The sequence below is a fragment of the Uloborus diversus genome, unplaced genomic scaffold (genome assembly GCF_026930045.1).
Source record: "Uloborus diversus isolate 005 unplaced genomic scaffold, Udiv.v.3.1 scaffold_701, whole genome shotgun sequence".
NCBI lineage: Eukaryota > Metazoa > Arthropoda > Arachnida > Araneae > Uloboridae > Uloborus > Uloborus diversus.
This window is the reverse complement of record NW_026558903.1, coordinates 1-105,630: the sequence shown is the minus strand read 5'-3', so window position 1 is coordinate 105,630 and position 105,630 is coordinate 1. Positions and strand designations below refer to the sequence as shown.

The 105,630-nt window shown below is 33.3% G+C and overlaps 3 protein-coding genes and 1 long non-coding RNA gene across 4 annotated transcripts; 2 read left to right on the top strand and 2 right to left on the bottom strand.

The window, feature by feature from the left end:
• Positions 1 to 8,248: 8,248 nt before the first annotated feature.
• On the bottom strand, positions 8,249 to 38,409 carry LOC129233758 (scm-like with four MBT domains protein 1). Its single transcript, XM_054867738.1, has 14 exons — positions 38,205 to 38,409; positions 37,974 to 38,071; positions 37,250 to 37,345; positions 36,818 to 36,965; positions 31,154 to 31,279; positions 29,199 to 29,278; positions 29,041 to 29,109; positions 25,790 to 26,013; positions 23,599 to 23,636; positions 21,449 to 21,695; positions 21,007 to 21,182; positions 16,320 to 16,843; positions 14,119 to 14,244; positions 8,249 to 8,501 (listed from the first exon to the last, which is right to left on the bottom strand). Exons 1-14 carry the CDS (start codon positions 38,407 to 38,409, stop codon positions 8,361 to 8,363), a joined length of 2,298 nt encoding a protein of 765 aa, XP_054723713.1. The 3' UTR covers positions 8,249 to 8,360.
• Positions 38,410 to 42,923: 4,514 nt separating this feature from the next.
• LOC129233760 (uncharacterized) lies at positions 42,924 to 51,601 on the bottom strand. The gene is made up of 3 exons (XR_008581485.1): positions 51,476 to 51,601; positions 49,552 to 49,626; positions 42,924 to 43,017 (listed from the first exon to the last, which is right to left on the bottom strand). It is a non-coding gene; the product is annotated as an uncharacterized LOC129233760 (long non-coding RNA).
• A 971-nt stretch (positions 51,602 to 52,572) lies between these two features.
• On the top strand, positions 52,573 to 90,181 carry LOC129233761 (store-operated calcium entry regulator STIMATE-like). Its single transcript, XM_054867740.1, has 7 exons — positions 52,573 to 52,672; positions 64,300 to 64,348; positions 65,462 to 65,557; positions 69,156 to 69,277; positions 76,242 to 76,354; positions 87,034 to 87,117; positions 89,969 to 90,181. Exons 1-7 carry the CDS (start codon positions 52,573 to 52,575, stop codon positions 90,179 to 90,181), a joined length of 777 nt encoding a protein of 258 aa, XP_054723715.1.
• An 11,442-nt stretch (positions 90,182 to 101,623) lies between these two features.
• Positions 101,624 to 102,498, top strand: LOC129233759 (eukaryotic translation initiation factor 6-like). The gene has a single exon (XM_054867739.1). It carries the CDS (start codon positions 101,702 to 101,704, stop codon positions 102,437 to 102,439), a length of 738 nt encoding a protein of 245 aa, XP_054723714.1. The 5' UTR covers positions 101,624 to 101,701; the 3' UTR covers positions 102,440 to 102,498.
• The last annotated feature ends 3,132 nt before the right edge of the window (positions 102,499 to 105,630 follow it).

The following is a 105,630-nucleotide window of genomic DNA, read 5'->3' as shown; positions in this document are numbered from 1 at the left end:
AATGTTAGTTTTCCTTATTTCCTTCGAAAATATGAGTTGTTGAGAAATGGTGAAAGCGAAAACTCTGGATTAACAAACTTGGATAACGTTATACAAGGTAAAAAATTTTATTGTTTTGTATGAATTTGTAAGAATATGGGTTTTTTTTTTTAATCTTAAATTAGTTAAACTAACCATATTTTACAGCAGCATTTAGTTGGAATGGACAGTATGCAAAATATTTTCTTGAATATATTATCGTAGAACAAAATGAAAAATGTTTAACCGAGAAAGAATTTATTTTATTCCTTTTATTCTCAGCTGAAAGGTTTCGCCAAATTTGTTTAGGGTTATAGTTTTAGTATTGTGCGAGCAAAGTAGCCTTGGCGAGATTTCACGTTTTTAGTTAAACCATTTTTAATTTTTATCATGAGTGGAATAAAATGGTAGTAAGATTACAGAATTCGATAAGTTAAAAGAAATAATGGTCATTCAACTGAAAAGAAAACTACTACCATATTTCCGTGAGAATTTTGTTGATGATTTGCATAACATGACATAGTTAAATCGTAACTCAGAAATTAGAAAAATCGAAACAGAAAAATTTTAAATTAACCGATTCAGGAATTCGAGAGAAATAACTCAGCTACAAATGCAAAATAATAAGCGCTAGCCAAGCAAGGCAAAAAAGTATCTTCTTTCGATAATAATTTGTTATGTCATATTGAATTTTCTAGCATTAATTGTTATTCTTGTCAGGCCACAATTATTATTTAGTTTTATCAAGAATTGATAAATATCGAATTCAACATTGTGAAAATAGCTGCTTAGAACTACAAACTACGTAGTTTGCATTAATCTTTGACGTTTAGTAATGCTTCTTGAATTCTCATTTCTTTCTATGTGGGCCAGAATATCCACAAGACTTTGAAAATTAATTTAAAAAGAATAAAGCGAAAAAGTCATACATACGAACAAAAATCACAACACTTTTAGCATTTTCTTCGTTACCACATGCGTTTTAGTTTTTTCGTCCGCCATTAGACAGTGACTGGAGTGCCCCCTATAGTTCGTTGGAGTTGCGAATTTATGTTTCTACATAAAGATATGCGCAGACGATTTTTTTTTTCTTTTGACAATGAAAATTATTTAAGTTGACATTTTATTGTTTTTATTTATTTTGGTAAGTGCATTAATTCATTTAAAAAATTGTTTTTGGCAACAGGGGAAAAAGAAATGATTTTTTTTTTTTTTTTTTTTGATATGATGTATTTATTTTAATGAGCTTATTAATTTTAATTATTATTTTTTCGTTTTGAAAGCTGTTAAAGATTTTTTTAATGGAAAAAAGTGTACTGGCTGCTTTGTTTAAAAATTGCTTTTATTTTATTTGTTTGTTCGTTTTTTTTTACGCATCTAATTTTTTTAGATGAGTGAGGAATATTTTATTCCTAGAAATCAGCTGAAAGTATTTTAAAAATATGTGTGAAAACATTTGTGATTTTAGCTATTTTTGAGAATATTGATCAGGTACTAGAAAGTAGTATGGGTATACGGGAAAGTAGGGTCGTCTAGTTCTAGACAGAACTTCTTGTTTGTTGTTGCTGAACCAGGAGAACATTAATTCTACAAATTTTGGTGCATGGTGCACTAAAGGAAAAGATGATTTTACCGCTTTTTGCCGTTTTTGCAACTGTTCAGTGCCCATAAGCAATAGTGGATTTTCGCAATTGAGGCAGCGTGCTAAAACATTCAAGCATGAAGAAGACTCTGAAAAACGTCAAGAGGATCCTTCTCAAGCTCTGTTTGTTCTTAATACAAGTGTTAAAGGGTTCAGCTTAGATATAAAATCAAAGAACAGTGGAATTAGTACTTGGGTCATGAGTAGTGATGTAAAATACCCGGGTATTTATTTTTAGGGGTAAATACCCAGGGTATATACCCGGGTAAATACCCAAAATGGGTATTTACCCGGGTATTTATTTCAAAAATTTATATTCAACTAAAATACTTTTCTGTATGTATTCCACTATGTATATATATGAACAACCATATACAAAACAATAAATTTTTGCTCAAAAGTTGTATTTTGATCACATATTTAAAGAACAATTGTGTGAAACAATTTAACAATCTAATATGATATCCACATTAGATGTGTTGGATATGCCGTAGGGTGGGCCGAAAAAACTTTTTTTCGAAATCTGTTTTTGGATAGTGCGGAAAAGTTGCTATATGGGCCCGTTATTACCCATAAAAAATTTCGCTAAATTTGTTTAATATTTAGCCGGCGCTATTTGACCTTGAAAAACTGAAAAAAAGGGCAAAAATGCACTTTTTTCAAAAAAAGGGGGGGGGGGGTCAAAAATAAAAGTTTGAAGCTAGTTTTAGCAAACATTAGAAGTATCTGTCAGTGAATTAGTTGAAATCCTCAAAGACTTTTATACATTTGGTAGAATATTTAGCTACGCTCCTTTAAGACTGACACATGGGAAAAATGAAAAAAAAAAAAAAAAAAATTAAAAGTAGTTTCCAAATAAGTAAATACTGAAATGTTACGCAATACGTTACTTAGAAAAAACAGTGAAAATGCAATCAATTTCATGCGACATTTGCCCGCCAATTTAAAAAAATGCACACAGTCAAATAAAAAATAGTTACATAAGATGCTAATTTTTTAATGTTTGGTTCCAATTGTTTCTCCTGGATAATAAACGGCGCTCAACTACTTTTATTATTCCTAAGATTATTTTATAACTATTTTATATATATTTGACAAATAGAGCCCTTGAGTATTAAAAAAATGTGAATCCTCTGAAGTTCTTTAAACTGATTAATGAATTGAACGCTAGTATTCTTTTTCTCAAGCCATTTCTTCCTCTCGACTTTATGACCCACTTAAGAGACAAAACCCCCCGACAAGAAATGCTGTATTTCTACACCTCCACAGCTGGGAATTAAGCAATTAAAGGGGTCCTCTCTATTGTCCAATGTGCACAATAAGTTGCCACTGAGGCATCTTATACTGGAATTGGACGGTTGCACTAAGTGGCCACATTCATATTCTGGAGCTATCGAACAACTTCTTAGAGATTGTGAAAAAAATCCGGTGGTCAAATTTGATAAAATTGACTGCAATCTTCTGGTTTTGGATATGGAAGATATAAAAAAATTTAAGTACTGAACAACAATATTTGTATAGAATCTGTCTTGCCGTAAAAGATGGTAGTTGTCCTTCAAGCGTGGCTGACAGTAGCCCAGGCAAACTCAGTCAGTCATGCGCGATGGCTGACAACTACAAACCGTTTGTTACGCTTCTATATAGACACTCTAACTCCATCAGAAAACCTTACAATGCTTGTAAAGTATGTAATTTTAGTTAATGCTCCAATGTGGTTTGAAATGAAAATGAGACCGAACTGCTAGTACCGCGCCCAACATTTTTGGAAAATGATTTCTCTTGCAAGGCAGTTTTCAGACAACGTTAAGGAGATAATTTTCAAAGTTCTCGGTCAAGTAATGCATATTTCTCTCATTCTGAACAGCTATTGTTGACAATGTTGTTTGACTCAAGAAAATACATTCGGGAATTAGCTGTTAGGCGCATTCTGAACTCTAGAAATAAGAAGACGAAGAGCTCGGATGGTGTACGATTCTTGAGCATCCTAAACTCAATTTTGAAGCCGTTGATTACCGTAAAATCCCGAAAGTAACCCCCCTATCGATTATAGCCCCCCCCCTTTTTTGTGGAAAGTGAAATTATTTTAAAATCCTGAATATACCCCCCCCCCTTTTTCACCTGAAAAAAAATCTAATCATCTTCATTTTCCACTCCCTCTAAAAAAAAGGATAAAATTTTCTGCTTTACTTGAAAAGCAATTACAGAGGTTTAGTTCTCCCCCCCCCTTCGCCCCCATGTGCAGGTTTTCTTTTCTAAAAAAAAAAAGAAAGAAAGAAAACAGAATGATTTGAACAAAAAAGAAAAAAATGGTCTCCACGGTTTATTCCTTCCAAAATGTTTAGACTCCTTTTGATGCAAGGGCGCCTGTTTTTTTTTTTTTTTTTTTTTTTTGTTGACAGTATTACAGCAGAAATTTATTTGACTGTACTGCTTTTTATTTATTTTAGAAGGAGCGTTTTTGTTCTGACTTGTGAAAATGAACAATCTTCAACACGACGCCATTTTGAAAACGTGGCGCCATTTTGGAAATGCGTTGCTTAAAAAGTAGCGCGAAACTTAAAAACAACCTTTTTTAAAGGCAGAATAAAATAATTGAACGAGTTAATGATCATCAGAAATGTATATTTCACAAAATCAAATAAGAGATTTGTCTCTGTTTGCGTTCGCGAACTTTGCAAAGCTCAGTTTTCGAAATTACGATCTTCGTAACGAATTGGCGGCCGTGATTGCGATTTTTGCTTTTATTCTGAAACAAGAACGTTAAGATTTTGCTTCTTTTACTGTAACCTTATTACATTCAGTACATGATGAATTTTCAAGTGATAAATTAGAGGGATTTCGCCAACTAAGGTACAAAATCCTTTCTTTTGAAAAAGATGGCGCCCACATGCAATTTTTTACTACTTGAAAATTAGGACAGGTTTTTATTAATTAATTTCTCACTCTTCATTAATATTAACTCTTATTTACTTATTTCTTTTCTGACTCTAAAATTAATTCTACTAAAAACAATTATTTTGGCTCATTTTTAAAAAAAATCTCGATTATAACCCCCCCTTCTGAAATTAACAAGTTTTGTTTTAAAAATAGGGGGGGTTACTTTCGGGATTTTACGGTATGTTGATTTAGTTGATTGGGCAAACTTTGTTGTAACAGAGCCACCTCTTACAATGCATCTAAAAGACCAACAATGGAAAGAAATGTGCAAAGAACATTCTACAGAGTTTACTTTCGAGAAATTTCCCTGTCACACGCAAGCTGTGAAACGTTGTGTGAAACTAATACCCGAAGCTGCAATAAAAGTTCGTGGTGAAACTGCACGAGATGGATACATTCGTGCTAAACTTCAAGCTAGGAAAGAACTTCCATCTTTGATAACAAGGGACAATATTATTCCAAAAAATAGTATTCATTATGCATGAGGTATTATAAATCAAATTTGAAGATTCTTTTTTAAAATTTTATTATCTACATATGTAGTTCTCGAAAATGTATGATACTATTGCGTGATAATAATTACTATGATTAATGGCGCTATTTAATTAATTAGTCTATGATTTAATTTTGAAAAATAATTTTCACATTGGTTTTTTAAAGAAATTCAATATTTTTTCATTTTTCTCCAATTTTTGATGTCGGAAAGAAGCGGTTAAATGCTCATTAAAATCAATGAAACATTTTATGGGATCGAACTGGCTCATTATATAACATTTTTGGTGCATTCCAACAAAATATTTGGAATTTAGTTTTTTTAAAAAAATTTCGACAAAAATTCATTTTTCTCTTTTTTTTCGGTTTTTCAGTGTCAAATAGCGCTGGCTAGATATTTTTTAATATCCAAGAAATTTTTTGTGAGAGCTAACTTGCTCACTACGCAACTTTTGCGCGCTATCCAAAAATTGATTTCGAAAAAAAAAAAATTTCGGCTTATTTCGGATCACCCTAATGCCTAATCAATGTTGATAGCCAAATTTCAGATATAAAAAGCCATTCTACAAAAAATAAAAAGCTTAACTGGTTGCAAAAAAAAAGCAAACATCAATTTTTTAAGGTCCTTGTCTTTTATAACCCAGTAATATGTCCCTGCATGACATCAAAATGTAACGAAATGTTGCTCAATTTATTATTACTGTTTATTTTCCTATAACTTTTGCAGAAATTTCCTCCAAACCTAGTTCAAGTGTTCAGACGTATTCTGCATATATATAATGGCAAGTAACAAAAAAGGAATTAAACGTTTAAAAAAAGGGGGAGGAATAAAAAGAATTATAAACAAAGCCAAAGACAAAGAAGAACTGCTTTGAGATTGAACTCATCAGCATTGGAAATCTCAAAGTTTTTTCGTACCAGAACTACAACGCAACACAAATGGATAGTTAGGCAAATGCACTATAAATCCAAAAAATGCATATTTGAAGCGGCAGCCAAATTTTGAAAAAATAAAAATGGGGAGAGAATGTAATGAATATGTATACAAATGCCTGGTGTGGAAATAATCATTTAACCACCGGCAAAAGCAAATTCAGGAAAACTATATCAAAATTCTCTTTTAAATTTTCCTGTCATCCTATTTAAGTTTTAGAATAGTTCATTTTAAATTCTGACAGTTTTTTTTTTTGAAAAGATTTTACTAAGCCTTTAATTAGAAAAAAATTATAATACATAAATTTTTATATTTTTAATCTTTCATTTTACGGTTTATGTTTTAAAAAGAAATTCATCACCTTTTGATACCACCTATCTTTTTTTTTTTTTTTTTTGCAAAATGCACAACTACAACTACTAAGGGATTTATTTACTCTGCCTTCGGATAAATACCCAAAAAAATATTTACCTTCCCACCCTGCATCACTAATTGCATGTATTAAAAATAGTTTGAATCATGAAGTACTGGGGAGCAAGTGCAAATGAGCAAGGCAACGGAAAACAATATTTTGATTTATTTTTGCTTATTAATGTGAAAACTGTTTCTATATTTGCCATGTTATCACCTAAACAGCAATAAAATAAATAAATAATATCATAGTGTCTCAATAACTTCTCAGTTTATTCTTCCAAACATCCCTCCTGCTTCTTTTTTTTTTTTCGTTTTGGATATGACTAACCTAGATTATGATTTTGAAATCCTTGAGTTCATCATTGAATTGCTTATACGTCTTGAAATATGACACTGAAAAGAAAGATTCTTTGCACACGATATGTTTCTTTCATAATTTCATCAAGTCTTTCAATAAAAAATATTATAAACTATATAATACATATGTATGTTTCAGTTTTGCCAATTATTTCATATTTAGATTTTAAAAAAAATTCCATTCACTTTTTGCATTTTTTTGTAAAATACCCAGTTTTTGGGTATTTACCCAGGCCTTGGGTAAATACCCGGGTAAATACCCAAAAAATATTTACCTACCCACTGGGTATTTACCCGATCCACATCACTAGTCATGAGTGAGGAAGAAAAGATAAAAATTTTCTTTGTTCAAATTTTGTTTAATTACTTCGTCTATAAAGTACACTGTTTTTTTTTTTTTTTTTCAAAAATTATTCTTTCAACTACAGAAAAGTCATTTCAGATGTAAGGAATAATTTTATTTGAGGTTTTTTTTAAACAAAATCATTGATAAGAATAAATAAATAATATATGATCCGTATTATTTCTTTTTTCATAGCAAAATTATTCATATAATGTGTCCTATATTTTTTGAGGAAAATGTCCTATATGTGACAAGTCGGTCACTTCTACCCCTGCACTTTCTTAAATACACAAAAAAAGTAACTATGCCAAGTTTCAATAAAATTCAAGACTAGACACATTTTTTGATTAACTTTTGCATTTTTTCTAAAATAAATTAAAGTAATAAATATATTATTGAAATGATGAATAAAATAAGCAGATATAAGGTAGCATATAGTAAAAAACCACCCCCAACATTAAAAATAATTGAAATACTTCAGGATGTAAAAATATTAAAATCTCAAACAAGGTATGCAACTTTCGGCACAGCATGTGTTTAACGTCGTTGGCATGACTCCAAAACAGACGTTTTTGGCAGATATCGCGGAGGATGAAGATCTGAGGGGAAAAAATAGAAAGAAATAAGAAAACTGGGACTGAGCTAGAGAGGCCAATAGAAAAAGCCGGAAAATCTCATCTCTGCATCCTAAATCTTCAGTATAGGCATAAAACCAATTTCACCCAAAATCAATGTATGTGGAATATTTTTTATATTAAAGATGCTCTAAGAAGCCTAGCCCATTTAAAACCTCATGTTATGCTGAAGGAACACAACCTCTTTTGACATAATAAATGATCCTCTGTTTTATGGATGCATACTTTAAAGCAGTGCATAAGTGCAAGAAATTGTAGTCTTCTGTTGTAACAAGTTAATTGAAGTAAACTGTTGAGTTCATTTACTTTTAAAAAAATAAATAAAGCACTGAAATTGCTTCTGAATTATCAAGCCCAAATATAATGATGTCATTTTGGAAACATGTTATTAGTAAGGGGGGGGGGGACTATTTCAGTGAAAAAAATAACGTAAATACTAATAATTTGTTTTATTTTATATACAAACTAAACAGGCACTTAACATCATTCACATGTAGTAAATGTAACAAAATATAGAAGGATAAATTTATACAAAATAAATTAACATAAAATTGTATATTTACAGAACAGAGATGGAATGGAAGTAACTTATGACACAAAATGAGTAAAGAATTCGATTTTCAAATTCTTAACAAGGTAGCAAAACTTCTCTGCTGGCTCAGGTTTTAGATGTAAATGCTCTTGAACATTTGCAATATTAAGCATTAATAATGCTTGTCCGTCTATTTCCTGCAAAATATAATATCAACACTAAAATATACAGTCATTGGTTCAAAGGTAAGAAAGCCATATTTTGTATGCATTTTGCTTAATCCAAAACGTAAGCAATTCAACTTATATTCACAAAATTTTATGTTAAAGATGGAGAAACCATAAGACTTCTAAAAGAATCATTTCTCAACAGTGGTGGCAACTAAGACTCATTTGGGGGGGGGGGGAGATTTTTTGGAAGCTCAAGACTTTATTTTAGGAAGAAAATATTCTGAAACTAGAATCTTAAAAATGCAAAAATAAGGTAAAAAGTTCTAGGTTTCTCGCCAAAATTTAAAATATTATTTCAGACTATCTTTAGGTGACTATCCTTCATTCAGCTAAACTCTTAATCAAAAGGAGATATGCTTACAGGTTTCAGCAAAGGGCCTTTACTGACAAGTCTTGGCATATATATATATATATATATATATATATATATATATATATATATATATATATATATATATGGGACTTTTTATAGGGGACACGAAGCGTCCTCGACTTTCCTAGAAGTGCAGTTGAGGAACCTTTTTGTCTTTCTACGACACATATTCTATACTGTACAGCAGTGGTGGCACGTGCCTTAATTTAGTGGGTGGGTCCGCAGTTATGTTTCCACAATAATGTTTACACACATAAAATGAAGAAAACAAGTTAGTAAACTAATGCTGAGGAACATAAAATGATATTTAATTCATTGAAAAAAACTTCAGATAGCCTTTCAAAATTACATCACTTGATTTAATACATAGATTATATACAGGGTTAGCATTAAAGAATATCCCAATTTCAAAGATTTATATTTTTTAACTATTGTACTTAACACTATAAATGATACATAAAAATGAACTGTGAAAGTTTTTTTCACGCACAAATGTTCGATGTGTGTGCCTTTCGTAATGCGACATACATCTATAACATAGATTTTGGAGTATTTCACTGTCAATTTTTCGTAATTCTACACATATGCAATCTTTCTGTTCTTGCATTGTTGTAGGCCAGTGGTTCCCAACCTTTTTCACGTCGGGACCCCTTTTTCACCAACTAAGAAACCTGCGACCCCCTATGTATCCCCCGTGTAAATATATATATATATATATATGTATGTGTGCATGCACAGACGTTGCACATATATTACATTATAACGCAAGGTGTTTAAAATATTGTGTTTCAGCTTAATGTGCCTTTTTTTTAAATTATTATTTCTACAACAAGTGCAGAAAAATAAGAAAAATATAGCCTTGATAATGTTAAACATACATTTCGGCATTTTTAAAACTCTTGCATCTTTGCAGTGGCAAATGCAGGATTTGATTTTCTCCAACTTTCAATAAAGGGAATGAAAGAGGTAAAAAAGTTGGGAGGGGGGCGTTAGGAAGATCCTCAGTTTTTTCTCAAACGTATCTATAGCAAGATAGAGAAAAAGAGTCCTGATTTATTTTTGGAGGGGGGGGGGGGGAGAGGAGGAGGTTGTGATATAGTAATCACATATATTTTCATAGATTCGCGTTTTTATTTCATGTGTTTGGATTTTCTAGTTAATGGCGTCTTTTCAGAGTTTTTGGCGGCCATGTTTTCCCTTCTTCCTGCGATGCATTGTCTCCCGCCTTTTTCGCTCATTGGCCATAGGCGTGGTCTTGATCGGTGATGTCGTTTTCCCGCATTCCCATTCGCTGTGCTAAGTGACGCCGCGTATGAATATCTGCTTTTCACGCGGCCGCGTGGGTTTTTAGCGGGGATGTCTCAAAAATTTTCGTGATTACTCGTGTGCTAGGCGTGATATGTGACGGAGCGTTGTGTGGTGAGGAGCAAGGACGCTTGACCTGTGAAGGGTAGTACGAAATGGCACCGATGGAGATGAAAAATCTGGATGCATCTGCCTGAAAAACGATGTAAATTGTGAAGTAATTACACAGGAGCCATGGAGCCCTGTGTCTTTCAACAAATGACGGTTTAGTTCCAAAATTGATGCAGTATTTAACCAAGAGTTTCTAAAAAAAGTTGAAAAATGTTCGCGTCCACATGGAAGTAGCTCCGATCCTGCACAGATGAAAATCATATTTTTTCACATTGTGACACTTGCATAAGATCGAAGAGGCGAGTGATGTTCCTGTTTATGGTGAGAAAATGATAGTAGAAGCGGTTTGTGCGGTCGACATGAATTTAGTTCTGACTCCCGCTGCGCCATTTTCTCCGTGAGTAATGGAGCTTTCTCAGTCATTGCCGTGGTATAGTAGCCAGCTCCATGTGGTTTTACATCATCTCCCTCGCTGATGTCTCTACTATGAATTCTTTTGCTGCAACAACAAGCCGCGCCTTTTTTAGTCTCCCCATGTGCAATGCACATCCCTCTGCTGTTACAACCTAATTCCCTGCAATAGACTGGACTTAGAACTTAACCTACCTTAATTTTTTTTACATTTTAATCTTTTATATTTCATTCCTTGTTCTGCGAAGTTTTGATTACTCCGCGGGAGCTCCCTAGGATCTTGGTATTCGTCGTGTAAGTGATGATCATCGGAATAAATTTTCACATGTGACGCGAAAAAAATTGTGCTTATTTTGTCTCCACAACATTGGGGTAAGTCAAACTTTTTCTCTTTGAGTTCCACGTAGGCACCAAACATTGAGACGTCCTGGAGTTTTGCGGAAACACTTAAAATACGATCGGCCTAAATTTTTCCTCATTTTGTTTTTTTTTTGTTTAAGTTGGTGGTTTGTTTTCTAATAATTTGAAATATTAACCACTTTTCCACCACAGAGGTGTCATGACTAAGGGCGCCCATATGCAAAATTGTAAGGGGGTCTCAGATATTTTCCCCATGGGTTAAGAGGGTATTTTCCCCATGGAAACAGATTTCAGGACAGATTAGAGTCATTAAAATATTTCATTTTTAATAACTTATTCATTAATGGCTGGAGAATAAATTTTTTTACATTTTTGCAAAGAAAAAAGTACCAAAAGCAAGGAAGTTCTAATTTCAAGGGGGGGGGGGATTTGAGCCCCCCTATATGGGCGCCCTTGATCATGACTAGCTTTATGAGCAAACAAACTAATATAATTGCATTATATGAGCAGAGAAAGAGAATTAATATTATGAATCTATAGTAGGGTGGGCCAAAAAAAGGAAATTTTTGCTATGCAACTTCTAATAGCAAAACAAAAGTTGTGTATTGCCATCTTAAACATGGGAAAAATCATTAAAAAAAATAATATTTATGTCTTCAAATCGTGCATTGGCAGCAAAGTTTGAAAAAAAAAGGCAAAAAATGGTCAATTTTCAAACATTTTTATGAAAATCCAAATGTTCAAAATTTTTGTTCTAATCCCGTTTAAATGCTTCCTTTTAATAGTCTTTTAATATATCTTTGAAAATATGTACATTCCTTTACAGTTTTTAGTTCACACTAAAGCCGCAAAGTTACGTGAAATCAACCCAAAATCGACGTTTTTAGCTTATTTTGTATATTGCAGTACTTCTTTTAGATCCCAGTTGTGTATTTTTTTATAGCAAATGTGCACTATACAGCTCTTTGCTTTAACTGCAATTATACTGTGTTGCATTAACAACCCAGAACCCAACCCAAATAGGTGGTTGCAACTTAGTACTCTACCCTGCAATTCCCAAGATGAATGGACTTATTGACAAGACATTTGTAAAGTAACTTTCATAATAACTATATGGTTTTAAACACGTTTCTACATTTCATCAAGGTGTGAAGTTGGACCTAGACTCAGTTTTGGCACTAATGTTTGAAAAATATAAAGGTTTTCACATATAAATCCATCTCTTCCATCTAATACCTCAAATGAATTTCTACAGATTCACTGAACAGTTCCACAATTCATTCCACTGCCTGTGTGTGATATGGGAATTTTAAGAATACATACTTAAGCAAATGTATAGTTTCTAGAAATGATAAATCCTTGTTTTTCACATCATCATTGAAGCAGAGGAAGTAAACATGTTGACCTGTCAACTAACTGCTGTAGTTCAAAGCTTCAAATCTTAATATTGATGGAAGAAATTCTCTTATTGCTATAGAAGTGTTTCTTGATTAGTAGTCTTTTGCGTTGTATAGATACCCTACTGTTATCCAACTACTTTATATTTCACCTTTAGTGCATTGCCATGACCAATAGCAATTTCTCAAAAATAACAAAGTAAGCATTTCTTTGAATCACCGGATCCACGATGTTTGGAAGATTATCACACATCTGACTTGTAGATTTTGTAACTTTAAATAAGTGTACAGGTGAATGTTTCACAGAAGTTTGCTCTTTTCTTTAATATTTTAATTATATGGAACCATAGCAGCATAATTTTAAAAGATATTATTTATGAGTGCCTTCATTCCACTAGTAGTTTAGTTGAAATATTATACAGCCCAGTTAGCACACGTTAACGAAAGCTAATGACTGAAACGGCTTAGTTTTGTGGGAGAGAGATTAAAGTCGTATTTTCCTTTCTGTATTACATTAACAATATCCATCAAATAATTTTTTTCGCTTTTTAAGTCAGTTTCCAAAACTTCGAGTTCTAAGTTAATAATATTCAATTTTATGAAAACGGTTGATGATTTACCCATACATCAGTAAATCTTCCTCTTTTACACTTGGACGACCAAAAAATATGAGGACTAGACTTTTTTTTCTGTCGGTCCGTCAGACCACGGATTGAGAATCGCTGCTCTACTATTCGAAATGCAAGTTTTCACGCAGAAATTTTGAGAATAAGCATCTCTAGCTCCAAAAACAAATAACTAAAAAAATTATGTATGTGTTGTAAAACAAATGCACGGAATCTCATGAAACTGGCAATCTCCATGCCTTATATATAGTAATACCTGTTGAACAGGAAAAAATTAAGACAAAAAAAAAAAAAAAAGCGGAACAATATAATAAAAGATTTTTCCTGACACATGGGCAGAGGGCAGCCGATTCTCTGCCCTTCTACATGTTATTCTAGTGAGCGACATTGCTAGACTCTTCCTCGCTGACCTCTACTCTTCCCTCCCGGTTGGTATTGGACAACTATGATTTCGTTCGGGCTCGGTGAAATTTGTCCACCCTTGAGTTGCAATAAATTCCTTCAGGTGTTATCACCCGCCATTCTTTACTTCCTGACTTTGTCATTGCGATTGGCTAAGGGCAGAGGTGTGGCAAGGGCAACCTCGAGCGAACCCCCATAGCTCTCAAAAGCTGCAAAGTGCTAAAATTAATGGGATTTAAAAACTTTCTGGTAATGTATAGAGATATGCAAGGGGGGGAGGGGGGAGAAGCTAGATGTTTCAAATCTATTGTTCGCCCTACTTTTTGCTTTTTTGAACTGAAATACAAAACAATATTTTTGTCTATAATGTATTAAATTAGTTGCAATTTTTCTGGAAGGGCCCGGCCCATAGCGTCCAGCCACCCCTACTGCATAGTAAAATAATTTAATCCTACCCACATTTTGGAGTAACAAATTTTGATATGATAAAAATTCTCTAAAATAATTACTTTTGGTAAGATCATCTTATGAAGTTTCACTGTATTTTTTGCTAAAAAATATAAAGCTGAGAAAAAAAATTCTTAATGAAATGTAATTACTTGTTCTCTGAGTAAAGGAGCAACTGGAGCACACTCAGTCTCTTGCAAATATTTAACTACTTCATCAACAGACCAATCCAAAGGATTACTTTTCAAGTGGGAAGTTTTCTTGACAGGCTCAACAGTCTGTAATTAAATATCAGTAAATTAAATGCTTACAAATGATGGGATATTTATTGTTCCCAATTTGATCAGATTGAATATTTAGAAGCTTATACAGAAATAGAACCATACTTTGGCAATTTTGACTTCCCACAACATACAGGAATTGTTATTAGTATTCTTGTAATTAGTCATTGCTTAATTCTGGGCAACAAGTAAAATTCAAATTTAACGGAAAGAAAAATACTGGGTAAATGTAATTTGTACAGTGTTAACTGAGAGAAGGAGGAAAACAACTAAATTAAAAAATTTCTAATCTAGTAAGTAATTAATGCAAATTTCAAAAGCAAGTTCTTGGCTCCCACATGGGAGAGGCCACGGGGGCCCTAGCTATGGAGCCCAGAGTGAGATTAAAACTTAGTAAAAATACATAGATTTCTAAGTTTGGCAAAACTAGAAGAGGGCTTGAGGCAAGATTTGGTAAGGGACCCCCTAATAAACATGGGCTCCATGGGCAAGTTTTTCAGGTGTAGAAATCAAAAACTTAAACATGAATATCATAACATGATAGATAGTTTTATGAACATTTGGAGACTTATCTACAGTGACAACAGTCAAACTTGAATTTGATACGAAAAATATGACGCAATAACAAGATAAAGTGGTTAAATTGTGAGGAATCAAAGTTTTGACGTACAAATATGAACATACATAATGTTATATTACAGAAGCTTTAAGAGATATAGACTTGCCCCAAAGCATTAACTGTTAAAGAAACATTTCAGAAGAAAAAAACATTTGAAAATATGTTTTATGTACATAAAAGAATTCAATTTTTAACATTGGTTGAAAACAAAGAAAAATACAAGAAACAGATATTGTACATAAGCAACTTTTCCAAGAAATTAAAGTTAATACAGCTACTGAAACATTAACTCATGCAAAAAAGGAAAAATAATATGGAAATTCAATCTTAAACATAATTGACCTGGCACATCAAATGCCTTTCTTTTCATTTCGGCGAGACAATTTTTGGGGCCTGTACTAAATGTAGGTTAGTGCAGGCATCTCCGGATCATCCTTTGCATTTTGCAGGACTGGACAGAGAGGACATTTACTCCAGTCCTCTCCTGGTATACGATTTTTTGAAGACTCTTGGGCTCATGAACCTGGTCTAGCCTGCAGCTAGACAGGAAGAATAAGTCATCATCATCATATAATTGACCAAAAAGGCTATGTTTGATTGTAAGCAGAATGAAAAATGCTCGTCTACAGAAACATTTTCAGCACAATTATTTTACTTCTGTTTGTTTGCTTGTTTATACTATCTCAAGTTCCATTTAAATGAAAGCACAAGTCGAAGGTTCAAAAATTTATTGTAATCAGTGTAACCTGTGATAGATGATTTTTTTCCTAGCTTTTTTTTAACTCTAATAAGTTTTTGCAATTTTATTTTTTCTTTTCATTATATAAAATTATTTTCAGTTACAAAATGCATAGGTTATTAAGCAAAGAAATTTTTTGTCCCCTCTTAATAAGTGATATGAAATGCTTTGAGAAGCCTTAACAAACTAGATTTGCGTAAATTATTCATTTGAGCAATCAAGACAGCAACTCATTTAGATGTATTTACAAAAGAAGATAGATCTAACTGATAATTTAAACATATTAGGTACTCAGACAATAAAAAAGTAAAGAAATTGTCTAAAATAATATATTTATTAGCATTTTCAGATTGGGTAACTCTTAAGGAATTTTATGTAGCGCTAGTATGCTTTTTTATAATACTAGTTAATACCCAACTGTTGGCTATAATATATTCGTGTTAAACTAAATCTGTGCTAGTACGGCTATCATTCAGGTGATGTTTACACAAAGGATTCTACCACTTCTCTTGCAGAGGCTAAAATGTAGGGAGTTGTGGGGAAAATAAGAGCTATTATATTAGAGAGAAAAATTTCTTTGGATAGGTCAAATGTAAACAGTTAATATAGTAGTAAAACATGGAAATTTCCTGTTAGAACAGTTGTACTAGTACCATAGATAAAAAATTAATTCATGTACTGTACACAGGAGACAAAGTGCATCAAGCAAATTACCTTTTCCTTTTCTTCATTGGAGTGATCAGATTGAACATCATCAGCATCACTCTTTTTGGAATTCAACTGCAATGCAATAGCTTTCTTTGTACTGCCTATGGGCCTACCCACTTTTCTTGGTGGAAAGGGTCTCATTGGTCTAGTCCGAGGTCTGCCCCGACGTGGAAGAAAGGGGGAAACATGATGCCACAATCCAAAATTAGGCAGTTTTGCGCCCCTTGTGACGATGCTTGAACTTGGAGTGATCTTTAATTTCTTAGTAGGAATGCTGTCTAATTTTTCTTTGGAATCCTCACTTTTGCTCGGTTCCGGTTTTGCAGATTCATCGGTTTCACTCGAATCCACAGATTTGGGTTTCTTTTCAGGTTGAGATTCCCCAGACAACATATTTAAATGAGTCCAGTGTTTCCGCTTCTTTTTTCTGCCAGGACCTCTCTTTACCACCTCCCCGTTGCTCAGAGAGCTTACTGAAGATGATAGAGGTGGCCTACCAGGTTTTTTATGTTTCTTAACAAAGTTATAACCTATGAATTTAAACCAAGTTTTAATTTAAACATTAAACAGAAAAAATAAGAGATCAGTTTTGTTAATTTTTATCTATGCACATGTCAGAAAACATTTGTGATAAGAGAAATAAATACAAATTTTTTTCAAAGCTTTAGGGATTCTTAGTTATCTGTTTATATTATTAAAAATATGTGCATGTGCCAATCTTTAAAGCTATGTCTACCCAGGGCTTGATTACCAAACATGCCAACTAGGTCATGGTCTAAGCCCCCCCAAATGACTTAATCGTTTAGGTTCCAATATTTTATATGAGAAAAAGAAATAAAATTGAGGTTTTTTTGATTTATTTCACTTTTCTTCATCTTACTAAAAGTGTAGGGTGTTGTCCGCGCCCCGACAAATATTTTGAGCAAGTGTTTGAGCACCACCGACCACCATAGCTCTGAAGTCACCACTGCTGATTCATCACAATTTTTTGTGTTTATAAGGTAAGAGGCAGCAGGCCCAAAAAACGTGTCTGCCCTAGGCCCCTCAGCTTCTTAATCAGGCCTTGTGTCCACCTAATTGCCAACCTGTCCAGTGTCCAAGCGGTATCGCTGGATTCAGTATGGTGTGAGAGTAGAATAGGGGTACCTTAGCAGTTGGAGACTTGTTTACTTTTTACCATGTGGAGAAAGTAGAAAAACATCACTTATGTCACTTTCATATTTGCTTCTCATGCTTTAACTAGAATGGAACTCGATAGAAAATTTCCAACTTGGTATATTTATAGGATGCATTAATTTAGATTAATGGAGCTTTAATGTTATTTAAATGAAGTAAACTAAAGTCCCAAAAATCCCATTACAGTTTTTAAATTTTGATAATTTATTTTTGACTTTTACTTCTATATTTCTCATTCAGTGAACTTCTTTTTTTAACACAGAACTATAGTTGGGGAAAATTGAACCTGGCAGCTTTGCAGTGTTGTGATTAGGATCTGTGTAGCCTCCACAATGCTGCTAGGTTAGGTTTGCCCCAACTACAATGTTCCGCACAACTAAAAAGGTTGGGAACTGCTGACTTAGGGCATCATTTGATTGCATTCTTTGGGGCTGAAAGATATTCCTGTCAAAAGCTTTCTGAAATTTGCTTTGCATCATCAATACATTCCTTTTCATAAAAATCACTGTTTAGAAGTTATTACAATAGACCCCAAGTTGTAGAGTTGGATCTATCTTGAACCAACCTTTGTTCAAGTTAAAAGTCATAAAAATATATAAAGCGAACACATTTAATAAAACAATTAAAAGCTTTAATTTATAGATTTTTTTCTTCTATCAATTTTATAGAATTTATTTTTTTTTTTTTGCATACGAGGAACATTTTCTTTAAATAAACCTTTACAAGTTTTCAAGGTTTTTCATGATCTAGCAAAGTAATGCCACATATAAAATCAGCGGCATAGCGAGAAATTTTTCATGGAGGGTTAGAGATGTAAAATTTCCGGAAATTTTGAAGTGGTGGGAAAAAAAAACGTTTTTTTTTTTCGGGAAGATTTGGAAAAAAGTGGAAATTTTGATTTTTTTATGAATAAAATTAGGGTTTCTTAATAGCTCTGTGTTTCTTGGAACATATAAAGAGTTATGCATTAAAAAATATATGCTATCCACACATCTTCTTCTTCTGCTTGACAGAAATACACATAAAGGTAGGATTAATTAGAAAAAAAAAAACCTTTTTGTTTTATAACTGAGAGCTTTCATGGTTCAACACCAGAAATAAATCCAGTCGTCATTCAACCATTAATATTGGTTAATGTGTATCATAAAAATAAATTAATCATAAAAATTACATTTTATATTTTAGATTGCCTTTGAAACTTGAACTATTAATTGAAATGTTCGACTTTCAAACATATTTTTTTTTTAAGAAAAAAAATACAATGTTACTGTCTGAAAATAAAAGCTATTGAGTTTTGAGTTTTTCCAACCCAGTCTAAGCCCAAATCAAAACTAAATTGGTTTTTCTTAAGCTGAACCAAAACATCAACTGGAGTTTCAGTTTATTCATATGGCCGTGCTAAGCACAGTAGTAAAAGTAGTCATACCAGCACTTTTCAACGAAACAGAGTTATTAGAACCAAGTTGTTCTCTGTTTCGTATTTTACATAATAAATATAATGTTTTAGAGTCATTTGATCAAGAACTTAAAAAAAGAAAAAAAAAGAAATCTGAATCAAATATATGGAAGAGCCAAACTTTAAAACACAATATCTCAGCTTGGGCCCAACTTCAAATTCCACTTTTTTTGCTTAGCATGGCAGTATACAGGGTGCAGCAAAAAAAATATCGGATGAAAATTGTATCATCGATTGGAAGAAAGGTAATTTCATTTCAATAAGTGCCTAATTTACTTCTGTCTCTCACTTTATTAGAAAATAGTTTACAATATATTTCCTAGTTTATGTATTGTTTTTTGGTTTTCTTACAATTTTAAATAAAATACTTGCTATTTTAAGTTGTTTAACCAAGTAGAAGGACAGTTCGTTTGCTTGTTGTGCGCCGACAAACAGTATTTGAAACGGTATGTCGTTTCGAGTGGCTTGGAAATGATCGTCGATGTCCCGAAAGTTGACAAAATGAACAATGAACATTTGAGTTAATCGTTAGGTCATCCAAAAGTGAGTACAATGACATCCTTGGGTTTCCATGAGAGCAGTCATTTGTAAGATGGGAATTTGTGACCGATAAGTGCGACTAAGGGAAAAAACAGCTCAAACAGAAGTTTTATGACTTCCAAAAAGTTCAGGCATTTGTATGACTCCAAAGATCCCAAAAACGTTTGAGACGGGCCGCAAGGCCACGCCGAAAGAGATAGTATTCAACCAGCTCATATCCCCCAGAACAATAAGAATTGGTCTGTAGCCAAGCACCTTAAAAAATCACCAAAATCCGAAGTCAGGCTTAGTCTGTGATGGAATCAGCACAAGCGAAAAAAAAAAATCTCTAGTTTTTTGTGGATGAGGGCCGTAAAATGAATCAAAAAGTGAACCAGAAGGACATTTTAGAAGTTATTGTACTTTTGTGGGCCTAAGAGCACTTCAGCAATGTAAACTGGACATTTTCATTGAACTCCACACCTATTGATATGGGCAAAAAGAAAAGAGTGGTGCATGGAGCATTTTTTTTTTGACATATTATCTTTTGACTTGATGCTCTACTCGCTAGACCTCAATCCCATTTATTACACTGTATGACATATTTAGGAGTCTAAAGTCTACCCTAAACTACACGTAAGTTTGAACTCTTTAAACGAATTGCTTTATAGGGAATAGGATTGATTAAAGAACTTGTGCCCCTTGAATGAAAAGTTCAATAAGCAGTTGCATCTCTGTATTACTGCAAAAGGCTGCTGGTTTGAAACCTATTAAATTTATTGATTGCTAAAGGTCTACTCATGTTATTATTTTTTTGTGTTTTGTTAATTTATTCATTTTGAATCAAGTTTCATGGAAAATTGCTTGCCCGGGTTTTTTTTTTTTTTTTTTTTGCCGCACCCTGTACATTTGATTCGCACGGTCAGCAGAAACATAGTTTTGTGGTTGATGTTATGCGTGTTTGTTTCATGAAGAAGGAAAATAAATTCTCCACTAAGGTTATTGGTTTAAGCTTTTTTGCATAAAGTATTATTAAACGTTTTTTGATATATATGCAAATTATATTATCATACGAAAACTTGCATTAGGTTAGACAGTATTTTAACATAAAACGAGGGAGGGGGGGAATTGCATCAGAATTTAAGTGGGAAATTTTCTAATCACTTTTTGCTGAAAATTTCAATTAAAACCCTGAAAAGTTGAAAAAATTCATTTTTTTTAAAAAAATTTCCGAAGTGAAAATTTACTTCCTCGGAAAAAAACGTTTTTTTTCCCGTTTTTGGAAATTTTTCGTTTTTTTTTTCCGACTGTTTTCATCTCTATGGAGGGTACATGAAATTTTTCGAAATTAAAGGCTGAAAAGCTAATTAAAGGCCCGTTCATACATATAGTTTTTAGCTTTGGGAGGGAGGGGTATGACCACCCATCCCACCCCTTGACTACGCCATTGTATAAAACTGCATATCCCAGTTCATTTAAAGTACTAAGAATCATTATAAGCTTATCAACAAATAAAAGAGGTAAAAAAAGAACAACACATACCAAATTTTGTTTTTGTCTGAGTATGACATTTACTTGGACAAACTTCTCCGACATGAACAGGCCCAAATAAATGTGGACAACATTCCAGTTTAAGACAAATATTTTTACAGAATTCCTCGACTTGTTCACTATTTCTCACTACTTCTATGGTAGCTCTGTATGACTTGCCTTTATATCTAAAGTAAACATAAGTAATATATATAAATATAAATTACTTTAGTTTTCACCATACTTTAACAGGATATTGAATTTAAAAGGAGCAATTTATCAAGTTAAACAAAAATTACATAATATAAAATTCGAATTAAAAGTTTTGAAATAGTTTTGGAATTCCAAAAAGTAGACTTTTTGCACAAGTTTGAAACATGAATGAAATATTTTAAAAGATTTTAGGTGATCATTATTTATTAACAATATAAATGCAAAAAAAAAAAAATCTTACTTTGCTTTAATCACCTGTTGATGCATTCCGGAAGATGGTTTCCCATGAACTTGCAATATTTGCAAAACACGACTAGATTTGTATGCAATATTTACAACACGACTGATTACATCAAACATGACTAAATTAACAGGCCCCGGTCCAATAGCTTGTGGTAATTCCGCCAATCTACTTTTACTGAGCAAAGGTCCAGTGAAGCAACGGTGATTGAAATATATTTTAGGACACCAGGATTTACACTGTTGCTCTAAAATGAAAATGTGAAACAGCTAAATATAAGGAATAATATCTAGGTATATTAAACATAATGCAGATAAGCATGAGAATTATGAGTAACATGGCATAAATAATTATGCAATGAACATTTAAATAATACTAATATGAATAGGTAAAAATTAGCAATGAAATGCATGCATATATTTTGTAGTTGTTGAGAGCACCACACTTTGCTACTTAAGTAAAGAAATCTATATAAGAAAAGAAATAAAATAAAAGTAAAGAAAGAGATACTTCTGTTGAGTGCAAAGCAATGCAGAGACAAGACATTAGGACATAGAATTTGCAATTACAGGGTGTCAGGTACTCAACACACTAAAAGTTCCACCATAAGCATTTGGAGTACAAGGATCGTTAAGTCTGAAAGTAGGATTCATTTAGGGGGATCAGGAGAAATAAATTGATTATTTTTTGATGTAATATGCATTCAGTTCCACTTGCCTGGAAAAATTTGAAATTAAGAGGCGTTTGAAAGTCTTGTGATTGGCTTCTTAGCTGTTACTATGGTTTCAGAAGACTGGAAAAAATTTCACTCCCCATCCGGTTCATATTCAAATTGTGCAGCAAGAAATGACTTCTGGCCCCATCCCCCAATGTTTTCCAGTTATCCATATTTTATCATGTGCGTTAGGGGTAGTGATATTTGCGTACTAGGAGCAATTTTATCAAATGCAGCTTGACGATTTTGTGTTTTCCAGGGAGGAGGTTCTGTTTCATTTGAAAAAAATTAAAGCAACTAAAGCTCTGGGACCAGATAATATTAATCAAAAAATTTTAGTTGAATGTGCAGAGGAATTAGTGGATGTTATTTTGAATATTTTCAATGCTTCTCACAACTCAGGGTCAGTGCCAGAGGAATGGAAACTGGCTAACATAACGCCGCTCTTCAAGAAAGAGTCTAAAGTAATGCTGGGAATAATAGACCTGTAAGTCTGACTTCAGTGGTTTGTAAGATTTTTGAAGCTTTGATCAAAATTAAGATTGTGAATTTCTTAGAGACTAATAGTCTGTTGACTAGTTTGCAGAATGGGTTCAAGGTAAATCGTGTGTTGATTGCATTTTTACCAAAAGGTTACCTTGGCTTTAGATAACAAAAGTGTGTGGATGTTGTTTATATTGATTTTCAAAAAGCTTTTGATAAGGTGATGCATATTGTTCTTCTCAGCAAACTAGCTGATATGGGAATAGGAGGAAAAACTTTACTTTGGGTTAGAAGTTGGCTGACTGGAAGGAAACAAAGAGTTGTTGTGAGGGGAATCATTCTAAATGGAGTGATGTTTTAAGTGAGGTTCCTCAGGGTTCAGTTTTAGGGCCTTTCTTGCTTATCATTTTTATGAATGACATCAATGAAAATATTTCTGGAAGCATGAATTGTTTTGCTGATAATGTAAAAGTTATGAGGATTGTAAAAAATGAAGAACAAGTAAAACAGCTTCAAGAGGATTTAGATCATATTACTAAGTGGGCGGATATGTGGGGTATGGCAGTTAATGTAGGGAAATGTAAAGTGCTACACTTAGGTCATGGGAATAAGCATAGGAGTTATCATTTACAGGGTTCAGTCATTAGTCAGGCAGAAAATGTTATTGATATGGGTATCTTAATAAATCAAGACTTCAAAGTTTAGTCAACAGTGTAGCATTGCATGTAACAAAGCCAACAGAGTGCTTGGGTTTATTTGCTTCATTTTCAGCAGAAACCAAAAAAGCGATAAGGCTTGTACAATAAGGCTAAATTACAAAAAATGACAGAAATATGGAAAAAAAGAAAAGAAAAAAAATTGCAGATACTGCCTTTTAAATTTCCATGGCAGTATGATTCTCAAACTTTTTTTCGAAAAAAAAAGGAGGGAGATAAAAGAAAGTGAATAATACCTGAGTGAGTAGGAACTTGGACATCAGTAACTTTTAGCCTAAAAGAGAAACAAAATACTTTTATGGACTTAAAGAGTTAACCTTGAAATATTAAATAACATATACAATCTAGTGATGGGCAAAACAATTCTTTTTAGTGATTGACTCGCTCACTCAAAAGAATTGATTCTTTTTAGCAGTTCAGCGACTCACTTCCAAAAAGGGGGGGGGGTAATTATAAGAATATAAATAAAACGTATTCTTAAGCATCAATGGATCCTTGTGCCAAATTTGCAAAGATCTGAAATAAACTGGATTTGTATAAAGAAAATCTTCAAGGGGTTAAACTCCCAAAAAAAGAGAAACCCCCTCTGTGAATTCCTGAGCATCAAAGGGCCTCAATGCCAAATGAGGTAAAAATCCGACATAAGCAGTGGATTTGCATGAAGAAAATCCCAAGGTGTGGAGACCCCCTAAGGAGCAAAATTCCCCTTTCATAAATTTTTGAACATCAAAGGACCTCTGTGTAAAATTTGCCAAAGATCTGGCGTAAGCAGTAGATTTGTATAAAGGAAAGTCATCCTCCCCCCGCCCCCCAAATTAATGAAAACATTCCTATCTAAATTCTAGAGCATCAAAAAACCCCTGTGCCAAGTTTGGTAAAGATCTGACATAAACTGTCAATTTAAATAGCAAAAACAAAATGGGGCATGACTCCCATAAGGGGGAGAGGACTAGAAAACCTACCTTCATGAATTCATTCTTCAAAAGACCTTTAAGCCAAGTTGACAGAGATCCGACGTAAACAGTATTTGTTTCAGGAAAATCCCCATGAAGATGGGATTAAGCTCCCCATGAGGGTGAAGATTCCCTTACATGAATCAATGTGCATCAAAGGATCTCTGTACCAAATACGGAAAGATTCGACGTAAGTCATGGATTTTTTTTATTTAAGAGTGTCCCTAGGGATTGGGCCCCCTAGTGGGACAAAACACCCCTTATGTGAATTATAGAGCATCAAAGGATCTCTGTGTCAAATTTGGCAAAGATATGACATAAGAAGTGGCTTTGAGTAAGGGAAACCCTCGTGCGAGGGGGAAGGGGGGTCAACCCCCTAAATCGGCATAAACATCTCATGTGAACTCTAGAGTATCAAATGACCCCTGCGCCAAATCACCAAATGAGTGAATTGGCTAACTTGGTGATTGATTAAGTATGTAATTCAGTAAAAGACATGATTCACAAAAAAAAATCAACCCTCAAAAAAATTGACCCTCAAAAAGAATCATCTCCCAAAAAGAATCTGGAAGAATCCTTACTTTGGGAACAGACCTGCAACAAATCCTCAAATGCAAATCTTTTGGCGAATCGCCAAGTAAGTGAATTGGATAACTCACTACCCAATTGATTCGCCAAAGGACTGGCTGTTCATTTTTTGCAAACTGTGATTGATTAACTCAGTTGAAAGATTCGATTCTTTTACGCAATTCGTGAACTGAGCGCCCATCTCTAATACAATCCAGTTTAAAAATGCCACATTTAACAAAAAAAAAAAGACAGAAAAAAAGAAAAACAAAATTTGTTTTTGTTTAAAAGGCATAAAATTTAAAGCTACATAAAACTTGAGTAAATCACAAAACACCTTATAAATTATTTTAAACTACTTAAAATATGACACAATATCCAAAAACAATCAGAAATATGATTATTCATGTAGGAGATTTATGTTCAAAAATAAATAATGGTATTAGCACCATTTATAATATCTTTATACTGGAACAGCTAGGTAAAAAAATCGCAAATTTTACTCATTTGACCTTAAAATCAAAGTGCTAGAACTATTGTTCATAAACTCATCCCACGAAAGTACAAATCTAGACATCTGTTGTTATTAATGTCCAATTGTGATTGAGAGCAATTAAAAAATCAATCACGAAAACACCATAAAATATTTACATTTAAAAAATGTTTTACTGTGACAATTTAATTTTTCAAAAACCAGAAAAAAAGAATGCTGGCAATGAATGATATATATAATAAGAGTTACTTCTCTGGGTTATACTTTTGATTCATAATTTCTCATACATTATTTTTATCAGCAGTTTGGGTACACTGTATATGAACTTATTGACAAATATTTTAAGAAGAAAAGCAACAAATCAAGCATTTAAATAAGATTTTGGTGATCACAACAAGTTAGAAGAATACTTACTTCATATTAGTTTCCTCTGCCCTATTCACAGCAATATCTTCCACAATTTTTGATTTATTAATCGAAGGAGTGAGTAAAGGATAACCATTAGTGTCACACCAACCAACAGGATAGATGTCAAGTGAGTTTAAGCTGGTGATGAAACTAGAACTGTTACTATCATCACTGTCAAAGTGCAACCACATGAGCGGAGCAACAATTTTTGTAATAGTTGCAACTTTTATCTGAAATAATAAGGCACTGTTCATTGAAATTTTAAATAAAAAAGAAAGCAAAATGTTTTTATGTCAAAAATCAGTTTAAAAGAAAGCAATAAAGCTGGATAATACAATTTGTTTTCAAAGAGATATATTATAAAATTCGGCAGAAATAAGAAAGTTTCGAGTTTTAGAAAAGTGGTCCCCAGCCTTTTCATGTCACGACCCCTTTTTGGCCAACTAAACGACCTGCCAATATATATGTATATAATAATTATAAAACAAGTGAAGAATATTGAAAAGACCAAACCAAACCAAACCCACAGATGCGCATTACAGCAAAACTAATAAGTCAAGAAAATCTAAAATATACAGGCAAAATAACAGGTTTTAAAACCTTTTTTAGGAATAACAAGGAGAAAAAGGAAAAACAAAAGCAGCAATTAGTAGAAAAAAGTGGAAAGGTTGAATGCAGAACTCATCAGTCATGGAGGATTCAATAAATATGGTCAAATAACTAAAAAATTAAACTGAAAACTAAAAAGAGAGTATTTAAAGCTCCAGTATATGCATTACAGAATAACATTGGGCAAAATCACCACATGCTTAACTATACTGCCGTGTGCAGGTAAAGGGCAGTAACTGAAAATTTTTCATTTTTCACTTTTTTGCATTTTTGTCATCTATTGTACTTTATCTTTATTGTACAAGCTCGCTTATTTGGTTTCCGCAGAAAAAAGACCCGAAAAAGACATCTAATTCCAAGATGTCCCAATGGTTAGTACTGAATCCGACACATATTTCTTCAAATATCTCGTAAACTCATTTCTGCAGATACTGCCGTTTACCTGCACACGGCAGTATACACGATAGTAGTTTTTCAAGTAATTACTTTTCTCAGTCGAATTCTGATCCATATTTCCATGACAATATAACCTAAACTCTGATTCTGTTAGAATTCTGAAACAGTTTAGTTGCTCCATTAAAACCAGAAAAGAAAACATTTATTTTAATATAAAAAATTGCTGGATCATATACATTAGTTCTAAATGTTTTTTTTTGGGGGGGAGGGGGGCGGGGGTGCATGTCATAATTACCATAGTACAGTGATCTCTCGCTCATACGCAACCTCTGTTATACGCGTTTTTCACTTATGCGCGTTTTTCTCAGGGCCGCGGCCAGCGATATAGGAAAACAATGTTAACTCTTGTTCATTTATATGCAAAACCTAAAATGCACTTTTCACTTATGCGCAATAATTTTTTTCAATTTTAGTTAAATCGTTTAATTCACGCTTTGCTTATCGGAGGATTTGTACCCTTCTTGTTCTTTCTCTTGAAATACATTCACACGACGTTATTCCATTGTTCAGATTCTTCAAAGAACGTGTGTGTGTGTGTGTGTGTTTTTTTTTTTTTTTTTGCACAAGTGTGCAATAGGGGCTGGAATTAGTCTTGTGATTGACTTCGAGAGGGGAGAACAGGTTACATACAAAAAGGTTGATGTCACTAAAAATCGTGCTCAAGCGGTACGCGTTGACATAGCCTATCGAAAATCTTTTGCATCCTCGTAGACTATAGCACTGATCATACGACATTTTTTTAAGTTTTCGGGAATTCGCTTACGTACTGTACAGTGCATAAAAAATGACAAAACGTACAACTTCAAATTTGGCTTTTTTATTAAATCACAATGTATAAATGGAAGTTATGTGCGAATTTATTCATTAGTACTAGTAGTATACTATTAGTATTACTATAACTGATGTTAACTTATTGCATTTATTAAATTTATTCTAGTTTTTGCGTTTTTCACTTATACGCGAATTTCACTTGTGCGCGAAAATTTCGTTGTCCCGTTTGGTCGCATATAAGTGAGAGATCACTGTACTTCATAAAAATTCATGAATGAAACATCATTTAAATGTTTTTTTACAGTATCAGAGAAAAATAACCAAGCAAATCACATTTTGGCTTTTATTCAAAAATTTGCCATAAAAATGGATTTTTAATTCCCTGCTGTTGATATCAAATAACAAATCAAAGTGATTTTCTAGGCTCCCACATGAATCTGATCTCAGCAATGAGAAACCCTATACAGAAGAAGGAATCATTGTCTAATAAGTTTATTCTTATGGTAAGCAAAGCACCTGTGATACTGAAATAAAAAGGAGAACCAAGTGTTAAGACAATATGAAGGATGGAACAGAAAAAAAAAGGTAAAATATAGCTAGAAAGAACTCTGGATGCTCATGAGTAAGAAGTAGACCCCAATCAAGAGAGAAAAACCAGGTGGGAAAGGATCTTAAGGAAACTTGAAAATGTAGGCAACAGATAGAAGAGAAAAGTTTAAAATCTTAAAAGAGAAAGGGTTCTCTTTAAGACAGCTATTGATGACGATAATAATTACAAAAAGAAAAGTTCCTGATGTTGAAACTCACAAGGCTAACTAAAGAGCCTAAAACTTAAGACTAAAAGGATTTTGAAACAAAATTTAGGTCATTGAAAAGGAAAGAAACAAAGTTTTCCTTCTAAACTAAGGAATAAAAGGCAAATTATAACAAACAGATTTTTTTTTTCTTTTGAAAGGGAATTTCATTCACAAAATGCAAACCAGCATAACTTTCAAAACCTTTTTTAACCAAAATTGTGACCAAGAAGTTTTTTATAAATATTGAGCAATACAAATATTTTTTTATGAAAATGTATAATAATACTTAAATTTTAACAAAAACAATCAATACAGCAAAAGAGAAAATTTAAGTGAATAGCAATTTTAAACCACATTTCCCTCTTAAAATTGTTTCTAACATATTTATTTTTGATATTTCTAAAAGCTCTGAGCTAATATACTATTCAGGAATTAGTAAATAATCCATACATGTAAAATTTTATTTTTATTGTTTAAAATAACTGGTGCTTTAATTCACTTCATTTTCAAGAAGACATATTAAGCAATTTTTAATTACCCATCAATTCTGTAAATATAAGTAAAAAAAAAGCCTAAACTCACATAATTAATGGTTAATGAAAATTTGAAAACGAACAAACTTACATTTTCAGGATGAAGAGGATCAGCAGCTTCTAACTTCATACTTGTTTCAAACTCATCATTTTCAAAGCTCTAATGAAATACATGAATACCAATCAAATTAAACTAAAAAATAACATTTAAGTTCACTACTTTAACTCTAACTTAAGAAAAAAGAATACTTCTGAAAATAATTCTTCAGGCGCAGCAAAAGCTTTGAAACGCTTAAGATAATCATTCCATGAGAAAGCATCAGTGTAACCTGTAAAAGAAGAAAGCCTTTGAAAATGAAAGATAGCGCAGACAAGAGAAAAAAAAGAGCATTTTATCACAAACGGTGGCGCAGCTAGAAAAATGTTCTGGGGGAGGGGGGAGGGGTTCAAAATAAAAATATATTGTTCTTGTTCTTGATCATTTGTAATGCAAAAACATTAGTCAATATGTTTAATTAAATAGTTTCTGTGCCTTAGTAATTAATCATGTGTATCCCCTAGGTTTCCTTGAAAAGGATTTATGCAGCGCTGAGTAACCATAACTCCTTTTGCCCTTTAGTAAGACTATTTTAGTCTTCTTATACCAGTACAAGAGCTCATCACAAAATATTACTTGTTATGTTTAAGAATTGGGAAGTAATTTGTAACTGCTCCATGATATAAAAGCAATAAAGTGTTTTCTTAAAACCTATTCCACTCAGGAAAAATTTAAGCACTGGTTTTCTCTCGTTGATTTGTAGGGGGGGGGATAATACCTAGGAGTTCTGGGAGGGGTTTCAACACCAAAACCACTCCCCTAGGGTGTGATCCAGTTTTAGGGCTAAAATGGGAGGTCCGGGGCAAGTTTTTCAACATACAAGTTCAAAAAATAGTTTTAGGCTATATTTGGTTGCTGGGGGGGAGGGGGTCATGACCCTGCTTTGGATCTCACAGAGAATTTATTTCCTTGTTCTTTCCATAAAATGAATAATCATGTATACTTTTTATCCTCATTTCAAAATTTTTTTTTAAAAACCTTTGTTACTTTGAAATGTTTGCATAAGGGTAAGTTAGAATTGACATTTATTCATTTGAAAACATGGCAGTAGAACCAGTTTGAGAAACATCTGCATGTACATGAAATACACCGCCAACTCAGTCATTCCAGCCAAGGGCAGCAGTTTCGTGCTTATTAGCACTCATCAGCCCGGCATGGGAAGTGACTGAGCTGGAGGTAGATAACCTCTTAAGGAAGCCAAGAGCAGGAGCTTAAGGAGAATCTCCATGTAGTTTGTCTTTCCTCTTTCCATGTAAGTATTGAATGAGGCAATGGGCAAGAAAAGCAGAGAGGCGTGCCAGGTTTCAACAGAAGGTATATTCTTTGCACTTTTCTTCTGTTTTGGAACAAATGCACACTTTGACAGCAGGGGGTCTGCTTTCGAAGCAGAAACATTTAATTTTACTTTTCCTGATTTTTTCATTATTTACTTTACTTATTTAAGCCTTTGTGCATATTTAAGTCATTGTTTTTCCAATTATTCTAATATTTTTTACATTTTTCATTAAACAATTTATGTATACAAACTGAATTTTGGTGAGAATAACTTGTTGAGTTTTCCAAAAACCTGATGATTAAAAAACATATCTCAAGTATTTTTCCCTTCACAGGACATAAGAGATTTTGAGTGATTGCTCAATACCAAGTCCAAAAATGGTCAATCCAAACGAATGTTATTATTACTGCTTTTTTAATATCTTTTTACAAATTTTAATTAAAAATAAATGCCAGTTTAAGTTTTGTTTTCAATGTCAAGTTTACCATCAATATAGTTATAAACAACATATCATTTTGCTGCAATGAAAAATGACACGACCAGTGGCATAGGTGATCCCTGGGTCTGAACTCTTCCTTGTTGAACTTCTCTTTGTCGAACTCAAAATTTAATTCCTACAATGAAAATTAAAATTATTTTTCTTTTTTAAAAGATTGTTTTGTTACTTAATCAACTTAAAGGAGCTACGGCAGTCTAGTGCAGACATGGGGAACCTTTTTGCCTCTGGAGGTAATTTCAACGTTGTTTTCTTAAAATGGTGGACACCCTCCATGATGGAGTTTCTCACATTGCCACTGCACATGACAGAGAAGATAGTCACATTGGTCTTACCATGAGGAACCTTTAAGCAAAGTTCATGTTTTTCTGCCCATCCAACAGGAAATATGAGTTGACTATTTGAATTGCAACAAAGCAAAGCTGTTTTATCTCTTTTTGAACCACAATCATCTATAGACACTAAAAAGTAATAATCACTCAAAACAGTAGAAATAGTAGCAGGACACAAATTCGTGTAAGTAATTGGGTCAACAGCTTCAAGCTTCATTCCCTCTTTGAAGTAATGCTTTTCTAATGGAATCTTGGGCTGAAAAATATGAAATATATATATGTAATAATAAGAAATTACAAAAGTTATTCAAATGAACTTCTTATGTTTTAAATAATAGAAAAGTTTTAGTACAATGAGGCACCACACACATATATGTTTCTCATTCTCATTTATATACTTCTATCATTTATACTTTTTTTTAATGGTCACGGCAGACTCCAATAGATATATCAATATTGGCGATGTGGAATCCCCAGAAATTCAAGTGCAAATTAAAGCTATATTATAAGCATACTTAATTTTATTTTTAATCTTAATTACATCCTTGAATTTAACTTAAATAATTATAAATAACATAGGGAGTTTTCTACTCATATGCAAGGAGCCACACTCTCAAGATTTTTAAAATATTTTTTATTGCGCTTGTTGGGAGATAATAAAAAAGTGCGATAGTATATCCAGAAATGCAATATAACCGAGGTCATTAAAAACAGCTATCCCTCTAACCTTCAAGTAGCTAATTATGTGCATCTAAAATTAATCTAGCGTAGTTTTATACTAAGTTGAATTTCTGAGGAAAATTAATAAAAGAATATTGTATCAGCAAATGCTTAGAGACAACAAATAAAACATCTAAAATATATCAATAGGTTTTTGGTCAAATAAGAATTTAAATACTCCAGTCTAGCTGGGCGCAGAGCCTGTTGCTGGTCGTCACTTTTGTATTTGTATTTGTTTAATTAATTTTTGAAATGTAGCAAACTCAAAATGGGATATATTTCTGTTTCACTATTGGCTGAAAAGGGAAGAAAGTAATATTCCTAGGAAGTACAATGATTTTACTACTTAAGAGATCTTATTTAAAGCTAAGTTTTATTTTATTTATTTTTTCAGGAGACAGACAAAGAAAAGTTCGATGTATCTGAATGTGCGATACAACGAGGCGCGATATAACAAGGAATTACTATACTTAAAAAATAATCTACTTTACCCGGAGAACATGAGATGGAAAAGGAAAACTTTTTGCATCTTTGAGAGATTGTTCTAGCACCGATCTTAACTCTTCTTCAGTATGGTTATTTTTCAAACCTGAAAAATCAAAGCTTCCATTTAAAAAGAAACTTAAATATACAAAGCTAAGCAGAAACCATCATATCTGAAATATAACTTTAGTGTAAGGTTTTTTTGAAAATGTATTTCCACAATAATAATCTACAGCCAGGGTTACTTAAAAACTTTTGGCAGATTCTTTCTTACTTTTTTCCTCTTGTTCATTTTTAAATGTTTCTGCAATTATGCAATTGAGGAAGTATTAGTTTAGCATTAAAAAGGTATAAAAATTACACCACAAAGAAACTCAATCAGGTTTTTTTATGCATGCTATGAAAGTTAATAATTTTATAACGTATCATTTAAAATTAGAACTTTAGTGGAATGCTAACAGATCTGTTATTTTTTTAGTGACATAAACATACCCTAAAATTTTTTAGATAACTTTCAAAAAGCAGCTTTTTACAATTGCATGCATGGAAAGAGAAAATTTTGGGACAAAATCAAATCATGCATTTTCAATACTGCCATGGTGTAAATAATAGATAAGGAATTTATACAAGTATAATACTTCTAAGCACATTCAAAGAGAGGGGGGAGCAGTGGCGCCGACTCCATGGGGCCTGAGGGGGCCTGAGCCCCCTCAAAAATATTTTTGAGGGGGCAGAGCCCCTGCAATAAATCAAAAGTTATTAGTCATATTATGCTTTCTAAACTCATAAATTTATCTTTTATTTTCCTTGTTTGAAGATAGTTTACCTTGTAAAATACATTCAGTAATGAGTTAAAACAAATAATTATTATGGTAGTAAGCAGATAAACTGAAAACGAGTGGTGTGAATAATGATGGTGTTACGGTGCTGCAAGCACACTAAGAATTTGTCCCAGTGCGTGAACTTACGATCAAGTCTTGCTAGTGGGCAGCGCTGCGGCGCGCTCTTCTAAGTGTTGCTGATCTGGAAAAATATATGAGGGTTTGATTTATATATTAAATGGGAGGCGTGATAGTTTTGAATGCTTTTGGGAATTGTGTTTGAAAGGAAACATTCACAAAATGATGATCCTTCGCTTCCTCGGAATCGACGTATACCAAAGAAGTATAAAAACAACAAAGCCAGCTCACTGCACACTTAAAATCCCAAAGTATTACAAGGCAATATATTGAGGTTTGTGAAATGGTACAATCTTGCATTATTGGGCGGTTTACATCAACTGGACTTACATAGGTCATTGCAGTTGAACAAGAATGTTTGCTTTTATTAAACAAAAGTGAAACAAATTTTGAAAATTCAGGTGAGTTTTTCAAAAATGACCTACACATTGAGAAACTGCGCTTACACTTGAATATGTCAGCCGATATCACTTATAAAAAAAACAACTGGTCTTAAAAAACATGCGTTAATTAAATTACCTTTTTACAAAATTACTGTGCGTGTTTGTATTTATTATTTCATTTTTTCACAGCCAAAAAATATGTGTCATTCTTGTCGAGTTTTCGGAGTTCTGACTTTAAAATGCTTAAAAAAAACTTTGAAGCTCACTATTTTTGATCTCAAATTTAGAAAATTTCCCGCGGCAATACCCCCCCCCCCCCTTACAATATTTTTTTTAAGTCGACATCTCTAGGAGTGCCCTTCCATGCAAGTCAAGTGCCCTACCTTTTCAATGCTTCGCTTTCGCTACGGCACTGCACGGCTCCCTGTAGAAAAGAACAAAAAAACGTCTCTTTCTAAGACACGTGACATGATCTAGTTGAACTAGAAAATTTGAATACCATTTTTTAGATTGTTTTACATTAAAAACGCCATGTCACATTTGTTTGTTTAAATTAAACACCAGAAAATGTAAATTGGCATTTTCAAGGTACAAAAATCTGACCGTTATTTGGGAGCGGGGGGGGGGGGGGGGGGGGGGGAACCTCCGTGGGATTGCATAACCACCTAAACCCCCCGGTGATGTCTAGCCCCCTCAATAATTTTTGCAAGTCGGCGCCTCTGGGGGGGGAGGGAAAAAAATCTCCACAGTTGCTTAATATAATTGAAGAGATTATATGTGTTTGATGATATGTGTTTTCACATATATTATGGCATTAACTTTATACCACTAAAATACATCTATGACAAGGAACATAATTAATATGAATGTTTCATGTGAAAGTAGAATAATTTTAATAAAATTGTTTATTTGAAACAAACCTCAATAAAATGAATTTTCTACTTTGAAACTACTAATAAGAAAATCATTCAGTTTTGAAAGCATGAACTGATGGTAGCACATAATTGTTTTCTTAATACTCTTATATATTTTCAATTCAAGATCAGTAAACATTCAGTGAATCAATGACTACACAAACATGGTATTCTAAAGATTCGAAATTATGTAATGTATCAAAGAATAATAATAATATAGTACAGCACCATTTATAAGTTCTAATCATTTATATATTTGGTTAAATGATACAAGGAAAATCCAATCAATATTAAAGTTAAATAACATCGCTTACACGTTTTCCTGAAATCTCAAATTTCACTGACACTTTGTTGTTCTCCAAGTCAAGGAGAGAGAAAATGCATAATTTACCCTCAGATTCTAAACTGCCACTTGACCAATCTTAGGAATTGTATATAATCTGGACTCACACCTCACCAGCTAAACAAAAGCAGTACGCTTAAACAAAAGGGGAAAAAAACTCACTTGTACCATAAGGTTGTTTTCTTGTAATACCTGGAATAAAGCAGGGGTAAGCTCCTTTCCCGTCTGCGTACCGAAGTCTTTGAATTCTATCATTCACAAGCATTTACGGTGACTTCACATGAAAGAAAATCTCTGTTGTTGAAGGAAATAATGTTCATTTAAAACAAGTGGATGAAAACCAACAGTTAAAAAGAGTAGATCCTGCCAGTGCTGCATCTAGGGGGAGCAAGCCCTTGCCCTAGAAAGTAACTTTTTTTTTGGGGGGGGGGTAAACTAACTCTATATCTGTGTGGTTTTTCCGTTGGATTTCGGTATAAAAACATGAAGGAAGATGGGTAAGAGGCTGCAGATGCAAGATTCACCTCGGATCATAAACATCGAAGATCTGACACTGGATTCACCAAATAATTAGGTTTACTATATTTGCAGCTAACTAAAATTGGCAGCGTAATGCTGTGATTAGGATTTATGTAGCCGTTACAATGCTGCCAAGTTAGGTTTGCCCCAATAGTAACTTCAACTTTAAACGTGCAATGCACAAAATCATTGAGAAAAGGCAGCATCAAAGTGGTGCCAGAGCTTCGAAAAAAAAATGCGAGTCAAAGCAGAAAATTTCTTGATATAGAGAAAGGGCTTTTACATTCATTCAATTAGTGTAGAAGTGTTGACATAACCACCAGTGGTCCTTTATTTATAGAGAAAGCAAAAGAAATTTTTAAGAAGCTAAATGTATAATGCATTACATTAGTTCTCTTGGGATTATTTTCTTTACAAGTTTATGTTAAAGCAGGGTATAAACAGCGAGAAAATGCCGTGATTAACCTTTTCCTTGTGATTGTAGACCTGAAAACTGGTCAAATTTGAGTGATAAGGAAGATGACTTGAAGTATTTGAGAAACGTGTTGAAGAATGCATCATGTCCACTATCTTTACTAATAATAAAGCTGAAAGTCTCTGTCTGGATCTCTGTGACACGCATAGCGCTTAGACCGTTTGGCGAATTTTCATGAAATTTGGCACCAAGTTAGTTTGCAGCATGGGAGTGTACACCTAGGAAACGGTTTTTAAAAAATTCGATTCTGTTCTTTTTCTATTCCAATTTTAAGAACATTTTCCCGAGCAGCATTATTATAAGATGGACGAGTAAATTACCAAGTTATCATAATGTGGAACCGTAACATGGGCAAGACAATTGGCGAGAAATTCACCATGCATTATTTGTAACTATACAGATGAACCAAAATACCTTTTAAATTTCTACTACGGGCAAAGCCGTGCGGGTACCACTAGTAAACAATACATGAGACGATTTCAATGAAGAAACTTTGGAAAGAGGTTCTTTGAAATCCACTGCTAAGTTTTCAACAAGCTTCGACAGGTTTTAACAATATGCAAAAAAAAATTTTGTAGTTACTTAAAGGATAAGGTTAAGGTGGCAAATTATAAATTAATTTCATTCTCAAAAAAAAAAAAAAAAAAAAAATACTGCATGCTTCATTTCAGTTCGTTATGTTATTTTACTTTTCATACAACATTAAGTTACATTAAAATTTTATTGTTTGTTATTAAAATACATCCATTCTTTTAAGATTTTTTTTTATATGAGTTTCTTGCAAAATGTATAAACGATGCCTTGCAATAGTTACATTGACTATATGAACAGCATTTCATAAACATTCATTCTCAAATAAAAAAGAGCTTACTTTTAGGTGCAGAGTATGTTAAGTTATGCTCAGCTACATGCCCTATGGAGAATAATCGGTCAGAAAGGTAAAACAACCAAAATTTTTCATGTGAAGATTTCAGTTCATCATATTTCAGTTGCAAACGTCCTCCAACATTTTGTAAAATCTGCATTTGAAAAAATAATATTGGTGAGGTGTACACAACTCTGAAGTTTTTGCAAATTATTATTTTGAAAATAAAAAAGGGGAATTATTTGCCACTAATTCATACCCCCCCTTATACTTCAGTTATGTAATTAACACTAATATATTTGAAAATGTGTAAAAAGTAAAGACAGAATGAGATTACTTTTGCTTGCATTAAAAAGCAATTCACATAATACATATATTTAGCCACAGTATCTATCAACACAAGCAAAGATAAAATATATACACAGCAAAAATACATACAGTTGCAATCCATATGTTTTGTGGGTTAAAAACTTCAGAAATTTCAACTTTCATTCCGACCTTTATTAGATCAATCGGTATTATACCAGCATCAAGCTGTGGAATAAACATCACAAATTAAAAATTATAATATTAAATCACAAGTAAATGCATAGTTTTTTTTTTAATAAAAATCTCAATTTGTTACTGTATATATTTTTTATGACATAAAATCACATGCTCTCATTCAAATGTTCTTCATATTAAGAAATTATTTGGATCAGATAGGGAATTTTCCAGTGACATGTCTCAATGGTTTCATAAAGTTTTTTTTTAATTTTAGAAAGATGTTATTTCTAACTAAAATATCAATTTAAAAAAATTTTAAGCAAAAGAAACTCTCGAAATACATACAAAAATCTTTATAAGATTTTTTGTTTTACTATTGTCCAAACATTCTTTTATCATCCATCTCTCTATGTATCATTTTAAAAAATGCAATTAAAAAAAAAGTTTTTTCCTAATGAAAATTAAGCTAACTGACAAGAAGTATGAAACTAAGGCAAACGCTTATATGTGAATAAAAAATTAGAGCTCCCATGGTATTTTTTAGTTCAACATCAAAAGTAAGAAAATAAAAGGGTAGAAAGAAACAATGGCAAAAATGCAAACACTTGCAGATAAAAATCTAAAGCAGTTGTTTAATCAATAAAAGCTAAAACAGAATCCAATGAAAAATTCCTACCTCATTTGAAATAAAAGCTGGGATGTTCTCTGCTTTAGTTATTTCAATTTTAACATCCGAAAGCAAAGTATTGACATCAGGACATTTTTCCAAAACACCTACAAATAAAAAAAGAATTTTAATATTAAATACTCGTAAAATTTTGAATACTGGTTTAATTTAGTATCATTTTCCAATCAGTAACAACAGTAAATGAAACAATAAAAACAAAAGGGAAACAAAACCAAATACCTTTCGGGGGCCACAACTTTTTATTATTAGCAGAACACCAACCAATTGGATGAAACTCTCCTGATTTTGCATTGAACCAGAAATCAGCAGATCGATCGTTACCATAACCAAAGAATCTGAGAGTTAGCAATTCCCCACAAGTCATAACTACAGATGCAATCCAGTACACATCTTTTGTTTCTTGATTTAGAATTTCTAGCTTCATTCCGATTTGGAGACCAGTGTTCAAACTGTGTTCCACCTTCAATACAATAGAAATAATTGTGTAATACAATAGAAATAATTTCGAGACATATGAAATAGCTATACAATAATAAAAATGTCTGTTTGTAAAACATAATTGACTAGTTAGTGACATTCATTTTTTAGAAGAACCCACATACAAGCATGAGCTATTTTGTACTTATTACAGTTATTTATATCCAGGATAGGAACATGTTTTTAATATCATGAATTGACATTAAAAACATGTTTAAAAGGTATTTAATTTACTTTTGTTACAACTCCTAACATATGGGATTTTTTTTTTCCAAAAAGTGAAACAGTGGAATATAGAGATCAAAAAATTAATAAAATTATTCATGGCTAAATATGTACAAGTGATAAAAATATGATTAGTATGAAGTAAGAAATATCAGAGGTCCTTTTAGAAAGATCTGAGTAGGTTTATAAATCTTTGTGGTATCGTTGTTATCAAGCCCTTAACATATACTGCAGCACAAAAAAGTAACTGAAACAGAAAATGTAAACATTAATATATTTGCAAACTAATTTTTCATTAAATTAATCGTTTACTTAAATTAAAATTAGTTATTGTTCTACCTATGTACTGGTCACATTGCATGGTAAAAATGAAAGTCACAGGGTGCTTCTTCGTGCATTGAGAGAAAATTTACGTCTGGCTAAAAGCTATGCCAAGTATACAAGGCCCTATAAATATCAATAAATCTACAGTTTACTATTAAGAACATTCAACAAAACCCGGAGAAAAAATATACATTCGTTTTGATACTGTATTTTTTCCTTGATACTATTAAAGCAAGAGTGCATGAATGCCAAACCTACCTCATAGTATAAAAGAACAAAATTTTTCTTCGGAAACACATCACAGCAGGTAAGAAAAGTTCACTATCATTTAAGCTGAGTTGCACAGACTTTGGCTGGAAACAGGGACCAAAAGGTGTGTCAAAAACTAAACATCATTGAGTCATTCCATGTCAAGCAACCTTGTTGCCTCTACCCGACCATCTCCAAATTGAACAAAATTTTATAGAGGTCAAGACATGCCTTTGAAACTAACCTACACAAATTTTCAGCTCCCAAGACCCAAATCCTGAAGATCTAGGATCAGTAAAAAAAAGAGCTCCAAAATGGAGGATAAGCTTTTTGAAACGAATTGCCATGTTTAGTGCAGTTCCCCCATTGGAGATCATTTTGGATCTTTTTTTTTTTTTTTTTGAGGTATCCTAGATCCTCATGATGTGTCTTGGAAACTGAAAATTTACATAGGTTAGTTTCAAACAGAGGCGGCAAGGGGGGCTTATAAGTGTGGGGGCAAATTGTTTTTAGGAAGTTGAATACTATCTTAGGCTATTTTGAGTGACTAAGAGGGGGGGGGGGGGGGTACTTCTGATGTTCTCCTGCGTAAATGTTTTGGAATTGTAGTTTTAAAAAAGCTGTTTTAGCAGGGTTTTGTCAATGTTTGGGGAATGGAAAGGAATTTTCAGGGTTCTCCCTATAATGTTTTTTGAAAATAAAGTCTAATTATTATTATTATTAATAATAATAGAAACAAAGAAGTTTGGAGTGTCTTTGGTAATGTAAGGGTAAGGAAGGCTCTTCCCGGAAAAAAATCTTAAACTGATGTCTTAAAGATGCTTATTAAAGCCATCTTTTTCAAACTTAAAAAAGGGTTTGGGGTTCGCTCCCAGAAATTTTGCAAAGTTTAAAACTTTTTTTAAATGTCTTTAAAAATGTTGTTTCAGACTTCTCTTGTTCTCAGACTTTTAACAGGACACGATTGTCTCAATGCCTATTTGTACCGTTTCCACCTGATGAATTCACCGACTTGTACTTCATGTAACTCTGGACAAGTCATGGACGCTGCTCATCTGGATGATTGCACCACACTTGCTAATTTTAATTGTGTTGTTAAGAAATATTGGAGAGCCCGTGGTTTAATGACCTAATGACCAATTGATCCGGCATTTGTGAAATAAAATTTCAGACTTCTCTTTTATTGACTTCAAGAGGAACGAAAGAGTTTGGAGGTTCTCCTTTTTTTTTTGAATGGATGAAATCCTAAGAATTTAGTCTTGAACTTCCTTTGGGGACTTCAGAAAAAGATCAAGATTTTTTTTTTTCTAAATTGGAGTCTTAAAAATGCAATTTTATGCTATCTAGAGAGATTTTTTTCCTCAAACTGGCTTCTTCATAATGCAAATGTAGGTATCTTTGAATTTAAAGGAAAGAGGGAGTGTGCTCGGAGATTTTCTCCCACAAGATTTTCAAAATTGAAGTTTAAAAAACTGAAATTTTAAACAATATCTGGTTACGTTCGGGTAATCTCACCCAGAATGTTTTGAAATTAAAATAACATTGAGGCAATCTTTGATGATGAAAAAAGTGCGGGGGCAGTCGCCAGGGGCGGATCCCAACATAATTCTCGGAGGGGGCCATTTGGAAAAGTTCGATGCTTTGGAAAATTTTTGAATTTTACAAATATCAATATGGCCCACCTTTAACTAGAGCATTTTTTAAGGAATTTTCACTAGGAGACACAAGTTTTCCATAAAGGCCACGTATGCAAGTTTAAGGTAAATGTCAAGGATAAAGAACCTTCCCAATAATTTCTCTCTTTTCTTAACAAACGTGTGCATATATCATCGCCTCCAAGTAGTATTCCTGTAATCAGCACTGTTTGTTCTGAGGCAATTGTATAGAACTGCTGATTTAAGAGGAAGTATTATGAACCTAATGACGTAAGTATGATACTAACTCCGAAGTTGAGGGTTCCGGGAGTTTGTCCCCCGGAAAATTTTCGAACTTATAGTCTTAGAAATGCATTTTAGACGATCTTTGATAATGTTAGGGGATTAGAGGTTCAGTGGCACTCCCCTGTCTATTTTTCAAAAAGAATGCAGTTTTAAACGATCTTTGATGATGTTAGAAGGAGGAGAAATTTGAGCGCTCAGCTAAGGAAATTTTATCTTCTGCAGAAAATCTGCTGAAACCACAGTGCAAAAAATCTGCGAAACTACAGTGCAAAAAATCTGCAGAAACTGTGGTGCAGAAAATCTGTAAAAACTGCGGATTTTCTTCAAATACCTTCCAACTCAAGATAGAATTTTGCAGAAATTCTGCACATTTCTTAAAATTAGAAGAAAATCTAAAATTCTCGCAAATTGCGATAATTTGGAAGAACAATTAAGAACAATTTCTGAAATTTTCGGAACATCTACATACAAATAAGTACATATTTGAAAAAAGCAGACACAATTCTATAAAATTACACTTTTTTCATTGAGATAGTTACATTTTTCAGTGAGCTACAAGCTTTGAAACATTTGAAATACTCAAAGTTGAATAGGTACCAAAATTTGTACATGGCATTTTCAAACTCAATCGTTGGAGTTACAACCGGCCATTTGAACTACATGTAAGATTATATGTGATAAAATTAAAAGCTTTAAAATCCTTACAGCAGTACACTTAAAGTTAACATTTTATACTATTAAAATTACGAAAAGTAAACCCATTGCAAGAGAAATCAATTGAAAACAAGTTAAAAGTTGCAAGTAAAGTCATCTATATTTTGTATATTTCATAAAAATAATCAAGCAGAAGTTTAGTACATATGCCAACATTAAAGATATACGAGAGCACAGTGCCGGGGAGAAAGAAGAAAAAAATGGATCAAAGGTTTTTGCACTTTTGGATAACATTTAACATCCGCCGAAAAAAGTATAAGAGTTAGTGAGAAAATATAGGAGAATATATGACAAATTGTGAAAATATAGGAAATATAGGAGGACTATGAGTCCTGCACTTACAGCGAATGGCAAAATAACTAGTCTTAAGACTTTATAATTGTCGCATTACAAAAGGTTCAGAAATCGAAAACTTGGGAAACTAAACTAGTACAGCTTCTTTCTCCAGTAAATTCAATGTTGTCGCTGTATTCGTAATATGTTTCTTTAATAAGCCTTCCAAAGCCTGGGGAGAACTGACAAAAATCCAGACACTTTGCAGCACCCCTTGCCAATTCTTGCGGCACCCAGTTTGGGACCCCCTGCACCATAATTTGCCATATTTTATGGATAGATACATATCTAACCCTGTCATACTAAATTTCCTAGGACCAGCCTAGCTGGGCCAAGAGCCTGTTGCTGGTCATCACCTTTGTATTTGTATTTGTATATGACACGCATTTTCAGGAAAATTCTTAATATCTAGTTTCAATATTTTAATTTAAGTTGCACATTATATTCCATAGAATCTCTCTCTTTTTTTTAATGAAGGTATGCAACTAAAGTGAAAGATTCAACAGTATACTTTCTGCTACAGCAACAGCACTGATCTCTGTAAATGGTAAAAAAGTTTCGTTTTCTTTATAAACATAGAAATCTACTGTGATATATCTCTATTGCCCTGTTTTTTATGTCCAATTACAAATATTTTTCACAGAAAATGAGAACATTTACCCATAATACAGAACTTACATGTATAAAAGCTTCTGATGGAGCTGGAGTAGAATTAGTATCCTCAAGATAATCAACCCATTTGAAATCAGGATCAGAACCATCTTGGGAAGCTGAAAACAGAAATGAACCCATGATAACAATCAGTAGAATTCATGGTTCATGGAGATATAACTTCCTATTTTATTCACACTTAAGTAGAAAAATTTAAGTTCTGAACAATAAGTTTTTGTCTTAAGTAGTGCTTTGCTGAATTAGAGAGGTAATAAAAGTGATTGTCAAGAAAGTGGAGAATATTACAAAAAGAGAAACTGCTCCATTTTTTCAATACAAATGAAGTGTTATAAGTACTGAGATACAGATAACTAATTACTTCCATTAAATATTTTGGAAAAGAAAACATAGCATCAAAATTGCTTTGGAAGCCAATATTGTGGAAAATCACTATTTTTTTCTTTTATCTAAGTCATATTTAGCACATCTGTTTGTAATTACCAAAACATAAAATACAATAGCAAAACAGCGCTGAACCATGGTTTAATTTTAAATACATTACACTGGGAAATATTGTACACTTCTAGCTGTGGCGTCGGGCTAGAAGTGTAACAATTGATTGACATAATTGTTACACTTCTAGCTTATTTTGACATAAATTCAAAAATACAATTTATGTCAAGTGAAGCATGATCAACAATCAGGCTAAAATAAAAACAGAAAAAAAATCCATAAAATTTCCCAACAGATTGCAGAAAAATAACCAAAAAGGAAAAAATTAAAATCCCCTGATTACAAGAAAAGCCCCAAAACATAAGCAAGAACTTTATTTGTTCACTTTTACTTAAAAATTCTTATAACTTTTCTCCTGCTGATTTTACAGCCTTGGTGGTTTAAAAATCTGGAGGAAGTAAATATAATTCAGGGATATTTTCAGTAAGCTTTTGAATGAGACTAAAATAAATAAAATTGGACATTTTTTTCCAAATTTGGTTGACATCTGACATAAACTGTAGATCTGTGTAGGGAACATAGACACATATATATTCATTGTTTTATTTTTTATTTATATAGATCTACTTAATGTCAAGTAAAGCATTATGCACAAAATTATTATTTAAGTTGGCGAATAGTGCAAATCATTGATATTATATGGCAGGGCTGTCCAACTGGCGGCCCGCCAACTTCTTATTTAGCATATTTCTTTTTTCGACATTTTATGGTATTAAGAAGCATCCGAGACTACCATTCTTGATCAAGCCGGAGTCCCCAAAATTTCCTCTTGATCGCTCTTTTACTCCTTTCATTGTATTGGAAGAAAAAGGTACAGGACATCTACAGGTCAAGGTCAAGTAATCCTACCCTCCACGCTGGTGTTCAAACGAATTCCTAGAAATAGTATTGCCTCGTGTTGGCAGAGGGAGACAGGGAGGGAAGAGAGAAGCATTTCAAATAAGCAAAACTTGCCTGCAATTGGTTAAAAATAATGACTCCCCCCCCCCCTGACTGACTCTACGGCCTTTGCTGGATATGAAGTAAAACATTGATGTTGGCTTTTCTGCCCTTTGAAAAGAAGGCAGATAGGCCTTAGTTTTCCCGTTAAAATGTAAGCAAATTGTTTTATAATCCTTGTGTTTCATTGTTTTATAATTTTCAACTATTAATTGTTATTGTATAAGAGATAAGAGGTTACTGTTCAACTTTTCAAACTGCAGCCCGCCAGGTGATCAGTGACTGGAATTCTGGCCCGTGGGCTCTTTGCAGTTGGACAGCCCTGTTATATGCAATATCAAATAAAATGTCATCATATGCAATTGATACCCAGAAAATTGTTCTCAGAACTCATCAGGATAATGAATTCTGAGGAACTCATTTTTCCCAATGTATTTAGTTTGTGGTTTGAATGTTTGTTGGTTGAAGTAAAAAAATTGTTGTGTTCATCCAGGGCCGCGCCGTCCCTATGTGCAAGGTCGTGCGGCGCACAACGGCGCCAGAGTCAGGAAGGCGCCGAGCTCTACCAATAAAAAATGCTCCAAATGAAAGGAAAAATCTTCAACCAAAAAAATAAAATTGGACTTTTCATTACATCTATAAAAGTAGCGGGGAAATTATACTGCTTATTAAAACAAGCTATTCTCCTTGCTGCCTATCTATAAGGAAAAATTATTGCCTTGTTGTGTCTAAATATGCTATTTGCACTGAAAACACATGATGCTAATTAATGCCTGCATTCATGTGTGGAGCCATGAATATCTATAATCTCACAAGGTTACGAGCATACGAAGCAACGCAAAAAATTTGCTATTCCTCATTTTGGTTCTTGCGGAGAATATGGTATATTATAATTCCTGCAGTATGTCTTTTTTGTGATTGTTAACTATTGTTCTTGGTATATTCACTGCATCATGTTATCATACATTAAAAAATATGGTAAATGCATTTGCATATTATTTACCGGTGCGTAATATATACATATATTGTAGACAATAATTTAGATTAACTTTTTAGTTCCGAAAAGTAACGACTTGACCATAAATACTCAGTTCCACCACTCCCCCCCCCCTCCTTTTTCTTCAACTATTTGTGCATTAAATTAAAGAAAGAGCTTTGGACAATGTGTTTGTTTTAGATAGTGAATTTAATGCCGATTAACGATTTTAGAATTATTCGTTTCACCGGTAAATTTCAGTTTCAGATTTGAAGTGGAATATCCTCTACAATTATATCCTTCAATTTAGGAATATATTCTGCACCCTCCTGTTCCGTGGTGCAACCTGAAGGGGTAGGAGTCCACAAGGCACCCCTCTGGTTGCACCGCCCCGTGCCCCCTCTTGTCCAGAATGCTTAGTTGAATACTTTTCAAAAATATTTACTATTGGGGGGGGGACGCGTCTTTGGAAAACAAAGAGATTTCAATAAGAAAAAATTAATGATATTGGGGTAAAACTTTATTATTTTTTTAAAAACCTAATACTTTTAAAATGAAATCTTCGAGTTAAAAATTCTCAATAGTTTAAGCTAATTGGTACTCCTACTCCTCCTCCGTCCTATTTCTTTTTTTTTCTATTGATCGCCTGAAAATAAGAAAGTTTTCAAAATGCAACTCCCTCGAATCCCATCCTCGCTAAAAGCATTACGGAGCATCTCAAATTCGTTTCCTGATCCTCATTTTCGGAAAATTTAGTGAAAGCTCACGAATACGAAACAACATCGCTTGAAAATCACTTAAAATAGCGTTTTTAGAGCTTCAATTTCGAAAGATTGCCGGCCCTAATGTTACCAAATATGGTCTTACAATCACGTTTTTAAGACTTCAATTTCGAAAAATATTCGGGCAAGGGACTCCGAACCTCCTCCTCTTAAAAAATAAAAAAATACGATTTTCAAAGATGATTTACGAAAACTTTAAGTTAGAATAACCTCTGCACCAATTTCTCTTAATGTCATAGAATACTGCTTAGGTTTTTAGGACCTTAATTTTGAAAAATTTTGCGGGGGAGCTCCGAAATCCTTTACTGTAAAAATCTTCAAAATTGTCTAAAATTGTGTTTTTGGAAGTTCAATTTCGAAACATTGAAGGGGGGAAAAGGAATCGATTTCTATCTATAGAAAAAAAGGATCTGGTAGAATCTCAGAGTTCCATCCCTTATTCTAATGTTAATAAATATGACTTATAATTACGTTTTAAAGCTTCAACTTCTATAAATTCCCGCGGAGTTCCTTGTACCTCCCCCCCCCCCCCCACATAATACCAGCAAAGACCGTCTAAAATGGCGTTTTTCAAACGACAAGTTTCAAAGTTTCCCCGGGAAGAACCCCCGGACCCCTCTTATTAAAAGAGATATATTTTTTCAGGGTTCATACACTTTTGGTTAAAAAAAGTTCCCTGACTTTTCCAGGTTTTCCAGGTTGTTTTTTAGAAAATTCCAGGTTACTCGCTTCATTAAAAATTTAAGTTTAAATAGTAATATTTTCAAAATAATTAAAATTGTTTAAAGTAGCAATGCAGAAGAACTGAAACTTCTCCCCTTAGATTAAAAAAAAAAAAAAAAAAACTTGGATTTTTTTTTCCTTTGTTTTCTCTGTTAAAATTTTAAGTTTTTTTTAAACATTTTGTTCAAAATTGTTTTAATTTGTTTACTATTTGTTGAAAACAGAGTACTTTCAACTTATTTTAGCGTTTTTTTGATGTCACGCATAATATTATAGCGTTTTGCTGTAATCCTGCAGCAACCTTTTAGCATCCACTTTTGGTTTACAATACTTTTTATTTTCTTATAAGTAGGTTACACAAAAACATATTGAGCAAAATGCAAAGCTAAATTTTAATATAAATATGGTTAACTTGTTGCATCAATTGGCATACCATGTAATGCATAGTAACAAAAATCAACATCCGCCGATCATAGGCCAATGCCAATAATATTTTTTTTTTTTCACATATTAAAGGATGCTTACATTAAAATTTCAAATTTTCTTTTCCAGAAAGTATTAGTTAATTTTCAAAAATTCACAACTTTTTTGCACATTTTAATGTTAGTTTCAATGTTACCTCATTGATATAAACATCCAATTCTGTTTCTGGAAGTTTAAGTCTACTTCCATTGTGCAAACGATCAAATATGGCGACAAAGTGAAAAATTAAAAATAATAAGTAGATTTTTGGATTTGTAGTATAAAAGTAGTAATAAATAATTAATAATCCTTAAAAGGATACAATAAAAGCAAAATAGTCAGTATTTAACCCATAAGAGTCTAAATCAATTAAAACAAAAAAATGTTATGAAGATTAAATTTTGCATTTTTCCAGAAAATAATTACAAATTATCCGGAAAAAAAGGCACAATTTGTGTTGTTTTCAATAGTTTGCATTGCAATTAACATCCAATGCCGTTTTCGGGAACTTAGGCACTTAAAAAGTCTTGCGTACTTCCATCTTGGGAATGACCAAATATGGCGGCTATGCCCGAAAATAAGAAATAACTTTTTTAATTTGTCGCAAGAAGATAATTAAAAAATAATTAATCTTCATGAAACTACAATTCATTGAAAAGTTTTTATCACATTTGCGTCCGAGGCAATGAGGATAAGATTAAGTTTTAAGAACAATTTTTTTCATTTCTCAAAAAAATTATTTTAAATAACAATAGAAAAACAATTTGTAGACCATTTTTTGTTATTTTCATCAGTTTTCAATTAAAGAAAACATCCAATTCTGCTTTGTTTTTAGAAACTTAGGCATTTTAGGATCGTATCTACATCTATCTTGTGAATGACCAAAGATGGCGACTACGTTTCACACGTAGTTGAAATGATTTTCCGATCAAAAAAAAAAACTATTTTCCCCGATCGACCTTCCCATCTACAGGTTGTGCTTCCGAAGCAGTAAATTGTCTTCTCTCCTTTTGAGTTTGTGCATAATTGCTGTTCACCTGAATTTTTTTCCCTTGGGAACTACTGAGAGCCAAAAATGGCGGCTGCTGAAGATTTTTTGGGTCGCCACTTTTTTCATTGCTTTAAAATTGTTACAATTTTTTTTAAATACATCGATAAAAATGAAGATTAGATCTCATAAAACCAAATTCCCTGGGAAAAAATTGGGAAAAGAAAAATTTTGGGGACACATTTGGAAAATTCCCTGACATTTTTGACTATGTCATTTTCCATGATAATTCCAAGTTTTCCCGGAGCGTACGAACCCTGAACCGAATAGAATGTTGTGGCAACCCATCTAAAACTTTAGGCAGTAGAAAGAAATGCGTTCCCCTCACTGACTCCATGCAAGAAAATCTTCGCTCTTTTGGCGCATTTTTCGTTGTGAAAAAAAAAAAAAAAAAACGTTCATTTCTCGATCGCAGTTTTTAAGTGCCAGCGTCGGTTTAGATAAAAATTTACAATTTTTTTCGTGAAATCACAATAAAAACGAAGACTAGATCTCATGGTACTTAATTCCTTGGGAAAAAAAAATGGGAAAAAAAATTTGGAGGACAAAATTTGAAAACTCCCTGACTTTTCCCTGACATTTTTGACAGTGTCATTTTCCCTGACAATTCCCGGTTTTCCCGGAATTCCCGGAGCGTACGAACCCTGTTTTTTTTTTCAATTTGTGCCCCCCTCCCTAAAACTATTTTCTAGTTGGGCCACTGCTCCTGTTATGTTTTGACAGGCATAAAAGTTTATTAATCGTTCATCGCTTAGAGATTAGATAGATATTCAAAGTGGCTTTAACTTAGATATTTAAATATTTTCTTCCTCCAAAACACATTAATAGCAATTCAGAGGAGCTTCTAAACTCGGATTAATTTCGAGATATGAAGCAAAAACGTACACTGTATTGCGAAATTAAATATTCCCACATTTATTTTGTATAAACTAAATTCCAAACGTATTTTTTTTTTCGTTTTATATTTGTCTACAAAATTTCCCTTCTGGTGTTCACTATATTTTCCTCGAACGCCAGAGCATAAAGGCGCTCAAAAGACATTTGCACGACGGCCCCGATCAGGCTTGGCGCGGCCCTGTGTTCATCTAAAAAGACTTCATAAGCAAAGAATATCAGGCCAACGGTGTAGAACTTATAAAAATTGGCAGGTATACAATTTATATTAGCAATAAAATATAAGCAACATAAAACTACACTTCATAAAATATACCTTTACTGGTTGATTCCATTTTTTAACATAAGGTTTCAAGGAACATCATTTCTTCTGGTATTTATTTGTAATAACCTAAAAAAATTCCCTTTATTAAGTCTCTTTTCAACATAAAATACTAAACTTTCTTTCATACTTACTATAGTTCCTAAACAAATTGATTCGACTTTTTGCAATTCAAATGAAAAGAATAAAACACAGAAATGGCATTACAAGAAACTGAAAAAAGAAGAAATGAGGCATTGAGAAGCAAAGAGATGTAAGTGGACTATCTAAAATTTCGAGTGAATCCCGTTAAAGTTCAGATCCTAGCTAGGCTTTCATAAAACAAATTTCTAAATCATGCTAGGGCTACTAGTATTATTTTTTGCCCCAAAGCAGATGAGAAGTTTTCTTATCATTTGTACTGGCTATCTCCATTTTTTAAATTTTGTCACTAACATCCATTGACTTCTCACTGCCTCTGAAAAAGAGGTAATTTATAATGGATGCATTAAATATTACACTGCTTAGATAAATTCTAATTTATCCTTTAAACGCTTTTAAGTTAAGCCCTAAATGTAAAAAAAGGGAAACTAAACGATCAAAAATACTACACCCTATACTTGGTTTTAAAAAATATTGTCTAACTGATTAACACTGAAACTGAGTTGCTTCTACCAATAGGCAAGATTATTTGATTGAGGAGAAGTTTCTTAGGGGCAGCAAAAATGTTAAGAATTACCGTATCACCCCACATTATTAGCATGCCGCCAAATTCGGGGGTCACCAGATTTTCAATAGCACTTGCCTGGTCCTTTTAGGCATTCCGGAAAAATCGACATTAGGAAAAAAAAGTAATACTATAAAAAATATGTTCAGCTTAAAAATGAATATAAGATCTATACATACTTATTAGTATTAATAAACAGTTTAATTTTGTAAAGATATTTACTAACAATGTCATTTGTTATTTTAAAAAGAAAAATATTGTTTGCTAACGAATAATTTAATAAAAATTCAATTAAAACTAAGGAAGCAAGCATTTAAGCAGTAAGTTACCTCCCCTAAATCAGTGCTAAAGAATTTAATATTAGCTACCTATTCAATAAATATAATTTAAACTTATCTTGCTAAAAGGAACCTAAAATAATTTGTTTAAAAAAGATATGAACAAATCGCAGTAACGATTATTGCTTCTGAATTGATTACTTCATCGGCATATAATTAAATATATTAATAATGACCCACCATAAATAACAAGCACATATTAAATGCAATACATTTTTTTTTTTTGGAAGAAGGTCACTTTCGGGATTTTATTTTCAACTTGTACCAAATTTTAGGTGCTAATTTTATTTCATCTCTTGAATAGGCAATTTATGCGAATTTTAAACTTAAAATCTTTATTTTTTTCAAAAAATAAAAATTTATTTGAAATCTATAAAAAAAATTTGCTCTGTGCAAACCACTGGGTTTTGAAGTAATTTTACATCCAAGAGTGAAGGCTGAAGAGCTATAGGATCTCCTGGGCACAGGCCATCCACAGACATCCTGTTACAATTTCTTTGACTTACTTTTTTTTTAATAACAATAGAAACATAGTTTTATTTTTTAAAAGTGGTCTTTTTTTTCTCTTTAGTATCTGAAACTTTTCAACCAACTTCTTTTTTTCAATGAGAAGAGTAGAATACTTCGTTCAAATAACGCAGCAAAAAATCGTGTATGAGTACAAGAATTTCATGCCAGTAATTTTAAAACTTTTCTTCCCTGGACAACAAGGTAAAAATAAAAGTAGATGCTTTTTCATTCTAAAACTTTCAAAATTTCACACAGAAAAAAAATGTTTGAACAACGTAAACTGCTGGCTGTGAATGATTTAAAAAATAAAACTTTTTCTTGAAAAAAAAGTTTTAAAACTAAAATGTAACTACAAAATACTAACTTGGCTAAGTAGAAAAACCATGTATATCTTTAAAATTTTTGCCAAATAGGTGCACAGACGGAGAATATTCTACAGCAATTTTTAATTCCCTAATTTGAATCACATAATTGCTAAAAAAATAAAAAAGGAGCCTTCACGAAAAACAAAATATTTAACGCTCAAGAGCAAGCAAAACAAGAAACAGAAAAATCATAAGCAAATAAAATCTTGGTAGTGAAAGTGAAAGTTCCAAATTTTCCCATATATTTGCCTACTGTCTACTTGCTCAACGCTTCCTCTACACTTCTGCAATTTGATAGCAACCCTTACAGTAATTTGGCGTAGTTTCAGATTTTGCTATTTGTCGCGAACCATACATTTTCCACTGAACTAAATTTTTGCGCCAAACAAAAGCGAGTCTCTTGCAAATAAGTGATACTTTCAACGTCTTATCCAATTAGAGTTGAATGCTGCGTAGTAGTTGCTACAGCCGATAGATGCAAAGAACAGATGTATTATTTCTCAAAAACTGACTTATAAAGTTGAAGAATTATTCAGTATTTCAAAAATATGAATTATTCCAAACATTTTTATTCTGGGAAATTATACCGATGAGAAATTTAAACTGAGGTTGCGTTCGATGAGCACGACCGAGAGCGACCGGTTAGTTAATCACGTGACAACTAATGATCACGTGCTCCAATCAACCAATCAACTGCTTAGAATGGTAACCAGTGAGGTAACCGGTTGATCATAGAACGCTGCGGTAAGTAACCAGTTACTTACTGGTTAACCGGTGAGGTTCGTCGAACGCACCCTGATTTTGTGATGAAAATAAATTGCAACTCGACTCTACGTCCACTTATTTACTTTTAATTTTTTCAATGTTTATGGATGTGTGACTGATATTAGATGAAATCTTATGAAGTTTGCATGCACTTCATGTTTTCCGTCAAGCGAAATGAAAATGATGTATTCGTGGACAAAAATGTAGAATTTGAGAATGTTACTGACCCCTTACGATTTGTTTTAGTCAAGCCAGAATTAGGCCGAAATGTTTGCTACAGACAGCTATTTCGACTCTTGATATAAAAAAAAAAAAAAAAAAAACTTTTACAATGGATTCTGAACCACATTGTACCCATGGTGCCTTAACTAATTCTTTTGGATGGTTAGTCCAAGGAATACTGGCATGTTTAGCATTTACATGTCTAGTTTGTAAGTACAATTTGAATTAAAGTAGTCGTTGATTCAGTTTTAAATTACCATGATAAAATTTTACTGAGAAGTTTTTTTATGTGTGCTGCATATTCCCCCCCCCCTTTTTTTTTCCTTTCAGGTTTATTTTCTAACAACTCGTTTTATGCGAAATTTTTTTTCTTATAAACGCGCAAGTGTTTTATTTGAAATTTGGTTACATCTAAAAAATTCTTTTTACCCAGGCACTAAACATATCCAGACTGTCCAAGGTTTGAATAAAGATAAAGCTCTTCAGTTGCATTGAAATACAAATATACCAATTTGAAGGCTGTTCTTTAAATTAAATGTCCTTAAATGAAACAATGAAGAATCAACATCTTGATTTATTATTTTTACATTCAGCATTTTTAGTTTAGAAATTTCAATTTTCTGATAAAAAGTTGACTAAAAGGGCAAAATGATATTTTGTCCAGGGTGAAAAAAACTTGACTATTTGGTTAAGGCGCCAATTTGTTCTAATTTTGCCAAACGATACCATGCTACCATGCCCCGGATAAAAAATTTCCGACTTATTTTTACCTTAAATTTCTGACTAATACTAAGTTTACCATTATTTAATTATGACCACTATTGCTTTTCCTCTTTGTATCAACGGGTGAAATGAGCATTGCCGCTTATTAAAGCTGAAGTGCTCTAAAGTGTTTTCAGGCAAAAACGTCCTGTTTTGAGTTTATTAGCAATAAAGTTGTGGTCTAGAACTTGTGATTAAAAAACATGATTAGTGAATAGTGATTGAACAGGATAGAGGTTAGAGGGTCTATTGCTTTGATATATGCACCAGCATATCCAACATCAGGGCCGAATTTCAAACACCCTTTTCAATGCTTTTAGCTAAAGAATTCATGCAATAAAATTATACCTGACCAAAAACTCTTGTCAATCCTTGGGGAATAAGAGTTAAGTTGCAGAGGAAAAACATTGTTTGAAAAGTTATGTAGAAAGAAGAAAGAGATCCATGATACCATTGACGAACAAACTGTATAATATTCAGTAAGTTACCTTCATATAGCCAGGGCTAAGGCAGAAATACATGGAATACACCGCCAGCTCAGTCAATTCCAGCCGAGGACTGCTGTTTCCTGCTTATTCTCTTTTTTGTATTGCCATACCCTGACGACCTCCAAACTCGATGTGAGGTCAAAAACCTGGTGGGAGGGGTCGGGTACAAGTTTGGCAGCCCCTTAATTTTTTTCTCAAACGCATCTATCAATACAAGAAGAGAGAGTGGACTAAGCTTTCTAACTTCTGGGAGTCATTAAAGTAATAGCAAATATAAACTTAATGGAAAGATTAACATTGAGTCTGAAATAGAGGAGTCCGGGGGTTCTCTCCCCCAGAAAATTTTCGAAATTGTAGTCTTAAAAACTCAATTTCAGACAATATTTGGTGATGTTAGGGAAGCGTAGGTTAGGGTTTCTCCTGCTGCAATTTTTCGGAAGTGAAAATCCAAAAACAGAATTTTAAATTATCTTCGAGTATATGGTAAGAAGAGCGGTTCCGGGGGCACGCCTCTGAAATTTTTTAAAATATATTAGCTTTGAAAACGCAGTTTTAGAAGATCTTTGATGGTGATTTTTAGTCGAGATAGATTTTGAGGCCATCCACCAGAAAATTTTCAAATTGAAATCTTAAGAGCCTTTTTTTGGTAAAGACCAGGGCACCGGCAGTTACTGGAAAGTTAAGTTCCGAAAACGAAATTTTTGCTAACCTTCAGTGATGTTAGGAAAAGGAGTTTTCAAGAGGCTCACCACAAAATTTTTTCGAAATTTAAGCTCTAAAAACGAGATTTAAAACATTCTTAATTGATGATGCCAAGAGAGAGAGGAGGGGAAGGGGCACTTTCCCAGAAACTTTTTGATACTGTTAATTTAAAAACACAGTTTTAAATTGAGAACGTTAAAAAAATTTGAGAGGTTCGGCTGTTCTTTTATGAAGTTATTCAAAATTGAAGTCCAAAAATTTAAATTTTACACAATCTTCGATGATATTAGGATTGGATGGGAGGTTCTGGAGACCACCGGAATTCTTTCGATGCTGGTTTTTATCAACTTATTTTCTTTTTAAACTGAGGGGCCCGAAACCATGAGTTTGTACAGCGTACAGAATACTTTGTTTCGTTAAAAAATGTTTGAAACTCACAATTTGGCCTTTGATTTGATAATCTTAATAATGTAGAGTCTTTCATGCTCCTCAATGGTATTTTAAGATTGCATTTTTAAAAATAATTTTGGGTAAAAAAATATTTTGTCACTTTTATTCCAATTGTTATAAGCAGGGTCTCCAAGAGCAAAAACGGATCCGGAAAAAAAATGACATAGGTAAATTTTTTCACAGGCCCCCCTTCTACACCTTTCACCATTAGGATATCTTACCCTCTGCACTAGTTTTTTTCCGAGCCTGGCCCCTATTCTCCTACTAAGTTGACATGACCTCACATCGGCCCTTGTTGTAAGCAATAGTAAATTGTCATTTGTAAATAAAAGCATCAAAGAGACCAAAAGTATTTTAACTTTTTACGACTGTTAAGGTTTCCCTGTTTTTTTCCTTTTAATTAATTAATTTGTTTTTTATTAAGACTATAAAAATTGTATTGGCAGCCCCAGGGCCCGACTAACTAAAGGCCTAAACTCTAGGCCCACATTAATTTGGAGGCCCCCTCACCATGGGCGGATCCCACCGAGAATATTTCAAGAATAGTTAAAATCCCCTTTTTTTGAGCAAAAATGCAAAAAATTTCCCTTATAGTACATAAAGGTTCTAACAATAAGGAAAACAATGAGCGGGGGCCATATCCACCCTGAGAAGTTTCAAATAGTTAAAAACCTTTCTTAGAGCTAAATATAAAAAAATCCTTATTACTCGAAGTCTAACAAGAATATAAAAACAACGGCGGGGAGCCATGAAAACACACTGAGGACAGGGGTCTGGACAGAGGATATTTGGGTCCGTTAACGGACCCTTCACAAAAATCCGATCAACCAAAACGGACCTTTCACAAAATCCCGATCAAACAAAACGGACCTTTCACAAAATCCCGATCAAAGAAAACGGACCCTTCACAAAATTCTGATAAACAAGATCGGACCTGTCACAAATTGTTTATTGAAAGAGCAAATCTGAAAGCAAAATATCGCATATTTCTGTGTATAAACCGATAATTTTTGGAACCTTTTTTTAAGTCAAATTAGAGGGATCAGCTTATACAAAATCGGCTAATTTTGAAAAAAAAAAAAAAAAAAAACGGCACTCTTGGGATGCTCCTGCAAGCGATAAATAATTGCTACTGCCAAATAAATATAATGGTTGTTTGTTTTATCACAGTTAATTAGCAGCGGTGTTGTTGTAAACTTTTCTGAAAAGGCATTGGTAAGCACTTTTCTCCCCTCATAATTTAATAAACAATAATAATATATATCTGCGAAATGAACTTAGAACTGCAAAGGGATAGAAAGGGTGAGGAAAAAATATGATCGCTTCAGATAGGGTTACCATCTTCAAAATTATCACCACTTAGAATTTTTGATGATTATTACGCTTTGGTAAGAGGTAAACATTTGAAATATCTTTTTATTTTTGTTAAAATAAAAAGTTTTAAACGAAATTCTGTGCTTTTTAAGAGTGTCTTGGGTCAAAAAGTTGAATGCTAAACCCTTTTCTGAATTTTATTTTATTTATTTATATTTTTGTTACAATTATTTTAAGTACTGTACAGAAATATATCTAGTATGATTTAACATAATGTAGAATGGTAGATAAATATTGATACTTGAAAGAGCGATGCCCCCCCCCCCCCCCCGCCAAATATCAGGAAAAAAATCCAGAATGATTTTCTCGACGTAGAAGAGGAAAACACTCAACTTTAAGTTTAATTGATGCAGTTTGTGCCATCTCTAAATTCTAAAATTTCGTTTTAACAAAATTTTTTTTTTTTTTTTTTTTTTGCGAAATTCTTTGATTTTTCACAAAATTAATTCATTTTTCACAAAATTATTTGATTTTTCACAAAAAACGGACCCTGTGAAAAATCCTGGACAGACCCCTGGAGGAAGTTTCAAGTATAATTTTGTAAACCCCCTTTCCTAGCTTAAATTGAAAAAAAAAAAAAAAAAACTTTATTGTAATTCATGTGAAGTCGAACAAGAATGGAAACAATGCCAGAGGTTGGGAGGGCATGGCCACTCCACGAAAATTTCAAAAATATCAAGTGTATACCATATATTTGGGTTCAATTAGTATAATGGGCTTGTCTTGTTATATGTGTTTACTTCCCCATGCAAGGCACGACTAATTAAAATTGAGGCCCAGGCCCACAATAATTTGGAGGCCCTGAAGACTATATAGCAGAATGCAGTGGTTGATTTACAGGTTTGAGGCTCGTTGAAATGTATTTTTATGGGCCCCTTTGTCTATCACAGATTCACAGAACTATGTAAATCATTTATCATGAGCATTTATGAATCCCCTTTAAGACCTCTTATACTTTTGACATGGTAAATTCACTACTGGCAGAATGAATAAAAAATTTCCTTTAAAGAAGTGTTTCCTTTTGACAAGTCATTACTTTTTTATTATTTTAAAAATACATACACTTTTCTTATGATTATAATGCTATGCATTATTCTTGAAGTAATTTGGAACCCCTTAGGAAGATGGGGGCCTAGTTGGCCTACACAGTAATCAGGCCCTGCTCCCTTGAGGGGAAAGAAAAGGGATATGTGTTAGTAAGTGTCCGACAAAAAGTCATACATTTAATGATTGCGCATTAAATTCAAATTTGATTTAAGTTTTAACCTGGCTTTATGCAGTGTTATGTAATTATTCTTCATTCCCTTTTTAATATGGAACCCTCCAAACCACTCCTCTTCCTCTTGTTAATATTACCAAAGATCGTCTACAAACCACGTTTTAAAAAATAACCTGCAAAAGCTTCCAGGAGAGGGTCTCCCACCTCTCATTTTTGCCAACATCGTTTAAGATCGGCCTGAATTTTGTTTTAAGCACTTGAGTCTCAAAATATTTCCGGGGGAGAACTCCTCCCTCCCTAACATCATTGAAAGTCTTCAAGAATTACATTTCTGGAAGTTCAATTTCGAAAAATTGCTGGTCCTCTATAAGTTATTCATGAATCATTGATTGCCTACATTTGCAATTTAATAAGTTCAATTTTGAAAAAAATTTGGGAGTGGACCTCAGAATCTCTTTAACTCCTAACTTTACCAAACATAGTCTAAAATCCGTTTTTAAGTCTATAAATTGGAAAAAAATCCTAGGATGGGACTTTTAAGCTCTCCTCCCGTTAACATTACCAAAAATCGTCTAAAACAGCCTTTTTAGAGCTACAATTTCAGGGGAGCGCTCCAAACCTCTTCTCCCCTACCGTTACCAAAGATAATTAGAATGCATCTTTAAGATTGCAAATTAGAAAAATTTCTTGGTGTGGGCCCTCGAATTTTTCCTCCACGTATCATCACTTATTAAACTGCGTGTTTGACTCTACAAAGGCAAAAAAAAAAAAAAAAATCCGCCGGAGAAACCCCGGACCCCCCTCTTCTTAACATTATTGAGGATAATGCTTGCGTTTTTAAGATTTCAGTTTCAAAAAATGGGCGGGGGAGAGGGGGTCACACCCAAGCCCTTAATATTACGAAAGACAGTTAAAATGCATTTCTAAGATTACTAATCAGGAAAATTTTCTTTGATGTGCCCCCAAATCTCTCCTCCCTCTAACATTGTCAAAGATCGTTTAAAACTGCATTCTTAGAGCTACTATTTCGAAAAATAGACAGAGGAGCGCCACCGAACCTTTTCTCCCCTTACATTACCAAAGACCGTCTAAAATGCGTTTTTAAGACTACAAATTCGAAAATTTTCCGGGGGAGAATCCCCCGAACCCCCTTTACTTCGGAGCTTATATTATACTTACGGTTAGTTCATATCGGCTTCTTTTACATTAAAAGTGCTATACAGTCGCCTCCAGAATACAGTACTGATTACAGGAATACCACTTAGGGGCGACGATGCATGCACACGTTTGTTCAGAAAAGGGGACATTTATTGGTTAGGATACAGCCTTAATGTTAAACTTGCATGCCTAGGGAAAATTCCTTAAAAAATGCTCTAGTTAAAGGTGGGCTATATTGATATTTGCAAAATTCAAAAATTTTCCAAAGCATCGTTTCTTTTCAAATGACCCCCTCCGAGAATTCTGTCTGGATCAGTCTCTGCCCCTCACGAATATGTTTGATTTACATTTTCAAAGCATGAATGCACTTTTGGAGGCCTCTTTGTCTAATCACACATTTATGTATAAATCACTTATGTGCATTTATGAATCCCCTTTGGACCCCCTCTTAATCATGACCAAGTAAATTCGTTACCGGCAGAATTATTAAAAATTTCCCTTTAAAGAAGTTTTGTTCCAATTAATAAGTCATATATTTTTGTTTTTTAAAATATACATGTATTTTTCATATCGTTGCAATGCTATGCATGATTGTTTAACAAAATTGGGGCCTCTTAGGAACATGGCGGCCTAGGCCTAGTCAGCCAATGTGGTAATCAGGCCCTAGGCAGCCCCAGTTTAGAAATCCCCCCCCCCTCTTGGTGACGGCCCTAGCTCCCTCCACCCGCAAGCTTTAGCTCATGCGTAAAGAGGAACTGAGGCTGTGTTTTGCAAATTTGCGTTATTCTAAACATATGCGCGCAAAATTTATCTTTTGCTGTTAGTAGACAAGCCTGAAAGACTTTGCTGTTAGTTGATTGGCCCGAAGCATGACCGGCCCACCCGGCAAATGCCCGGTTGCCCGCCGGCTGTATCCGCTACTGGGTGTATTCCATGTATAACTGTGTGGATGTTCTACAACCAGGGTTGGCAAAGTTTTTGACATTATGGTAAAAACTCTGATTTTTATAAGGGTTGCCCAAATGAAATTGAACAAGTTGAATAAAAATAACACTTTTAATGTAAATCAAAAGAAATTGCTGTGGGCATTGAAACACAGGTCCCAGCGTTGCAGCAGTAGGTCAATGGCTTTGCTGTAGAAAGATCGGGGCTGATTCCCGAGAAAGTCCTGCATGGCTTCCTTCACTTTATCGTCCAAATAGAAAAGTTTCTCCTGTAATGCTCTCTTAAGTGGTCCAAAGATGTGGCAATCACAGAGTGACAAGTCCGGACTATACAGGGAGTGCTCCAATACTCCCCAACCGAATTTGTTTTTGTCGTTTGGGTTTCCTGGATGATAGTGTGAACTGTTCCTTTACTCAGGTTGAGTTCGTCACCGATTTCACGGGTCTTAATCCTTTTATTAGCTTTGATCATTTCATTATTGAAGGCAATGGAATCATCTGTGATCGCTATGTTTGTGCTCGACCCGGTCTTGGCAGATCCCATGTCAATCTGGAGGCATTCATGGATAGCATGACTTTCCTTTTGTACCATTTCCTCTACTGCAGACAGGTTTCACCGCTGAACGTCATCTAGGATGCATAACTCATACCACTCTTTATATACTTGTGCAGTGATGTTGTAATCGAATCATTCATACTGACATAATTGCACGCATCCACTTTTCATTTGGACAACCCTTATACTATCCTGTCCAAATCCCTTGTGTCCAAAACTGCCCGAAAGTGTCTAAAACTATATTCTTAGAGAAATGTATTTTGTGAGAAAACTCCAAAAATAGAATAAAATGTATCAAAGTAATGTTTTATATTGAACATTTATTGAATGTGAGCAGTAGACTTATTTATACAGATGATTTTAATCTAGTTACATAGAAGTTGAGTTCTTAATTAAAATTTTCAGTTTGTATGCATGTTTTTTTTTTTTTTGATAATTGTAACTAAATTTTCCTATACTTATGCATGAGTGCAAATGAAAGCAGGGTTGGCAATGTTTTTACCATCCTGCTCAAAAGCCTTGTGTCCAAAAATGTTCAACATTACATTTTTTGAGAGACTGTATCTTGTAAGAAAATATCGAAAACAGAACAAATTCTGTCAAAGTTATATTTTTTTTATAATAATTATCCAGTGTGAACATTCACAAGTATAAATATATATATATATATATATGTAATATTTTTTTCAACTGATTTTAATCCAATTACATAGAAGTTGACAGGGGTGCCGACTTGCAAAAATTATTGGGGGTTTAGGGGGTTGTCAAATCCTACGGAGGTCCCCCCCCCCCCCAAATGAAGGTCAGATTTTTGTACCTTGAAAATGCCATATTTTCTGGTGTGTATAATTTAAACAAACAGTATGTGACATGGCATTTTCAAAGTAAAACAATCTAAAAATTGGTATACAAATTTTCTGGTTCAACTAGATTGTGTCACTTGTCTTAGTAAGGGACATTTTTTTGTTCTATTTTATGGGGAGCCGTGCAGTGCTATAGATATAGGCTGATATGAGGTAGAGCACTTGACTTGCATGGAAAGCACTCCCGTAGACGCTGACTTTTAAAAAGTATTGGGGGGGGGGAGACGTTCCAGGGTTTCTTGCCGTGATAAATTTTCTAAATTTGAGATGAAAAATAGTGAGTTTTAAAGTTTTTTTAAAGCATTTTAAAGTTATATAATCAACATTAGTGCCCCAAAAACTCGACAAGCCTGACACATATTTTATGGCTTTGAAAAAAAGGAAAAAATGCATACAAACACGCTCAGTATTTCCTAAAAAATATATTTAATTTACACATGTTTTTAAGACCAGCTGTTTTTTCATTCGTGATATCAGCTAACATATTCAAGTGTAAACGCAGTCTCTCAATGTCTAGGTCATTTTTGAAAACCTCGATTGATTTTTCATAATTTGTTTCACCTCTGTTTGAAAACAGCAAGCACTCTTGTTCAACTGCAATGGCCTGTGTGAGTCTAGTTGATGCAAACCGCCCAATAATGCAAGATTGCACCATTTCACAAACCTCAGTGTAAAGTGCCTTGTAGTACTCCTTTGGGATTTTGAAAGTGTGCAGTAAGCTGACTTCGTTGTTTTCATACCTCTTAGGTGTACGTTGATTCCGAGAAAGCGAATGATCATCATTTTGTGAAGGTTTTTCTTTTAAACACAATTACCAAAGGTATTCAAAACTATCACGCCTCCCATTCAATATACGAATCAAACCATCATATATTTTTTCCAGATCAGCAACACTTAGATGAGCCTGCTGCAGCGCTGCCCACCGGTAACAGACTTGACCCATAAGTTTGCGCACTAGGACAAAGTCTAAGTGTGCTTACAGCACCGTAACATTATCATTATTCACACCACTCGTTTTCAGTTAACCTGCTTACTACCGTAATAATTATTTGTTTTAACTCTATACTCAGTGTATTTTACGAGGTAAACTCTTCAAACAAGGAAAATAAAAGATAAATTTGTGAGTTTAGAAAGCATAATATAACTAATAATTTTCATGATTTTTTGGAGGGGCTCTGCCCCCTCAAAAATATTTTTGAGGGGGCTTGGGCCCCCTTAGGCCTTATGGAGTCAGCGCCACTGGAAGTTGAATTCTCCATTAAAAAATCGGATTTTTCAACATTTATGCATATGTTCAAAATATAGGGCAGTTAATTGACTTAAATTCAAAAAAAAAAAAAAAAGAAAGCTATTTTTTGTAGGTTACAAAATGCATTATATTAAAAATATGAACTCAAAAAAGAAATCGCTCATGTTTTAAAATACAAGTGCATATATTTAATCATCAATTATTGTTCTTTATGTTTATGTGTTATAACCGTTATGATTTAAAAAATAATTTTCTTCAAAACTTCATTTAAACCTTATTTGCAAAAACCATTAAAAAAAATAAATAAAAATAGTTTTTTTTTTTTTTGCACCCAACTATTGCACATTTAATAACATTCCTCTGAGTTATAAATGGAACTGAAATCTGAAATTAGTTGTTTTGGTAGTGTTGTAAATTTCTTTTCATAACTCTACCAACTGTTACATGAGTTAGCTTATATGTAATAAAGTTATTGGCAATTTTTTTAAGTAAAATATTTTTTAAATGAGCATTTGAGAAAAATATTATCAAATACTCATTAATTAAGCCTCATTAATATTTATGTTTATGCATTACAAATATTGCAGTAACTAAAAATTGATTAGATTATACCGATTACACCTCTTAGCTTTATCATACTTGTGGACAGTTCAGGACACTTTTGCACAGCTTTGGACGGTAAAAACCACCTATCCTGTCCTAAACCAGTTTTGGACAGTCCAAAATCCAATCCTGTCTACAACGTAAGCTAATTTTACCAAAATTGTTCTGTAAGTACTTCAAGCATTGTACACGAAAAAAAAAAAAAACCTTTTCCAAAAATTATGATCCCAAAATCAAAATTGTTTTATATAGGAATGTGAAAGAAACATTTTATTTCTTCAGTATTCAGTCTTATTTCAGAAAAAAATATGGAATATATTCTTGACAGAAAATGCAAAATCCTGCACTGTCTCCATTCTCGGTACCTAAAAAGCGTCACCTCTGTTCCTCCTAACATTGGAGCATTCCGAGTGCTTTGACACGTTCCAAGTATCTCATTGCATTAGAAGCTATATTTTCCTTTAGAAGCTATATTTTCCTTTAGAAGCTATATTTTCCTTTAGACTAACAGCACATGGTCAATAGTGGAAGAGATAGCACTAAAATGTTGAACTCTTATATAGCCAATCATTTACGGGTTGTATTTCCAGGCATGGATGAGAATGGTAAACGAGTGAAAGTTAGGAAATCCAAAATTTCATGGCAAAAGGTAGAAGGTTTTTTAACACGTTGACTGCCACAGCAACTTTCAGAAATCTGACCTAAATTGAGATTTTGATTTAATTACATTACATTATTAACTACTCTAATTCTCATTCATTATCATCAAAAGCATAAAAAATGAAACCACCTACTGAAAAAAAACAGCATCCGACTAAACCATGTCGTATATGTACACAAACAAAAACACGGTGAGAATCTCATTATTTCTGTCCAGCCTATAAAGAGAAGCCAGCCCTTTGTGTGGAAGAATGTTTTCAGAAGTTCTACAAACAATAAAATATCATTTTATATCTTGAATTTGAATTAATTTTTTTTTTTTTTTTTTTTTTCGGTTTTTAATACATTTTCTGTTTGTGCAAGCCAGCATTGGTTTTTTGTTCTTTTCTCAGAAGCCATCTATCGATATTATCACTGATGTAGTCCAAGTTTAATCATAACTGCGTTAAAATGGCAAGTAAACAAGTATGAGATAACCCTTAGTTGGTGTCCTAAAAAAGAAAGCAATCTGTGAGTTATATATCTCGTAGTTAGCAGCCAACGTGTTAGGTTGCCATGGATTAATGTTATATTTTATTATGGTGGAAGCAGGTGGAGAGAATATTAAGAGTACAAACCGCATTTAATGGCAGCCTTGGAATATAAGCAGAAGAGATATAGGAAGACCACATAAAAGATTAATGGTGGCCAGAACAGGCTTATAGTCTTTAATCTTGGTGGAATATTGATTGTACGTGTTTTGTATGATTTAATTTTTTAAATAATTTTTCTTTTTGCTATGTTTTTAATGTTTGATTTTATATTTTAGTGAAAAGGTTTTGTGAACCTAGGAGACAAAGAAGGCCTTGGCTAATATGGTTAGTAAAGGAATTTATTGTATATTATGCATGATCATTTGGTCAAATGTGCTCATTAAAAAAAAACCTCCCTTTGGTTAACTTTTCAATGTTATTTATAAAACTTATCTATATCTATAGAACTTTGTCATTGGAGGATTTATCATAGGTAAAATTTGGAAAAAATGTTAATTTTCTAGGAAACAGCAAAGATTTATGACATTCTATAATAATGATTTCCCTTTTACTTTAAAATCTTAAAACATGTATAAAAGATGTTTTTTGTATGCATGTACGTTGTATGTGGGTCGGCTTGTGGCGTGATGGTTAGGCGCTGGCCTTCTATGCCTGTGGACTCAGGTTCTAACCTGGGGTAGCCATTTGATCGATTTTTGAGATGCAGAAAATCATCAGCGCCCATGTCATATGATTATGGGGCATGTAAAGTTTCCTTGGGTATTCGTTTGGCTTAGAATTCCCTCGGCAAAATTACATTCCTAGTGCAATTTCGTATCAAAGAGAGCCCAGGTGCCTCCATTTGGTGGAAACTGGGCATCCAAATAACCCGTGGCATTGACATCTGTGCCTTAATGATGGCACATGAAAGACTGGATACCGTATCAGGGGATTGCACTAGGTCTGCTAAAGGCTAAATAGTCTTAAAACGCAGCCCCCATTAGTAGAAGAAAAAAATGTTGTATGTGCTGTGTTCTGGTAAATCTATCACAGTAAATCTATCACAAGGATACTTATCCATGCCCAGGTACTTTCAATATTTCTTATCCCTTTAGATAAGAAAATGTTTATACACATTTGGGGGAAATCCCCCCTCCCGTGAAAATCCTGCTAATGTCACTGCGTTAAGATCAATTTTACTTCTATGGAGGAACGAGCATGAACAATCTGCACTCAGATAATCAAATTATACTGTACTTCAATAGGGTTGTAATTATTGAAATTAAAGGCAGAAAAGGTTGTTACTGCAGTGCTGTGAATAGTTTAATTTAATCTTCTTTGGGAGTTAGCAAATTCACCAAGATCCTCGTAGTTATACAAAGGGCCTATTGCTGATCATCACTTCTGTATTTTTATTTGCATAAATTTATATGAATATTAATAAAATGATAATTTCAGGTTTTATGATACGTCTAAACAAGGAATGGGAGCCCTGGTTATTCATTTTGCTAACGTGTTTTTAGCTGAATTTTTCCAAGGAGATCCTTGCACTTGGTAAATTTATAAATACTATGCATATTTTCTGTTTGAAAAAAAAAAAAAGACTGCATATATATATTGTAGTGAACAGTGGCGCCGACTCCATGGGGCTTGAGGGGGCCCGAGCCCACTCAAAAATATTTTTGAGGGGGCAGAGCCCCCCCCCCCCCAATAAATCAAGAAAATTCTAAGTTACATTATGCTTTCTAAACTCATAAATTTATCTTTTATTTTCCTTGTTTGAAGATAGTTTACCTTGTAAAATATATTCAGTAATGAATCAAAACAAATAATTATTACGGTTGTGTAAGCAGGTTAACTGAAAACGAGTGGTGCGAATGATGATAGTGTTACAGTGCTGCGAGTACTGTAAAAATTTGTTCCAGTGCGAGAACTTACGGGTCAAGTCTGTTGCCAGTGGGCAGCGCTGCGGCGCGCTCACCTAAGTGTTGCTGATCTGGAAAAATATATATGAGAGTTTGATTTGTATATAAAATGGGAGGCGTGATAGTTTTGAATACTTTTGGGAATCGTGTTTGAAAGAAAACCTTCACAAAATGATGATCCTTCCCTTCCTCGGAATCGACGTGTACCAAAGAAGTATGAAAACAATGAAGGCAGCTCGCCGCACACTTTCAAAATCCCAAAGGAAAACATTTGACTCGCGCTACTTATGCGAAATAGCTATAAACACGATTTTTTCTCCAGTATTCAGACCTAACGCGAATTCCTCACCGCAACACGAAAATTCTTGGAAGGGAATCGTGGTGTGTTCGTATCAGCTTTGTTATTGGTTACTAAAAAATTTTTTTTCATGAATGTATCTTTATCCTTTTACCATCGCTGAGAGTAGAAGTTCCCTTTTCATTTTAAATGCGAAAGTTAATGAAATATAATGACACCTAAGAGCGCTGTTTCATCTAAAGTTTGTGAAGATAAAAAGAGAAAGTTTCATGACAATTAAAGAAAAGCTAGAGCTTCTTGAAAAGCTGATGGTCAACTAAAAAATGCGTTGAAGGTAGCACGAGAATTAGGTATGAGTGATTCTTCCGTACATACAATTACAAGTCAAGAAAAGGAAATCCGTAAAAATTCACCGAGTAGTGTCTTGCAAAAATTTATGAAAATGGAAACTGCTCATGTATTGTGTACGAATATCATTAATTGATCGACTGTACAGTACAACTAAAGATGCATTTGCTTTTCTTACTATATACTGTGTCTACCGTATACCGATTTATTTTTTCTTTCTTTCCCATTAATCATTGATTTTGTACATCGTAGCAGTATTTTATGTTGAATAAAACGTTTTTTTTTTAAATACAAGTAAACATTCAGTTCTTTATGTAAGAGACAGTAATGTACAGTTAGTTAAGAGATGGTTTTTAACAGTTTGAGGGGGTGTTTACAAGTGTCTAAAATAATTGGGTACGTTTATAAAAAATTTTACACATACCCTTTTCCACAACGCGAAAATTCGACCTACGCGAGAGGTCTTCGAATGCATCCCTCGCGTAAGACGGGAGTTGACTGTACTACAAGGCAATATACATTGAGGTTTGTAAACTGGTGCAATTTTGCATTATTGGGCGATTTACATCAACTGGACGCACACAGGTCATTGCAGTTGAACAAGAGTGCTTGCTTTTATTAAACAGAGGTGAAAGAGAAGAGAACATTTTGAAAAATCAACTGAGTTTTTCAAAAATGACCTAGACATTGAGAGACTGCGTTTACACTTGAATATGTTAGCCGATATCACTAATGTAAAAACATCTGGTCTTAAAAAGCATGCGTAAATTAAATTTCCTTTTTACAAAAATACTGTGTGTGTTTGTATTTATTTCTTCCGTTTTTCGAAGCCAAAAAATATGTGTTGGGCTTGTCGAGTTTTCGAGGTTCTAATGTTGATTATATGATTTTAAAAAAACTTTAAAATTCACTATTTTTCATCTCAAATTTAGAAAATGTCCTGCGGCATGCCCCCTTTCTCCCGATAATTTTTAAGTCGGCGTCTCTGGCAGTGCCCTTCAATGCAAGTCAAGCGCCCTACCTTTTCCATGCCTAGCTACGGCACTGCATGACTCCCCATAAAATGGAACAAAAAAATGTCTCTTACTAAGACAAGTGACATGATCTAGTTGAACCAGAAAAATTTGCATACCAATTTTTGGATTGTTTTACTTTGAAAACGCCATGCCACATACTGTTTGTTTTTTAAATTATACACACCAGAAAATATGTAAATTGGCATTTTCAAGGCACAACAATCGACCTTTATTTGGGGGGGGGAAACCTCCATGGGATTACATAACCCCCTAAACCCCCGGTGATGACTGGGCCAGCCCCTCCAATGATTTTTGCAAGTCGGCGCCCCTGGTAGTGAATATGAAATGTATATTAATTAAAACATTTCAATTAGAGACTTAAGTATAAACTTCAATCAACTAAAATCATACATGGAAAGAACACCAAACACTACTTTACAAGAACAATATTTAAACAAAGAATCACAGTCCCTACTCCAAGAAGAACAAAATCTGTGTTAGAAAATATGCTAACAATGATACCACATATATGTCCATAATAATGCGTAAGTAATCAAGTGTCTTTCTTTTAGCAGTTCTCGGACAAATGTATCATACTTATCTACTTACAAGCCATCATATTTAATCTGGAGCAATCCTACTCACAGGTTTTTGCACTTTAAGTCCCAAAATTTAAAATTTGATCTGTAATTTTTTTTTACTTAGTGCTCAAAAGAGAAGGATTTTCAGGACTAAAATTGCTGTTCCTAGTACAGTAAACTCCCGATTAACATCGAGTCAATCAACAATCAGAAACATATATTCTCGCAGTAAAAAGCACAAATACCAATGGCTGTAAATTTAAACTCAGTTGTATTTGTGTCATTTATTTTATTTTTTGTACTTTCTTCATTGCAAAGACACTTTTAAACTTAATTGGTGTGAAGTTCTGTTGTGCAAAAATACAAAACATTTTAACTGTATTGTATATATTTTCACTGTTTAAAGAAAGTATTATGCATCAATACATCATCTTAGTTTTTTGAGGAAGAACAATTTTTACCTTTTTTGTCTCTGATTTTAGCCTTTTTGCCGGTTAAACGTGATTTTTATTATCTGCGGCACCTGCGTCTCCCAATTCCGCGGATAAGCAGGAGTTTACTGTATATGGATATATTTATCTATGGAATAAGCATGTCTTCCGTAAGAAAATTCTAGTTGCACCTCAAGGGTTCAGCCTTTTTTATTTTGTTTTGTTTGATTTTCATACATTCGGGACCATTTCACTGCTCCCAATAAATAAAACGAAAATAAGAATAAGTGCACCATTAATAATAGAACAAAGTATTTCCATGTAAACAATAGTTTAACTTATTTACCAATGTTTCAGAGAATTCTTATTTTACGACTTTTCAATAATTTCTTCTTCTTCTTTCTTTCTTTCTTTCTTTTTTTTTTTTTTTGAATTAATAATTTGAGTTGTTCATCTCCATCAAACAGTTTAAATTGTATTCATTGTAACAGGTAAAATATTCAAAATAACTTTGTTTTTCCCATTAGTAAAATTAATTCGATCCATTTTTTAGGTACATTGTTAGTTTCTTGCTAGATTCATCTATTGGTCTTCTTATTATTTTCATTGGTATTCGTCTCACACAACATATCTCAAGAAGAAAAGGTTGGGATCACTTAGTTTTTGGTGAATATGGTAAGATGTTTTTCTCCCCTTTCTCTGTGTGTGTGACTTTCAAACTCTGACATTTGCAAAAAATTTTAGTATGTTCTTACGTATTTTTTTATATTTGTATGAATTATGAAAAAGAGTGCCTCTCTCTATTATTAAGTCGCAGTAAACCTGGGATATCTAAAGCTTTTAAAAAATTGCAATACATATCTATTTTTTTTTCTTATATTTTATTTATCTTTTTAAGCAGATTTTTCAAACCTAATTGATAGTATAGAACTAGCATATATAAGAAGTTCCGAACATTTTGAGTTCTGTTTCTAAAAATTTTGGGCTGACAACATCATGCTTGCCAACTCTACTGTTTTTAATGGGAGACTCCCGTTTTTTACGTCAATCTCCCGATTTCCCGTTTTAACCCATTTTCTCCCTTTTTTTCAATCAATCATCAAAAAGTTTCAGTTTCTTCTCAATAGATGGCGCCCATTTCTAGTCATCCATCAATGCCAGGGGAAAGTAGAACTCCATATTATGCAGAAGAATAAGGGCTGAAACCAATTTTTCCTCAGGAGTAGGAATTCTATGACAATGAGGAACCTGCATGGGTCGGGTAATCGCGTAACGTTGACTGATTTGAATGGACTAATACTTAAAACTCCCAAAAATCAACTCAGTTTTTAAAAAACTGGCCTGGATTCTTCAAAATTACAACTTAAAGTTAGCTTAAAACGGAGCGAAGCTCACGTGACACAAAAAGGGGAGGAGCATGCATCACGTCAAGATTCAGTCCCTGGGTTACAATGGAACTGGTTCCAAAGGAGTCGAAACGAAGAGGATAGGAGTGCAGCGTGGATTTTCGTTGTTTATCGAAAACAAAGGTGCTCTTATTTTAATCTTCAGAAAAGGAAGAGTTGTACATCCTCGCTGAATCACCCATCCTCAACGCCCAAAATCCCGACAACAAGAAAATTTACTTTGAATTGGACATCAATATTTTATTCACAAGTAAATTACATCAAAGTACAATTGTTTACACAATATAATAAATACAGAGCATTTATTGACACCTCCATATGTCATGGGCGTAGGGTTTATTGAACCTCCCCCCCCCCCTTGAAAAATTCGACAGAAGAAGAACTTATTTTGAACTGTACATCATTAACTAATTCAAAACAAATTCACGTTAAAGTAAAATTTTAAAATTAATAAAGAAAACAAAAATGGAAGATTTATTTCCATATTTATAGATACCACTCAGAGTTTTACAAACTAGACTAGTGCCAGTGACTGCAAGGCCCGACTAACTAAAAGTGAGGTCTAAGGCCTACAGTGCTTTTGAAGCCCCCCCCCCCCCCCTCTCCCCCTCTATTCTATCACTTTAAGCCAACGCAAAATAATGTTTAACATTTACTTTAAAGATTTTTTTTTTTTCATTTTCACAAAAAATACATGATTTTTTAATGCTGTGTACAAGTTTTTTAAAAATTCAGGGCCCCTTAGGAAGAGGGATCCCAGGCCCAGGCCTAGTAGGCCTGTTCCTTAGTTAGGCCCTGAGTGACTGTCATACAGTGTTGCCAGATGGTCAAATCCAGATTTCCCCAATTCCCTTCCAGCTTTTCCCCAAAAAGCGGTGTTTTCTATCAAAATTCCCCAAATTCAAAAATTATTTTCCACTAATATTTTCATAAAATGAATCGACTTCCTCCAACTTTTTTGCCTCTTGAAATTTTTTTTTCCCCAAATAGCCAAATTTTCTTACAAAATTCCGCAACTTTTTTTCTTCCCATTTTCGATTTTTTTTTTGTCTTATTTATATTTCTTTTTCTTTATCTTTACTAATAATAAAGTTGAAAGTCTCTCTGTCTGGATATCTGTGACGCGCATAGCGCCTAGATCGTTCGACCGATTTTTATGAATTTCCCCAGAGAGCACCGGATTTCCCCAAAATGGGGAAATTTCCCCCAATCTGGCAACACTGCTGTCTCAGCTTGCAAAAAATGCTGACACTCATAAAACAGTATTTGTGATCATCAACGAGCCAGAGCAAATTAACACTACTTGCCATTTTAGCCATGAAAAATAATGACGCTCAAAAAATAAATTAAGAAGATATCAAACAAACTGCTAGTGCCCCAAAGCTAGGAATAAGATACCTCTCCCCGCATGGAATATGGGGGAATAAACCTTTTTAATTTAACACTTTATAACATTAAGCAGACATCAACTTTACCTTTTTTTTTTAAATCTTTGATCGTCAAATTTACGCGCTCCCCCTCCCCCTAATGGTGTTGTTTCCATCAGTCAAAAGTACTACTTTTAGTCACTGAAGTTAATAGAATGAAAAAGAAATAACACGGAGTCAGGAAAATCTTTTATTTTCAAAACGTTTAATTTTTATTTAATTTTTCAAAATGTCCGATTTTTCAAACAAGGCGTGGTCTTTATGACATCACAAGTGATGAACTTTGGCGCGCACTCCACTAGCACGCTGAATGTTTACGCTTGCTGTCTAGCGCGTTTCCAGGTTATGATAATTCAGAAGCAAATTAAATATTGTGCTCTGCGCTAATGGCATCACTGAATGGTATTGCATCACTTGTGATGTCATGTGCAGAAGCGTAAAAAAAGGAAATTGAATCTGTGCACCGATTAAAATAATTTTTAAGAACATTAAACTTTGTCAAATTATTTTAAAAATGGTCAAATCCTATGTTTTTAATCATGCTCTTTCAGGAAAAATATTTCTTTTAAATTTCGGAAAGAACCCTATTCTCTTTGTATCTTTCTTTTTTTTATTTCGGCCAGTTCAAATTGATATTATTGATCTGAAATATTACACGTAATGTGTTAGGTTCATTAATATTCATTATTTTTGTACTTTTAAAAGCTTATACATGTTTTCAGATTGATTTCAATGCGCGCTGAATTAATTTTTTATTGCTTGTTTTTTATCTTGTACAGTGACATTTTACAGATAAATATAATTTAGTTTTTTAACAGTATTCCTTTTTTCGAAAATTGCTTTTTAAAAGCTAACACTTAATAAATATAAATAAAAGTTTCATTTACTAGTTTTTTAATATTTAGTACCTATATAATTCCGATTGTTTCATTCATTAACAATTAAATTACTAAGACGTTCGTCTATTGTGCACTGAAGTTGCAACGAACCAACTTCATTTCTTTGTTCGTATGGGCCCGGATTTTGAGCACAGAAGTTAGAGCAGAGCAAAGTAATACGAATTAATAAGTGAAAACTGTATTAATCTTTACTGTAATTACTTTCGAATCTTGTACTTTTTTCAATATATTTTGAAGTAAAAAAGAAATGTGATTTAACATTAAAAATTTTTCAGAATTAATTATTTCTTCATTGCGTTTCTTCCGCATTTTTATTGTTTGCTCCTAAAGTATTTTATCCATTTATTATTACTAGGGGGCTATCGCCCCCTGCTCGCTATCGCTCGCCAACCCCCGGAACTGCTTACGCAGTTCCCTGTGGATCGCTTCACGATCCATGCTCGCTTCGCTCGCTCGCTGTATGCCAATACATTAGCCTAGCTAAAATTTTCCGTAAAAATTAAAGTTGGTAATTGCATTTAGGTCACCATCCATTTAACCAATATGAAAATTACGTTCATAATGTTAATTTGTCTGCTTTAGCCAGATTTTCGACAGTTTAACTTTGCTGTATGTAAGATGACTGCCTTGGCAATGTGCACAACTTTACCATTATAGATACAAAAGTGTCTGTCATTGCTTTGGAGAGTTTGCACTTCTACCTGTTGGTCCGCGGAAGGTATTTTATTTCCCTTCTACCACCCATTGGAAAACCAATGAAGGCATTCCCCTATCCGCCACCTGGGGACGCGCCCTCTAGGGGTTACAGGCTCCCCCGAGGGATGTATTTACATTATTTACACTCTTATATATTTACATATTTACACTCTTATATATTCTAATCTGAGAAAACTTCCTCATATACACAATTAAAAATGTCCCGTTTGGGAGCCACAACTGACACTGCTTCAAAAGATCTTGTTCTTGATAATGCCACATAGAGCTGGCCATGACTAAAAACAGGCTCAGAGAGCACCAAACATATTTTCTCAAACGTTTGTCCTTCTTGTTGTTATTCTGAATCCTTGCCACGTCACGAACAAAAAATGGTTTAACTAAAAACGCGAAAACTCGCCAAGGCTACTTTGCTTGCACAATACTAAAACTACTATAACCCTAAACAAATTTGGCGAAACCTTTCAGCTGAGAATAAAAGGAATAAAGTAAATTCTTTCTCGGTTATTCATTTTGAACTGAACTGTCGTACTGAAGCAGAGAATAGACGACGCTCAAAGCGCCTACGCGTTCAAAACAACATTGCCGATGAACATGATTGTGGAGCAATGTGTGAAGAATGCGAATTTTGTGGTGCTCTTTATTGGCAGAAAGAGCGTAATACTGCAAATAAATATACTAAATGTTGCCATGACGGAAAGGTGCGGTTACCGGCATTGTGTGACGCACCTGATCTGTTGAAGGAACTGCTGACTGAAAATTCCCCAGCCGCTAAAAATTATCGGCAGCGAATCAGAGAATACAACTCTGGAAATGGCTCGTCTTAAATTGGATTCAAGAACGGTTTCCTGCCTTCTTTGAGCTTTTCTTTGCTGATTAAGGTTGAAATGGGCCACAGCCCGACTCAAACTCATCTCAAAAAAAAAAAAAAGTTCGTTGAGTATTCTGTGATTCAAGATTTCAAAACAACGTAGAAGTTTGTTTACATGATTTATCGGCGAAGTGTTGCCAACAGAGGTTTAGAAATTCACCCCTTCATTTGCCGGCACGTAAGAGAATTATATATATAGATGTTTATTCATGAATTTTGCAGACTAGAGATGCTGATGCAAATCAGTCAAAAACCCATTTTTTTTTTTTTAATCTTAAAGATTACTCAAAATTTAAATCGAGACTTTTGATTTCAATAACTATTTTGAATGCAATAGTTGAAGCAGAGCAAAATGAAATAAATCGCAATACATGAAAAATAACATTCTATCATCAAAGAAAATAAACTCGTTTCAATTCAAAGAATTAAAAAAAAAAAAAGAAAGAGTAGTGATCAGGGATAGCTTTTATAAAAAGCAAAACTATTTTATATAATCAATATACAATTATGTTAGTTTCTACAAAATAATTTTTGCAACAGAAGAGTGAAAAATAGTTTAGTTTTTTTTTCTCTCTCTCTCTCTTTTAAATAGTGTTGATGGCATTGCACTATTTTTTTTATCTTCTCCTCTTGGTACACAAAAAATATTCAACTTGTTGTTCACGATGCTGAAGGTTTCAATGAGGTACAGTGTTACTTGCAGTTCGGCAGTTTGTGCGTGTAGTCATCTTGAGAATGCTAGCGAAGTTCTATATACTCACGTGTGTCCAGTGCCAGAAGGAGCGGGGAGCGAGAATGAATCTTGACGTCATCAGCGGAGATCGGGAAACTAAGGGGGCGGGGCTAATCGGGAAACTTTAAGAATTAATTAAAAAATAACTAGCAGCCCGAATGAACTGAAACTGGTGTCTATCGTTATAAAATGGCCTAAATTTTCATTTAAAAAAATTTAAAAAATGCATGCAGGTTCCTCATTAGGCTAGAGAAAGCCAAAATTGGTTTTCTGCACCAACTTGCAACAAAGCTACATTATGCGCGATCCTGCGCCATTTTTTCCTGAGCACAATATGTAGGAATGCCAGAAAAGAGTACAACTTAAATACTCCATTTTCCCTGTTTTTATTTGTATGCTACAAAAATTGGAATTTTTTTTTTTTTTGGAAAATCTGACAATTTCCGATTTTTATTCTTTTTTCGAAATTTATTTTTTAGTTGGTGCTGAATTTATTTTGCACTAGAGGAATTGGCTTCTTGAATTGCTTTTAATTTATCCAATTAATAACTCATTTTGTAAAATTTTATTTTTTGAAACTTTCCACCTTTGCATGTTCAAGGAAGCACGTGCTTTGCCGAAAATTTCAGCCGATTTCAATTTTTTTGCATCTTGAAAATATTTGAATTATTTTGAAAGTTGGTCAGCATGTGCTACACAACACCCACTTATTTTACATTTTATTTCAATATATTTTTCTGTATTTTCCCCGGATTTTTGTAATTAAATTTTTGTAGTTACGTTTAAAGAGAAATTGGGGAATATACCAAATTTTAAGCAAATGCATTCTTTATTATTTGATTTTTCATTCGCAGTATTTTTTACATTTGTTGTATTTGTACTAATTAGCTCAAATGTTAGAAGAATTCCTATTTTATATCAAACTTAATATTCACAGCATTTAAAAGCAGAATATAATAATATCGATGTGAAATATGTCACTGGTGAATCATCTATGTATGTTTTGTGAAATCTCCTGCTTTTTTTCTTCAAAGGTTGGCAAGTATGCAACATATTCTAAAACTAAAAAATTATTTGAAGAAAAAAAACTTTTAAATTGGTTTTATCAATGATTTGAATAATTTTTATATGCATATTTGAAGAGTTTTACAGGGGGGAGGGAGGGGTTCCTCATAGTTTCAGAAAATTTCTTCAGAAAATTTTACTTGAGAACACTATCACCCCTGTATATAGGGCTTCAAATACTTTATCAAAAGGGCCACTGTAACCCCTTTGTGTCTTGCTCCGTGAGTTTTGTTGCATTTGCATCAGGTAGCACAGTGTTGTATTTAATGTTATTTCATTACTTGTTTTAAAGCTATGAAGTAGGGATCAAACACTGTCCAAAGATGAAGTACTGTCTTATACAAGTCACTTACAGAATGCCAATATTTTTGCAATTAGAACGTAGGAATTTCCCAAGTGTAAAATTTACGATTTTCTACAAAGTTGTTTGGTTTACAAAGAATTGTAAGAATATCTGTGTTTATCATATTGTTTTCTTTGAATAGCAAAACATAAAAGCTCTCAAATTTGTTTCATTATTTCAGGAAAAGCTCCTTATGTTTATGCATGGTTATCTCAATGTGCTGTATATATTGCTCTCATGCTTATTGAGAAAATACTCATTACCCTTCTTATACAATTGAAGTTTTGGGATCAGGTAATTAATTTGTTTTATAAATTATTTTATAATAGAGCAAAAGCAAATGTATGTGTGCTTAGATATTTTCAGACAATTTTTATCATGACAGATTATTATTGTTATTAGTTCCTCAGATTTGTTTTCATATTATTGTTCATGAATTTTCTTAAATTGCTCTTTTGTTTAAAAGATGAATCCAAAAATTGCAATATTTTCACTGGAATTTCAATTAAAGTTTCAAAAATGTTCATTAAATGTTATTTTAATCTCAAAATTGGATTTATATTTCATTGGCAAATGAAAAAAACTTGATTTTGCTCAATATCATGAAACGAAATGCTTAAAACATGTTTTTAAGCTGACACTTTGAAAGAAAACAAACTTAAGTATATATTATGTACTAGTGCTGGGCGATGTTGCAGATTTTAACATCGCGATACATCGCGAGTAAACATCGCGATATTCCGATACATCGCGATATTTCGATGTATTTTCTTTTCATTAAATCAAGGGTGTCCACCAAGGGGGAGGGGGTGGGGTAAGGCGCAAGGTCTGAAAAAGCATGAGCCACATAAAAACACAGAAGATTCATTTTAATTTCATATTTTGGAAGACATTCCCCATTTAAACAATGACCCCAGTCCACTGCGCATTTTTTGTGCGGGGGGGGGGGGGGAGTCAGAGAAGGGGTTTGACTTAAAGAAAGAAGTAGCAAGGTCAAGGTGAAGGGGAAACGTTTTGATTAGAGGATTCAGAGTCTTGGTTGTTTCTTTTCTTTTTTCTTTTGAGTGGAGAAGGAAAAACTAAAAAAAGGGAAGGACTAAAAAGTTTGTGTCCTAGAATTTCGGGGGGTATTTGTCCCGACTGTCCCCACCCTGTCTACGGCCCTGCCAACGACATAATATCACGATGCTTCGCCATTGGCTGCGAGAAGCGATGCTTGGACTTCAGTCACCGAGTCATCATAAGCCGCGATGTATTACAGGCAGTTCTTTCGACGCATCGCGGTGTATCAGCGAGTAGTCTCGCCGAGTCATCCGCGATGTATCTGCGAAGGCAGTTCTTCCGATGCATCGCGGTGTATCAGCGAGTAGTCTCGCCGAGTCATTCGCGATGTATCTACGAAGGCAGTTCTTCCGATGCATCATGATGCATCGCGGTGTATCAGCGAGCCGGGGAGAATCGTGTTGGATGGGAAGGTATGATTGAAACTAACTCTTGCCCAAACAACGTAATACATCTAGCAGAGTGAAATTGGAGTTCGTGAAACAGTATAATTGAAGACTAATAGCTCATTAAACATCAATTAATTTATTAAAAGATTAAAAACAAAGTATATGGCTTTGACAAAAAGTAAATAAGGATAAGTATATCATTATTGCAAATACCCCGTTGACCTAGACTAATAAGTGTTATCAGTTGACCCGACTATCGTTCATGAGGAACGAAGTCTTCAATGGACAAACGTCATACTACTTCAATTAAACAAAAATAAAAAGGCTAACAGCCTAAGCTTGCTGAACAGACAGCAAGTTGGCTTGCCTGACATGAGCCAACGCGTCTAGGCTGTGCAAGAAGTGAGAGAGAGATCAACTGATAACAGCTTTGCTTATATTCAGAATCTCATTAGCATATCTTCACTTCAATGCTACCTGATCGTGATCTTCAGTGGCCAAGCCCGAAGCGTGTGTACGTGACGTCACATGTTCAAGAAGAATCGACGTTAAATTAGTCACGTCATGGGCAACGCCCACTACACGTGCCGTTCTCTATTCCAAGACTAGTTACGTCACGGATTCTAGCGTTCATTAAGGAACAATGATATGAAAACTGCAAATATGTAAAATGTTATCTAACATACAAAATGATAATAAACCTTCACTTAGATTGACATACTATGTCTATCAAGGCCTCCCCATTATCATTTTGATAATCTAAAAAAATTTGAAAACTATAATATTAAACAATCTTTAAAAATTTAGCCATATCCTTTTACAAAACACAATAACAATGTTAATAGAACAACAACAATTATTAGAACACTTATTTCAGCATTAACAAAAAGGAATTCCGGAGATCCGTAACGTCCGAGAAACACAACATCAAAAAACAGTTCATGTTCGAGGAAAGTTCATCTTGTTAAATCAATTTAAATTTCTTCTCAATTGAAAGTTCCTTGTACACATTTGTCTGAAAAACATGAAAAAAAATACACAAGTAACTGTTCAAATCAGCATACGTAATACATTATAAAAAAAACTCTAGGATTTCTAATATTTATCAATGATAAAATTGAATTTTTGAAAAAAAAAATTGATATACTATGTTTGAGTTCTATTTTAAACTTCTCATAAGGCATTCTTCATCGCTAAGAGAAACTCAAACAATTTTTTTTTTTTCAATTTATCATAAACTTTTGGTCCTTTAAAAATTTGACCCTTAAAGTTGTGACCATTTAAAATTCCAGTTTTAATATTTTTATACTTGTTAGGTAAAAAAAAAATTTAAAATATTTCGAAAAAGTAATTTTAACAATTTTACAATTTTTCTGTTCAAAAATTAATTAACCCTACTCACTTCATCAATTACCCCACTGGAAAACGATCTAGTGGCTTTTACTTGACTTTTAACGAAGATAACAATCAATCAAATTGTTCACCTTGTAAGAGATTTAACATGAAAAATATCATATGATGTAAGTGCAAATACGAATAGTCAAGAGTTACAAAAAACATTTTCAAAATTTGGGGGAAAAAAAATTTCTTAAAAACAATGTTATTTTTGTTCACAATAAATATTTTCAATAAATGTTTGCAATTCAAAACGGGTTTGAGATTTCGTGAAAATATCTGCCAAATTTTCCTTACTTCGAATATATTTAATGTCAAAAACATTTTTACAAACTAGATCTCTAATAAAAAATAGTTTCACATCTATGTGTTTGCTTCTATGGTTTTCAATAGGTGAATTTACAAAATCAATTGATGCTTGATTGTCAACAAAAAGAATAGATTTAAATTTAGATCTTTTGATTACTTTATTTTCGATGCATTCATCTAATACCCTATCAAACCACATCAATTCCTTAGCGGATTCTGTCATTGCAACAAATTCAGCCTCCATAGTGGATAAGCTTACACTTTTCTGTTTAAATGTACGCCATTCAATCGGCGATTTGTCTAGAAAAACAATTTGTCCGCCTAAGGATGTGCGATCGTCTCGATTTGACGCGAAGTCAGAATCCGAGAAAGTAATCAATTGAATTTTGCTGCATTGTAACTTTAGTTCTAAATCTCTCGTTTTCCAAACATATCCGAGTAATTTGACAAGGCCATTCCAATGAATTATACCAGGATTTGATTGGAATTGACTAAAAATATTTACTGCATATGCGATGTCTGGACGAGTTCTATTTGCTACAAATGCTAAGCAACCTACTAAATTTCTATACGGATATTTTGTCATTTCTTTTACTTCATCAGTTTTAGGACAATCAACATTTGAGTAAATGACTCCTTTGCTAATGGGTAAAGATGCTACAGGAATGTTAAAATTTTCGAAACGTTCATAAATTTCCTGAATATATTCCAATTGACTTAAACACAAATCATTTTCTTCGTTTAAGAAATCTACCCCTAGCAATTTGCGTGTTTTTCCTAATACTTTTAGATCGAAGTATTCATTCAACATGTTGATTGCGCTATTTATATAACATTCATTTTTACCAATTAAAACAATGTCGTCGACATAAAGAAGTAAAATTACATATTCATTGAAATAAACACAATTACAACTTGAAAATTTAGAAAAACCAATTTTACACAAAACTTTTTCCATTTCATAATACCATAAACGGCCACTTTGATGTAAGCCGTATATAGCCCTTTTGAGTTTACAGTATAAATGTTCTTTACCTTTAATTTCAAAACCTGGAGGTTGTGTCATAAATATGGTTTCCTCTAAAGGTGCATACAAATACGCGCATTTAATATCACATTGAACATGCATCCATTTTTCACATACTACCAATAGTGCGAAAAAAAATCTAATTATGCCGAATTGGACCACCGGAGAGTAGGTCTCCCAAAAATTTAGGCCCCTGATCTGAGTATGACCTTGAGCACATAATCTACTTTTGAAACGTACTACCTGGCCTTCCTCATTTTTCTTTACCGAATAAACCCATCTCGATCCTATTGGTACCGTATTTTCAGGCAATTCAGACAATTTCCACACCTCGCGATTTAACATCACGTCATATTCCTCTTTCATTGATACCTTCCATTGATCCCATTCTTTTGATTTTAATGCCTGTTTGTAAGTACTCGGAACTTTAATATCCTCCGCTAGTCATGAAGAATTCAAATCTACCTTTGGTCTATTAGCGGAAATTTCACCTTCAAATAGGTCCTTACCTACGAAACTAAACATATTTGGATCATACGCGATATTATGTTTATTGCAATATTTGTGAACATCATGCATGGATCTTAATCTGGTATTTTTCCCTTTCTCAAAAAAATAAATATCATTCCTAGAACTATCCGTCCTGGGTCTAACTTTTCTAACCCAAGTTACACTTTTTAAAGGTTTACTTTTCCCGTCAACTTCGCTTTCTGATTCTGATTGTAATTCGCTTTGACTAGTTTCCCCCTCCTCACTGAAAACAGATTCTTCTGCCGTCTCGTCAAGGTCAGAACTTTCGACTTGAGTGAGAGGCCAATTTGGGGTGACTTTTTCTTTCTCTTTTACGTTCGCGAATTCATCTTTGTAGAAAGTGTTTTCTTTGAAGGACACGTCTATGGATTCTATAATTTTATTGAGTTCAGGAACAAAAATACGATATCCTTTTCGTTTAAAAGCATAACCGACCAACACTCCTTTTTGAGCTTTTGCATCGAGTTTATTTCTTAAATTCTTTTGTATAGCTACGAATACAACTGTGCCAAATGCTCTTAAATGACGAGCCGAAGGTTTTCTGCCTCCGTACAGTTCAAAAGGTGTCTTTTTCTGGTTTTTGTGGCAGACGCGATTCCACGTATAGACAAAATATAACATGGCTTCAGGCCAGAAATTTTGTGGTAATCCGCTTTCTTGAAGTATTACGCGAGTTGCGTTAGCTACCACCCTGTTAAAGACTTCCGCTACTCCATTTTGCATCGGAGTAACTGGTACAGTTAATTCGTGCTTTATGCCCTTTTCTTTACAAAAATCATCAAACTCATTGTTTACAAACTCAGACCCATTATCTGTTCTTACAAATTTTACATTTTTACCAATAAAGTTTTCTGCTCTTAAAATATGGTACTTCAAAATTTCAGGAGCTAGGCCTTTATTACAAATTGGATAAAGTGAACATCTCCGAGAAAAATCATCGATTATGGATAAATAATATCTTTCTCCATTCCTTCCCTTGACACTATATGGTCCCCAAACGTCAGCGTGAAGGAGTTCAATCGGTCGTTTCGACCGAATATTATCTATAGACTTAAAACTAACGCGTTTGAACTTTCCGATTTTACAATTGTCACAATTTAGTTTTATACTTTTAAATTTGGGTAAACCATTAACGGATTTTAAATCACCGGTTTGTCTGATAGAATCTACGTTCACATGAGCAAATCGCTTATGCCAAGTTTTCAAATCTACTGAATTATTTTCAGGAATGGGATTCTTATCTACATGATTATTCTCAGAGATTTCATTATCCACAGTTTCAACAATATACATGCCATTTTCAAGTTTTGCTTTAAAAATTGGACCCTTTTGGCTAGATACCTCCACGAAACCTCCTCCCCCTACAAATTTTGCACCTCCCTGGTCAAATTTAGTACCAGATAAAATATTACGACGTAATTGGGGAGAGTACAATACATTTTGTAAAATTACAGTTTTTTCACCAAAATTAACTTTAACATCTCCTTTTCCGACAATTGGAAAGGTTTTCTCCTTTACTGCTACCGCCATACGAACATCGCGAACTTTCTCAAAATTCACGAACCAGTCCTTTCTAAAGGAAAAATGATGAGAGGCGGCTGTATCAAAGGTAAATAGGTTCCTAGATCGCCCTGTGCCTGAATGACTTAAATTAGCTTCAGAGACAAAATATAATTCGTACTCACGTCTGTCGTTGGAAAATGACCGTCTCCGTCCTTTGGAATTCCATCGGCGACCTCGACTTCGGTTTCTACTTCGGTTCCATCGATTGGGTCTGTCACTCCTCTGCTGGGGTGAGACTTCTCGGGGATAACCTCGTTGAGTCGTTTGGTGGTTCCGTGGTGGATGACACTTTTTCCGTCTTGGGCATACACGCTTAATGTGGCCTTGTTCGCCACACGAGTGGCAGATAATCTTTGTCATATAAGCATATGTATTGGCTTCTTTCTCCATATTAAGGTTCTGGCGACCCTCTTCTACTATCAGATCAATGACAACCTTATCGAATCTAAACTCAGGTGCAGGACGGGTGAGAATGTTCTGGACAATATTGTCATATGATCTAGGTAAATTTTGGAGAAGGTGAAACGTCAGGTAATCCTCGGGAAACTCTGGATAAGCTAATTTTATGTTATCAAAAATTCGTTGAAGGCGAGCGGCGAATAAATTTTATTTTTCTCCCTTTTCAAGATGGCACTGATTTAATTGATTAAAATTTTGCATTTGAACGCATCGATTATTAGGGAAGAAATGATCCCTTAATTTCTTCCATGACTCCGCAGGATCTTCTATATTTTCAATGATTTTCTTTAAACTTTGGTCGATATTTAAAAAAATAATTGACAGCGCGGCTCTTCTTCGTATTTCGTAATCGCGAACATCTCTAGCGGTGATTTCGGCTTCCTTGCTGATAACGGGCACTTTTTCCGATCCATCTACAATGAACCACGCATTCCTGTCCATAAGAAGGAATTTTGCATTTATTGCCCATTCCGTATAATTTTCATTCGTAAGTGGCTCTATGGTAACCCCAGAAGTAGCCATTATAAATCTTGACTTTTAAATTCGCATGCGCGATAAAAAGAGTCTTGGATGAAAAAATCCTACAGTTCCATTAGGTAGAAAAAGAGTTCACTTCCAAAAAATTTCCGCTTCAAATATCAACTAGTGTAGCTTTTCCACAAACATCCGAGATCTCTATGAAATTTCGTAATTTGACTGAAAAACATCGGTAAAGGAAACGACTAACACCATTTTCTTACACATCGCTTGTTACGGCCTCCCCGAATAAAACTTTCTTGCACAGCGGTATTTGCTCGAAAAAAAATAAAATTTTATTCTCAAAAAAATTTACAACTGATTCACTTTCAAAGAACTCTACAGGGGAAAGGCAATCTGGGCCCGTAACCCCTTGTTGGATGGGAAGGTATGATTGAAACTAACTCTTGCCCAAACAACGTAATACATCTAGCAGAGTGAAATTGGAGTTCGTGAAACAGTATAATTGAAGACTAATAGCTCATTAAACATCAATTAATTTATTAAAAGATTAAAAACAAAGTATATAGCTTTGACAAAAAGTAAATAAGGATAAGTATATCATTATTGCAAATACCCCGTTGACTTAGACTAATAAGTGTTATCAGTTGACCCGACTATCGTTCATGAGGAACGAAGTCTTCAATGGACAAACGTCATACTACTTCAATTAAACAAAAAAAAAAGGCTAACAGCCTAAGCTTGCTGAACAGACAGCAAGTTGGCTTGCCTGACATGAGCCAACGCGTCTAGGCTGTGCAAGAAGTGAGAGAGAGATCAACTGATAACAGCTTTGCTTATATTCAGAATCTCATTAGCATATCTTCACTTCAATGCTACCTGATCGTGATCTTCAGTGGCCAAGCCCGAAGCGTGTGTACGTGACGTCACATGTTCAAGTAGAATCGACGTTAAATTAGTCACGTCATGGGCAACGCCCACTACACGTGCCGTTCTCTATTCCAAGACTAGTTACGTCACGGATTCTAGCGTTCATTAAGGAACAATGATATGAAAACTGCAAATATGTAAAATGTTATCTAACATACAAAATGATAATAAACCTTCACTTAAATTGACATACTATGTCTATCAAATCGCGAAGGCCCCGAGCGTGCGCAATCTTGCCGAATCATTATGAGGCTGTTCTTCCTTCCGACGCATCGCGGTGTTTCAACGAACGCGGTCTTTCGCAAGCATCGTGGTTCGCTCAGACGTTCTGATGCCGTTGGAAACATCGCCGCGCATCACGATGTATCGTGATACATCACGTTTCACCGGGAATCGCGGTGTATCGGAAGAACAGTAAATATAAACACCGGCGTGGCGATGATTGCTTGACACCGGTGTTTTGCGATGTATCGATGTATCGCCCAGCCCTATTATGTACACACATATTATATATACTGTCAGCTCCCCTTAATCGGGTAACGGATGAACGAATACCCTGCTGATACAAATAAAATCTCCCAGAACCGAATATTTCCCCATAGGTGTAATGTTAGAGATCCCCGCTTAATCGAATAATTTCCCTGGTTAATCAAATAATAGTGATCAGCTTTCGCATATATTTTGCTGAGAAAAATTTTGAATACGTTTAAAATGAATTAAATATAAGAGCAATTATTGACCTAAAAAGTTAAAATAGTATTTTTTGTCAAACAACAGGCGGGAAAAATAACATTCATATTCCATCAAAGCATTTCCACTATACTCTATCTAGTTTCTTTTATTGTTGCCATTACCAACAGACAGTCGATAAATTAAAAAACACAAGGAAATATAAACATAACTAACGATAAGAAATTGAGTGAATTACTTAAAATACAGTAATTGAAGCTAGAAAAGTGTTCTCAAAATACTTTAAGCAAAGAACTCACTATTGTGAACTTTCTCCATAACATATGAACTGAATAAAGGTGTGGAAACAAAGATTTAATACCTCAAGTTGTAAGTTACATATTTATAATTTTCATACGTGCTTTTTTTATTATAGTATATACTTAATTTTTATCCTTTTTTTTATTACTTAGCTTATTTAAAATGCTTTTTAAGGAAAAAAATTTCTTCTATTACTTGGATATTGATTTATTATTCCGTTTTAAGACAAAAGTTGTTAACCAGGAAAGGTAGAAAAAACTTCCCCACTTAATTGAACAATATTTCTTGGAACCGGTGGTATTCGTTTAAGCAGGGTCGACAGTATATATATAATATTTTTTTTTTTTTTGCGTTTTGGGAACAGGTAGTTAATTTGTCTTTGTAGATGCCTATTTTGTCCATTTACTTTCTTGTGAAATATCAAATAAAAAAATTTTACTTATTTGTGACAGATTCTTCAGAATGTGGATTTATTTTTGCAGATATTTTATTGCACAAAATGTGTACCAAACATTCTTTATGGAATTACATTGCTGTGTCTGCAATGTTTTCACACTTTAAAAAAAAAAAAAACTATTAATTACTTAAAAATGTATTTGATCAGTGAGAAATTGCTTTTGTATAGTTTTACATAATAATGCTTTCGTTTCTTCTCCAACTAAATTATGTCTGAGCTCCACTATTGTTTCATTAATGTATGAATGAAATTTTAACTATGAAAGATGGAAGCAAATTTACATTATTCAAAATTGTATGTCCATTTCTATCAGAATAAATAATTTTAGCACATTTTACTGACATAAACCATTGTGCTGAGTGATGTCCAAACTTCATTCTTACATGTTCTGCTATTAACCTAAAAGTTATTGCTTATACAGTTTTTGAAATCATATCCTATACTATGAGGTGAAATATTGATGTTTTTTAAATTGTGTTTAAGACTCAATAATTAAAGGAGTTTGCTCAATGTTGAAACATTGTCATGGCATGTTTATTGGCTGGTTGAATCATCATCATGTATGACTTTTGGCCATAAAGGTTCTTTTATAGTGTCATTGTAGCTAAAAATACTCTATAATATAACTACCAAATTTTCTATTTTTATGAAAATAAAAAAGATATAGATATTTTTTTCCCCAAAAGTAAAACTCTGTATCTACCCCCGTTTAGTTATGAAGATTTTTATTCCATTTTCTGCCCAATTCAGGTTAAAATAAAAATCTTGGCCAGTGTTAACGATAAGGGAGTGATATACTTGATGCAAAAAAAAATCTAATAGCTTTTATTTTAATAGCTTGTTTTAACTTTTTAAAGGTGTCTGTCTGGTGTAACTTTTTTTCTTTTGAGTTGATACTTTTAAGTCAGAAAACAACCATTTTTAAGTATCTTTTTTTTAATGATTTTTATGAGGAAACCCTTGAACAGATCTTTGACATTGTTATCCTTTTATGTAGTTCACTAGTTGATGTACATAAATTTATGTACCTTTTAAACTTTTAATTTTGTAAATATCACTGCACTGCTGGAAAAACATACTATTCTGTTGAGAAATTGATATTCTTAAAAGAGGAAGGGGGTCATTAAAACAAAGTCACGAAATTTCTTTTCTGAAATTTTGAAGATGCCTGAATTTTAAGAGCCATCCAAGTGGTAAGCTTGAGATAAAGTTCATGGATTTGATAATTTAATCTGTGCAGGGAAGCAACAAAGAATTAAGGTTGACAATCCAAGGAAAACAGTGAGAGGGAAAATCGAAAAATGTATCTATCTTTATTATTGAAGTTTGAAAATTGGTCTAAATGTAACAATTACTGTGTCAATTAAATTGTGGAATTTTACAGGTGAGAAAAATAATCATGTCTCCTATCACCGATCCTAAAGTAGAAGTAGCGATTGTGGTCCTTATTATACCTTTCATTATAAATGTAAGTAAGTTAATGCAGTAATATAAAATATAGATGTATTTGGTTAATATTATTACACACTACATGGTCATCAAAATAGAACAAATCCAGCTGATGCTCGATTTTTACGAACTGTTAATTTGTGAGCATTCACAATGTTTGGAGCTATTTGTTAGTCTCGAAAAATCAGTTTAAACAATGTAATTTTTCTTTCTATTTTATGAGCTGTAAATGGCAAAAATCTCTCTTTTTTTTAAAAACTTATAGATTATTCTACGTCAAATCACCCAAATTAAAAAGTCGACCATACTGTCATGTCTCTGATCTTGTCCATTATTTTTTTATGAATAGATATCTATGAGAAAAGCTCAAATTAATTGTTTTAGATTTTTTTTTGAATAAAAACTAAGCTTTAGAGAATTTTTTCTAAAATTTAATTTTTGATTGCTTTTCGGAGTCGCCTTTATGGTATGAATTTAGAAAAATCTCCCTAATTTCTGCAATGCTAACAAATGTGATGTCTGTATGCTACTGCAAATTCATATAACTAGATGTTCATGAAATGTTCAAATTGTTTATTTATTTAATGTAAACATTTTTTTTATTATTATTTATTTATTTTTTTGAAAAATTCTTTTAGAAAATCATGATTGTCAGGACCCACGCTAAACATTCGCGTCCGTGCCGAATGCAATAAAAACATAAATTCAGCAAAACAAACTGTAATTTGGCAAAAAGGAAATTCTCTAAAAATTCCACAGAGGAAAAAAACCCCCTCAAAATTGTTATAAATTCTGCTACAGAAAATAAAACCTGCCAAACAATTCTTATTTCTCTTAAGTGCAAGTGTATGCTATGTTGCGTCTTTGAAACATAAGCAGCAAGTGTTTGCATTTTTACTTTCTAAAATTATACTTTGTTCATTTGATAGTTGTTTAGCTAAGACTTTTGAAATTTGGCTAATATTTTAAATATTTGGCTAATTTACTGGCTAACAATTTGAAAATCCTAGTGTGAGCGCTGATTGTTATGTATATATTATTATTTAAATTCTGCGAATTTTCAACCTTTAATATATTCACATTAAAAATATTTTAAAAAGTTGCTTGTTAATATTTTTGATTAATATTTATTTGATTGTTTTTAGCATAAACTTTCCTGATCGGAAGAGACAAAAATCTTAAAAAGTAAATTTAAGACAAAAAACATACAAGCACTAGCCCAGCCAGAACTTGAAAGGAGTTAGAATCTTACCAGTCTTTAAATATATTCCCCTTATTAAGATCGGCAATGTGTGCTAACACTGAGGGCTCTTTGTGTTGACCCCCAAATCCGTGTGCGATACCCTGTAAGTAGGGATTGCAATACCGGACCAAAAATTTAATACCGGTATTCGGTATTTTTAAAACGTGATACCAGAATACCAGTATTTGAAATTTCTCAAAAATGCTTGAAAATATATTGTTTCGTTGCCACCTGTCATAATTTTATACAAAAATTGCATTTTTTATGGAAACGTATAGTGAACAAATATAAAATGAGAGGGAACAAATGCCCTAATAAAAAATCAATAATATTAAACAAAAATGCATTTTTTGAATTGTCTCTAAGCCTGAAACTCATTTTAGTGCTCAACTTGTTGAAAATACTCTTCCTGAATTCACGCAGGTGGGTGGTACTGTTAATAAAGCGTGATACATTTCCTCTAATTGTTTAGAAGTCCTTCATCTTCAAATAATTTGGTCTTTTACATGTTATTTTTGGATAAATCTTTTTGTGTGTGAGTGTGTGTTTCTTTTGTTGTGTGTATTTTTATTATTATTTTTTAATTTATAGCTAGTTGTTTTTTCTTTCGGAGAGACAATATTGTCCTAATATTAACATCATTTTCTCTTGAGCAAAAGATGTTTGTGTTTGCTTTTCATGCGCCCTTTTTTTTAAATTTACGATAAACTTGACTATAAATTTGATCTTGTTAGTTTATCTTATTCATTTTTGCTTTCTTTTCAAATACTACGTAAACATCTCTAAATATGTTTCAATTGATTATGCTTTACCTATATTAAAATTTTCAAAGCACTATATAATTTCTAAATGTTATCTTGCCATGTATAAAGCCAGATACAGGACACCAATCAATACCGGTGACAATAAATTACCATTTGTTATGCTAACAAAGAAAATATTTTTGTCAAAATTTAGCACAGTTAAGACATAGTTAAAAAAGATCATTAAGTATTACTTCAATTGAGGGTTGGAATAAATTGTTCATAGGACAACTGCTTTCTTCATTACAATCGAAATGAAATTTTACAAAAGGGAAAGTGAATGATCCTAGAAATGAAGAAAATAAAAACACTGTGTACGAAAATGCGATTCATCGCACCATCTAGTAATGACAATATCATTTTGCAACCTTTCTGATATTTTTTTTAAGGATATTCTATTAGTTTGTGGTTTTGAAGCCAAATTTTTACATCAATAGATTGAATTTGGTACTGTACCATGGAAAAAAAAATGTACATCTAAAATATAAGTAGATTTATAATAAATTAAATTAAAAATTCTTTAATTGAAACTTATTACTTTAAGCTAGTACCGAAAATACCGGTATTTTACCCCAGCAAATACTGGTATTACGAAATTGTAAAATTGCTCGAAATACCAGTATTCGGTATACCAGTATTGCAGTCACTACCTGCAAGTAATAAGAAAGTACAATGTAGAATTAACTTTTTATGTGTGTCAAATTTATGAAGTATTTCTTTTGAAGGTGGTAGTTCTAATGTATGTTTGTGCAGATTTTGTAGTTTCTTATATATTTGGGCTAATATTGAGTTATAATAAAAGTTGAAATTACACTTATTTCCAGGTTTTTATGTTTTGGGTTGTTGACAACTTCCTAATGCAGAAGCATGGACGTTGGAAGCAGTCAGTCATAAATGGTAAAGTAAAGATCCATTACGAAAGGAGTGATCAAGAGTCTTGCTCAGAATCTGAAATTTTATTATCAGGCGAAGATGACCCTTTAGCAGTTGAAGTCAACTGCCAGCAAAGACATCCAATGCTCATCTCGGTCTCCTGAGTTGTCTGGTACTTCATAACCTTCTGAGATGACCTACTTAGCTTGTTGCATTTCCGAAATCATTCCATCTTGAGTTTTGAAATTTAAGTCAAAGCCGATGATAAAGAATTTATATCCTCTGCAAAGCAAGAATAGTTAATATTGATAGTTTAATTGTAAAAGGTAAAAATCAATCTTCACCAAATCAATACCTGAACACGATCCTATGTTTCCAGAGGTCAGGAAATTCTCAAAAGAGTCACAAAAATTTTGCACCTGTATTTTTTTTTATTTTTTAAAACCTTTGTTGTCGCATAAGAAAGAAATTGTAGTTTTTGTAAATATCTATTGCATAGCTTTACAAGAATCAAGTTATTATAATACAAGCGAATTATCCTTATAAAGCTGTACAATGAATGTTTACAAAAATTGAGAGGGTTTCTTTTTTATGATTACAAAGGTTTTTTTTCAAATAGTCCCGAAAAAGTACCGAAAAGGGCACTAAATTTCACTTTTGAGATTGCGTGGAAACCCTGTCATCAAACCTCTAAACTCATATTTCCGAAATTCAAATGCTGTGTATTCTGTTATTTAAAGCTTGGTTTTTAACCATAAAAAAAGCAAAATAATAGTTGCTTCAAATCATCTTCTCCAATTCATCACTTCTAATTTGAAGTTCAAAGTTTCCTCCTTATACTTTATTCACTTCATTAAGCAACTGCTTTTAGATAACTCCCACTTGAAAACTTTTTTCTTTTCAGTCAGCAATTATTTTCTTGTTTTCAGTTTCCAGTATTACTCTTAATTGATAATCTTCAGTAAAACTCTTCCTTTTTATTTATTTAAATATCCTGAAGAACTCCTAATTTTTAGCCAGATTTCGGCATGATTACAGAACAGAAAATTCACTAATATCCTAAAGACTATTTTTATAACTTTTAATCTAAATTTTTTGTGATGTCATGCTTGTTAAAAAAGTCTTCAGTTCTCTTGCTTAACCATTGTTTCCCAAAAAAGGTTTCTTTCCTAACAAAATTCCATGCTGTCTTGCGACTATCGTCTGGAACGAGAAATGAGATGCTATTTTATTAGGAATAGTTATTTTAAAAAAAAATTCAGAAATAAATTACAAAATTCATATCTTGATAAATTTGTCAAAGGTTCAGTTGAAACCTTTGAATTATTGGTAGTTTAATTTGTGGAAAGTTCCCTCAACCTTCTCAAGTGTTTGGGACCCAGTAAAATCTTACAGGAATATTCAACTTATAAGGGTCTGAGTTATCAAGAGTTGACTATATTTAGCTTTGGAATCCTGTTTCACAACCAAAATCATAATTTATAAGCAAAAAAGAAATATTTCAGAATTGTAAAAAATAGATTCTTTATGTTCTTATTTCAACTGAAACTAGAAAATCACTCAACAAGATATGACTGGTAAAAAATTGCTTCTACATTTAAATGAAGCAATTGCTTGTGTTGGTGATATTTTGTAGTCGAAATTTTAACCCTAACTCCAGTGGATTAACTCTAAACTCCAGTAGATAACGTTCATTGTTGACCACTTTTTCATTTCTTCATTCCCCTGAAATGACAGTCTTACCAGTAAAACAGTTAAGTTACCGGATCCAGTTCAGCTTTGTCACAATGTTTAAACATTACAAAACATATTATCAAATTATCATGCCATTCCACAAGTTTTATTGTGGATGACATCACAGGAGTATTACTCGATCATTGGCTATTATATGTATGAGGATATTTGTTTTCAACGCAAAGGGAATTTTGTTCATGCAACAAGCTGATCATTCTATCTCAAAGGGTTATGCCATGTACTTCCTATTTCTAACCAAAGCATATCTTCATAACCAAAGAATAATTCCCTCACAGCACTCAGTGGTCCAAGAAGATATGTCGTCCTTCATTGTTAACAAGTTAGTGATTGGGTGCTGGAGATTTTCTGTGGTAATCCTGCATTTTCAAAATTAGAAGCATAAAATGAGCTTGTGTTCTATGTCACTTTTGTTCCTGAAATATATTTAGTTTTCTTTTTATTTTTTTTAAAAATTAAACATCATTTAGTTTTTTTGTTTTTTAGTGGTTAGTACTGTACAAAGCAGAAATTTTATGTGTAACCAAACATTTTTAGTGAATTAACAAATAGGATTGACTTCCATAGAATCTTTGTGGTACAGTTATTGGAGTTTTTTTTTTTTTTTTTGAAAAGTATTAGCACCAGGAAAACAAATTTGGGTGTTAAAAGCATTTTGCAAAGATTTAAAATCAACAACAACTTGTTTTACAGGAAAAGTAATAACTTCATTGTTTATAACAATTACTAATGTGTTGTGCCTTTTGTGGAGGATCCTGCAAAGTCACAAAAAAAAAAAAAAGATAAGCTTTTATATAAATTCATTTTTGTGCTGTAAATTCTTAAAAAGCTGTCTTTTTTTTTTTCCTTTTTCTTTTTTTCTGGAGAAATTGCAGCTGTGCTTTTGCTATAAAAAAATGCCCATTTGTTAGTAAAATCCAGAAACATTATCAAATTGATGCATATTAATATTTACTAATTTTGATACTGTGGTGCCTGAGTAATCTTAATATATAAAAATCTTCTGTGCGGACGTTTGTCACCATAAGTCTTTTAAACGGCTGGACCGATTTTGATCAAATTTTTTGTGTGTAATTAAGTTGTGGCAAGCATGGTTTCGAAGTGCGATGGATCGAATTGGAAACGTTTTTGTTAATTAATTTAAGCATTGGATGATTATATCTCCCAAAAGATTAATATTTATTTTAACCTATTGTTGAGCGAGAATTGAAATAAATATTTAACCCATTGCCAAAGGACAATAAGAAAGCCAGTTCTGCTTTTCATAATGAAATTTCCTAGGGTGATATGTCAATTGAGAATAGATGAAATGTAGAGGGAGAGAGTGAAGCCTTCATTTCTCTTGAAAGCAACGATTTTAGGTTTCGAGATATATTTTAAAGTAAAGTACTGGAAGGTTCACGCAAAACGCGTGTTCTGTCGTTGTAGTTGAACCATGTGACCAAATTGGTGCTTTAGGTTTTCCTAATCAAATGATCAGAAAGTACCGTACCTAGCAACATTTGTTTCTTGGCTCAAATCCATCTGAATTTTGGCACCAATTTCAAGAATACTTTTAGGATTATCAAAGTAATTAGTACATTATTAAAGGAAAAGATAATGGAATTTAAAGACGAAATGAATTTTATTTTCGTCCAGATAAATTACAACAGGGTAATTCTGTACACAAAAGATCAGTTCAGTGGAAGATCTTCATCTTAGGTGGGAAAAAACAAATTACGCAATATATGAAGTTTTCGTTCACTGATCGGCTGAATTACAGTAAAGTGGTGGCTTGGTGACTTAGGCTATATAAACAATAGAGCTGCGTGATCATTTGTTTACATTTTTAAAGCTACTGTTAATGTAATTTATTGTATTTTTTGTGTTTGGTGAAATATTTCAAATTGCAAAGAATTGTTTTTCCTTTTTAAAGAGTTTTTAGTCATTTTAGTTGAATTTTATATTGGGGTGGGGGGGGGGGGGCTGAGTGATTTTCGCTTATTCAGGGAACTGTTTTTACCTTTTTAATTTTTTTAAACGATATCCTTTCGATTGTTTTATTCTTTTCCATATGGGGGATGTTGCAGTGGGATTTAACGTTTGTTCTAGATGGGTAGTTAGTTTTTTCCTCTTAATACCTGAGGACGCTTTTTATCCTTTGAGTATGGCTGAAGGAACAAGCCATCAAGTACGATTAAAAAATAGTTAATAAAACAAAGACTCAGCGGGCATTAGATAAATCAGGTTGTAATAAATATACGCATTCTGTTACCAAGCAGCTTGAAACATTTTCTTTTACTTATTTTTTTCAACTAAACGGTTCAAACACTTAATATTTTATTGAAATTTTTTAACTTCTCAATTTACAAAGTTTGAACAGAACAACGTCTGTCGGGTCCTCTAGTATTTTATAAAAGTGAACTTTTATCTATTTATGAATTGCTTAATGTTTCACTTCTAGTTTCTTTTAAGTGTTAGCTTCAATTAAGATTAGAAAAAATATTTTTGGGAGATGCAAAATATTCATTGTAGCTTCAGTTATTTATTTCATCTTATTATGCTAACATAATTTTAGATTCAAGGACAGAAAATTGTGTTGCCTCATTAAGAAACAATTGTTTACTACCAAAAAAAAAAAAAGTAATAATGATACTAAAATGAAAGCTCATGTTATTTAAATGTTTGAACATTAAGTTTTTACTAAATACTTACTTCAAGAGAGTGGTTTGCTAACAGTGGGGTTTTTTTTTAATGAAATTGATGTAGAATATTAATTTAATTTTTAGAAAGTTTTGGTCTTCACATTAACTGCTTCCCATGTTCCAGTTGAGCAGTTATTTACATCATTGTCAAGGCTCACACATATCACTGTATGAGAAAACCATGATGGTTGAATTTACACCCAAGTGTTGAGCATTTCTCTTTCTCATGGACATCTCACTACCGCCATAATGGTTGCAGATTATATTGTTGTTATCTGAGATATAAATATCCCCTTTTGGTTTCCCATCCATAATCAGCATCTGACTTCAATCTTCAGATTTATTGCATCATTTTGCCATGTCATGATTTCATATAATGTGCTTTCAATATGTATTTTGAGAGCACATTATATTAAAACAATCATATTGAAGAGCTGACTTTGTTCTTAACCTTTTCTATAATTTAGTGATTTTTCTTTTATACAAAACTAACCCCGTACAGCATCAGCATCTGATTTTGAACTACAGAAATCCCCTCAACAGTGCCCTCAGATTGTGTTGCAGCCTCCATGTTTGCAAATGGATACAAAATATTTTTACTGTTAAAATGCATTCCAACATAAACGCTTATGAGCAAATTTTTATATTGCTTTCAGCAATGCCTGCATGTCAACTTTCACAGATTTGGCTTAAAAATTACTCAAATCAGCTGTTTTTGCACATCAGTCTCTATTTTTTATTCCTTTCAAAATCCGATTGCATCCACCTCTATAAAACATGCCCAATTTTGTTTAAAATGTCATTCTACCTCTTTGGCATAACTAATTTTGTATTTGACATTATTTTTAACTCAACTTCCATTTCATGTTCCGTGGCAGAGAACTTGCAAGCTCTGCATTTTCTTTGCCACATCCACTCATTAATTTCAATCCAGTTGTATCTGAGTTGTTTGAAGCATACCACTCATAACAATTTAGAATTGATTGAAGGGGGGGGGGGGAGAGAATACAAAATTTTGTGGTACTGCAAAAGTTTTCTGAAATCTGTTATCTGTCCCAAATTCAGTTAATTAAAGTGTAAACTGTTCATTTTTTTTTAAATACTAACAACATTTTTTAACTTGTTTGAATAATCCAATGCTGACACTTCTCTGAACAACTACCTCCAGCCTTTTTATTTTTCAAAAAGCAGGTAGCCACTCCTGAGAAGTTTCACTATATTTTTTAATTATTCTTTGAGCTATCAAAAAATGGAAAAGATATGGAAATAAAAAGTTTGCTTGAAATTGGAACTATGTTTTGGCCATTTTACCGCCTTTTTCCTTACTTACTTGCCTAGTTTTTGAAGCCCCTAAAATGGGCGTTTCCTTTCTTTATGCCAATACCTTTCAGATCAACTCCCAATTTTGTGCCTCAAAATCCCTCACAAAACCATTTGTTCCTTGCTACCCCACTGTATTATTAAAATTTGTGAAAACATTTTTATGTGAAGTTTTCTTGTTATTAACTAAATTTTCCTATTTGTGTACATTTATTTTTAAATTTTAGTTTTGTGATTAAAAAAAGTAGCAGAACATTTTGCTTCCAAAAGTAAATGTTGTAAAGAAATATATATATATTTTAGTTATCCTTCTTGTTTTATACTTACTGAAAAACAGTACTGTAAAATACTGATTAGAACAGTGGTTCCCAACCCAAAGATGTCTACAGACTACTCAGCTTGAAATAGAATTACCATAAGCTAACCATTGTATTATTACATACAACTAATCATTTGAAACTAAATTCAGAAGTGACATTCCTATTTTTTCAAAAACAAGCTACAGTATAACCCCGATTTAAGGATTGTCAAGGGACTGGGAAAAGTTATTTTTAAATCAAGGACATCGCTAAATCGAGGAGCATAGACATTTAATGCAGTTAAATCAGGACCAGTGAAATGTATCATTAAATTGAGGAAATCGTTAAATCGAAGTTATGCTGTATTATCAATTAAGGAACTATTACAATTAACAGCACAGTCACATAAACACAAACTGCAGATTGTCTTTGCGTAGCCCACAAACCTAGCTATGAAGTTCCACCTGTTTTAATGGTGTTGCAAGCTTCCTCTCTACGTCATAAAAAAAATATCATTATGTGTTATGGTATGTTCTAATAATTATGTCAAAGATTATATCTGACATGATTCATCAGAACAAATGTATTTACGTCTTATTTAACAAAATTCATAATTTTGATTTAATTACGGAAAAAGATTACTTTTTTATAAGTTATCATGGACTCTCCCACGGACCAACCCCAAGACCCTCATGGACTGCTTTTGGTCAAGGGACCACTTGTTGGGAACCACTGGTTTATACCCAATGAACTTTAATATTTTTGCAATTGCTTGTTTGAATGTCATGCAGTGGCGCCGGAAAAGGGGGAAGGAATACCCCCCCCCACACATGCATTGGTTTTAACATAAATGCGTATTCTACTGCAGTAGTTTAAACATATAAAAGGACTCTTTTGATCAAAAAACTCCCTCCAGAAGGTTTTTCTGACTGTGCTAATGATGTCGTGAAAATATAAACAAGTTGTGTAAACTGAAAGCTATAATCATCTTGTACAAAAATATTATGACAAGTTTGATTTTATCAGTCAAATAAGATTATTTTTATACAGTGAAACCTGTGTATAACAATACTGTCTATAACAATAAACCTGTCTACAGCGATATTTTCCTTGGTCCCAGCAAAATTTTAGCATAGATAATCAAACTGTCTATAACAATAACCTGTCTGTAGCAATATTTTTTTAGGTCCCAACAGTATCGTTGTAAACAGGTTTTACTGTACCTAAAATTTTGATGTATCATTCTACTTTTTTGTTGCAAAATGGACAATTTTAAAATTTCTGCTTTATACAGTTGTTTTGCATTGTTCAAAGGAAAAAAAATCAGTTGGTTTGATTCAAAAAAGAAAAAAAAAACATTATACTGACATCAATGAAATAAAATATTTTTGCTATTCATTATGTACAGTGATAATTTTAAACACAATATTTTTAAACTCGAAATCACATCTGTCCAATTTTTATTGTAGATGGTTATTAAAATCATTATTTTCTCTCATATTGAAAACTTCAGTTCAGCCTTCATTTAATAAAATTCTGTGGTATATGTTTTGTAATAAGTCTATTAAATTAGGAGTGCCTAAACTATGAAAAAATATAAAGCATATTGCTGGAAAATTTAAATTATATCTTCGTTCACGGCCTGTTGTTGTTAAGTTCTTTAGTATTTGTTGTGTAGTGAACCTTTTGAGCTTTCCTGACTTTATTTGTGTCAAATTGATATTTTCCTTATGTCAAATTGAAGTTTTTAATTCAACTGAAATTGCACTATAAGCAAAAGTGTGAAAAAGTTAGACTACATTTGCAATCCTTTGTGTATCTTGGTGAATCACATTAATTGATCCTTACAATTATAAGAGTTATTTTGCATTTAAAATGTCCTTGAATATGAGAAGAAGGGTTCAGAAAAAAAAAGAATCATATTTTTGGAACTGTTTGTCAAGTTGTATCTCATTGTTATATGCCAAAAGAAAGAAAGAAAAGAAAGAAATTGTCCTTAATGAAAATTTTGTTAGAGCTATCATTTATGTACACCGAAAATAAATGAAGTTTTAGAAACTGATAAATAAATAGTGACAAATGCATTAAAAATATATATCTAAAGTAGAAAAGTTTTTGATAAATTATTGAAAATCTGTATTAAAAGAATGATTAAGAAATTTTTAACATTGCTGCAAAAATGTTAATTTAATCGCATAATTATTTATTAAATTTGTTTCAATCATATGTGATACTTATTTTGAAAGCTGGAGTTAATATTTTTTTGAAGTGCCCTTTAAACCCCTTCATCAAGATTTTTTTTTCAAGGAAACTGGTTTAAAATGTCCCCCCCCCCCCCCTTGTTGTGACAGAAAATGAATGGATAGACATAGTTTGTTATTATTTGCGATTTCAGTTATGAGAAAGACTGGGGGGGGGGGGGGAGTGAAAGCATCAAATTCAAAGAAAACATTGCTGGTTTATTTATAATTTTAAAATCCAACTGTCATACTTAAAGCGTAAGGATCGCTGAAAATTCAGTTTGACAATAAAAATAGATGTACAGGAAATCCTGTTACAACAAACTTCAAGGGACTGCAAATTATGTTCGTTGTAACGGAATTTAAGTAACGTAATGGAAATTAAATGGGTACTGAAAATTTATTTCGTTGAAACAGATATTTTGTTGTATTGGTGTTCGTTGTAACAGGATTTCACTGTATTACCTTTTCCTTTACAAGAGAAATCATGGTCTACAAAAGACAAATGCTGCATAGTTGTGCCATCCATGGTAAATTTGTTCAGTAATAATATGTAGCCTATCTATTTTTACTAGATGGAACTCCTAACTTACATTAGAAATGAAATAAAGTGAAATAAAAGAATGTTCGCAGTCAAACCCGAGCGGTGGTGCAAATTTGCCGGGTAACCTTCGCTCATGTCGGTCATGGACAAATGTGTTGAGTGGTTGATTTTGAAATGTTACTTTATTCTGCCACCCCTTTAAGGGAGGAATAGTGAGTAAATAAAAAGGATTCTCGGTCAATTTTCAGTTTAACTCTAAGATGTTTGTCACAACAAGTAACACTCGAAGAACATTGAATCTTTCATAATAAAAAGAAATTTATGTTTTTAAATAAATGCTCATTCCTGAAGTCAAGCTCCTTCTAGGAATTTCGAAAAATAAATGAATTTGTTATTGAAAAATTTATGAAATAAAGGCTTTACTGTTCATTTAAATGTTTTTCAATATTTTAAAGAGCATAAACTTCTTGTGATAAGTCAAAATGTGAGATTGAAAGCAGAAAATTTTAAATTACTTAATCTTTTTGTGTTGCTTAGATTTTAGTTATAAATATTGATTTTTTTTCTTGTGATAATTTGTAATGTAAATATATTTTTCCCCCTTTCTAAGTTAGTGTATCTGTTTTTAACATGTTATTTATCATTTCATGTATTTTGCTTTTAATTAATACTGACTTTTTTGTATTTATGTATTTATTTAAAGATATTTGCTATCATAAATCAATAGTTTTCTCTGAAATCAACAAAAGTTATGTGATTAATTTTTTAATGTATATAATGTGTGATGCTTTTATCACATCTGAAAAATGTGCTAATAAATTTCCAATTGTAGAAATTGTTTATTAAACTGTGCATTTTAAAAGAATTATTCAATTCAATGAATTAGTCATTAAATATTTTTATATTAAAATGCTGTAAACATGCCCTTTGTTTTTAAATTCCATTTTGCTCATCACTGAGACTTACACTGAAATCAAATTAAATTTGATATTTTCAAAGATAGAATGAAACAATTTGGTGCAAATCTTCTTTAAAATTTGAAATTTGTAACTAAAATATTTGATAGCAATATGTTAATGCATTTCATTTTTTGTTTTGTATATTCTCATTAAAGTCCTAATTGTTTCAGTTGTGTGTTATGCATCTGTTTTGTTTTACTTATATATTTTTATTCAATTGGTATTCTTGCAGAATTTAAACCCCTCCCCCCGTTAAGGGCGGACTGGATGCCCAAGACGGCGTAGAAAAAAAAAAAACAAGATGAAACAGGTCTTGGTGAGGGTGCAAAAAAAAAAGGAAAACGCACACATTCAAGGACGCAAATAAAATAAAAACAAACGAAGGCGCAAAGATAAACGGAAGGAGCTCAGGTTAGAGAGGGCACAAAAAAAGAAAAGCTAAAAAGTCTGTGATGGTACAATATTTTAGACAAAAAATTACTTAATGTCTGCAATGACAACCGATCAATACTACGATCAGATACAGGCCCTATATGCTTTCAGCAATGGAAGCACCACTGCGAGAATTGGAGGGGGGGGGGGGGGGGAGGTCCCTAAGAGACTACTTTTGAGGGGCGATGAGATGTTCAATTTTTTCCCCCGTGTTGGTTTGCATTGCTTTTCTACAGACAAAGGTTAAGTACTTTCTAACAGCTCCACCCCCCCTTCAGAATTATGTAGTTCTTGGTGTCCCAGGTTCCACATTCATATGCAAGAGTTCCTTTATTTTGTAGGAAGCAATCGCAAGTTGGTATACAATCGTAAGTTTGTATGTTAAGTCTAGATTATCAAATAAAACGTGTTTCTCTAGCTATAATGAATATGCCGAATAGAATAAATTCCCGCAGGTTGGACCGTTGCTTGACTAGCAGAACAGGCCACTCCCATCTGGCTACGGACCTGCAACAAGAAAGTCTCCTGGAACACATGTACTGGGAAATTAGGGACTTCCTGGGATTCCAAAATGTATATATCTACTTGTAGGCAATCTTAGGAAGATGATTTTGTGAGAAGTCCCCCCCCCCCTTTTCCCCCTTTTTTGAGCAATCGCTATTGTTTATTGTTATTACTTGACACTTTTGAATTCCTATGATTTTATTTTCCCCTCTTCTTCACCACCGTCGGCCGGCCGCCTCACGATGCTGCTCCTCTAGCGAAAACCATCTCCAGGTGTGCGTCACTTACTTGCCTACATTAACACCTACACACACACATACACTTACACACGCATACATACACATCCACACACAAACACGCCTACATGGTCACACCACACACACACACACTCGTGATTGCGAAAAACATAATTTGAATTCAAGATGTCAAAGTTCAAATTATTTTTTTTCTCAAAACTTTTTTCTGAGACTGGTTTGCCACTCATAACATACTAGGACCAGTCTAGCTGGGCCCAGAGCCTGTTGCTGGTCGTCACTTTTGTATTTGTATTTGTAACCGGCGTCTTCTGGTAACTGGTGCAACGCGCCTGGTTAAACACCAGTGAACCACGGTCAACAACCGGTAAGTCTATTCGAACACGACCGTACTTTTTTTCATTGGCCCATTGAGTCTGAATTAACTGGTAACTCTTTCGAACAAGGTTGCCGCAAATTTCCCTGTAAAAATCGCCAGGATTTTGCTGTAATTAATGTCCGCCTAATTTTTGATAGGAAAATTTATAAATTTTGCCACTGAGCTGAAAGAACCTGTGGGCGCTATCATAATCTTAACTGAAGTGCATCAGCCAAGAAACATCTAAACGTATCGTTAATTGCATAATAATAAGAAAACATTCGGAGCGGTGAGTGTTATCAAGATAAGTAATTTTGTGTTTTCCTATGCTCTAAAACATGGCTTTGCGTGTGCAATTTGAGAATAATAATGAAGTTGGTGTATTTTCGAAATTAACTAACACATACTGTCTTGTAGCCATCGGTGGCTCAGAAAATTTTTACAGTATCTTTGAAGGCGAGTTATCCGACACTATACCGGTTATTCATACATCAATTGCTGGTTGCCGAATCATTGGCCGACTAGTTGTAGGTAACAGGAATGGTTTGCTAGTTCCCAACTCTACAACTGATCAAGAACTTCAGCATCTGCGGAACTCATTACCAGAAAATGTTAAAATACAAAGAGTTGAAGAGCGTTTGTCAGCTTTGGGCAATGTTATCGCTTGTAATGATTATGTAGCCTTGACACACCCAGATCTTGACAAGGAAACTGAAGAAATTTTAACCGATACATTAAAAGTAGAAATTTTCAGACAGTCAATCGCCGACAACGTGCTAGTTGGCAGTTACTGCGCATTAAGCAACCAGGGTGGTCTCGTTCACCCGAAAACAACCGTTGAGGATCAACATGAACTATCATCTCTGTTGCAAGTCCCTATAGTTGCTGGATCCGTAAATCGTGGCAGCGATGTCATCGGTGCTGGAATGGTAGTTAATGACTGGTGTGCGTTCTGTGGAATGGATACGACTAGTACAGAAATTTCTGTCATTGAAAGCATCTTTAAGCTAGGTGACACAGTAGGTTCTACTATAACAGCTGAAATGAGGGCTTCCTTAATAGAAAGCATGGCTTAAAAAGATCCTACTTTCTGAAATAATGTTACCATCAAATAAATGATTTTTTTCCCACTGTATTATTGATTTTTTCTAACATCCAATATTTTGTATTAAAAAAATTCATCTTTCTTATGTTCAAAATTTGAGGTACTTCTTTACATGATTATATTCTTACAAAATTCAATAGAAGAAGCATATCCAGACAACTATTTCTATGCCTCATATGGCAAATTGCTTTTTTTTTTTTAAATATTGACTCAATCATCTTATTTCTAAAGTCATTTTATTTGGGGATATTTTTTTGATGGGATCGTACTTTAAGCGTTTTTTTTTTTCTTTCTAAAAGCTTTTAAGAGAAGATTGCCTAAAACATGATGTACACGACATTATTCTTTAAAGTAATATTTGGTTAAAACTCAAGTAAATTATTCAAAGAAATGCTGCAAAAGAACAGCAATGTTTTCATCCCCATGAAATATAGTTGTAAAGTCAACCTTTAAATTTACTACGGGTCCCCTTCTGTTAATAAAGGCGTTCCATCTTTCTCATGTATGGGCTATGGGGAGGGGAGGAGAGACACCTGTTGGCCTGAACCTGAAGAGGGCCCAATATTGAGGCAAACAATATGGAGGGGCTCCCAAAATTTCTGCGCAGGCCCCTGCTCATGTACAATTATTTCAAAATATCTTCAAGAAGCTGCTTGAGGATAAAAACTTCTGAACATACTGTTATTGTATATTCAGTAAATTACCGCCCAATAGCCAGGGCTAAAGCAGAAATACGTGAAATACACCGACAGCTCAGTCATTTCCAGCTGAGGACTGCAGTTTCGTGCTTATTAGCACTCATCAGCCCGGCATAGGAAAGTGACTGGGTTGGAGATGGAAAACCTCTTAAGGAAGCCAAGAGTGCGAAACAAACTGGTAGCTAATATGGAATTAGCAGACCAGACGAGTGACCGAAGCAATGGTTCGGTTCAACTCGAAGATTGAACGCAAAGCAAGGTATATTCAGTAAATTACACCCATTAGCCAGGGTTAAAGCAGAAATACGTGAAATACACCGCCAGCTCAGTCATTTGCAGCCTAATTCTGGTCTGCTAATTCCATATTAGCTACCAGTTTGTTTCGCACTCTTGGCAGGGATCTGTCCAGGATTTTTCACAGGGTCCGTTTTTTGTGAAAAATCAAATAATTTTGTGAAAAATGAATTAATTTTGTGAAAAAACAAATATTTTGGTTTTTTTTTTTTTTTTTTTTTTGTTAAAACGAAATTTTAGAATTTAGAGATGACACAAACTGTATCAATTAAACTTAAAGTTGAGTGTTTTCCTCTTCTATGTCGAGAATATCATTCTGGATTGTTTTTTATATCGTTCTGGATATTTGGTGGGAGGGGGGCATCGCTCTCTTAAGTATCAATATTTATCTACCATTCTACATTATGTTAAATTATACTAGAAACATTTCTGTAGAGCATTTAAAATATTTGTAACAAAAAAATAAATAAATAAAATAAAATTCAGACAAGGGTTCAGCATTTTTAACTTTTTGACCCAAGATACTCTTAAAGAGCACAGAATTTCGTTTAAAACTTATAAATTCCGTGATTTTAACAAAAATAAAAAGATATTTTAATTGTTTACCTTTTTACAAAGCGTACTAAACATCAAAAAATTCGAAAAATCGGATTCCCATAGTGGATGCAAAGAGATCGCAATTCTCAAAGTAAAGGCATCAAAAGTATAAAAACGGCTTGTAAAAGAAATATTTTTTATTAAATTATTTTAAAATTGCATTTTAGAGTCCTATGATAAACATTTCATTAATATCTGTATACACGGTTGAAGCAAAAAAATAAATAAATAAATAAACCATCTATATCTATCCTCATAAAAGGGAATGGAATTTTGCTTTAAAAACATGAAATGAGAGATCTAACAAAAATAAAAAGACTTTTCATTTATTTGCATCCCAATAAAGCGAAGTTAGCTTGAAAAAAGAACAAAATATGATTCTCATATCGGATGTTAAAGGATTGCATTTTTCAAAGTGTAGACATCTAAAGAAAAAAAAAACGGTAATTAAAAGAGTTTATTTAAAGTTAATCATCCTTGTTAGCATCGAAAAATCAAAACCCATATAATTTTCTCCCAAAATAATAGTTAAACATCGCACCGCACCTTAAAAACGCAAATATTGACAAGCTGGTAAAATGAGAATTTTTTTGTACTCAAGTCATTATAAAGGTTCAACGCCAGACTCTAAGTGGTGATAATTTTTGAGTTGGTAACACTATCTGAAGCGATCATATTTTCCCCCACCCCTTACTATCCTTTTGCAGTTTTAAGTTCATTTCGCAGATATATATTATTATTGTTTAATTAAATCATGAGCGAGGAGAAAAGTGCTTACCAACGCCTTTTCAGAAAAGTTTACAACACCGCTACTAATTAGCTGTGATAAAACAAACAACAATCATTATATTTATTTGCAGAGTGCCAGTGTTTTTTTTTTTTTTTTTGCAAAATTAGACGATTTTGTATAAGTCTGATCCCTTTAATTTGACTTCAGAAAAGGTTCCAAAAATTATCGGTTTATACAAAAAAATATGCGTTATTTTGCTTTCACATTTGCTCTTTCAATAAACAATTTGTGAAAGATCCGATCTTGTTTATCAGAATTTTGTGAAGGGTCCGTTTTGGTTGATCGGAATTTTGTGAGAGGTCCGTTTTGGTTGATTGGAATTTTGTGAAGGGTCCGTTGACGGACCCAAATATCCTCTGGCCAGACCCCTGCTTGGCTTCCTTAAGAGGTTTTCCATTTCCAGCTCAGTCACTTTCCTATGCCGGGCTGATGAGTGCTAATAAGCACGAAACTGCAGTCCTCGGCTGGAAATGACCGAGCTGGCGGTGTATTTCACGTATACTGTTATTGTGTTATAATTCGTTTAAGATACATAATTTTTCTTTCATTTGTAAATATGTTATAGATTTAATAAATATTTTGTTTTTCTAGAATATTTAACTAAATCAACTGTGGCTCTATAGGGGACTCGGATCTAGTACATAACACCATCAATTCTCGACTCTTCTGGGGCAAAATTCAAGTTATCGAGGATGGGATTAACTTTCACTTGTTACTCTTACAATTCCGCACACATACGATATGAACTGCTCGACATTGAAAATACAACACCAAGAAGTAATG

Coding starts and splice junctions, on each gene's coding strand:
- LOC129233761 (XM_054867740.1), top strand. CDS start 52,573: ATGGATTCTGAACCACATTGTACCCATGGTGCCTTAACTAATTCTTTT. Junction 65,558..69,155: donor CAAGGAGATCCTTGCACTTG/GTAAATTTATAA, acceptor TCCATTTTTTAG/GTACATTGTTAGTTTCTTGC. Junction 69,278..76,241: donor CTTAGTTTTTGGTGAATATG/GTAAGATGTTTT, acceptor TCATTATTTCAG/GAAAAGCTCCTTATGTTTAT.
- LOC129233758 (XM_054867738.1), bottom strand. CDS start 38,409: ATGAAGCTAGAAATTCTAAATCAAGAAACAAAAGATGTGTACTGGATT. Junction 36,966..37,249: donor AAAACATATGGATTGCAACT/GTATGTATTTTT, acceptor TTTCAAATGCAG/ATTTTACAAAATGTTGGAGG. Junction 14,245..16,319: donor CCAATGAAGAAAAGGAAAAG/GTAATTTGCTTG, acceptor ATTTAATTACAG/ACTGTTGAGCCTGTCAAGAA.
- LOC129233759 (XM_054867739.1), top strand. CDS start 101,702: ATGGCTTTGCGTGTGCAATTTGAGAATAATAATGAAGTTGGTGTATTT.